Source organism: Podarcis tiliguerta, assembly GCF_965153285.1.
Source record: "Podarcis tiliguerta genome assembly, chromosome: 6".
NCBI classification, from domain to species: Eukaryota; Metazoa; Chordata; class Lepidosauria; order Squamata; family Lacertidae; genus Podarcis; species Podarcis tiliguerta.
The window spans coordinates 39758693-39861271 of record NC_139539.1 but is presented as its reverse complement, the minus strand read 5'-3'; the positions used below and the strand labels follow the sequence as shown (position 1 = coordinate 39861271).

At 45.2% G+C, this 102579-nt stretch overlaps 3 protein-coding genes across 5 annotated transcripts; 1 reads left to right on the top strand and 2 right to left on the bottom strand.

The window, feature by feature from the left end:
* Positions 1-2530: 2530 nt before the first annotated feature.
* MFSD4A (major facilitator superfamily domain containing 4A) lies at positions 2531-49070 on the top strand. 2 transcript variants are annotated; one of them, XM_083444486.1, is made up of 10 exons: positions 2531-2616; positions 20093-20291; positions 21982-22221; positions 33236-33404; positions 36106-36221; positions 39573-39746; positions 42409-42556; positions 43607-43677; positions 45904-46024; positions 47849-49070. In XM_083444486.1, exons 1-10 carry the CDS (start codon positions 2543-2545, stop codon positions 47911-47913), a joined length of 1377 nt encoding a protein of 458 aa, XP_083300612.1. In that variant the 5' UTR covers positions 2531-2542; the 3' UTR covers positions 47914-49070. The 2 variants fall into 2 exon arrangements, with proteins under 2 accessions (XP_083300612.1, XP_083300611.1); XM_083444485.1 differs by lacking the exon at positions 2531-2616 and adding an exon at positions 3221-3866.
* Positions 49071-58703: 9633 nt separating this feature from the next.
* On the bottom strand, positions 58704-71119 carry ELK4 (ETS transcription factor ELK4). The gene is made up of 5 exons (XM_083444518.1): positions 70898-71119; positions 64734-64949; positions 62170-63051; positions 61085-61201; positions 58704-59243 (listed from the first exon to the last, which is right to left on the bottom strand). Exons 2-5 carry the CDS (start codon positions 64938-64940, stop codon positions 59145-59147), a joined length of 1305 nt encoding a protein of 434 aa, XP_083300644.1. The 5' UTR covers positions 64941-64949; positions 70898-71119; the 3' UTR covers positions 58704-59144.
* Positions 71120-72031: 912 nt separating this feature from the next.
* On the bottom strand, positions 72032-89835 carry LOC310679347 (Krueppel-like factor 15). Of its 2 annotated transcripts, XR_014512206.1 has the most exons (4): positions 89639-89757; positions 84445-85482; positions 76342-78323; positions 72032-76130 (listed from the first exon to the last, which is right to left on the bottom strand). XR_014512206.1 is itself a non-coding variant. In XM_083444538.1 (3 exons), exons 2-3 carry the CDS (start codon positions 85380-85382, stop codon positions 78143-78145), a joined length of 1119 nt encoding a protein of 372 aa, XP_083300664.1. In that variant the 5' UTR covers positions 85383-85482; positions 89639-89835; the 3' UTR covers positions 72032-78142. The 2 variants fall into 2 exon arrangements, 1 of the variants encoding a protein (XP_083300664.1); XM_083444538.1 differs by having other exon boundaries at positions 72032-78323; positions 89639-89835.
* Positions 89836-102579: the final 12744 nt, after the last annotated feature.

Genomic DNA, 102579 nt, shown 5'->3' with positions numbered 1-102579 from the left:
TACCTAAGGGAATGTTATGCATGTTTAGGCTCAGTGGTAAAGCATTTGCTCTGCAGCCAGATTCAATCCCTGGCATCTCCAGGTAGGCTGGAGAAAGACTCCCTTCCTGAATCCCTGGAGGTAACTGAACCGTTTCGCAGATCTGGGAACCTCTCACCCACAGATCCTCTGTCCGTGTGGAGAAGTATTTCTAGCCAGCATTAGCCTGCATTCAGTCAAACTGAAGTATGTTCTCTAGATTATATAATCTGGATTCTGGGACAAACACAAAAAATGTGGGGGTGTTGGCAGCAAAACCGCCTCCCACACATTGCTTGGATGCCTGGCAAAGGAACAGGCTGAGGTAGGTACTGTTTAGATAAGATGAGCTTTAAAACAACAATTGCGTCGCACAAATTGGCACCTTCAACCCCTTCAAAACACACATCTCAGGAGTGGGCAATGACATTACGTGCCTCCCCAGAGCACTCAGGCACAGGAAGAGGAAAGAAACCACAAGGCGCTCCAGCATGCACTTGAATCAGCTGAACACGTCTGTGTATTGCTTTGCCTTGGAGAAGAGAGAGGAAGCAAAGCAAGAGCGTTCTAAAAATTGCCAGTTAGCGTCTCAAATGCAGCAGGTGAAATATTTATAAACTCAGCCTCCTCCAGAGGGAGTTTTCTGCGTAAGCAAAAGCATCAACCACTCCAACCCAGCCCCAGATTTGACAGTCATAGTAGTTACATATATCCCTTAAGCAAACAAATGAAAAAGCCTTGGAGAATCGACAAAAGAAAAAAATATTTTTCTGCCTATATTGAAAGTGTGCTAATTACAGTATTAGTATTCAGAGGTTGCCGTGTGTGTGTGTGTGTGTGTGTGTGTGCACTTTCTGCCTCCTTTCTGCACTTTGTGGTACAGAAAGGCACAAGATTCCTTATTACCATTTCAAGGAAGTCAAGCAGAGCTGAGGTTTTTTAGTGATGCTGGATCCCAAAAAGTCCTTCAAGGAAGGCACATGGCCTGCCGTATAAATACCCTTGCCCCAGAACATTATGCATCACCGGAAGTGATACATAATGTTCATGGCTGTCTTTTTTGTTATTCTTTACATGAAGTACAGTATTGCACATCAGACTCATCATCAGGTGAGCCCATTTATGTTGTTGTTGTTTAGTTGTTTAGTTGTGTCCGACTCTTCGTGACCCCGTGGACCAGAGCACACCAGGCACTTCTGTCTTCCACTGCCTCCCACAGTTTGGTCAAACTCATGCTGGTAGCTTCAAGAACACTATCCAACCCATTTATATCTTATTGCTATTTTCTGATATCGCACTCAGCTAACAGACTGGGTGGAAAGGCCCAAGATTAAGGGAAGTCAGAATCCCCAAGCAGGATCAGTAAAGGGTTCAACTGAACTCAGATGAAAGACTGGTCTTTGACTAAGTGTAGCTTCTGCAGGCTTAGGGCTAAACTAGACCCAGTGAGTGCAAGTATCAGTGTGCTGCCCCTTTGGGTTTGTTATGTACACAGCAGCATACCCTCCAACATTTCTATATTAATAATAATAGCAATAATTTTATTATTTATACCCCACTTAGGGACGCGGGTGGCGCTGTGGGTAAAAGCCTCAGCGCCTAGGGCTTGCCGATCAAAAGGTCGGCGGTTCGAGTCCCCGCAGCGGGGTGCGCTCCCGCTGTTCGGTCCCAGCGCCTGCCAACCTAGCAGTTCGAAAGCACTCCCGGGTGCAAGTAGATAAATAGGGACCGCTTACTGGCCGGGAAGGTAAATGGTGTTTCCGTGTGTGGCTCTGGCTCGCCAGAGCAGCAATGTCACGCTGGCCACGTGACCCGGAAGTGTCTTCGGACAGCGCTGGCCCCCGGCCTCTTTGAGTGAGATGGGCGCACAACCCTAGAGTCTGTCAAGACTGGCCCGTACGGGCAGGGGTACCTTTACCTTTACCTTTACCCCACTTACCTGACTGGGTTGCTCATGTCACTAGGGGCAACTTCCAACACAATAAAACATTAAACATTACATAGACTTCCCTATATAGGGCTGCCTTCAGATGTCTTCTGAATTTGTATAGTTACTTATCTGCTTGTCTGGGGGGGGGGTCACATAGCTCCATACCCTCTGACATTTCTCTGATGAAAATAGGGAAGTCCTAAGGAAAAGTGGGACATTCCAGGGTCAAATCAGAAATCGGGACGGCTTCTGTAAATCCAGGACTTGGGAAACAGGGACACTTGGAGGGTCTGCAGGGGAAACCTCTGTATTCTCAGAATTGTGAGTTTAGGAGTCACCTCCTTGGGGCCCAGGGGTCTTCACCCCCCAATAAAACATTTAAGGGGGCCAGCCCCCCCATACTTGATGGGCATTGCCATTTAAATAGTGTGCATGCACAATGTCATGTGATTGATTATGCGGGGCGGGGCTTACCAGCCCCCACCCCAATCTTTTATTCAAGTTGGCACCCCTGTTTGCAGGGGTGGGAGTAGAGAGGAAATACAACAATTTTGCTGCCCTGGTCTCCACAACCATCTCCTCTCCTAAGCTTCTATGTGCATGTCAAGGGACGTTTCCACGACCTTTACCCACGTGTTCAACTTGAGTCTCTCCCTGCGAAGCGAATGGTAAGTAAGCTACTCGTGTCAGTAGCACTGACTTCAATAAGGGAATGATGATGGTGTGGATGAGAGACTGAGGTCACCTGCGAGTCTCACGTACGGGTGGGGGGAGGGAGAGAGAGAGAGAGAATAAAGGAGGGAAAAGAAACCAGCGCAAAAGAGTTGTTTCAGACGTTACGATTTACTTCCATCCCGTGTACGACAAATGATCGTCGCGTGTAATTACTGCGGGTATTTTCAACTGCCTGCAAAACGAGATAAAGGCAGGTAGCTGCGCTGGGCCACGCCAGCCCTCTCGCAGGCGGGCCGCGTTTCCGAAGTGATGGAGACGCGTGTGCAGTGATCACACCTGGCGATGGGTAGCCGCGCAGGTGTTTTCGGTTGTAGGGAAACCACTTGCAGCTGCTTCCTCGCCCGGAAGGTTTTGCTAGCTGGCGGCGCCCCTTTTGCAAAGCTGACCCCGCCGGGGCTTCGCCTGGGAGCTGGCCGGGGGGAGAACCAGAGCTCCCCGTCCGGCGAGCGCAGCTTGGGACCCTCGGCGCTCCGCCGGCCCGGGAGGCGGGCGTTGCTGGCGCCTGTGCGCGGCTCCCCGGGCCGAAGGGGCGGAGCCAGTCCCCGCCCCGCGCGCGGTACTCCGCCTGCTGCTGCTGCCTGTAAGCCCGGCGAGCGGGACGCGGGCAAGGCTGCAGCGCCCGCGGAAGGAGGCGAGCGCCGGATCCTCGGGGCGGAGGCGGAGGCTCCTCGCATGTGATCGACGACGGGCTCGCCCAGGGCGGGACGCGATAGATCCGACGGGCAGGTGTTGCTCTCCGAGGGGATTCCGGCGCGAAGAGCGGGGCAGCAGCGAAGACCCGGCTCTCCCGCTCGGCCACGGCGGACTGCGCGCGGCTAGGGGGCGCCACTCGCCCGCTCCGGTTTCTCTCTCGGTCTTAGCCCAGGGACTCGCTCTCGAGGGCAGGCAGGCAGTGGCGGGAGAGCGAGCTGCCGCGGACGCTGCTTCCTGGCGGGCCGCGGGAGCCGAGGATGTGGTGGTGGGATGCGCGGGTGACGACGCTCTTCAAGAGGAACCTGCAGCCCACGCTGACCTACTGGAGCGTCTTCTTCAGCTTCGGCCTCTGCATCGCCTTCCTGGGGCCCACCCTGCTGGACCTGCGCTGCCAGACCCAGAGCTCCCTCTCGCAGATCACCTGGGTCTTCTTCTCGCAACAGTTCTGCCTGCTGCTCGGCAGCTGCTTGGGAGGCATTTTCAAGAGAACGTAAGGCGACCCCCCCCCCCCCAATCTCTTTCTCTCTCCTCCCCCAGTTGCCGGCGCTTCGCTCTCCGGCCATTAGCATCGCCTGCCTGCCTACCTACTCCCCCCACCCCCAGCCCGCTTTCCTTCTGGAATGAGAAGGGTCCTGATGCCCCTGAGAAGCTGTCTCCCCCCCCCCCGCCCCATCTCTCACCTCGTCCCCCTTTCAAAGCCTCCTGAGAGGTCTACTTTGCAACGTGGTCTGTGCCAGGCTTTGCCCTGCAAATCAGCACCCCATCTTTACAGTGATTTATTCCTATCACCCTCTGTGACTCTCCAGCCTCTCTCTTGGGTCTCTAACCCTTCTTACTTAGGGATCCCGGGCAAAGTTAGGTGCGCCTGAACCCAGTGGGAGCAGTGCCCAGCTCCTCGTAGAACCGGGATGCACAGCTGCATTTCTGCCAGCGCTTGGGTGAATGAACTCAGCTGGGTTTGTTTCAGAACAAATGAGTGTGCATAGGAACCGTAGAGCTTGAAGCAGCCTGGGGGGGAATGTAGTCTGTGAAAGTGACCTGGTGCCTGTTTATAACGTGGGCACCTGAAGGTCTCTTGATGGTTGCTACACATTCATCACTGTGGCTTGGGGAATTTGATTGAAGTCTCCAGGGACAGGGAGTTCTGCTGTTGTTGGGCAGAAAGCCAAACGGTGTGGCTGCTCAGACCTTGTGCATGGATGGTAAGATGAGATGCACTGTGCCTGGGTTAATTTTGAGTGTGTGCATTGGCAATGGAACAGAAAAAATGGGAGATATTGTAGAACAGTGGTCATGTCGAGCTTTGGTGGTGAACAGCACTAGTTCCGTGATGTTTACTCAATACCATGACACCTCTAACCAGTTCTAGAGACAGAGTGGCCAAATTTATTTTTTGCCAGACATGCTTCTGTGCCTGTAGTAGCAGCCTCCCGTGTCAAAATCTTGCAGCTCCAGCAGTACATGTTTATCTGTGTAGACCACTTTCGAAAATAAAGTAAGAATGAGGCATGTTTGCAGTATAATTGCAGAAGAAGCGAAAATTCAGTTGCCCTAGGAACAATCACCCACTTAAGCTTCCCCCAAGACCTTCTTGTGATTGTCAATACAACAGAGGCTATCTTTTTCCATTTTGTTGCTTTTTTAGCAAGTCCAGGTACTTGCAGACGGGTCCTGTTCAGTGAGCATGTTGTCATCGTCCAAGCAGTGGCGTAGTGTGGGTTGCCAGCGCCTGGGGGCAGGGCAAGTGTTGCACCCCCTGGTGGACTGGGCAGCTGGGGTGGAGGTGTGCACCCAAGCCTTGAAGGCCTGGACACAGCTTGCCTTCCAGTGTCTCTGGAAGGTGGCAGGAGCTCAGCCACATGGTCTTGATAAGGGAGCCTGTCATGGGGGGACCTGTTTGCGCCTCTCTCCGAATTTTACACCCAGGGCCACTTCCCCTCTGTCCATCCCCCCCCCCATGCTATGCCACTGCATCCAAGTCTTTGCTTCTGAATTCTTTATACAGCGGGCATTGGGATAAGCAATGTGGCAGGTCTTGTACAATGTCTCAGATTTTAAAGGAATATTACTGTAACTACTATCCTGGGACTGTGCCAGGCATCTGCTGAATTGCACGAGGGTCAGAGGTTTCCTGGTTGGGTATTTTTGGAAGAGCTGGTAGCTTTCTCATCCAAAATGTGTGTGAGCATATGATTCCAAGAGGCAGCCTTGACTGAACTTGGTTTTAACATCTCTGGTTGTGTATGTGTGAATGCATCTCTCCCTCTGTCTTAACTAGAGATTTTGCTACTGCAGACCTTCACAGAAGGAACCTTATGAACTAAACACATGGTCTTGTGAAACCAAGAAAGCTCTCTTTTTAAAAAGACAAAGCTTACAATACTCTTGACCGTAATGTTGTGTCTCCTATGTCTAATATTTGTATCAGAAGTTAAATAGCTTAATGTGGACACCCATTTCAATGAGTAACAGTTCAGTCATAAGAAGCAGAAAGGATGCACTTTGGAGAGTTCCTATTATTGATCAAAGGGGGGTTGTATTCTGAGTACTTTTCAAGATTTGATAGCTCATAATGGCAACACATTCCATCCTTGTTGTAGGAGTAAATTGGCAGGTAATACCTGCTATTCCACATTGAAAAGTTGGAGGTTTTCCTGGCAAGCTTTCCGCCATCAGGTTGTTTAAAGACAGCAGAGGCAGTAAAACAAAAGTTGACTAGTGTTGGTAGCAGCGTCATGGAATTTGTTCACCTATTGTGAGCTAAATTCACATTTAGCTCAATACTCTTCCTTGCTCCTCTCCTGCTACTTTCCCATCTTTCTTTCCCCATTGGCCTAAGGCCATCACCAGTGTCTCTGTTCCACTGGCATCTGAGAAACCTTTCCCACCACCCCCATTCCATTCCGTCTTCCTTTTTTGCCTGTGTTTATCTCCTCTCTTGAATTATTTAAGGGCATATCTTCAAAAGCATTCAAAGGGCTCATCTAAATAAGATCAAAGTAATCTGGGTGCTTCTTGATCGATCCAAAAATAATTTAGACAGGTTTGACACAGAAGCCATGCAGAATGAGCTTTATATAACTTCTAGAGTCCTGAGTCACTTGAGTGACTCCCCTGAAATCACCACGGCTGCAGGATTTTTGCTCTGTGGGACCCTGGCTCTGTTGCAGAGCCTACGCAGGCAGACTCTCGGATCTGCTTGCTGTTCCTGTGATGTCAGCATGGATATCTGAGGTCTCTTCCCACATGGAGCTGGTTTCAGAATTTGGGAAACAGGGGGCATATGGCATGATCATGCAAAAACATATGTCGTTGAGGAAACAGAACATTGCTGTACATTGACAAGGAATCCTCAGGCTGCAGAAATCGGCTCAGGGATTTCTCAATGTGTTTTTCTGTAACCCAGTGGTTCTCTTGTAAAGGACCTGTTTTAATAACCTTGATGTCAAAACTCAAGCTGGCCTCCCATTCTCCAGAAAGTTGGCAAGCAACATCCAGTGTCAAACAAGCACTTAAAGGTTGACGTAGGATAAAACAGGCACAGTAAAGATTCCATTGTCACACAGCGTTGCTGGAAAGAACAGTGTTATGCTTGACAATTCATCAATGATACCATCAATGAGGAATTAGTGTCTCTCGCATAGAGTTCACTTTAAAACAAACAGCTTGTGAGTGGTGACTCCTCTCTCTCTCTCTCTCTCTCTCTCTCTCTCTCACACACACACACACACACACACACACACAAACCAATCTTCCTTTGCTGTAACTCCTTAGCTGCTGTCGAGCACCAATCTTGCTTGGATTTGTTTTAGGACTGAAACTTCATGCTAATATTTAAGTGCTACTTTTGAGGCATTTAACTTATGAACATCTTCAAACTACTGTTTAACTGGTCTGCAGATATATTGGCTTTCTCAGGATTATAAATTTGAGAATTGAACCCAGGCTAAAGTCTGCTGCTCTAGGCAAGCCTCAGGGGACACAATGGATTTTACTTATCTGTAAACATGCATAGGATTTTGCTGTAAAGTTATTAGCACTTAGATCCCTTTGGAATATGTAAAATTAATCCCGATTTAGTTCTCATTTATTTCAGTGGGAATGAATTCATGGTTGGTTTTGCATAGATTCTAAAGGGACCCAAGTGCAACTTACTTATCCTGGATCTAATCTTGAGCATTTTAAAGATTGGAGTTATAGTTGATTAAACCAGTCAGCTGATTATTAAGCAAGGCATGAAACTCACTGAGGGACCTTGGGCCAGTCACTCACTCTCAGCCTAACCTACGTCACAGGGCTGTGAGCATCTGTGTCACCTTGAGCACATTGGACGAGAGGCAGACTATAAATGTAAAAAAAAAAAAAATGAATCAAGCAGAAAACCCTTATCTTGCTTATAAATAATTATATTTACATTATATTTAAAGAGCTGTTTCCTTACTGATTCATGCTTTAAAGATCCCTCTGAAAACACATTGCTCCAATCAGGGCAAGCATGTAGAGTAATCAAAATAGTCTTCTAGATAGAGAGCACAATTCAACAGGGAACAGTTCTGATTAAAATTAATTACACCAATTATTATTTTTCAGCCCTACAATTATGGACTGGGTTACTCAGCTATCATGGCTTACTAGCCTATATAATTTTACATTACGTTACAACTCCAGCTCTTTTAACTGTTGACATGCCCAGGTTTGCTTTATCCCGTATAATAACTTGGTATAAACCTGACGATGTTGATGGGAGTTTCTGTCCAAAACATCAACGCCAGGTTGACGTTGGCTGCTATCATACAGACATACTGACCTGCTGCAACATTGGGGTGTAGTAGTTCAGGACACTGTTTGGAAACAGAGGCAGAAAGCTGCTCCCTAAGCTGCAACCATAGAATCATAGAGTTGGGAGGGACCGTGAGGGTCATCAACCCCTATGCAATATAGGAATCTCAGCTAAAGCATCCATGACAGATGGCCATCCAACTTCTGCTGAAAAACCTCCAAGGAAGGAGAATCTTCAGCCTCCTGGGGGAGATGGTTCCACTGTTGAACAGCTCTTACTGTCAGAAGGTTGTTGGAAATTTAGTGCAGAAGACCCCTTGCTTCTGCCAACTAAATGCTCGATTGTGCTACCTGCACTGCTCTCCTTTGATGCAGTCATGCCAGATACGTGGCCTTCTGGTCTAATAGATACTTAATGTCTTCTGTGGATCTGGTGACCTGGTGAGCAGCATACCTTTGAACTCCTCATGAGAGCTGGTGATGCGCTGACAGTGGGTCGTAAGCGTGCTCCTTCCATCTGAGGTCACTGAGAAAACATTGAGCACAGGCCTGTCTCTGCAGAGCATCTGGAAAGTGCATGACTCCTTAATTTCCTTCGACTCCAGTTACTGCCCAAGATACTATGTGTTCAGAAGCTGGCTTCATCAGCAACATTTCTTCTAAGCAGAAAGTATTTCCATGATGCAGGAAGTAATTCACCACCTCCTGTGTGTAGTTTGGCAGCTAGAACAAGTGTGTGTGTGTGTGTGTGTGTGTGTGTGTCTGTGTGTGTTGCTTCATACACAGAGCCAGTGTGGTGTAGTGGTTAAGAGCGGTGGACTCGTAATCTGGTGAACCGGGTTCGTGTCCCCACTCCTCCACATGCAGCTGCTGGGTGACCTTGGGCCAGTCACACTTCTTTGAAGTCTCTCAGCCCCACTCACCTCACAGAGTGTTTGTTGTGGGGGAGGAAGGGAAAGGAGAATGTTAGCCGCTTTGAGACTCCTGAGGGTAGTGATAAAGCAGGATATCAAATCCAAACTCCTCCTCTTCCTCTTCCTCCTCCTCCTCCTCTTCTTCTTCTTCTTCTTCTTCTTCTTCTTCTTCATACAGATGTACTGTGACACAGCTCCTTACTATACACATACCATAAATACACCCAGAGAACTATGTTTTTGTGCATGTGCTATCTACACATGGATTTTGTGTATGAGCAGCTTGACGTAGGAAGTAAGCACTCGGCAGGCAAACTTATCTATGGACTCATGTTACTGGTTGAGCAAAAACATCAAGGTTTCAAAATCAGGGATGTGGGAACCTGTAGCCTTCCAGCTTCTCCTGGACAACAGCTCTCCTCATCCTTGCTGGCTGGGGCTGATGGGAGTCAGGATCTGACAAGATGGAGAACCACACACATTCATCATCCATGTTTTAAATCTACATATTCACAGCAGTTCCTATTGAGAGGGGGAAGCCAGTTCCCCAACATTTAAAAGCTGTAGCAGAGATTAATTCTTTGGCTGTAATCAGGCTGTGGTCATTATTTCCTGTTCTGTGATGTGCTTTCTTGATCTTGAGCTGGGATTCTCCAGGCTCTCTGCACAGTAGAATTAATTAGAACGCATATTTTAGACTGATGCCATTGACTAATTTGTATCCCATTTACTGATTCTCAGAAGTTCGTACAAAACTTACAAGACAGAAGGCAGCTAATTACTTGCCATCCTACAAAAATGGTTCTAGGAGGCTTTTCTGCCCATCCCGTGTAACAGTGCCAGCTCTCAGCATGGGCATATATGAATTGGTGCTTATTTATTTCATAATGTAAATTCCATTCTGCTAATACTTGTTTAAAGGAGCTTTAAAATGTAGCTCAGTTATGTAAATGATCAAACACTCAATCATTAAGCTTAAAACAAATAAGCTGTGTCCCATCCTAATAAAAACTATTAGTCACTAAAAAAAAAAAACCCATCCCTCAAAGCATGCTGAGAGGAAGTTGCATAGTCTGAATGGATATGCACTCTTTTCCCTCACATCCCATTGCAATAGTAATGCTTGTATATATGGACACAACTGATCAGTCCCCAGCTCTTCCAAGCAGGACTGGGAAATACTTTGTTTCTGAAACCCAGGAAAGCTACATCTAGTAGGCAATAGGGAGCCAAATGAACCAATGACCTGGCTCTGTGTAGGGCAGTTTCCTGTGTTCTTCACTATATTTTCAGTGACTCTTTCATATAATCATAAGCATTGGAAGATACCTCAAAGGTCCTCTAGTCCACCTGCCTGACAGTGTAGGAAATCTGGTGCTACAGCATCACTGATAGGCAGCTATCTAGTCTCTTATTAAACCTCTAACAAAGGAGAGTCCTGTCTCCTTCCACGGCAGTCTGCTTCACTCAGTGTTTGAAACTCCCATTGTTCTAGGCGCATTTTGCGACAGGGAAAACTGCCACTGCTGGAAGGAAATGAGGACCTGTTTCTGCCTCTCCACTTCCAGCTACTCTCTGAAGACTGCAGAAGGGACCCTCTTAAGAATATTAGGGGGTGGGCAGGGGAAGGACTAGACCACGTGAAAAATGAACATAATAGTTCCGCTGCAGTTCATTCATTTTCAGCTTTGTATTCTTGTTATATATATAAAAAAAGTGCCTAGACATTCTGTTGTTGCACCCATAACCTAGGATTAAGGTGCCATTTAGCTCCTAACTTTCATATCTCAGTTTCTAACACTGGTTTCACTGTTAAACAAATTGAACTGTTAGCAGATTCTTCTCATGTTTAATCAAAATTCACTTTCTTGAAATTTGAACCCATTAATTTAGATCTCACTCTGTGCTTCATCTCAGTAACAGCCCTTTGAAGAAGCTTTAATGTCTATGTATAGAAACACAGCCAAACCATGATGGGTCTTTTTAGACCCCAAAACAGCATGAATCTCTGTTACTGGAACTTTTCTTCTTCTTCTGCAATAAATGCAGCATAGGTGAGAGACGTCTGTACGTCTTGGTCCCCCTACTAGGGAGATCTAATTTGTGAGTCTTGTAATCAGTTAGCTTATGCTAATACACACAACGACCTGCTGTGTCTCAAAAATTATCAGTCCATCCATCATCTAAATTACAGTAAATGAGCAAGCTAGCACATTGGGCTATATGGGGAATCCTGTTCTTACTATATTTGGAGAGAGAATTGCAGTCGCCCCTTGCTTCAAGTGTACTGCTGGAAGACACTGCATTTTTGGCCTTAGCAGCTGCAGACCCCAAGCCCGCCAAAGTGACAACAACCCAAACTCAGGGAAATGTTGGCTTGCAGTTCAGGTTTAGATCATCACAAAAGTTTTTTATTATTTTTAGAAGTCTTGATGTTTTTGACCAAGTCCAACTCCCAAGACTCTTTGAAGCTGGATTGGCTCGTTGCGAGTGGGGAAACACAACCAAATGCAATAAGGCTCGAGATGCTATCACAAGACCTGGCAATGCTATTCTGCTGCTCTTGTCTCTCTCACTGCACACCCCTCTTGTGCTGATCAACAGGATGTTGCTAAAAGCAAAGCATCTCAAGTTGGAAGAAGCTGACCAGTTAATAGCTCCAGCTCCACCCCAACACGACGCATTTTAGGACTGAAGGCATGCATAGATTTGTACTGCATCCACCCCATGGTAATATTTCCTTCCATATGTTAGTAAGTGTTAAGGGATGTTGCTCTCTGTATTGTCAGCTCTTAATGCCCTGTTGTTGAGATGATGGGGGAAGTGTGTGGTGATCTGAACTTCTTTAATCATGCAAGGAAGGGCTGGCCAGCCTGTACGTCGCTATTGGCTGCTGCCTTGTAAGTGGCTCTGTGGTTTTACTGAAGGTTGGCAAGACGTATTAAAGAGCTCTGTTTTGCAATATTCCCTGAGCCAGGATTCTAAGAGAGCTTAATATGGAGTCTTCCAATGTGTTCTGATTTGGGATGCTGCAAAGGACGAAACAGCTCTGAACACTAGTCCTGTTTTTGTGCATATAGCATCTCTCCCCCCCGTCCTTTGCAAATAGAAGGGAGTCTGCTGCTATTCTGCCTGCTATTTCCTCTGTGTTTTTCATGCACACAAAAACATACACACACACATATTTTCTCGCTGCTCCTTCTCATCTGCCTTCCATCCTACCGGGGTTTTCTTAAAGTGCTTTCCTAGTTTACACATTATGCCTTCTGAGGCTCATTCTTTTCCCCACTGAAAAGCCTCCTTTAGCACAATCTGAGAAGAAGAGATGTTGGAAACATTCAGCATGTTTTGGAACGACTGCACTTGCTTGTTTTAGTTCTTTCCCCACCCCTGATTTTTAAAAGCAGGGGTTTTTTTTTCTTTATGATTGCATTTTGAGCCATTTCTGAAAGCAGAAGTTTCTGTTGAGTTTTCTAGGCAAGTTTGTCCAGAATGTACATTTATAAAAACATGAGAAAGACAGAGAGACACAGAGAGAAACATGGGGGCATCAGAAGAATCTTGTTCAATAGGACCAAAGATCCATCTAGTTTAATACGTTGTTGCCAGAGGTGCTGGATGCCTGTGAAGACCCTGCAAGAAGGACACTGGTGCAACAGCCCACCCCATTTGTATACGAAGCACCTGGTGTTCAAGGTACACTGCCTTTGAACATGGAGGCTCAGTAACATGGTTTGAGTGTTCGAAATTCCATTTAGAAAGCTTTACTTTGATTGTATCCTCTAGAGACCTTTTGCTAGCCTTAATGGCTTTCATAAAAGCACTTTCAACCCCCTCTTGCAGTGCTAGTGGGAAGCAAGAGTTCTAAGGGGAGGAACGGCCATAATAGTGAACAGAGTTTTTATATTTGCAGCACAGACACAGGAAAATGCAATAAGTTTATTTAGCAGTATGTGTGAAGGAGCCTATACTATTCTCTCTTAGACCTGGATTCCAACTTACAGCTGGGAATGTAAAACATGCCCTTCTTCAACTCAGAGCAGTTTTATTGTGTGGTGACACTGTGTTGATGCAGATGGCCAGGCTTTGATGCTAAGCCACTGAGCAGCCACCAAGAGCCACTATATCTGCATCATCAAGTCTCTAAACACTGCTGCCCTGATGCTCCACAGTGAATGGTGCTGTTCCAAAATCTGGGGCCACCACAGAAAAGGCCCTCTCGCAGGCTTCCACCTTGCAGACCTCCAAGGGCACTGGAGTTGCCCGCATTGTGTCTCTTGTGGATCTTAACTCCTGAGCTAGTGTATAAAGGAGGAAGTAATCTTTGCGGTATTTGGAAATCAAGCCATTTGGGGCTTTATAGATCAAAGATAAGATATTAAAGTGGATAGGCAGCCAATAGAATTATATCAGAAGCAGTGTGGTAGGAGTGCCAGTCATTAGTCCAGAGGCTGTTTGGCACTAGCTGCAGCCCTCTGAACTGTCTGCTGCCCCTGTTGACCTGCTACCCAAGGCAGTTGCCTCACCTTGCCTTGTGGGTGAGCCAGCACTACAAGCAAATGGTATAGAGGGGACTGTTTTGTGTTCCTGGTGCCTCCAATGGGCCCTGATCAATACTTAGCATCCGTCCCAGAGAATCCTAAAAATCTCAAAAGAATTTGTGGCTCTCCAATTGAGGTGGCGTCTTGTGGTGTGCTCTTAAGACAAACAGGCAATTGAATTCCAGATACGATATTAGGAGGCAAGCAGTTCCTCCGTCCTCCTCATGGCCAGGCCCAGGGGATCGATGCAGTGGAGCAAAAAGCAGGCTATTGCGATGGTTGCTGGCAGTGCATAACAAAGCTTTTTCATAATCTCTGTTATAGATTAGGGAACGAAACTTGGTCTTTACTCCCCAATTGCCACCATCGCCGCACACACTCTTTTAAGCAGCACAGATCTTTATGCTGCTGCCCACAAGCGATGATTGATTGTTTAACTGCTCTGTGTGCTCTTAAGCCAGGCGAAGATAGAGGGGGAAGCTGTTCCTGTTAATTCTACAGAGCACACATTGAGTTCCAGTCTTGGCACAGTTCCCATCTCCAGCGTATCTGTTGCTTGCACCTGCATCTTTATCCCCTGGTGTGCTATTTTGTGTCCCAGAGGTGTCATTCTGCAGTTCTGGACCTGTTGCTGAGGCAGCATTAGCATTTGGCAGTTGTTTTTCGTCTGGCGATCCTAAATTTTGTTAGCGTGGCTGTGTGTTTTTACGTTAAGCACCAACTTAGGCTGCTTACATGATGCCCTCCTTTGTAAGAAATTGCATGTGTGGAGTACATCCATGTAGCTGCAAACACAGCAAGTCTTTCCTATGTAGGAAATCTGTTGCATTTGGAGAAGTCTTGAGGACATTTGCTATTTCAGAGTGGGTTGGGGTTTTTTTGTTTTTTGTTTTGTTTTACTAGGTTCATCTCAAGTGTTGTGAGTAAACTGGCCCAGTTTGCTGATTCATCACTTGCATCAAATTTATAATTAGGCCCAATATTAATTTATTTATTTGTGTAAAATGCTTAAATACAGTTTACAGGATGGAATAATAATAATTTATATCCCGCCCTCCCCAGCCGAAGCCTGGCTCAGGGCGGCTAACAACAATAAAACAGTACAACAGTACAACACAACACAACACTCTAAAATCATTCATTATAAAATTAATTCAAATCAAACCAATGGCAACCATTGGGCCAGAGCTCCGCGAAGATTGCCAAAGGAGGGAGTCAGGCTGTGCCCTGGCCAAAGGCCTGGTGGAGCAGCTCTGTCTTGCAGGCCCTGTGGAAAGATGTCAAGTCCTGCAGGGCCCTAGTCTCTTGTGACAGAGCGTTCCACCAGATCGGAGCCATAGCCGAAAAAGCCCTGGAAACATACCACAATGCAACCATAATAAAGGCAACCATAGACAATAAAATCATCCAGAAACACAAACGTTCAATATCAAATAACATTTGGTAACAAAATGCAACTAAAACCAATCATGGCTCAATTGGTCTTCGTGGGGAAGGCCAAGAACATCAGGTGTCCCTTCAGAGCTTTTGAGTAGGTCTGCTGGCCTCCAGGTGTCAGGGCATTCCAAAGGCATGGGGACCACGGTTTGACTGACTTCAATGGGAGAAAGTGGAAAGATGTCTCCCTCTGGTATCATGATCCCAGCAGCTGGAGGAAGAGCTACTGCAATCTGCTAGCTGCATTGGACCTAGCGTGCAGTCCTTGTATGGGATTGCAGGCACACAATGTGGCCATAACTAAATAGATGAACAGGCTTTTAAGTGTGAATTGCATTTCCTATCCAGTGTGGGAGCTGTAGCCCTTATTTCTTTATTCTACTGCATTTCTAATTCTACTGCAATTTCATACACATAGAGAGAGAGCTTTTTATTTTTTAAAAATGAGGTGCTATTACCCATCTTGATTAAAGTGGCATGGGTTCTGGCACAAAATGGCTACTGCAGGCAGCAGGAAAAAAAGTGATGGTACTCCACACCATGTGTGTGTGTGTGTGTGTGGTCACAAAAACATACATATTCTCCTTGCTGCCCCCCCCCCCCGCAATCCTCTCTCTCTGTATATAAATATAGATATGTGTGAATTGTTGCCCCTTTGAAATTTGACCTGTGCTCAAGGGAAGCCTCATAAAAAAACAAACCCACCCAACCATTCTCCGAAATGTATCTGCAGCTACACAGATGTGCTCCCTACATCTGACGGCCAACGCACAATGCTTGAGGCATTGCGGCCACCCACCACCCATTGAAGCTGGCCCCTCCCTTCCCTAGCTGCCACTACACAGGCTCCTGGAGATCTATCCTGCCCTGAGTGACACAGAAAGAAGCAGCCAGTTTCTTCTAAACAAAGAAGTTTCTTTTCCATTTTATTGTAACTTTCAAAAAAAGAAGTGTTGCTTATTGCTGCAATAAGCTTATGTAAACTGCTTTTTTATGTCAACCTGAGAAGCGTTATATAAATACCTCAAATAAATGAATAAACACACACTCACAACCCCATGTGAAAACAACCAGAATTGCAGATCACCATCTAGCTGTGAAAAAGAGGCTTGTCCACATAAGCCCTGGCAGTGTAAAGTTTTCAACAAACACTTAAAATTTCATATTAAAAGATGCCTAGTGAATCTCTATCGGTAGAGCGTTCCATAAGACTGGGTCAATGATACTGGAGGCTCTATTTTATGTTCATATCAATGAGCCTCACCAACACAGGGCAGAGGAGATGGGCACAGCCAGAGATGCTCCTGCAAATGATCTCAGGGAGGGCCCAAGCTTATGCAACCCTTAAGCATTAGATTTTGTCCCAAGTCATTCTGAGCTCCTATAGTGCACTTGCAGAACTGCTGCTAAAAAGAACCGTTAAGAATTTCACCTTCCATTGTTCTTTTAAAGCTTCTCATCCCTAACATTACAAAGGTAGGCTTTAGAGTGTGAGTGATGTCTGGCTCAGTTGCGCCAGAGGGATGCTGAGCAGAATTCCTCCCATCTGCTGCCTCTCACTTCCTGCTCCTTCCCAGGTCTAGCAGAAGCCGAACGTTGACCTGACAGATGCATGTCCCTGTTCAAAGCAGCAGTGTGCCCTAGAAGCCACTGAGAATGTAGACATCACTCTTCCTGTCTAAGGGAGATTTATATGCGGCTGCTTCTGCTCCCTGACTCCACACTGATTTTGCTTCTCCCAGCCTTTCGCTGCCTGGTATCTTATTGCCTGCCTGTTTTCAGTCTTCAGCAGCTTCCTCTTTAGCAGTGGGCTGATCAGCTCCTTGGCCGTAGTGTGAGGTGTTCTGCTTGCAGGAGGGAGCTGGAACAGGAAGCGCCAGTCTGGGTTGTTGTCAGCATTGCTCTTTCCTTCATTGTGATTTATTCATTGTTATATTTATAGGTAAAGGCGCCATCTTCTCCGGATGATTGAGGGGGCCCAACGTGACGTCTTGGCACCACGCGTGTGATGTCACAGGACATACTGACGTCACGTGTGTGATGTCATGAGGAGCCAGAGGGCGGAGCAGAATCCCTCTGAACATTTTGTGTGTGTGTGCACAGCCCTCGAAGTCCCCCCTTCCTGGGGACCCAACTAGGCCCTGCCTGCCTCCCTCCCTCTCTCCCTGCATGTAGCTCTTGTGTGGGGCTTTCTCGGCTGGTGGCTGGTGGGTAAAGTAATGGGGAGCTGCCATTGCAGCTCCTTGCCAAGGACTCAAGGGGCCCTAGATATGCCTCTGTTCAGATCAGCTCTCCTCAGAGTATCTTGTGTTTACATATAATCATTTTTCCATGTCTTTCTTAATTAAGACTTTGAGTAATTTTCCTGTTCATTAAATGTTTCCCAGCACCCTCTTTCATCCGTCTACAAAACAATGCAAGATGAAGCAAAATTGCCACACCTAGCCGATTTTCTCTTAATGCATACGGTGTTTTATGCATTCCATCAGTCTATTCTTTCAGCGTTCCAGATACAAGAGGCATCACATAACAGTACTGTACTGGAAAGCAATTAGTTGGTTCTGCACAGTAAAAGTTAGGCACGAGCCTTTCCAATTTAGCTAGACCACAGGCTCAAAAGAAAAAGGAATCTTTAAAATGATACAGTTTTACAAAATTATTATTTTCTCCATCATGCCTACTAGTTAGGAAGGTTGTAGCACTGCTTTCAGGATAAGAGGCCGCATTGGAAAGCCCAAGTGAATAGAGATCTACACAAGCGTTCATGCCTGATGCATGGCTGCTGGGCAGATCCAGAGACAGGGTCTGCCCCCCCCCCCCATTCTAAATGCAGTTCTTCCTGCAGTGTATGTGGCAGCCTGAGTATATTTAGGCTTTTTTCTTTATTCAAGTGACAATTGTATAATTCAGAATGTGAGGCCAGTTTATTTAATGGAGCCTCTTTTGCAATCAGGCAACTTACATGGGGGTCACGTTTTGGAGGTCGCACCTAAAGCCAAAATCGTGTATAGTGAAAACACACTGGGTTTAATAGGGGGTGGGATTACAAAAGTATTTTCCCCAAATTTCCACCCCCTTTTTATTTATTTATTTATTTATTTATTTAGCCAAGTACGTAAAGCTGAAAGCACAAGTTAAATGTGCATGAATTGTGGGATTACTGTAACAAACATAGGAAGACATTTTTTTTCCTGTTGAAAGCTGCTATTATGTTAGCTTTAACAAGTCCGTCCGTCCCCCTCTTCTAGACATTGGCTGCAATTCTAACCTCATCTACATAGAAGCAAATCATACTGAATTCAGTGGGTCTTACTCCTAGGCAAGTGGGATTGGGATTGCAGTCACATTCAAACTTATTCTTTTCAAAAAAAGGATGGTTTGGCCTGGTTCTCTATGCAGAATTAATTGCATGTCTTGAATCACTAGATTCTACAAGTGTTACAGTCAAAATGCACCCACTCCACCAGCTGCTATCCAGTTTTATTGATGCCTCTTATAGCTGTCCTTCCTGGTTTTTCTGCATTTTGCTAACTGATTATAGCCTTTTATGAGGTTAGCAAGATTATCGTCTCACCTCTGTAACACAAAACCATAGAACACAACAAGGCTTCCTTTATTTTACCTAAAGGCACTTGACTTGAAGTTGTTTTCTATTTTTATTTTTTAAAGATTTTATCCCACTCTTCCTTGAAGGAGCTTAGGCAAATATACATTGCTGTCCTTCCAGTAGGTTAGGCGGAAATACTGATTTGCCCAAAAGATACCCCAGTTGAGCTTTAAGGCCAAGCTAAAATTTCCATGTGAGATTTGAACATGGTTCTAGTCTAAGGGCAGAGCCATATCGTGGGTATTTGAAAAGCTCTGAGGGAGGTTATTTGAGGATTTTGAGTTAGGTGTCATCAGTATAGTGGGGGTGGACAGTTCTGTTCCTTTTTTATATCAAATACAGGTGAGGTGTTGAAAAGGTGGCTGAAATCAGTAATGGGCTCAATGGGGTGCCAGTAAACTGGGTCATCCTATTGGCTGGTGGTACAGTTGGTCAAAGACTTGGGATACAGCTTGTTCTAGGCTGGGTTGCACTGCCCCCAAAGCAGCCTTCATCAACCCTCCTTTTGGACCACAGCTCCCATTTGCTCCAGCCAGCACAGCTGTCAATGGCAGATATAGTCTAAGACAGCTGGAAGGTGTCAAGTCCCAAGGCTGCCCTAAAGAATAAAACTTGGTACTATTAGTTCCAGCCCTGCGAACACTCACATGTCATTCGTAGCTTAAAGCACCTCTAGACAATGTTGATTGGTTTATTTTATTTTTTAAAATTCTTTTTATTGAGTTTCTCTTAAATTGGTTTATGGCTGTGACTCATATTCTGTTAGCATTCAGGTGTGACTACAGTAATGCACTATATGAGGAAGTGCTTGTGAAAGTTTAGTAACTTCGATTGGTCCCAAATACAGCTGCTACTGTGTAGATTGGTAGAAATAGGAGGCAGTATGTCTGGTCCCATATTAACATTACCAGTATTTTTAAGATTGGGATGGTAAACCTGGTGAACTCCAGATGTTGTTGGACTCCATCTCCCAACATCTCTAGCCAGAATGGCCAAGGGTCCAGGATAACGGAAGCTGTGGCCCTCTGGGTATTGCTGGACTGCAGGTTCCCCACCCCTGGGTGGTTGTTGTTTTTTTAAAAAAAATGGAAACCCACCTTTACTTTTGGAGGTAAAGTAGTGGCAACCAGAGACGGGGCCGTCTCTGTGGTGGTGCCTCAGCTGTGTCTCCTTTATACATTACTCTGATTCCTACACTGATTGTTTTCAGGTACCATGTAAACATCTTGTTGTACCGGAGGACCAAGTGCTCAACTCTGCTGCTGTTTTTAATCTGCAGAAAACTGTACATTTCTGTTTAGTCCTGTTATAATATATGTGTGTGCGATATAGTTTTTCTTTTGATGCACAATGCCTCAAAGGCTACAGTTGGGTGGTGGGATGTCTATATTTTAAATAACGAAACTGCTTTTTCTCTCTCTCTCTCTTTTTGGTCCAGGTTGGCTCAGTCTCTGTTCGCCCTCTTTGTGTCATCACTTGCGATCTCTGTGGTTTTTGCCATCATCCCAGTCTGCCACAATGTGGTGGTGCTTGCAGTGGTCATGGCCGTGGCTGGCCTGGCCATGGGCTGCATCGACACCCTCTCCAATATGCAGCTGGTGAAGATTTATCAGAAGGACTCTGCTGTCTTCCTGCAGGTTAGACAAGTAACAGGGGGTGGCTGGCCCCCCTTTTTAACTCTCTTTAGATGCTTGGAGATTTTTTTCCCATCTTGAGCCCTTGTTAGGGACCCACACATGTTGGCTGGCCTGGTATCCTTGCGCCCTCCCACCAAGGAAGGAGTTGGCCATCTCCTCTGATTTGTCACACTGAATGTGACCATTAGTGAGGAACTCCTGCCAGCGCTGCCATTTTTTAGCAGAAGAGGAGGGTGAAGGGTATGTTTCTGTTTTCCTGAACACCAGAGGCACTTGGAAAAACTGGCCAGTCTTGCTGCTTTCTTGGGTGGCTCTGGAATCAATGCAGCCAGAAGAAAAGTCCCTACCCTGTCTTTAAACTTGGCAGAACGGTAGGACTCTCCCTAATTCAGGACTAGTGGCCAGAACAATCTGCAGTCACCAATGGCAGGTGCATTTGTGGACCTTTGATCTGTCCTTGTGTCCCAAATCCTTGTTCCTCTCTGTCCACACACACTGTATTTTGTAAGGTTGAATGCTATCCCTATTTTACAGCTAGAATCGTTGAGTCACATCAGGACAGAACCTCTCCTGCTTTCAGCTTAACATTTAATTGTGAAACTGGAAACAGTTTCCAGGCATCACTTTCCAAAAGAAGGTGCAATTTAGCATCAGAATCTAACCCACAGAGTGTTCCTTAGTTGCTTGGATTGTTCCTTCATTGCTGTGCTGCCTCCATGTTCTGCCCATCTTTCACATAGACAGTGAAGATCACCAGCGCATATGTCTTTTGAGAACACAGGAACGGAATGCCCTCTGTAAGCACATCCCATTACCTCACACATGCACAACGTCCTGTGCACAGAAGATGGTGGTGTAGCCACACTTGCATCACCAGTGTCTTCCTGAAGTTATTTGCACCATTAATAATCTCACTCTAAATAAGCAGGTTCAGATATAACTACTCAATTCTGTTTTGGAAGAGTTCATGGTAACACTGAATAGCTGCACAGAAGCTGGTCTGTGTAGGTATTGCCAATTTTGTGTGTCTTGGGGCATCTCTGCACAGCCAATGTCCCCATCCAGGTGCTTTGACATGGACTCGAAGTGGAAGAAGCAGCGCTTTTTTTCTTAAAAAATGCCTAGGGGTACTCTCATTTTCCTACTCATATTGAAATACTGCCCCTCAATGAGGTCAAACTTAGATCCACAAAATGTTTAGGGGTATGCGTCCCCCCAGCAAAAAAGCATGCGAAGAAGTAACCCTGTGGTGCAAAGCTGGCTCCCTTCACACTCACCCAATACTATTGCAGCAGTGACGCCGTCTTAATTGTGCTAGCTGAAGTCCTAGTTCAGACTGTTTGCAGCACATCATATGTCTGCACCTGATAGACGCACAATACGCCAGTCACTTGTATCACAGCAGCAAGAGCGCTTCAGTTGCTGAGGATCACATATAAAATCCTTTGCAGACCTGATGAAATAACACGTTCTAACCCACAAAGGATTTGTGTGCCGTTAAAAGTTGCATGTTGGGAGTTTTTTGGAGATAATGCACCAGTGGTGATGGGAGAAGGCTTGTCCCAGGAAGGATGCTAGAGGGTTCTTACTTGAGGGTTCTTACTGTTAAGGGTTCTAATGTGCTGTCAGAGGTGCTGTGTGTGCCTTGTTGCTGGACATCATAAGGATATTTTCTCATTCCTTTGTGTAGGCCCTTCATTTCTTTGTGGGCTTTGGTGCCCTGCTGAGCCCTCTGATAGCCGACCCTTTTCTCTCGGACACCAACTGCATCCTGACAAACAGCACAGCCACTGGCAGCAGCAACCTCCCTCACATCCGGAAGTCACTCGTCCCCCATCATCCTGGAAACTTGTCACACTACGACCTGCCAACAAAAGGGCTGGTGGTGACGCGGGTGTCTTACGCCTTCTGGATTATGGCTTTGATCAACGTAAGTAGTGACACCCTCCTCCTGGCTGATCGTTCCAGCCCAGCGCTTAAAGTAATTTGACCAGCAGGGCAGTGGGGGGGGGGGGCGGGATGTGTCTCTTGGCTGGCTTCTTCAGAGGAGCCCGCATAAGGCGGTGTGTCAGGGAAAGTAACTTGATTCCACTTTGCACGTCTAAAACCGTTTTTGGTTTTATGTTGGCACCAAATCAGCTCTTCTGTCTCCCTGCCTTCATTGTTCTCTCATTAAAGTGAAATAGTATTGAAAGAAATGGTAACTGCAACAGAATGTGGCAGTGTGGGATGCTGCTGTCCAGGATTTCAGCCACTGTGTTCCATCATTCGTCGTTCTTTCCATTATCCTTTCCCACATCTACCCACACACCCCATGCAGCCAGTCAGCATTCTCAGGCCTCTGGGCTTGTTCAGTTCTCATTGGGCCATTTTGAAAGTCCACACCAGGTTTATTTCTTTTTTAAAAAAATTATACTTCTGCAAATCTTTGGGCTTTAATATTTTATATTTTTTGTATTATGATCAATTAAAAACCACTTTGATACCACCTTTCATTCAAAAATATCAAGGTGGTTTACAGCCATCTGAAATACAAGCTTATTAAGATCAATATTTTTAAAACCACAAACACAATATAGTCAATACTCGGCTAATATCCACCTATTACCAAGCAACACACAGCTACGTTGCCCCCATTAGCATTTCTGACTTCATTTCAGTGGCTAATGGAGGTCCAAAGAGCAAAGAACTGATCAACCACTTTTGAGTGGCAGCACAGGCAGTGATAACCTTGGCCTGGAAAACACTAGAAGGAATTTATTTAGACAGGTTGCACAGACAGGCATGGCAAATCACCCTCCTGGGAAAGTTGACCCTTGTTATGAAGGTCTCTAGGACAAAATGAGCATGACAAACCTATGGTATGATTTATTGTGTACATATACCAAAGGAAACACAGGCAATCACCCCCCTTAGCATATAGAAGGCTTTGGGCATACTGATATCAGGGGCATTGTTGCTTTTCCGCTTTTCTTCCTGCTTTTTCAACTGCCTGTGAGTAGCTTCCAGTCTTCCTGCTGGTTAGCATGAATCAAAGCGGCCTGTGTTGCTTTGGACGTATGGTTGTGTTTCTGTTGGGGTGTGAATGATCTGCACATACATGCATGTGCAAAAGCAGTTGACGTGAAACTCGAGTGCAGTCTTCCCCATCCTGCTGTAGCCTCCAGACTGTGTTGAACGCCATCTCCTGTCAACCCCAGCCAGCATGGCCCATGGTCAGGAATGGTGGGATCTGTAGTTCAGCCAACTTTGGGGGCAAATGCTCTAGAGAGGGGGCACTACAGCCCTGTTCACCAAACTCCTGCCGAGATTCCTCACAAGCCGTAAGTGTGGCAAGCTTTTGTCTGGGAATCAAATGGAGAAGTGGAAGGTTTTCACTGTCTCTGTAAAAGTAGGGATTCTCACAAGTTCCCTTCTCCGGGAAAATTTGGTACTGCAGGCAGAGCCACCCTGTATGCAAGTTAAAAACATGTGATTTCCCCCAAAGAATCTGGGGAATTAAGAGTTTTCCCCTCACACAGCAACAGATCCTAGTACCCTAAACAAATTACGGTTCCCAGGATCTTTTGGGGCAAGTCATGTGCTTTACATGTATGTTAGGTGTACTTTAAATGTATGGTGTGGCTCTGCATCATTGAGTCTCAGCAAATGTGCTTAGTGCAGCCTGGCTAAGCTGGGTGGTAGGAACGCCTCCATCTTGAATATTGTCTTGTATGGTACAGCCTCCACTGTGAGCATTATGCACGTTACAGCTGTCACACATGCCTCTTGGTTTCCAAGATGGTAATACTCACTATGCTTGGTTCATGATGAGAGGTAGGAAAGACTTGGGAGACAAAGGGGAATATTTAAGGAAATGGAAATGCTTTTTAAAGCATCTCTGTTATTAAGGTTTTGCTGGTTTTTGAGTGTCAAGTTCAAGCACAGGCTCTCTCTTCTCTTCTCTTCTCTTCATCCCTCTCTCTATCTCTTCTCCCTATCTCTCTTCTCTCTAGCCTCATTCCCTGTGCTTTGCAGTTAGTTATGAACTAAACCAGTTATTCGAGCTCTGTGAGAAGCAGGGTGAGATTCAGAAATATTACTGCCACGTTACTGAGAAAATATAGGTGTAAACTAAGCAAACAGGACAAGAGTTCACATTTAGCGAAAGGCTTTGTTTTCTTACATCATTGATTTGTGCAGTGTTCACCAGCATGTTTGCTGGTAAGATGCAGATTAACTGTGCCTTCTGCTTATGTGTGTCCTTGGGTTATTGCGCACTTCCCGTTTCCTTGACTGCTGAGAAGATCCAGGGACAGGGCTGCCTGGTTTGGATGAAAGAGCATCTGAAGACACCAGGTGTCTTTGCCTCTATAGTTTTACCTAGAGCAAAAATTACAAACAGCGGGTGTTCCTATGAGGCAGCTGATCTGCTGGCCCACATCACATCTTCAGGGTGAGACTCCCTAAATCAAAAATGGGGTTCCAGCTGTTGCCAAACTACAACTCCCATCATCTCTGGCCATTGTCCATAGCAGCTGGGGCTGGTGGGACTTTGAGTCCAACAGTGTCTGGAGGGCCACAGGTTCCCCATGTCTGCCCTATATCCCAGCTTTAGTGAACTTGTAGTTCATTTTCTTCTCTGAAATATACTCAGAGTCGCAAAGTGATTTCATGCTCTTTATTCAGCTCATAGTGGTGAGGAGGAATGAATGAATGTCCCCTCAAAGTATCTGCTTTATATACATTATTTACACAATGGGCTGCACATGATTGGCTAATTCTGGAATTCTACTGTAAGCCAATCAGGTTGTGGATTCACTTATATCTGGAGCATGATTGGGTGGTTCCTGCTAACCAATCATACTGCTGCATTGTTCTAGGACCAATCAGACTGCTGCATTCTGAATCCTATTGTTCTAGGACCAATCAGACCGCTGCAATTTGGATCCTATTGTTCTAGGACCAACCAGACTGCTGCAGTTTGGATCCTATTCAACTCAGTACATAACATTCTCCATGTGCGCGCTCACACACACCCAGTTTCTCTTGCAAACTGATATCTGTTTGTGTGCAGACACACTTCTTCCCTTTTCTCTTAGCCAGGATGGGGGCAGGTGAAGTCTCTTTCTCCAAGACCTGGTAGGTGTCTCATTCAACCCAGATTTCTGACTGTCTTTTGACCATTCACTTGCAGGAGCCAACTGTTCTGGGCGGAGAGCCAGCAATCTCTGGCTAGTAGCCATAACAATATTGCATTATTAGGTAATTAGTGTCAGCCCCGTCCCCCAAATACATTCAGAATATGTTTCTGAATACATCAGAAATGTATTCTGAATACATTTTGGAGGTATTCTAAAGCAGCATTTTGGTACCAAATTATGACTGAACTTCAGCAGCTGAAGTATTTTTTTCTGGGTAGCATCTCCATAAGTTCTGTTGCTAAAGGGACAGTTGGTTATATTTATTTCCTCCTGATATCATAAGCCTCATCTTTTTAAAGATATCCCATACAATATGCTTGCATAATTTTTTAACACTTCGCAGCCTCTGCAAGGATTTCTAGCCCTTGGGTGGGCGTTGAAACTTCTATTTTCTGCCTTGCCTGTGAAATATTAGAACCACCTGCTTGTATGCCAGATCTGATGTAGTCAAGCTAAACATATGGGGCTGGTTGGATAAGGAGGACATGAATGTTCTCTGCCTAAAGAGGAGGCTGGTGAAAAACTCCAGCCTGAGATTCTGCAAAATGCAACAGAAGCACTATAACCAGGTTCAGTAAAAAGTGCAAAATCTCTGGTCACAGAGGAAAGAACAGGTGAAAAATGGGCATCAACAGTCAACATATTACATGGAGTTTATTAAAATGATGTGAATTATGTAGTTTCTCTTTAGCAGGGCAGTTTACAATATATAAAACATAAAAATATGTAAGATAGTGACAAACAAAAACAGTTTAGAAGGCCACTGATTGCTTAATTAGCCCATGGCCTGGTTGTAGAGGAACGTTTTTGCCTGACACCTAAAGATATGTAACGAAGGTGCCAGGTGAGCCTGCCTGGGGACAGCATCCCACAAGCAGGAAGCCACCCCAGAAAAGGCCTGTCCTCATATTGCCGCCCTTTGTGGAGGAGGCACGTGAAGAAGAGCCTCAGATGATGGTTGCAAGGTCCGGTTAGGCTCAAGACACAGGAACTACTGAATACCATTGCTCAGGGAAGACAATATTGCATTGGATAGCTCCTGCATCTAGCAGAGCCTTTGCACAGCAGCTTTTGAGACAGAGCAGTTGTATCTGATAAGTGGGTTCTTAAAATTTCAGCAGTGGTACTCTTAAAGGTCCACAGTCATTCTTAAATTTCCTGAGTGCTGGTTTTGGGCAAGGTTTGTGTGTAAGTTCATGAACCCTCTCCCCTGGTTATAGAAACGAGCAGTTGCAGCACTCTTAAAACAGGCCCTGGCTAAAGGGAGAACCTCCCGCCCCATGAACTCAGAGACTTTGTCATAGTTGGCACCTGAGCACGGAAACACTTGACAGCTCTGCTGAAAATGGTTACGTTTTGCTTCCTGTTACACCAATCTGTTGAGTAATAGAACCTGGAGGTGAATGCAGCAGGTGACAGCAAAAAGAGCAACTGGGCTCATCTCAATGTGTTGCGTGAACAGGCAAGTCCTCCTCTGTGCCGGCTGATGTGCAATTCAAGGCGAGTCTTTGGGGGCCTTTCTAAAAATGGACCCTTGTCCCAAAGGCTTTTGTTTGTTGAAGCAATGGATATGGCCATATGTTGGTAATGAAGTAATGAAGAAAACAAGGGACTTTTTAAAAACTGGGATGATAGTCCATAGAAATCTCTGTGTTTGGGGAACTCAGAAGTTTATACAGTCATACCTTGGAACTCGGACATTTTTGCTCCTGAATGCCACAAACCTGTTCCAGTTTGCGAATGTTCTTTTGGAACCCAAAGGTCTGATGGGACTTCTGCGGCTTCTGATCGGCTACAGGAGCTTCCTGCAGCCAATCAGAAGCTGCGATTTGGTGTTCGAATGTTTTGGAAGTCGAACGGACTTCCGGAATCGATTCCGTTCAACTTCCAAGGTAGGACTGCATCTATATCTATAACCTCACTTCTTATGGGGATATACTATATCTGGGCTATTTTCCTGAAGGCCAAACACGCTAATAAACTGGGTGCATTGTGCTGAAAAATATGCCCACATATTGGTAGAGGCACCTTGAAATGGGATCATGACTCTTTTAGAATTGGGACAGAGGGCAGGAGGTACAAAGGAGGGTGGGGGTGCTAGTCTTCTGCTTACAGTAGACAAACGAGGCAAGATTTGTACTGTTTTATACAGTGGACGCTTGGGTTGTGAACGTGATCTGTACGGGATGCACGTTCGCAACCCGTTTCTGCGCAGGTTGTGATTCTGTGCTTCTGCGCATGCGCACAGCGCAATTTAGCATTTCTGCGCAGGCGCAACCGCCGAAACCTGGAAGTAACCTGTTCCAGTACTTCTGGGTTTCGGCGGTCCGTAACCCGAAAAAAATGCAACCTGAAGCGGCTGTAACCCGAGGTATGACTGTACTAGCAGCAAGCTTGTTCATGAGCAAGCCTGGACGTAGAGCACTAAATAAAAACAAATGGGTGATGGGTCAAGGGATATAATGGGAGAGGACCAGTTCAGTGTGAGAGCATCTGCCTTGCATGCAGAAGGTCCCAGGTTCAATCCCTGGCTTCTCCTTTCCTCTAATAGTTGTTTGATATGCAGAGATTTATCAAATGAAGATATTCCGGAGCTGGCTGTAGGAAAAGGTTCACTTGCCAAATTTTCCGTGACAGACTGCTGTAAATAGCACAGGAGCAGGGTCAGAAGAAAAAGCTGGCAACTGAAGTTGCATCACTCAGCCCCTGATGATCACCTGAAAACTACCCAGTTCAAGGCACCCTTAGATCTGTGTGTGTGTGTGTGTGTGTGTTTATCGTGTCCAATGTGCATGGCTGAACACCATTAGTGTTTTTAAAATTTTGGTGTGTGATTTACTCCTAGCGGCAGATATGTGAGATGTTCAGAAGAGCAAAGTCACCCAAGTGTGAAACTGCTAGTTTTGTTAGAGGCAAAGACCTACTTACTTAAATACTGTTATACTTTTCAGATCAGATCAAACTAGTTGTTTGGACCATATGCCAGCAATAACAATAAATACTTGTTATACGGCATACCGAATGTGAATTCATAAGCTAACCCACTGCATCCACAGGATAGCAAAACCTCTTAGATGAGCATTCTCTGTCGCAAAGACATATGATAGGTAGAGCCACCTTTTCCGTGACCTTTTCCATCAATGCACTGGCTGGGTTTTGCTTCGCATTGTGGGCAGAGCATTTAGCCATGAAATGATTTTGCTGTTTGTTTAGGCTGGTGAGGCCTGTGCCAAGGCCTCGCATTAAACAGTGTACCAGGAGGTCTAGTATATTACCCCAAAGCAAGCATGCCGAGTTGTGAGATCCTGTAATAAAATGCCTTGGCCCTGCCTGTGTGTATCTTGGCAGATGAACCCAGCTGTGGAAGCCAAACAAGCTCATCAGCACCATTCAGCCTCCTCCCCCCCCCCCCTTTTCTTAAAGGTGAAAAACACAAGCAGATATTGAAAAGGGGTCGTTGTGCCTGTGAAACACTTGGATGGACTTAGAAGAGGGATTTCACCCAAGCATAGTATTCAGTTGTCATCTGAGATTGTGCTACAATAAATCTGTTAAGTCTTTCAGAGGCCACAATACTATTTTATTTTCCTTTTTTTAACAAAGAAAAGGAAAGAGTTGCCTGCATGGAAGCTTCACTCCCTCAAGTGGAGGCACAGCTCCCTTGCCCCAGATGTTTTGAGTGGGGGTTGTGCTTATTCAGGAGGGGAGAGGAAAGCACTCTGCCCATGCTCAGTAACATTTGTTGCTTTTTCTTAACATTTGGATGCCTTCATACCAAGTCTGAGCTCAACTTCGCAAGCTGCATTTTTGCACTTGGAACTTTGCAAAATAAAAATTGCATTTGCAAAACTGATCCTTCCACCTGTGTGTTTCCAATTGGGTTGATCTGTGGATTGTTTCTCCTCACCTGCAACATGGCTGCCCCAGCACCACTATTGCAGAAGGCAATGGTGCTCCCACTGTCTGGGAGATAGAATGCCACCTGCACATTTCCCCTTGAGTTCAGGGTAGAAATTGGCTGAAGCCATGTGCTCCTTATCCTGCCATGTGGCGTGACAGTTCAAATGCTGGACTAGATGTAAAGGACCCCTGGGCGGTTCAGTCAAAGACAACTATGGGGTTGCGGCGCTCATCTTGCTTCAGGCCAAAGGAGCCAGAGTTTGTCCGCAGAAAGCTTTCCAGGTCATGTGACCAGCATGACTAAACTGCTTATGGCGCAACGGGACACCATGATGGAAATCAGAGTGTACGGAAACGCCATTTACCTTCATGCCACAGTGGTACCTATTTATCTACTTGCACTGGTGTGCTTTTAAACTGCTAGGTTGGCAGGAGCTGGGACAGAGCAAAGGGAGCTCACCCCATCACACGGATTCAAACTGCCGACCTTCTGATCGACAAGCCCAAGAGGCTCAGTCACCTGATCCCAGATGACACCCATATTCAAATCTTCATTTGTTAATGAGGCTGGGGGGGCAGGAAGATCTTGAGCCTATCAGTCAAAACTACAAAGCAGGTCTGTTGGAGGCTAAACTGAGAAGGGAAGAGAACACTGTGCAGTGTTCTTGGAGGCAGGGTAGGATGGAAATGAAATAAATACATAAATCACAGCCCTCTGCATTATAAAATTGCTTTGGGCATAGTTTTATGGAAAAGCAGGACCAAACAACAACTCCTCTTGACTAAATATTGATTTCTCAATAAATACATGATAAGTACCCACACTCTTCTGAGAGAAGCTGTCTGTGCAGGTATGCAGGCTTTAGATCTCATTTGTTCTCATAGCTCCACCAGCAATAGCCCCAAATTTCTCTTTAAGTTTTAATTCCTGGAAAAGGAGGATATATGGCAACCATAGAATGCATTCTGCAGCTTTGGTGATACTTCTGAAGTTCTGGTACAGTAAGCCCATAACCTACACACATTGAACGTGTGCATTCAGTTTTACGTGCATGGCAAAAAGGAATTTAAAAGGATTGGGGTTCCGGGGGAAATGACGTTGGCAATCAGAGCTGCCATTGCACCCAATGAATTTTGACTCTACACAATTTGGGCTTTAGGCGCGATCCACAGAATGTAACCTCTGGGTAAGTTGCGGGCTCACTGTAATTGTGGATCAGGATCAAAGTTCTGAGTGGGGTTTTCAGCGTCCTGACTGTTGGCTGATAGTGGGAACTTTCCAGGGATGTGTGCAGAAACTTTCACCCCAAGGAATTCTGGCAGTTGCAGTTTCAGGGCTCAGAATGTGGCTTGCATGGGCAAAAGTTGTGCCAGGTGCCCGCTGCGAAATGAACCATGCAGATCTAGCAGACAGTAGTGCTGAAGGTTCCATTGGGGTCACTTTTCCCCCCTAAGAGCAGCATCTGATATTTCAGCATAGTTAATATGGCTCGGATTCCCAGTAGTGTTTGCTGCTCTATAGGCAGAAAAGGAGCTTGGGCCGACAACAGATTAGCAGACATTGGAGGTGCATCACAAGCTACTGAATGCTACCTTTAAAAATTATCATTTCAGCTTTACTGCACCAGCACTTAAAACAGAAGCAGGAGACGGTTGTGCGTGTAGGGTTTGTGTGTGTGTGATATCTGTGGACTGTAATATCTGAAGGCTGGGCTGCATGTGTTCTCTCTAATTTGGTTTTGTTTATTTTTAGAGGAGCTAGCAGAAGAAAAGCTGTAGCAAAGATTCTAATTACCATTTTCTTGCCTTTGAACTGGACTAACGTGCTGACCCAGTTAAGCAAATCACGGCAATTCTGGGATAATCTTCCAACCTTTGCTCACAAAGGTGACACTCTGGATGAGATTCCTCTTCACATATTTAATTCTCTGTGTTCATTAAAATCCAATCCTTCCATTCGTCTTGAGTTTTCCATTCTTGGGAGCCTGAGATTGATTTCCTCATTTTATTCTGGAGGATTGCGACAACTTGTGTGCAATTCAGAGACCAAATCTTATTTATATCCACAGGGATCCCACAAGATGATTAATAGGGATATTTTGTATTCTACTTAAATGTTTGATAGTGCTTTCCCCCAGCCAGAACTCCTTTGCAGCATTTGCAAACAAGGTGACTATTGCCATTTCGCAGAGGGCAAAGTAAAGGCTGAGACAGTAGGGGAAATACAGGATACCGGCCTTATACATGTCTAGCCTGCTGTTCTCCCAAAGGGCAGCGTGAGGTCTGTTTATTCTGCTCTGATTTTCGTGGCCATTAACGCAAACTGCTCCTGACCTCCGGAAGGATTCTAACTATTAGGGGAAAACGTTTTTCTTCCATGGGACCGAACTGGCTGTTCTTGTTCCTATTGTTCTGTGAACAATGGAGGGCTCTTAAATGAATTCAGCTGAGGAGGGGGAATCAAGAGGGAGCAAATGCTCCATACATTGAAAGAATACCTCCAGCCAACAAAAACCAGGAAATGTGCACTTGCAGCTCCTGCTCATTCACAGAGGAGAGCAAAAACAATATATGCGAAACCAGCTGTTAATGACAGACGACCTGGCTTCTGCCATCAGTCTGGTGGGGAGAGGAGGAAGACGGCTTCATTTATTTCTTTCATACCCCACCACCATCCCACACATGAAAGAATACACCCCAGCAGATATTAACTAAAAGTAAGCACTGTGACATTTCAGAGTTTTAAATTCATATGTTCTGTTTTGGAACCTCAGAGGAACAGCAGAGGGCGCTGCTTCTGTGTACCTGAACACAGAATTACAGTACACAGCGATCTCTACAGTAAAGCAGGACTGAACTGTCCCATGTGAAAGCTTAGGGAACGCCTGTTCAGATTTGTGGGGAGAGAGGCAAGGAGACACAGTGGCTTGTAAGCCCTTCCTTTCTAAATGTGTAGCTTCTCAAGGCAGTTTGGGTTGGACGCAAACGCTGTGGGCATCTGTGCTGCTCGCCTACCATCTGCTGGCAGAGCAAGAAATGGCACTGCATTCTGGACGTCAAAATATCAACTGAAAACGGGTGTATTCTTTATAACTCACAGGGAAAGTTAGGTTTTAAAAAAGGGAATGAGCCATTTAGTGGTGGTGAGCTGTGGGAGGAGGTTTTTCCGGAAGATGTCTGAAATGTTATGTTCCAGGACAGGGCTAAGGAACCTTCCTTCCTTCCTTCCTTCCTTCCTTCCTTCCTTCCTTCCTTCCTTCCTTCCTTCCTTCCTTCCTCTCTCTCTCTCTCTCTCTCTCTCTCTCTCTCTCTCTCTCTGTCTCTCTTCTTACGCAGTGGGTGGGGGTGTTATTGTTACAAAACTGTTGATTTTAAAGATTTATAGCCCACATTTCATCAATCCAGCTACAAGCAATGTTGCTGGAATCGCAGCTCCAGTGCCAGACTTGGATCTGGGAGGCCTGGGTTCAAGTCCTTGCTCAGCGATGAAACTCACTGGGTGGCCTTGGGCCAGTCACTGCCTCTCAGCCTCGCCTACCTCACAGGATAAAACAGGGAGAGGAGAGTCATGAACATCACCTTGAGCCTCCTTGGAGGGAAAAAGTGATATCTAAACACAACAGAGAAATAACTCCAGTCATTCCTGACCATTGGCCATGCCAGCTGGGACTGGCGGGAGCTCAGTGGCATTTGGAGGTGCAAAGGTTTACAAGCTCTAGCTTTTAAGACGTGCCCTGCATAAATAAAAAATCTGAGCCAACAGCAGCCCCCTCCCGTGGAGAAGGGCAGGAATCAACCCTAGGGGTTGAAAATTGTTAGAAGACGCACAACTGACTTTTCTTTTTGCCTGTTGTTCTGCAGCTCCCAGTCCCCTTTGCGGTCTTCCTGCTGCTCTACAAAGAGAGGCTGGTGCCTTGGTGTCAAAGCGGCAGCCCCCCACTACTGCCTGCAGATGAGCTGGCACTGGAAACGCGGATAGCCGACCGGGATGACTCTTCCACCTCCTCGCCAAGAACTCAGCCAGAAATAGGTGAGAGCTGCCAATCCGGGCTGTGCATGCAGAGCCCATTACCATGGTATCACAGCCCTCTTCTCTCCACAGGTTGTAGCGAGAGGGTGTGTTGTTTTGCTGCGGGAAAGGGATGAAGCAAAGCACAGAGCGAAATATTCTGCATTAAGCTTCCCAGGTTTTTCTTTGTCTGTGGCTACTGCCTTGATGGCTGTGTTCTACCTCCTCCAACAGAGAAAGTGTGCTTCTGGCCAGAAACTGCAGGAGGGCAAAGGGCTGCCAAGCTCAGGTCCTACTTGTGAGCTCCCCATGGGTGGCCACTGAGACAGCAGCATAGCAAACCCTGCTGGTGCGTGGGGCGGAACATTTTAAGAGAGCGCCGAAAGTGGTAAAAGCCGTCAAGCTTTTTTGGGAGAACATTGCCAAAACTTGCTCAGCTGGCTTTTTGAGGGAGAAACACTGGCTTCACAGCCCCCCCCCAGCACCCTGCCACCACCCACCAGTGCAAAGGCTGAGCAGCATCAACAAGACCCCCGCTGCCCCTCCGGTCTCTTTGGGGCTTCCTCCACCCTCACTGAGGTCCTCTTCAGGCTCTGTCTCCTCATGAGCCGCAAAGACTTTTCAGCTCTCTCCTGCCATTTCTGGGTTTGAATTGGATCATTTAATAATAATAATAATAATAATAATAATAATAATAATAATAATAATAATAATTTATTATTTATACCCCGCCCATCTGGCTGGGCCTCCCCAGCCACTCTGGGCGGCTTCCATAGAAACCAAAAATACAGTAAAATATCACGTTAAAAACTTCCCTAAACAGGGCTGCCTTAAGATGTCTTCTGAATGTCAGGTAGTTGTTTATCGCTTTGACATCTGATGGGAGGGCGTTCCACAGGGTGGGCACCACTACTGAGAAGGCCCTCTGCCTGGTTCCCTGTAGCTTTGCTTCTCGCAATAAGGGAACCGCCAGAAGGCCCTCGGCGCTGGACCTCAGCGTCCGGTGGGCAGAACGATGGGGGTGGAGACGCTCCTTCAGGTATACTGGACCGAGGCCGTTTAGGGCTTTAAAGGTCAGCACCAAAACTTTGAATTGTGCTCGGAAACATACTGGGAGCCAATGTAGGTCTTTCAAGACCGGTGTTGTATGGTCTCGGCAGCCGCTCCCAGTCACCAGTCTAGCTGCCGCATTCTGGATTAGTTGTAGTTTCCGAGTCACCTTCAAAGGTAGCCCCATGTAGAGTGCATTGCAGTAGTCCAAGCGGGAGATAACTAGAACATGGTTTAATTATTTCCTGGCGCCGCATGTATACGCGGTTGCGTACAAGTCGATCACGCATAAGTTGAGGGAATGCCTCTACAGGGGGTTGGACTAAATGGGCCACTGGACCTGATCCACCAGGATCTTCTTATGCTCTTATCTTCTGAAATGTTCATGGACAAGTAAGTCAAACACATGGAAACAGTATTTTGGAAACTGAAAAGGCTTGAGTACTGAGAACCCTATTTGTGCTATCAGCTACATAGTTCTGGATATGTTCCCAGAACACATATAAAACTAAGGAAGACAAATCAGTCCAAATAGGTTGAATCCTGTTGATCCTAGAATATCGTACATTATTTGCCCTTGGCTTCTGTTTAGTATTAGCTCTGTAGGCAATGAATTGAAATCGCTGGGGGCAGGTTTCTCTGCTGGCGTTTACCCAGGACTCAGCTATACAGCTGCAAATAAAACGTTTTGAATCTGTTTTAAGTGCAATATAAAATGTGACACTAGATGGCGATCGTGAGCCTTATATAAAATTCAATGTATTTTCAAAAATGCTTTTTTAAAAAAGCATTTTCAGAATGATTTTTATATGTTTGTAGATTCCACCCCAGTTTGTAGCAGAGAAGGAATGTCGGTGTGATTGCAAAAGCTCCTCTCCTGTCCTGCATTTAATACCAGCCTTTGTTCCGGTCCATGTTAAGGCCTTTGCCAAATTGGGAATGATGTTTTGTGCCCACTCTGCCCTCCTAGCAAGGAAGGTGTTTCCTTCTGGGCCAAGGCATCTGTTTCCCTGCATTGCGATAACTCCCATGAGCAAAAGGGAGGCAATGATCTCACACACAGAGTGGTTTGAAGATGAAAAGCAGCCTGTCTTTCTGCCAGGAAGGTTATTACTGGAACTCTGAAAGAAGCAACTTCTGTGCGCCTTCTAAAAATGTCTCCTTTATTTATTTGGTGGCTTTTGCTGTGGTGTGTAGCAGCTTACATATGCATTTGCCCATATGCATCAAGAATGCCAGGTGTTGCATATTTCTGTCGTTTTCTATGCACACACACTGGGATGCATTTATATACATGCAAACATTTCTGGCTGCTCTTAACCCCACAAGCCATGCAGCAATGATATGGAACACATTATTATTATTATTATCATTATTTATTAAATTTGTATACTGCTTTTCATCTGAATATCACAGGACATTTTACAACGTAAAAAAAATTTGAAAACACAAAATACATAATAAAAGCAAAAGCAAAATAAACCAATAGCCCGTCTCCCACAGACACATTGGATGGTTTGGAGGGTAGACACAATACTTTAGTCATAAACTTGTTGCTGAACTCTGGAGCCTGTTCTGGGGCAAATCTTTGCTGCAGAGAGAGAGAGAGAGAGACCATTTGGGTACCCAAGAAGCTTCACTACTCTTGTGTGCTATTGTTTTCTCTACCCAGGGCATGAGGACCTCTTCGGATGCTGCCAAAGCAAGAACTTCATAGGAGCTCCTTGCTCTTACTTTGCTGTCCATGTGATGGGTGCCCTTCTCCTCTTTATGACTGATGGGATCCTGGTAAGAGCAACAATTGAGGAGTCAGTGTCAGACCTACCCAATTTGCACTACTGGGGCACTCCAGATTCACTAGAATGGGCTGTCTTTTACTTGAGCTGTGTAGCTTGGCTTGAGTGCTCATGGAGAGCTTTCAGCTAAAAACTTGTCTCCCTCCGCCCAGCTGGTACTGCCTGCTGGTTCACTCTTAGTAGCATTGCTTTAGTCCAAAGCTCGTGGTCTTTTCTGCCTTCTTTTGACTGCATCTCACCTAAGAGTATGAGGAATTGGCCCTTTGTTTAATTGGGCTGTTCGCCCAAGATTGGCACTGCAGTTGCTCTCTTACACTATATGTTGAATTCTCACCCACTTAAAGTTGAGGACCACCCCACCACCACACACCTTTTACAATTTTATCCTGTAAGCCTTTCATGGCCTGAGAGTGTTAAATGTGGTGACCTATAGCAGGCAGGCACTCTTAAAACCACAAGAAACAAGGCCCAGAGAATTGTAACCACTATTGGCTGATCTCTGGATCCATTCCAGTCCGGCTTCCGCGCTGGTCATGGGACCGAGACGGCTCTGGTCGCCCTAACAGATGATCTCCGCAGGCAGCTGGATCAAGGCGGGTCGGGGCTGCTGATTCTTCTAGACCTGTCAGCAGCCTTCGACATGGTCGATCACGAACTCCTGGACCACCGCCTTGCCGACGTGGGGATCCAGGGCACAGTCCTTCAATGGCTGCGCTCGTTTCTCTCCGGTCGGGGACAGAGGGTGGCGCTTGGGGGGGAATTGTCATCCCGCCACTCCTTGGTGTGTGGAGTGCCCCAGGGTGCAATACTCTCCCCGATGCTTTTTAACATCTTTATGCGCCCCCTCGCCCAGCTTGTCCGGAGTTTTGGGCTGGGCTGCCATCAGTATGCTGATGACACCCAACTCTATCTGTTGATGGATGGCCACCCTGACTCGGCCCCAGACACACTGATCAGATGCTTGGAAGCTGTGGCTGGATGGTTACGTGGGAGCCGGTTGAAGTTAAATCCTTCGAAGACAGAGGTCCTCTGGCTGGGACGGGACGATATGGGATTTAGGGGGCAACTCCCATCTCTAGCGGGGGTGCAATTAGTGCCAGCACCGTCCGTTAAGAGTTTGGGTGTAATCTTCGACACCTCCCTCTCCATGGAGGCGCAGATTGCAGCTATAACAAAGGCAGCATTTTTTCATCTCCGCCAAGCTAAGCAGTTGGCTCCTTACCTCTCTCGCCCTGACCTAGCCACTGTGATCCATGCGACGGTCACCTCCAGACTAGATTATTGTAACTCACTCTACGTGGGGCTGCCCTTGAGACTGACCCAGAAACTCCAGAGGGTGCAGAATGCCGCAGCGAGACTCCTTACAGGGTCTTCACTGCGAGATCACATTCATCCGGTGCTATACCAGCTGCACTGGCTCCCAGTGGAGTACAGGATCAGGTTTAAGGTGCTGGTTTTAACCTTTAAAGCCCTATACGGCCTAGGACCCTCGTACCTACGGGACCGCCTCTCCTGGTATGCCCCACAGAGAAACCTACGCTCGTCAAATAAAAACATCCTGAAGGTCCCAGGCCTCAGAGAGGTTAGGCTGGCCTCAACGAGAGCCAGGGCTTTCTCGGCTGCGGCTCCAATCTGGTGGAACGCTCTGTCACAAGAGACTAGGGCCCTGCGGGACCTGACATCTTTCCGCAGAGCCTGCAAGACAGAGTTGTTCCACCAGGCCTTTGGTCAGGTCCCAGCCTGACTCCCTCCTCTGGCAACCTGCACAGAATTTTGCTCAACGGTTGCCATTAATTTGACTTTAATTAATTTTTATAATGGAATGTTTTTAGAATGTTTGATTATTTGATTGTCTGATTATTTAATTGTTGTTAGCCGCCCTGAGCCCGGCTTCGGCTGGGGAGGGCGGGATATAAATAAAATTTATTATTATTATTATTATTATTCAAATGTCCCTTCTTTGGGCAGGTTGGTGGAGTGACTGCTTTTCTAGTCAACTTCAAGCACTCATTATCTATTTGAGTCTGGATTCTGACTTTGATTGGGAACTGAAACTGCCAGGGTTGCCCTGATAAATGACTTCTGCTAGGAGAGGATGGGGGGAATGCAATGTAATTCTGTTGATTCTACTAAATCGCTCAGCAGTGCTCAATACCATTGGCCATGGTTTCCTTCTAGATAGGGTTTCTGAGTTTGGGATTGGGGATGGATGTTCCACTCCTACCTGGAGGGCCCATTCTGGAAGGCAGAATTGCAAGACCGGCCCACGGCATTGTGGGTGCAGAGGTCCCTCGGGGATCCATTCTGTTCCCCCAAGATGTTACGGCATTTTTATGAAGGCGTTTGAATGAAGTTGGGTGTCACTGCACAGTGAAGTCCTTCATCTCTGTCTCTTCCAGCCGAATTGGAAGAAGTGTTTATCTGGGGTTTGGAAGCACTAATTGACACTCAGTCCTGATAAGACAGAGGTGTGCTGTGTGGGTCAGCAGTTTGTCTGCCCAGGGAGGTGGTGTTCAACCAATTTTGCTGAGGATTGTACCCTCTGTGAAGGATAAGGTGCCAGTGTGGGAGTGCTGTTAGATTCATCTTAATCTCTTGGGCCTCCAGGGTCACGAGTTCCTTCTGTTGGTTGTGGCTAATCCACCAGCTGCAGTCCTTCCTGAGTAGATACAATCTTGATGCCCTGGTAACATTGGGTGGGCTGCATGGAGCTGCCTTTGAAAACTGTTCAGAAATTGCAGCTAGCACAGCACACTAACTTGGTTTCCTGACATGGACTGAGTGAAGAGCTCACATCTGGCTGCACTGAAACACCATCCCTGGCTTCCAATGAGATTTAAGGTGCTGGTCTTAACTCTTAAAGCCCTTCATGGCTTAGGACTCAAATGTTTTGTGGGATTGCCTTGTCCCATCTCAATCTGTTCATTCGCCGACATCCCCATCACAGGCCCCTGCTGTCTGAAGTGTGGTGCGTGGTTACGGCACAGATGGAGGGCCTTTTCCGTGATGGCTCCTCATCCTTGGAATGCCCTTTTCAAGGAAGCCCACCCATAGACCTCATGACTAAAACTTAGGTGCCAGGCAAAAGCATTTCTGTTTCCCCCAGGCTTTTCAGAACTGCTAAGGCAAGCATTCTTAAACGCTAAAAAGTAAAATAATTTTAAATGCACTGTTGTGATTTCAGTTTAATTTTGTATATTGGTTCACATGTGTTAGTAAACCAATTATTTTACATTATGCTTTTTCATTTCTTTTTACTGTGTGTGTGTCCTGGGAATATAGATCTAGATTGGAGGTTTGTGTGATATATAGATTATGTAAGTAAATCTGGTCTCTCCTGCAGGGCGAGTATTCTGGGTTTGTGTACAGCTACGCCGTGGAGGAACCACTCTCCGTGGGACACAAGGTGGCTGGTTACTTGCCCAGCCTCTTCTGGGGATTCATCACTCTGGGCCGCCTTATCTCCATCCCTGTGTCCTACAGAATGAAGCCAGCAACTATGGTTTTCATCAATGTGGTATGGCGATATCTTCTTCCTCTCCCTCTCTTCCAAGGTAGCAGAGAGGCTTATTCTGGCTATGGCGTGTCTGGCAGACCAGTAACATGGATATAACCAGCGACTGGCACCCTCATTTGGAAGCAAGAGCGTATTATTCTTACAGCTGAGGGCAATGCAAGCAAATTGGTTAGAGCAGGAATGGGAAACCTGTGGCCCTTCAGACATCATTGGCCTCCAGCCCCAAGCGGCTAAACAACCTCTGGGTGGCCCCAGGCTCCCTATACCTGGGACATTTCATTCAGAGAACCCTGGAAGTTGTGCTGAAGGGGGGCATTGACTGGAGATCTCTAGCAAAGCAGTCTCCTTGTCCTTGCATGCCTTCCAATTCCAGGGTTTCTTGAGGGAATTGTTATTAGGGTCAGGCGATATATCAATATACTGTCTTATATTGATATTAAGAGCAGTTTGTGATAATGGTTTGTTTTGGTGTGTTTTTTAATTACCTGGCAATAGTCATACCTCATGTTACGTTTGCTTCATGTTACGTTTTTTCAGATTGCGCCCCAAGGCGACCTGGAAGTACCAGAAAGGGTTACTTCTGGGTTTCACCACTCGCACATGCGCACAAGCGCCAAATCGCACCATGCACCTGCGCAGATATGGCGCTTCAGGTTGTGGGCTTTTCATGTTGCAAATGGGCCTCCGGAATGGATCCCATTTGCAACCAGAGGTACCACTGTATATCGTGAATCGTTTGTGTGTGTGCTTGCTTGCAATAGTCAAAAAACACGATACGGTGGTACCTTGGGATGCGAACAGGAACAGGATCCATTCCGGAGCCCTGTTTGCATCCTGAATAGAACGTAAGACGCATCTGCGCGTCTGCGCATGTGCAAGTCATGTTTCACCGCTTCCGCGCATGCGTCTGTGCATGCGCAAGTGGCAAAACCCCCGAAGTAATGCGCTCCGTTACTTCTGGGTCGCCATGGAGCGCAACCCGAAAATACTTATCCTGAAGCATATTTATCCCGAGGTATGGCTGTATTGCAAAAATTGGGAAGCTGGTCTGCTTCCTGTCCTGTGCAGCCGTTGCTATTGCTAACTCTGCCTTAGCTACATTTCCATGCGTCCTGTAGTGGCAGCAGCAAGCTGACGCAAAAATTGCCCTTTGAGAAATTGTGTGTGCACCGCAGGGTAACTCTCTGCCTTAGCTCTCCATCTCCCCTGCCTGCCTCCCTCCTCAGCGCTCTTGTCTCCCGAGCAGGCGGAGCTTGACAGCCTCCAAGTGGGAACTTCCTCCCTCAGAGACCCCAGGTTCTTGTTGAAAGGCAGGCACCAGGCTGGTAGGTGGCTTAGGCAGAAGAATGGCTTCTGGAACCAAGTCCCCTTCTCTCCTCCTGCTCTTACGTAAAAATATAAACTGGGATAATAAGAAGAAGAAAAAGAAAAACACACTGCTCTAGCATAAAAGCCGATTCCCTCTTTCCCCTGTTGTGTTTGTGGGTCTGTGATTGTCTGTGTGTATGTCTTCCCCCCGCCCCACGTTTGTATTTGTGTGTTTTGTGAAGAAGCACAAACATAAAGAAAATGAATTAAACCAGCCTCTCTCTGCTGGCAGGCAGCAGGTCGTCTTAACTTTACTCTAAAGTAGTTATCTCCCCCCCCCCCCCCCCTCACCGCTTCCCCTGTCCCAAGCAAGCTGCAGAGAAACTGCACGTTTATTATGCCTTAATCTTATATTAGGCAGGAATGGATTTATGCCACAGTAACTGTGTAAGCTCTTACCCATGTTCACCCCTGAATTCCATGTGGCTTACTCCCTGACAAGCGTGTATAAAAATGCAGCCTAAATTGCTTGGTCTCAAAGGCACTAACTATGCAGGACTGTCAGCAAGGGAAGTAATAAGCTTCTAGTCCTTAAGGAAAAGAGTATCTGCCCCCCTCCAACTTCTTGTCTTCTGAATCTACTTTTCAAGAGTGTGGAGTAAGGTGGAAGGATATTATGTGGACTAGGACCTTGGAGGCATAAGTCCACTTGGACATGAAGCTCACTGGGTGGCCCTGAGCCTAACCCACCTCAACAGATTGTTGTGAAGATAAAATGCAGAGAAAGGGAAACCATTAATACCACCTTGAGCTCACTGGAGGGAAGGTAGAATGTATATATATAAAAAATGCAAATAAGGAGTACAGCCAGCAGTGCAGACAAGCAGAGTAGAAGCAGTTTGCTGTGTCCTGGGTTAGTGAAATGAGCCTGCTCTTTGCTCCCGCTGTCATGTCTGCTGGGGACATCAGATACACTAGTTGAGCTTGGTGGCCATATCTGTAAAATCAAAGGGGGATTTTCGATGTGCTGCACTAGTAGCATCAAGTGGCGATTTTCATGCATGAAATGGCTCAGATCAGCCGCCTTCTGCTAAAGCTCTCTTATCTAAGACACTCAACGTGTGTCTTCTGAAGCAGTTTCCACGTTCAGCTGGGCATTATAGGGAGACGAGATACCAAATGATGCCCGCATGTCTGTGAATCTCTCCAGAGGCAAGGCTCATACAGTCAGGGTTGTGTCTTGTCGTCCCTCCCCGCCCCCGTAGCAGTGGTGGTTACTCGGTCTTTTTAGCTGAGCGCAAAAAAAATCTTACTTAATTTTATTTTTTTCTCCATTCCTTTTATGTCATTGCAGCTTGGAGTGCTTGTAACATTCTTCCTGCTCCTGATCTTTTCCTACAGCGTTGTCTTTTTGTTTGTGGGGACTGCCTCCCTGGGCCTGTTCCTCAGCAGCACTTTCCCTAGTGTCCTGGCCTACACTGAAGACATTCTCCAGTACAAAGGTAAACCAGGTCTCTCCTTGTTCTTTCTTTCTACCAAGAAAGAATAGCTTCAACAACCACAATAAAAGCAGAGCCCTTTAAATGAGGGCCATGCTTTTAACTTTCCAATATAAGGTAATCCCTGGTTTTTATTTTTATTTTTTTTTGTCACAAGCTAAGCAAACAACCAAATCCCCTGCGTATTTGTTTAACTGTAGGCATAGTCTGTGAGATGCTGCTGGACTACAACTCCCATCAGTCCTGACCACGGGTCTTGCTTGCTGGGACTCATGGGACTTGTAGTCCAACAGCATCTGGAAGGCAACAAGATGGTGACCATTGTCCTGTTATGTTCACTGGAGCTTACTGCCAGGGGAACGTGCAAGGACGACTGCTTTAAGCACTTGGTTTATCATTAAAGAGCAACATTCATGTATCTTACTCGCTTGCGTAGGAAAGCCTTTGTCCTTTCCATCAGCATAGCATTTGTACCACAGGCGTCTGCCATTTACATTTGGGTGCCCTCTTCTGTTTCATACTTTATCACACACCCGGGGGGGGGGGGATATGTGTACAGTGGTGCCTCGCAAGACGAAAAGAATCTGTTCCGCGAGTCTCTTCGTCTAGCGGTTTTTTCGTCTTGCGAAGCAACCCTATTAGCGGATTAGCGCTATTAGCGGTTTAGCGGCTATTAGTGGCTATTAAAGGCTTAAGGGATTAGCGGATTAGCTGCTAAAAGGCTATTAGCAGCTTAGTGCCTTAGAAAAAGGGGTTGGGGAGCAGAAAAAAATCGCAAGAATCGCAAGACATTTTCGTCTTGCGAAGCAAGCCCATAGAGAAATTTGTCCTGTGAAGTGCATTGAAAAACGGAAAACCCTTTCGTCTAGCGGGTTTTCCATCTTGCGAGGCATTCATCTTGCGGGGCACCACTGTATATTTAAAAGCATTTCAATACCACATAACATTTCAAAAATCTCCAAGAAATCTCTTAAAGATGGGACATGTGCATCTGTTCAGTCTTCATTATCTGCTTCTTGCAAAAAGTGTAACATGGTGCCACTTTCATTCCAGGCTGTGCCACTACTGTGCTGGTGACAGGAGCAGGTATTGGAGAGATGGTTCTGCAGTTGCTGGTAGGGTCGGTAAGTGTGCAAAATCCACCAACGCCCTGCTGGTCAGTGCTTAGGACACTGATTCTCAGGGCCATCAGCTAGAGCACCAGTTCAGTATTGTCTACAATAGGGCAGAGAATCTGCTTGCTGGTTTCCCATGAGCATCTGGTGGGCCACTGTGGGGAAAGAGGATTTTGGATTAGATGGTACATCGGTCTGAACCAACAGGCTTCTGATGCTCTGTGGCCCTCCAACTATGGTTGGATTCTAGTTCCCATAATTTCTGACCATCTTCAGTTATCCCTAGCCAGCACGGCTGGTGGCCACGTATGATGGGAGTTGGGAGTCCAGAATATCTGCAGGTTCCCCATCCATGGTCCAGCAGCTCAACACGAGACTTTCCCAACCTTATCTACAGAAGCCAGCAATTGACCCTGGGACCTTGTGCATGCAAAGCATGGATGATATCCTGTGTACTTGTTCCATTAGTGCAAGGATTTAGACTTGTGCAATGCAACTTCTCCTCTTCTCCTCCCTCTGTCTGCACCCCATGCCCTCCCCACATCTTTACCAGGGGGTTGGGGGGAAAACTCAGCGCAGATTGGGGGCAGATCTGGGGAGGTAAACAGGAGAAGCTCCATTGTGCTAATGGAATACATTGCTTAGCACTGCTTTGGCTACAACCCTGTGTGTCCCACCACTGTCCTGAGATGCTTCGTAATGTTAATGACTGTCTCCATCCAAATACTCCTGCAAGAAGGAACTCAGCATGTATGGAAATGCTGCTCATGGTTTTCTGGAGTTTTTAGAAAGCCAGGCTTGTTCTGAAGCAAAGGGCAATTGATCTGTTTCTAATAAAGTGTGAAAGGAACAGAGGAAGCAACCTTCTGCCAAGGCAATTTGTCTACCTAGGCCAGGATTGTTTGCAGCTCTCTGGGGTCTCCATAAGAATTAGTCCACACCCCTTGCCACTTTTAACTGGATTGAATCTCTCATCTCCTGTATGCAAAGTGTATGCAGTACCGCTCATGATGGCTATCACCTGGCGGCCTCTGGTGGCAGAACATGCAACCTGCAGCTATCCTCATGTCACCAGTCCTGCAGCATAGCCCCTTGGGTGGTATTTTAAGCATGCCCCTGCTTGGGAGGACGCATTTCTCCAGCTTCTCCGTCTTGCCTTCTTTCAAACCCTTAAGGAAGGCACCGTGGTGTGTACTCAAATCCCGCAGTGGCATTTGGGGTGGGGGCAGTCTTCCTCGCTCAGCCTAACCTCCTTTGCAGGGTGGTTGTGAAGATAAAGCTGAGGGGTAGGACAGAGGTGGAGCTAGCTGCTCCAGCACCCGGACCAGCCCACATGCTATGCACCCGGGGGCGAGGCAAGCGTCCCACGGGGCTGCGGCGGCTATCTCCACCTCTGTCCCACCGGAGGGTGCCGCCTGCGACGATGTAACCCCCTCTCAGGGATGACACCTGTGGCAGACTGCACCCCCCCGCACCCCCTTCCTCCGCTAGTGGGGTAGGAGAAGAAAGGTGTTTATTACCTCGAGCTGCTAGGAGAAAGGGCAGGATACCAAATTAAGAAATAACACAGAGGTTTAACTCGAGCAAATTTCTTGACAGAGAGCTCCTCATCCACACCAGAGCCAGTGTGGTGTAGTGGTTAAGAGCGGTAGTCTCGTAATCTGGTGAACCGGGTTCGCGTCTCCGCTCCTCCACATGCAGCTGCTGGGTGACCTTGGGCCAGTCACACTTCTCTGAAGTCTCTCAGCCCCACTCACCTCACAGAGTGTTTGTTGTGGGGGAGGAAGGGAAAGGAGAACTTAGCCGCTTTGAGACTCCTTAAAGGGAGTGAAAGGCAGGATATCAAATCCAAACTCCTCCTCCTCCTCCTCCTCAATGGGTGAAAAGAAAGTTTTTCTGTTTTGAGTCAAGGCATTGCATAGAGTGGCTCAAGACACCTTTGCAGCTGAAAGCTGGGCAGTACATTTCTTGAACTCCTGCTCTTTCCCTTCTGAGATAGGTTTTCTGGCAGGTAGACACCCTAGGGAAACAGGTGGCATCTGCTGCTTTCTCTGAAGGTCAGACAATCTGTCTGAAACAGCCCACTCATGGGAAATGGATCCTATCCAACCCCCGTCAGCACGGCTGGTGCACTCTGACGTTATTCCTCTGGCTCCCAGACCCATTCAAGGCAATGTGTGGCTCTCATTAGGTGCGAAGGCTGCCCTGAACCTTGCTGTTTTTCTTTTGCGACAGATCATTCATGACCAGGGCAGTTACAGTTTCCTAGTGTGTGGGACCATCTTTGGAGCCTTTGCCTTCGTTTTCTACATCTTCCTTCTGTTTTCCCACAGGATGCACCCTCAACCCCAATCAGGTAAGGGCTGCCAGCCCATTATCCCAATCTCTCCCCCTTCCTTCCACACTTCTGAAAAGAATGGAAGAGGGGGGTGCGGTATTAGTGCAAAGCAAGCCAGGGTGTCTTGCTCCAAGGAGAAAATGCAAGGAAGTGTTTGCTTTACAGCTGCTTCCTGCCTGGTCTTCCTGCCTGGCTTGGCCCACAATGATCTGTCTGGCACCCCGAACTTTACTTTCTTTACTGTTGGACAAAGTGGCTAAGCGGTGAAATAAAGCACTTTTTAAAAACAATATAGCAGGAAAGTGGGGGTGGAGGAAGAGCTTAAAAGGTGCTAAATCAATTTTTAAAAACAAGCATGAGTCAGCTTTCCTTGCTTAAGCTGCAAACAGCCTTCAACATTTCAAAGCCAGGAGTAGCCAATGTGGCATCCTGGAAATGTTGGGAATTCAACTCCCAACAGCCCCAGCCAGCATGGCGGACACTGGGGGGTGATGGGAGGTGTAGTCCCAACACCATCTTGAAGGCCACAGATTAGCCAGCCTGCTCTTAAATCCTAAGCTGGGAGGTATTGGTTAAGGGGCTGCACTTGCACATGAGAGACCAGGGTTCAAATCCCCCATTCAGCCATGAAGTTCACTGAGTGGGTGACCTTGGGCCCATGATCAACTCTCAGCCCAGCCTACCTCTCAGGGTTCTTGGGAGGCTAACATGGCGAGGGGGAGAGCCATGTACACCACCCTCCGGCTCTTTTGGGGGAGAAGTAGGATATAAATGCAATAACAGCTAAATAAGCATGGTTTGTTTTACCTACCCATGTTACAGGCTGGTGCACACAACTCACCCTGTAGAATGGGGAAAACAGGCCACAAAGCTGTCAACTCACCAATAGAGAATACAAGATTACAGTCTCAGTAGAACCAATAATTTAAAAATGACCTAAGTCATGGCAAAAGACAGCTGGTGTAGCTTTGCATCTGTACCAACACTTGTAGCATGGAGAGAAAAAAATAAGCCATGATCTGAAGCCAAGGCTTGTTCCTGCCTTCCCATTCGTGGTTTTATTCTCCCCAAAACAAACCAGAGTTTGGGCCCCAGCCAGTGGTTCCATGAACTTTCCCTGCTTGGTTAAGGGAGGAGCAGAGCAGGTGCGCTTTGAGCTTTGTGCATAGGATGGTTAAACTAATCCTGTTTCCACTTCTTGTTGCATCTGCTGCTGTCAACATGAGAATCTTACTACAGTGTATTAAGTCCATTGTTTTTCCAGATACGTAGAGATATGAGCTCAACTGAGTTAGGTGTAGAATGTATTATGCAAGTAGTAGCAAATGTCCCATTATGAGCTGAAGTGGCTCACCAGGTGGGGCAGAGCCACTGGCTAGCAGGAGGGTTGCTATTGCTTACCAGGAGAGAGATGGATGAGGCAGTGGACACAGTGCAAATGCACTGGTAGGAGCACCAGATTGACTCCACTGGGGCGTTCATGCCACGCCGATTTCCGCACGATCTCACCACCCTCCCGCAGTAAACAAGAGTGACCCACCTGCTGGGAAGCTAACGCAGCAGCTTCACCCCACTACCCGATTAAGAGCCAGTTGTAGGCAAGACTCAGAACCACCCAGTGCAGTGCCAAGAAGACACAGTGAACCAAGAAAAGTGGAATGGAAATGCATGTCTTAGAACATGCAGAGAGCTAAACGTAGCTCTCTTTGATGTGTGCACATGGTTGTGTTTGGAAAGGGTAGAAGGTATGTAGCCTGCCAATGACTTCCACCTTAGAAGTCAAAGCTCATCCACCAGCTGTTTCGTTTCTGAATGGCTGCTGAGAGGAATCTTGTTTTGCAGATCTGGATCTGTCACCGGACAAGCCGCCACCATCAATGGAAGAACCTGGACTTTATCAGAGCTAAAGGAAGCCGTGAGTTTGTATTTGGATCAAGCACACCGTCACACCAACCAAAAGAAAGATTTGCTCTTACCGCCTGGTTTAAAACTACCTGGATTTTCTATTCTCAGACTTGTCGGTTACAACTCATTCACATCAGCCAGTCGGTCCGTCACTAGAGAAGAATCACTGTAGCAAGAATGAAGACTAGAAGGGCTGGAATCTTGACATGTGAAAGTTTAACTCCTCTGGTAACCTCCCATATCCCTTCAGGAACACGGGCAGTGAAAGGTGCATTCCTGTCACTTTAGAACCTTGGGGGTGGCGGGAGGCTTCCTAAAGTTCATTCACTGCAAACCAAGAGGCAGCTGTAGATATTTCTAATTTGATCAAGTTGCAAAACGTTTGCTGCAGCATTATGAACTCTATTCACTGATGCTGTACAACAGGCATCCAGAATTTTATTTTATTTTTTAAAAAATACTGCATCACCCAGGTTGAAGTATTCAAGTTTTGTGCATCTCCAGATGAGATTTCACATGGCGGAAATGCCAGGGCAGTGGGAAAGGTACAGGGAAACTAATGGTGGGTTGAGTTCAGTAGAACCAGAATATACTGACGGTTCACAATTAGTACAGTAGAAGGAACAGGAGAGCTGTAGGCTACTTCTGTTCATGGGACAGCTTTACCCATGAAGTATGAAAATTTTGAAGTACATGAAGCCAAACATCAAGTCTCTTCCATTTGTGCAATATAATGAGGTGCCTTCCGGAAGCAGAACTTGAGAGGTACTGAATATGAAGAAGGCAGCCATGTTCTTGACTGTTCTAAAGAGAGAAGGTATTGGGATAGTTTAAAACTTAGCTTTAGCAAACTTGAGCTGGCTTTGTTGCAATTTCTGTCCCACAGATAGATATACATGTGTGTGTATATATAAAGGAATGTTTAATGTGATTGCTCTTGTCGCATGAACTCGTGGAGTAACTAAGATGGGACCCAGCAACTTCACTCAAGTAGAGCTATTTCCCCCTAGAGGCTTGTTGCACTGCTCATTTCAAAATTGTGCATTATACTGAATTTTTCTGTTGTCATTTGACTTCAATTGCTATGTTGCATGGGTATGCGCCCTCATCTTTGATTTCCATGTTGTCCAATCCTTAAAATATACCCGCCTTGATTACAGAGCTTGTGTCATCTTGTGCTCTAAGTTTATATATGTGTGTTGGACCACAGCCTTTTCCAGTGGACTGCCTACAGCAACTGCTCCTTAGGATTCTTGGACAAGGCGGCAGAACCAGGTAGATCTTAATCAGATTAAGCAAAACGTTGTATTTCTCATGTGAACCTGAGCAACAATATAATTTGTCTTTAATTAGCATTGCAAGAATATTGAGTTCTCATGCTGGTTTACAGCCAGCCATGGTGTACCAGGTGTGGGTGAAACAGCAAAATATCATTTGCCATAAACCAGAAGTGGGGACTTTTAATTTCATTCCACTGTGCACATGAAGAACATGCTTGAGCAAAAATTACACCTGCTTGTTTATGGCAAACCATGCTTTGCTGTTGCATCTGATAGCAACCATTGTGTTAACAGCAGGAGTAAAAGTTGCATTCCTGATTTGGCTTATTTTGAGGTTACACCTCAAATGCAATTAATCCATACCTCCTTCATTACTTATTTAACAAGCATAGACACTTTACATGTACTGCAGCATCACTGTTCATCCCAGTAGCTAGCAGCCTTTATAGAAAGTTAATTCTTTAGTGTCCCTTTCAAGTGTAGAGAGAAAGACAAACAAGCATAATTTTACAATTATTCTACTAAATAGGTATAGCTTCTGTAACTGAAAAGGTGTATGAACTACATAAGTATACGTTTTAATCTCAATTTTGAAAAAATATTGCTGTAATAGCTAAAAATAACTACAAAAACCACACATGTGCCTGCTCAGGAAATATCAGTTAGAAAACTGGAACCTTGATAAATGCTCTTGAACTGTTTCAGATGCACCACAGGTGCAAGGCAAGAGACATGAATGCAGAAAGTCTGAATGAGTTAAAGCTTTAAGGTATTGGGCTCTAAGAGAAAGGAATCTTTGGGGGTGGGGTTGATTTAATTCAAGCAGAAAACTGTCGTAAACTGAACGGCTGTATACACATCATCCCTTTAAAACACCCCAAAATCCTAGGCACTGTGGTTTACCCCTCAAACTACAGTTTCCATCATTATTTGGGGGAGGTGTTTTAAATGTATGGTTTGTAAATAGCCTTGGTCTCCCAAATTTGCTTCTCCAGTCTGATTTCCTTGCTATTCGTGTTCTTCAAACCACAAATGGGTTAACAGTCGCAGATACTTCAAATGCCAGAAAGCAAAAAGAAAGTAGGAGGTTCAGTCTGTTTCTTCCAAAGCAGGTTTCTCAAATTGTACCACGATGCCACCAATCTATTTTTGCTTACAGCGCTACAGCTGTGGCTGAGAAACCTAGAACAGTACTTAGCAATGAATAGGCATCATTTGAATACATTCAGATCTTTGAGAATGGTCCCATCACTACTGATAGAGAAGAGGCACATCTACATTTATATATTACACGGTTCAGACAATGCTTGGTGATTACACTGCTGCTACCTCTATTTCAAGAATCCAGAGTGAGATGGCTATTTATAACTGAACTGCAGTGACAACTTCTTTCCACTGCAGAAGAGTAACACTCCAAATAATGCCATTTGTTAAAAAATATTTATTTAAAAAAATACAATTATTTTGCAAGTCTGGTTGCACATATTAACATGATTTGCTACACTGTTTAAAGCCATCTTGCATTATTATACAAAACATATCCCTCTGTCAGTTCTTAAACAAAATAAGCAATGCTTCCTCCAAACTTTACTTTTTTTTAAAAAAGATTACCCTAAACCTTTTTTGCACAAAAGTCTAAGCAATAGAAAATAGTCACCTGATTTTGCAGCAAAGACCTTCATTATGTTTGGATGTGCAACAGCCAATATATACCGACTTTTAATAGCAAACCAATCCACAAAAATGGCATCACTGTACAGTTTCTTGAAGACTTTTAAGACTAGCTTTTGACCGAGAATTATACTCCTGTAATAAAATTGTTTCTTAAGAGGCAGATTTTTCTTCCTTTTCTAACCAACCTGTTAACATTTTGAAGGCCTCCCTCATATCTTACCCAGAGGTGCTTATATAGTCAAAACAATAACACTGAGAACATACTTAGAACTTTGGCTATTATGCAATTGCATTACATATCAGCAATATTTTACAGAATGGCATTAACATACTGGATATATATCAAATGGTACAGATTTTCAGTTTTAAAAAAAAAATGGGAACAAAACATCAACAACCTACTCTCCCCCAGCTAAATTCACTTATTTTCCAAATAAATCCTGTTTAGCCAGCCAAACCTTCCACACATGGAGGTTCATATATTGAATCCATTCTAAGATGCACCAACACAGTCCCTCCATGTTTGAGACTGCGTGCATATTGCAGAACACACATCCAGCCCAAGCTCCTCTGTACTAGAATGAGTACTTGCCTGGTAGAAGCTAGAGCCAATTTTATTTTCTCTACAACCAGCCACACAAAGGCCTTGGGAGAAGAACGGGGACTTTATTCCCAAAGGGAGCTAAAATAAGAAAGCCCTTTCCCTTCTGTAAACCTGCTCTGTTACTTCTTGTAAGTAACAATAACCTGAGGACCTAGCGTAATCCACTGCCAGTGCTCCGCCCTGCATTGGTCAGCTTGGGGGATAACCAATTGGAGCCCTTAAGTTGAAGACTCAAGACAGTTCTACTTTTGATGCCAGAACTGAGCAAAAGCAGAAACTTTGCTCTAGGAACAGCAGTCATTTAGAAAGGGGGGGGGGGGAGAAATCAACAGTGCATGAGCTTATAAGTAAAATGGCAATTGCAGGAACATGCTCTGCCATCTTAAAACAGGTGTAACCCAAACAAAAAGAGATGGAAGGCTCAGATCTGAAAAGTAATGTCCCAGAGCCACCACTTGAAACTCATCAGGAGCCTCCAAACTTGCTCCTCCTGCCACAAAATGGTGCCTATAAATGCACTAGGACCAGGAGTCCTCAAGCCTTTTCAGACATAGCATTACCTCAAACATGCATTTGGAAACCGATCCCCTTGGGTGGCATCCAATGAAGTAATTGTTTGTGCAAGGACTTCCAGTTGTGCTACGGAATTTCTCCTCTGATGCCCCCTAAATCTGTTTGGGGGTTCCCCCAAGTCCTCTGAGAGGTAAGGGAGAGGAAGCTCCATGGCACTAACAGAACTAATTCGATGGATACCGTCCTTAATTTTTACCATATATTTGTATAGTGGTAGAGGTGCTGCTGCAGCCAGCTTCAGATCAAGTCTCCCATCATGGTAATGACTCTCAACCCACCAACTGAAAACCAATGCACTAGATAGTGTCCTGCTGAACAATATAACACAACACAACGGCCAATAACAATGGCACTAAACACTATTTATAGACTAATGCAAATAATCAGAAATTACAACCAAAGTCTCTAAATCTTCTTCACCAGTCGTGGTAGAATAATTCAAAAGTTCAATACACAGTGATACCTTGGGTTACATACGCTTCAGGTTACAGACTCCACTAACCCAGAAATAGTGCTTCAGGTTAAGAACTTTGCTTCAGGATGAGAACAGAAATCATGCTCCGGCGGCGCGGCAGCCCCATTAGCTAAAGTGGTGCTTCAAAGTTAAGAACAGTTTCAGGTTAAGAACAGACCTCCGGAACGAATTAAGTACTTAAGCTGCGGTACCACTGTATACGTAACCTGTCACCAAATATCACCAGAACAGAGTTTCTGGATAACCAATCTGTTTCATTCAATGCTTCATCAGCCAAGACAGTACCATATGAGCACTGATCCAGAGCATATTTTCTACAGCGTTTATATTTGCTTACATGTAAGATTGGCTTGTTAAGAAATTGAACTGTATCCTTCTCATATTAATTCTTACAAGTCTGGCTGATGAAGAATTGATCAAGATTGGCTGATGAAGCATTGAACAAAACAGATTGGTTATCCGGAAACTCTGTTCCGCTGATATTTGGCGACAGATTATGTATATATCAAACTTTTGAATTATTCCACCGTGACTGGTGAAGAAGATTTAGAGACTTTGGTTGTAATTTCTGATCATTTGTATTAGTCTGTAAATAGTGTTTAGTGCCATTGTTATTGGCCATTGTGTTTTGTTATATTGTTCAGCTTGTCCATATTGCGACACAGGGGTCTGTTTACAGACTTGATAGTGTCCTGACAGAAAGACAGAACACTGAAGCATTTTGGAGTCCTGGAATTTATGTAAAGTCATCAGCTCCTTCACAATATTAATTCAGGCTTTTTTCATTTGCCAAGTATTTCATGCTAGAGCACTATGTTCTAGCTTCTCTCATTAGCTCACAAGCCTCTACCTTTTGCGTATTCTTAGATACACATGAGCATACTATTTGCGAATACAAATATAGAGGGGGGGGGAAATGCATGAATTATGCTACTGTACCCACACTGTGACGTACATAAGGCCATCTGGTAACACTGCTATAAAAAATACAAACACTATTTTAAAAATACTTTAGAACAAGACTTTTCTATACAAGTTTGAAAGAGTAGATAAAAAACAAACAAAAAACTTCTAGTATGTAGCATTTAAAAGTGGTGCAACTGAACAGCAAGACCAAAAGTCAACGTCAAGCCACAGTTTCAAAACATTTCCCCAAAGAAATCTCACCACTCAAGAAGGACCAGCTAGAAAACCTGTGCATTCAACTCACTACTTGCTCCTCTGGTTACACAAAGCTTCCAAAAGAGAGACTTTCTAAAGACTCCCACATGGGAAAAGAAAAGCTTCCAGTTATTAATACAGTGCTCCACTTACATTACGGAGCTCACGGTGACAAGATGTTCTGATGGCCGATGGCTTTAAAGCGGGGATCGAATCAATTCATGAAACAGAGGGAGGGTCTTCTCCTTTCAGGGAAAAGCTGTCACCAAATATCAGTTGTTAGAAGCAACACTAAGTTCCTACTTTTGGACTTTCTGCAGTACCCATTTAGCTATGCAGGGGGAGATAAGAGGTTGGATTATATAGACCTTGTAGCAGGATTCAGCAGGATTTTGGCTACTCACTGATCTTCTGTGAGAAGCTCTGAGACCAAAATGGTTAGCCAGCCCTGGTCATTTCTGCATAATTCCTATTGTGGCACTGCCCAGCCCTGAATTAAAGGGAAGAAAGCATTAATATATATATCAAAGCAGATACTGGCCCATTTGGGATGCTGAGTTTGCAGCTTGCTTAAACTACTGTTCAGTAGCTGGGGAACAAATGACAAAACTGTGTGCTCCGGCCACAGCAAGCTGCTATGTCAAAAATGGGGAATTGTGGTTTAATGTTGATTTACTAGCCAGGATATTAAACTAGAGCTTGAAGATGGTTTAAGATTGGGGTGAACATTCAGTTCCCCATTTGGGATGCAACAGCTAAACGTCGCTTTATTAAACCAAGAAGCAAGCAGTGAAATAGTCAAGCTGCTCGATTCCACCCACTAAGCTATGGTTTAGCAAGCTGGGAATTAGTACTGTTTAAGATTATTAGTAACTTTACCCAAGCATCTCCAAGCAACTACCAAATATGATACACAACATGTGAAAAGCAAAATAAAGCAACGCACAATACAAGGTAATCAAATAATATCCATCCATCTTTTAAGATAGGTCTAACCACTACAGTCCCTGTGAAGGGGGGGGGGGGGGAGAAGATGTGTATCCAAATCAGGCCACAACCCATTAATTGTACTTCAGTTTCACTTTGCAAATGACTGTGTTAAATACTCTCCTCTACCTTGAGCCTTTTAAGGACCACATCACACTTTTCTCCAGGGCCGCAGACATCAGCCTAATGCTTTCCCCACAAGAAATAAAAGCTGCACATATTGGCAAGATTAGGAGCTGTTGTGTTCAGCAGCACTAGATTAGGTCACTCCCTTGTGGCTTACTGATACTATTTATGTTGCCGTTAACAGCCGTGGAGAATTTAAAGTTCTCTGGCATTTCTTAGAATCACAGAATTTAAGGTCTTCTAGTCCAACCCCGTGCAATGCAGGAATCTCAACATAGAATCAAAGATAATAATGGATTCGTTGCGCCCTCTCGTGATCTGTTTCAACCTCAACTACTGTAAAACTTGGTGTGATGACTGTGAATGGCGGCTGAAATCCAATACACGTACTTGGGGGAACTGACACAAAGTAAGAGAAGGACGTCCTTTTTGCTTACTTAGAACTTGAAAAACAACATTTAGTTTCCTGGGCATCCCTTAATCACTCTTTCTGTTTTAAAAACAAACAACAGCCCTCTTGCTACAATACAAAGATGTGCTGTGTGAACAAGTGCTTACATGCAATTAGATACTTCAAAAGGCAATAAAACAGTTGGCAACAATATAACTCTAGCAGATACAATGAATGATTTAGGCTACCCCAAAGACTGCCAAAACTGAGCGAATGAGGTAAAGAGCAATCAGACACCAATTCATGCCAACATAGTATGCAGAATACAAATCAGGATTGCTCTTCTCTCCCAAATAACTTCCAAATAAGAAAGTTAACTCCCTTAACTCAGTGACACACCTGGTTATTTTCTTTTCCGCATACATACATACATACATATACACACACACACACACACATACAAATATAACATCCAGCATTTAAAGTTAGATCAGACTCTAACTTAAGTTTGCACACAGTTGAAAGCATAAGAAAAACTTCTTCTGTAAATTAAAATGTTTTCAACACATCCAAAAAAACTAAAAGAGAACATGCATGAAAGTAAAAAAAACCTGTCCAACCTTGGAACTGGTTGAAACACAAATACAAAATATCTATATTAGCTGGTTATCTCTTTTGAAACCACTAGCACTTGGATCACTGACAGAATGGAGCTGCACCAATTCCACCCTTCAAAGGTGGCACTGGGGTGGAGGGAGGGTGCTGTAGCACAGTGGCTAAAAGCACGAGACAGTTGTTTGCTGTAAGCCCTCCAACAACCTGCCATGTCAAGGATGAAGCAGAGAGCTAGTCAACACCAAATAGAAAAGCAAAGCCTCTACAAAATGAAGCCACGGAGCTCTATCAAATCACTCGAAACAGAAGAGCAATAGGTGTATGTATACCTCAGCCCAGTACAGTGGTGCCTCGCAAGACGAAATTAATTTGTTCTGCGAGTTTTTTCGTTCTACGAGTTTTTTCCGTCTTGCGAAGCACCACTGCATATCGACGGTTTCCCATAGGAATGCATTGGCGGCTTTAAAAAAAAGGCGCAAGACATTTCGTCTTGCGAAGCAAGCCCATAGGGAAATCTGTCTTGCGAAGCAACTCAGAAAACGGAAAATCCTTTCGTCTTGTGAGTTTTTCGTCTTCCGAGGCATTCGTCTTGCGGGGTACCACTGTATAACAAGCCAGCTTACAACAGTGTGTCTTTTTGAGACTGGTGGGGCTAGATTGTGAAACCTGGGTAAACAAAACTGCTACCAAGATGGCCCAACTTTGGTTCACTTACATGTTTTTAAATATACATACGGCACAGGTGCACCATATACCACACAAGAAATATTTGAAGATACCCTGCCTGTTTCCTTTGGTGATGGGAGAAAGAAGTCAAAAGAACAAATAGTTTGATTGCATTCCTTTAGTGCTCAAGAAGAAATGTAAAGCAAAACAAAACCTCGCTCTGACTTCTCTCCTACCCCCAATACATATGCCAAAAGCAGCCAGCCTAGATTGGCTGCTATTAAAAAGTGCTGTCATTACTTTAGCCCATGAGGCAGAATACAAACCCCCTGTGCAAACTCGGGAACGCAGGTTGCCTTCTCTCACTTACTACTTGCAGCTATTTTTCTGCATGTCTGCATTAAACAGAATATATGGAAATATTGCACATTCAATTTAAGCACAACAGACATGGACCTTTCAAATGACTTAGCTGATCATGTCTGGAAAATGAATGACAGCAATGCACCTTCAGTAACAGACAAGAACACACCTTCTGCTGTCTCTTTGGGTTCTAAGCTATATTGCACCATTCCTTTCCTCTTACCAGAAGTGGTTTTGGAAGGGCAGTCCCAAGAAATTAACTTCTGACTGTTCTTGTGAATGGTGCATCGCAAACTCTATGGGAGAAGGAGAAATTTAGTTTATGTATTTCAGTGGGCGTGGGGGGGGGGGACCAGCCAATGTCTTCTCCTTTAGCATGGTACTCAGCCCTAGGGGACTCTCATACGTAGGTACATATTTTGAAATTAACAGAGATTTTGCAGAAGAGCCTGGATGACTGTGCTCAAGTCCCCTGCTGATCTTAAAGAATGGGATGGATGCAAAGCACAGCATTTCAAGCTTCTCTCAAATCCAGTAGGTTTAATCTTGCACTGGAGGTGCCATTTCAAATAGTTGCTTGCTTTTCACGCTCCTCTGCTTCTGCAGACTACTAAAAGTCATCATTAAAATTGTGGTGGGAAATTGCATTTAGTCCTTAATAAGTAGCTGGTAAACAATTCCCAATTAAAAAAAAAAAAAAAGCAAACCCCTGCCAAAAACCATTCCTGGTACTTATCTTACCTTTCCATCAAATAGCTATGTGACGCTACAGGTCTTGTGGTACTTTGGGGACTGGCCCAAATCTAGAAGATAAGGGTAGCACTTATGCAGAAATACTATGCCTCTCATAGAATCATAGAGTTGGAAGAGACCACAAGGGCCATCGAGTCCAACCCCCTGAATCTCTTTCTACGGAGAGATAACAACTAATGCTGTAAACATCTATCCAGGTTCCCATCATACTTTCACTTTCCAGTCATATAAGCCAGACCGCCTCATCAGGAAGCCAGCATAACATGACCACCAAATTACCTCTAAACTATCCTCATAGTGGAGACATCCAAGAACAGTTCAAGTATGGTTTAACCACTCCCTTGCCGCAAGATTAAGTGCAGTCTGAAAGCAGCTTTTAGCTCTTTCAGGCTATAAAGCAGCCCACACCACCTTGCCCTTTCCCACTCACACCCTCCTCATCAACAGGAACACTTTCAAATAACCACACATTATTTCTACTTTTAGGAGCATCAACATGCTCAAACTTTAAATCTAAGTGAGAGTGTGGCCAAAAAGAAAAGTGGATCACCCAGAGGTATCAGGGGCCAAAAGCAGCACTGACTGTTCTTTGGATACCTTATTTGTTAAAAGGGGACAGGGGAGAATAAAATAATAGAATACAAGCAAACATTCACTGCTCAAATGTCAGATCTACATACGACCTTATCAAGCATCAAGACAACACCACACACAGCATATCAGATATACGGTTACCCCAATGCCACAAAACATCAGTCGCCAAGATCTGCAATTAGAATGGTGTGCTTCTTTAAATATCAGGGTTTTGTTTTTTAAACCTACCAAGCAACATCAGACATAAAACATCCAAATATTTCTAAAGACCAAAACGATTCATTCATTCCATGTGCTATGCATTTCTCTGGAGATGAATCAACAATTTTGGCTAAAGGATACACAGCTAGATCTTATCTATTTACAGGCAACACCCTTAAAATTATGCCCAGTTCTTCTATATCACTATAAAATGCTCCTGAAAAGTTCCCTCTTACAAAGAGATAATATATTTTCGTACAGCATTCCTGCATTACTAATAGAGAAATTATCAACCCTAAAGCAAGCCTTAAAAAAAACAAAAAACAAAACATTTTCCAAGTATTTCTTAGAATGCCAGCTTCCAATGGAGATTAATATTTTGATAGGTTATACAAGAAGCGAAGGGGCAAAAGGTTACCAGTCAAAAAGGAAAGTTGTGACTGGTATCAGCTGCTGCAGAGTCAATCATTGCATTCCACCCACCTCAAGAAAAATCGCTTTACCAAGAGAAGCCTTCTTAAATCAGAAGAACCAGGTGAGAAAAGTGATCTTGGAGAACAGTCTCCAATTAAGGCGTTTCCATAAAAATTCCCTTATGTCTTGAAAGGAATTTTTGAAAAGGCATTTAAACAGGGAATAGCAAAAAAACCCAAGCCTGTTCATATTGTCTCTGTGGAATTGCAAACCCCATATTGAAAACCAGATTTCATCATTTTGATGAAACCTCTTTATCTTGATTTCCACCTGTCCTTTTCCCAGAAGGCCATACCCTATGTCTTCTGCAAATCTGGGGAGAAAGGCCCAGGAGTGGAGGGCCCGTCCATTCCGGACATCGTAAATGGTCCATGAGTACTCAGCACCGATGGAAACTGAAAAACAGAAACAGATACCAAGATTGCACCAGTGTAAAAAGTTTTCTGTGCACTAGCATTTATCTTTTCCACTGATAGCTGGTGTGTTGAGACTATTCATTTCAGCAGAATAATTAACAATTTAACATTACCATTTCAAAGAAGCTCGTCTGTTCATACTTGCCTTTTCAGTTCACTACTCACACTGTAAAATGATCTTACAGAAACGAACCAGGGGAGCAAAGCCACCAAAGATGACGTGGCGACAAATGCCTCCGTTTTTCTAACCTGGTACTATAACAGTTTGTCACTAGAGGGCGTTTTCACTGGGCCACTTTTGACTACAGTACATGACTGAGATAGAAGGCTATCCTGGGTTGAATTCTTTTACTCCAAAATGCTTGTGAGATTGTTATTTTTTTTATTCTGCCCATTAACAGATCAACTGGAAAACCTTTTTAAAAAGCAGCTTTGGACAGCTGTTCTTAGCTCCTGCCAGCACATAATATATAAATGCCACTTCAAGCTTCAAAGTATGCTGTAGATTACGTTGAGTATTCTCTCTCTCTCTATATATATATATATCTCATACGCATACCTAAACCTGCATATCACAACCTTGGTTCTTTCATCTCAGCATCCATATACAAGAACTGAGTAATTTACTTACGCCATTTTGATGTACACCGCGTCACACAAATTAAAGATACAAGCTGTACCTTAATTTTTCTGAAAGGCTTGAATAATAGTGAAAAATTGTACACCACCCTTCATCCAAAGATCACAGGGCGGTTACAACAACAAAAATTACTCTTATGTACAGTGGTACCTTGGGTTACATATGCTTCAGGTTACATATGCTTCAGGTTACAGACTCCGCTAACCCAGAAATAGTACCTCGGGTCAAGAACTTTGCTTCAGGATGAGAACAGAAATTGTGCTCCGGCAGCGCAGCAGCAGCAGGAGGCCCCATTAGCTAAAGTGGTGCTTCAGGTTAAGAACAGTTTCAGGTTAAGAATGGACCTCCGGAAAGAATTAAGTACTTAACCTGAGGTACCACTGTACACAACATAACAACATACTCAATGTGTTCCTATTCAATCACTAAACGGTATCCTTCACCTGGAATCGGGTGTGGCACTCAAAGCGAACCATTATTTGCTCATCTTACCATTGGATTATCCCAATGACAAAACTATGCTTACTCATCGGGATTAACACAAGGCCTCCACTGCGCTCATGTTCCATGTTTCATTAAGGATTTTCCATTAAAAGAACAAAGCTAAAAAGAACACATTAAGATAACATTTTCCAGTCCATTGTGCTTAAACTGGAAGGCTTCCAGAACTAAGGGTACTACAAAGTCTGGATTACATGGACTTATTGTTAGCACTCACCCTCCAAGTCAGAATTGGAAAAGCATGCTTTTTTAAAATTCTGATTTGCAGTGCAAGTGTTAACCACAGTTTTCTGATTCACTGTCACAGCATCTAAAGTCAGCAGTAAGCTGCAAAGTGAAAGTGAAACTGCGCAGAAGAGGAGGGAGCGCAGGAGCCCATGGCTTGTTTCTCAAATGGAGAACCATCTGAATTGAGATGAACTTCTAAATGAACCTATAAGAAGAGGAGATATTTCAATTTTTGCAAATCTCACTGGCTCTTTTACATAAGTCATCCACTGGTGGAGTAAGGGGGGTGCGGTGGGTGCGGCCCGCCCCTGCTGTCATCCCTGAAGGGGGGGGATGACATCACCCCCCGCCCCCCTGGGATGCTTACCCTGCCCCCGGGTACACAGCACATGCGGCACTCCGAGTGCCAGAGCAGCTAGCTCCACCTCTGAAGTCATCCACTGGAACTTACCTGGAAAAGGGTGTTAGCACCTTGCAATCTTGCTGGGCTGAGAGGGGCAACTGGACTGAGAGTGCTCCAGAAATGGATACTGGAGAGCAAGGGGCTTGGGGTCAGCAAAATAGGCGTCTGTGAGACATACAAAACAATGTCACAACACCAGTTTAATATATGAATTTAACATAAGAAACCATTTAACACCTGAACTTCCATTACCAGCAGTATAACTAGCAAGCATTTAACACTTCCAAGCCACCGAGGTCACCTGGGCTTAGAATCATCGAACTGTAGAGTTGGAAGGGATCCTGAGGATCATCTATGCCAACCCCCTGCAATGCAGGTATGTGCAGCATATGGGGATCAAACTTGAAACCTTGGCATTATCAGCACCACGCTCCAAGGAAGCCAAGGCAGTTGTTTCAGCATCAGCTGACAGCACCAGACACCCAAAACAGCAGGTGATCAAGTTTGGAAAGTCAATACTTCAGTTTAATAGCTTTTGGTGAATGTGTGCAAATCTACAATTGAACATGAGCTAGATAGAACAGATTCAAGCAAAGATGGCCACTTTTAACAGTGATCTGAACTAATGTCTGACATCTAAGCTTTGTTCATGCTGTACTCACACAGCTAGTATTTTAAAAAAAACAACACCATGCACCTAAACCTTGCTGTATACTTTCTCTCTTTGAAATTAAGCTAGCACAGACACACTGCAAAAAGAGCATTACATTTGCATTGGCTTTTCATGTATCCAAACATGAAAAATCAGCTTAGGAAGTCTGGATCTCTCAAATGATTTTCATCCCACCCTTGCCAAAAATTTCCAGAAACTTGAGGCATTCTGAACTGACTCTATGCTCTACCTCCATCATGTAAAGATCAGTGCATGTTACACTAAACACACCTTGGTCTGGTTGGCTATGTACCTGATCACAGGCAACAGGTTAGATTTCCATCCAGCTTTGAAAAATCCCTGTCTGTTCACTCATAACCTTTAGAAAAGTTAGCACACCTCTTCTGAAGAGGTCATCTCTCTGCCACGCTTCCTGCACACATACAGGATTTGGTTCAGAAGTAACGGAAGACAGGATTACCTGTGAAAAAAGTGCTGGTGTAAGAGAAGCAGTAGGGAGAGAAGGGCTTAGTATCCCCAGCGGACTTGGGTCACTGCCAGTAATGACCAGAGTGGGAGCAATTTCCAGCCCTTTAGGCTTTCTAGTTCGGCTATGACGAAACTCCTTTTCTAGCATGGAAGAACCCTGCTCTTTGAACTCCAAGACTTGGTTCTGAGAATGTTCCAGCTGCTGGCACGACACAGGCTCAGGATCTGTGTCTATAGCCAGATCAGAACTTAAAGGTGGCAAAGGAGACCTGGGAGGAACCTGGAGAGGAGGAGAAACGGAGGCTGCAGGAGGCGTAGGGGTGAAATTGGTGATCAAGCATGGCAAGGATGTGGACGTCTCAGCTTTCGGTGTTACCAGGGACTCCAAAGCCTGGAGACTCTCATCTGAGCCAGAAGGGAGAGTGGAAGCAGCTGACAGAGTAGAGGGCGGCGGAGCAGTAGAGGCGAGGGGGGAGATCGAAAGCTTTTTGGAGGACACGGTCACAAATTTTATGACCGATGGTGTCAGTTCCTGAGGACCTTTCTTCTCCACCGATTTCTCAGTCGGGTTCTCCATATTGATTGGCTTAAAGAGTTTTACACAAGAGGAAGAGTTCAGGGAGTTCAAAGTGAATGAAGAATATAGGCCTGAGTGGATGTAATCATTGCGGCTGGAGGACTTTGCACAGGGCTGAGGCTTCTCCTTCCCACAGTTCTCCACGTCCTTTGCAGCATTGCCAACGTCTATCAAGCCCACCTGAGACTCGGCATCACCCTCAACCCTGCCAACCACTAAGGGGTCCATATTCAAAATCTCCGGGTAAGACACAAACTTGTAAACAAACTTCTGGCCATTCACTTTTTTGATGATGTTCTGTGGAAACATCAAACAATAGGAAGGCGTCAGGCACTCCTCTCATTTGAATTCTTGCTTCGGAGCCTCAACCCAAGGACGCCCCACTTCAATAAGAAAATTACTTACATTTGAGGACAAGCTTAGTTAAATAGTTATTATGTGTTAGATCCAGGCTAAGTTGCTAACACTTAATCAGCAACGACCAAGCCCCATTGATTTTAATGGAAACGAAGTACAACTAGCTTAGCCTGGATTCTGCCTACATTTATATCCCACCCTTCCATTTAGAAACTCAGAGTGGCTTAAGGGGGTGGGGGGAGTCCTAGGTACTGTTCATCCCTGCAGTAATCAGGTCACACCCACAGTTAGCTTCAACAAGGCTACAGCGTTGGCTGAATCCAGAACATTCATGGAATGATCATGGAAAGTTTTGCCATTTCTCTCCTGTCTGGCCACCCACACACTAAAAAGCCCATCCGCAATGTGCATTAAATCATAATGGCCCTGAACTTATGTCACACGTAATGGGCCCAGACTCGGTCTACTACCTACACATTTTATGGCCTTGATTTAAAAGGCAAGGAAGCTTAAGCCCAAATACTGAAGATGGGCACTGTGTTTGCATCTGTGGGCGCACTGTGTTACAGCACCAAGGTTAAGTACTCAAATGAGAGAAGATTTATGTAACTTTTATGTAGCTGATGGGAAATGAGCAGCTGACATTCAGCAGAACAGCATGAACTGCAGCCACTTCAATGCCTCTAAGCCGTATTCAGCAACACTTATTTCCTTCTGGACTTACTGAAGTACTGAATTGTAAGTTTAATGAGCAAGCCAATGTTATCTCAACTTTAAGTTCTAATCTGCAGGCCTCCGGAACATTTATTTTCTTATCCCATGCACCCACACAAGGACAGTTTGCAAAATAAGATCATATGAAAACATCCCTCTTCCTTGTTCTTGGGTAGCACTGAATAGGCTCCTTCTTGGGGGGGGGGGCAATGCACTTGCACAGGAGGTGGGGTAGCTTCCTATGTCGTTCACTATTCTGGAAAAGGCAATGCATATATATGTGAAGTAAAAGGGTGGGGGAGATTAAAGTCTACTTGAATTCAGACTTAAAACAAAATATTTTAGGACAGTGCCAAATACAAAATGGCATCACAGGAGTATAGCAAGTTGTAATTACTTTGTGTTTTTAGGGCTTTCATTTCCCTGAAATTTGTACTCATTTTTGGCAACCTGACAGGTGATTTTCTTGGAAAGCCTCACTTAAACGTCTAAGACACTTAATAACTCTTTAGAAGTAGTTCAGGGCCTGAAAAGCTAAACTCTCAGCCACAGAAAACAGCTCTCATGATACCCAAGCTTGCACAGTGGTACCTCGGGTTACATACACTTCAGGTTACAGAATCCGCTAACCCGGAAATAGTGCTTCAGGTTAAGAACTTTGCTTCAGGATGAGAACAGAAATTGTGCTCCGGCGGGGCGGCAGCAGCAGGAGGCCCCATTAGCTAAAGTGGTGCTTCAGGTTAAGAACAGTTTCAGGTTAAGAACAGACCTCCAGAACGAATTAAGTACTTAACCCGAGGTACCACTGTATAGCATTGCATTACCCTTGGAAAACAGAAAAGCTCATTAGGCTGAGGCAGAAGGAAAGGAGGGTTACACATCTGATACAAACTAAATGCTGGAGTTACCTTCACATAGTAATATCTGAGAGCACGACTGAGTTTGTCGTAGTTCATGCTGGGCTTGTTTTTACGGATCCCCCAGAGGCGGGCCACCTCTTCTGCCTGCAGCAGCTTGAACTCTCCGTCATTTGAGGTCCAGCAGATGATATCCTTGTTCCGAGGCTCCTGGAGGAGTTGTAAAAGGAACTGCCACAACGTGATCGCACTGTCCATAGCAGTGAGCTGAAATGCAGAAGGAGAGAAGCTGAGAAGATTCTCACAGGGGTCATGCACAATGCTTGGGGGGTGGGGTGGGCACATGCACATCTCTCCTAAAATAAATGATATGTTTGCAATAATCAGTACTGCCAGAGGAGAAACACGAGTTACCAACAAAAACAAAAACAAAAGACAAAAGTTTAGGAGGGCCACATTCTCTACACTGGGACTATTTAGAGTCTCATGTAGTTAAATCAAAACAGTTTGGAGAGCCACACTAACTCATTACATTTATCTATGAAAAGTTCCTCCATAAGTCTAGCTTTGCTCATCAGAAACTGTGCCAGTGCAGCTAGCACAAACAGCACACACAAAGCGAAACAGCCACAATTACAATTTACATTTTTTCCTCTTAAAAAAATGCATTACTACTGATACTGGAGGGGCAAAGGATGTCGTCTTGTTCAAGGATTGGCCACCATGTTGCTTTTAATTTTAGCACTCAAATTCTACTTCTGAATGAAATCTGAGTTATAAAATATAACACATTAGAGAAGGGAGAGTCAGTGTGGTGCCCTCCAGATGCTGTTGATCTCCATCTCTCATCAACCTCTCCTAGCACGGCTAATAGTCAGGGATAAAGGGAGCTGTAATCAAACAACATCAGGAAGCTACTACATTGGCCAGCTCTGGATTAGAGAATGAAAGGAGCCCAGGCCAATTTTCATATTATGCAAACAAATATACCCTTCATAAGCAACCACCAATCCTGGCTCTCTGATGAATGTTCAAGTAAATCCACACATTTGCAAACATGTGCTGGGTCCTATTCACATATTACCAACTTACATGAACACCTGAAAAACTGTAGTGTCTGAACAGACAGAAACCTGCTACCACATCCCTGTTCAAAGAAGGAAAGATGAGCAGCCAGGCTACCCGCTGGTGCAGGCACCTTGCAAGTTCTAGCTTTAATATTATATTGTCCTCCAAACTCCTACAACTGAAGAAAGCAGGAGAGGTACCCAGTTAGATATACAGCACACTGAAATAAAGAGGTTCTTCAGTGGTGGAAATATTCATCTCACCTAGCTCTTATTTCACCTGAGTGAAATTCACCATTGGCAAACAGTGTGCAAAGTCCAGTCTAATGGGGGCTATCTTTTCCTCTCACACAGGCCAAAGCGAGATGTAGACACAGCAGAGGCTGTAGCAGCAGGACTTATTTGAAGGTCACTATGAGGATGGAGCTGAAGTCTTGGCCCACCACTATCCTCAAGGCCCTTTCACTAAACTAAAGGCTGAGATATACAAACTGCCAGTTGCAGGGCAGGTGGTGCAAATTGATACCCAGAATAACTTTGGTAGCATGTACATATTACAGAATCAACACAAAAAGTAAGAAAGAATTCTGTAGGAGAAACTCTTCGGCCTATTCAAAGGAGATGATGGAATGTAGTTGGCTCTATAAAAGGATTCGCAGGACAATCTAGCATGACAAAACAGGGTTAAGCATTCCTAATTAAATTTTGCCTTGGGGCAGGTACTTCTCCCTGCTCCTCCTTTAGGTAGAGTCTGTCATTCCGTCTGTTTTTAATGGGACCTTGCCAAGGAAAGGAGTCATTTAAAGAACTCAAGACACGCACTACACAGATATGCAACACTAGCAGACTGTACTGTTAAAAGAACAGGCCTGTGTTGAGTCTTTTAATCTGTTTCTTGCTGGATATTCAGAAGCAGCAGATCACAACCCCCCTCAACTCCACTTCTGACTAGAACCAACAGGATTATCTGCCTCAAGACACAACCAGGTAAGATAACTGAGGAAACCCCAGTTTTACATGCAAAGGATCAACTCTGTCACTCTGCACTAATCCAGCTAAGAAACTATGATTGGGTGTTTACTTTTCAGCATAGAAGCCACCTTTCTAAGGAACTGCTTACCGTTTTGCTTCTGTTCAGGCATTTTGCTAGCAAATAATGATGTCATATAGGTAAAAAAAAACCTATAGTTATGCCACTATCCTATAGCTAGGACAAAAATACACATGCATCCTCACTACAGGGATGGGTGAGAGCTTTGTGCACTAGTACACTTTCCTTTCCATCCCTCAACAACTCTGATTCTACTCCAGCACAGCTGCAAAGGTATTCTTACTTACTAGACCTATTAGTTGCTTGTTACTTAAAAGGTCTCCAGGTGGTTTACATTGAAAACGGAAGCATAAATTCAACTAAGTTGTTGCATATGCCATGGAACAAGGTCTGCTCATGCAACTAAACTTTCCTCCCCTCACACACACCCCACCAGCTCTGGAGGGTTAGGGGGCATGGAGGTCCTGTTATGCAAGCATACCCCAGTCAGAGCTACGTTCAATTCCACCCCACATTACAATGACATTTTCCTTCAACACCTGGTGCCAAAAGGATATGGGCTTACTTCAAATGGTGCCTGCACATTTTGCTTCATGACTTTCATTCTGCAAGGTTTAGAGTCTAGGTCCCCTGCTGGGGACAAATACAGCAGCTCCTGTATCCCACCCCCTTTGATGGCTCTGTCCTTGAATATGCCAAAACTATTCTCCCTGGGTGGCCCCATTTCAATGCCATCTTTTTTTGGCACAGAGCCATTCACTTTGTTATTATAGGGGGGAATATTTATAAATGCATCCTTATTGTAGTTCAGATATTTTTGTTTTAAGAATATGCTGTGATCTCAGTAAGCATTTCCGGGGAGGAAATCAAAGTTCACAGGAGAAAGGGTAGGCTTGCAGAGCTGATTACAAATAGCTACCATAACCTTACAGAGATCAAAGTCCTGAACAGAACTGCAAGATTTCAATGCTTTTAGCAGTTGCTTTCATTTTCCAAGTTCCTGGCTTGTATATGCGCGCACGCACGCACACACACCAGACTTCACACCACAAAAATGAAGCCCAAGGATTTTCATACAAATAACTCAGACACTGACAGAGCATCCCATCTCACTGATTGCTTTCAGAAGCATTTCTAAGGGATCTTGCACACTCAATGAAAAGAGTTCTTAATATACTTTTTGCGACTTTTTCCAATGGAAGAGAGGTAGAAAGTTCCCCATAATAAGCAAATTCAAGTGTTTGCAGCAGTTTGCAAACATGAAACCCTCTGCCAGTTTAAGTTTTCAAAAATATACATTTGTTTATTTTTCTAGTTTGCTCCTACCAACCACAAAAACATCCCGCTATGTCTCCCTGCTCCAGTTCCTGCCCACAACTGCTGTCCCATCTCTTGGCCAGGTTAGCAGCAGCAAACCAAACACAACACAAAGCAGGGCAGCTGGGTATAAAGCAAGCAAAGTGGAGCAAGGGGTACAGTGGTACCTCAGGTTACATACGCTTCAGGTTGCAGACTCCACTAACCCAGAAATAGTGCTTCAGGTTAAGAACTTTGCTTCAGGATAAGAACAGAAATCGTGTTCCAGCGGTGCAGCAGCAGCGGGAGGCCCCATTAGCTAAAGTAGTGCTTCAGGTTAAGAACAGTTTCAGGTTAAGAACGGACCTCCAGAACGAATTAAGTACTTAATCTGAGGTACCACTGTATTTTGCCACAATGGCAATAAGAAGAAAGTGACAATGGATGAGGGTCACATGCAATGAAGCAAATGGGGATACTTAAGGAAAGATAGGACTCCCTTAGAACAGAAGCAGACTAGTTGCTGCAGGAGTAGATTAAAGTAAACTTAAAGGGAACAAGAATGTGAGGAAATGCTAACAGATTCTGAAAATCTGAATGGGGCAGAAAAGAGTAAGCATGTTGTGTAAGAGGGGGAAAATTAGGAAGGGGTCCAGAAAAAAGTAGCAATCTATGGGCTGAATGGATTTTACTATGGGGCAGTGGGAAGAAAAGACAATAGAGATTACAGGACACCAGGAGAGTCAAATGGTAACAGAGGGACATGTCTGGGATGCAGAACTCAGTTCACATAACACGGATCAATTATTATCTCTTCTAACTGGTTTTAGGAACCACAGGATTGTTATAGAAAAAGGTAATAGGCCAGAGTTTACCCATATATCCAAGTGCCTTGTTTATAGGTAAACAATGCTAATTTGTGTTAACGACTGGAAACCAGAGGCATACCCTAGTTATCTGCGTAAGGTTGTGAGTTTAGCCATGAATTTAATTGCTGAGCAGGAGGAGAAATGGCAAGGCGATATGAAGGCAGACCATGGGAGGCTATGGAGTGTATGGCAATATATGTGTGTGGCGACATGATGCCACTGTCGTGGCAAGACCAAACACAGAAGTGATTTATTTTTATTTTTTACAGGGGAGGGAGGGAGCTGATACAGCTCCTTGCCAAGCCCTAAGTATGCCTCTGCTAGAAACACAGAACTAGGCTTAGGGTATAATTCAGCCCCCACTGCCCACACTGGGGTATGTGTGTGTGTGTATGGATTGCATCACTCCACTGGTACAGAGCTCCTTTCCCCCTCGCAGCAGCTGGTATGGGTGACAGGGCTATGGATGCAGAGGTGTCTCTGTCACACTGTGCAACTGCCAGGCCACAGTTCAGATTCTTTTGCCAGTCAATGTGATCTTGTATAATGGCAGGCTCTGCAGGGGTGATTAACCTGTATTTGGCCTACCACTCACATCATTTGTGACCACTGGCCACACACGCTGGAGCTGATAGGAGTCCAACAGCTTCTGATAAGCCACAGGTTAGCCACCTTGATACAAGTCCAGATCATATTCCCATTAGGAATTTCAACTAACAAATTATTTTTAAAGTCACAACCTCTTGAAACATGCAAAAAGAGAAGCTAAAGTGAGCACAGACTCTTCTTTAAGGAGGTGTTTGTTCACATGAGCATTACAAGAGAAGGGCTTATTCTTTCCACTCCCAAACTGTAAGTTACAGAGTGTATTTTAGGAAGGACATAACTCTGGGATAGCTGTGTATGACATCCTGTTGTTATGACACACACAACCAGTATAGAAGCTGTGTCCTCCTGAATAAACCCTGCAGAAATACCCAACACAGTTTACTCACATTCATGCAAATGCAGCCTCGGGTAACAAGAAACTGACTGTCATAAGTGCTAGAAACCAGAAGAAACAGACAACACAAAATAGGGAGACATGAACTCCAGGAAAGCCATGATGAAAGATTCTGAAAAGCGAGGCAGCTGGGAAGATAACAACATATTTGAGGAACCACATCTTAAGATTTCTGCAGAAACCAGAAGACAAAACTGAGATTAAATTCCATAGGCTGGGTCTGTAGTTAAGCCTCAAGGGATGCAGGACAATGTATAAACATCAGTTATAAAGAAAAACTAATGGGCTTCTGCCAATATAGTCCAGCAGACAGATTTCAGCTGCTCGGGCCAGGAAGGCATTTCCGAATTATTGCTTAGCCAGAATTCTCACACCCATTCCCTCCCTCCTTCACCTGTAAAAAAAATGGCAGTAGTTTGGGCAGGGCTGCTTGAAAGAAGCCAGCGAGATAACACGCTGTAGAGAAGCCTATGCACCAGCAAGTGGAACTAATGTAACTGGCAGCAAATGCTGACCAATTTGATTTTACTATTTACAGAAGCGAGTGGGTACAACACAGCCAACTCTGTGAGTAGAGTTGAGAGAAGGAATGGGAAGAAACCCATAAAGGAGCTGCAACAGAGAACGGGGGAAACTGGTTAGCAGCCCCACATGGAACCACAAGGGCGGGCGATGGGGGGGTGAGCTTAATCTTGAACGAAAGCCCTAGCTTAGCCCCTGGATTAATAACAAGGCGGTTCCCCTGAGCATGGGCAGAGAGCACTTCTGCCAGCCTTCGAGGACGCAGCCGTCCGTCCCATCTAGGGAAGCAGAGGGCACCGCGCGGGCTGAGCGTCTTCCAGGGCGAACCTGGCCGGGCCGGGGGTGTGGCGCCGGGGCCCGGGGCGGGACGGAGGTCGACGGGGAAGGGGTCCCGGCCGGGCACTCACCTAGGCGGAGCCCGCCCGCCCGCGCCAAGCGGTCCCCGTGCGGCGGCAGGTGCTGAGCTCCCTGCCGAGTCCCTGCCTTTCATGGCCGGGAGTCCCCGCGGAGACTCCGAGTGCGAGTCCCCATCCCTTCGCGGCCGACGCGGAAGCAGCGAGCCGCGTCGCGAAAGGGGGCTGACGGGGCAGCAGCTTCACTCCGTAGCAGGCGGACTCCGCGGTCTCATTACGGCCGCCGTACCCACCACTTCCGCCCCTCCACCCGCCCGGGAAAGGGAGGAATGGAACTTGCGGGCCAAGCCAATCGTAAGGAGGCGCAGTCGGAGGGTGGGCCAATGAAAACGCTCGGCCCGCCTCCCGCCCGCAGGGCACTGTGGGGATTGGAGTTTTTTTTGTTCTAATAAGTGGTTGCTGGCTGCCTCTATAGGCCAGAGAGAGAGAGAGAGAGAGAGAGAGAGAGAGAAGGAGTGTATGCTTGTGTTTTGTCATTTTGTAATATTTATTGCATGGACTCGAAGCAAGTGGCCAAGGGCGCCCGTGGAGGCACGCCCACTTTCTTGTCGATATTTTATTTAGTTTGTTTCTATTCACGTTTAATGCCACGATCATTTTGCAGAGCTTTAAAGCGATAGATCCACAGACCAAAACCCATACGAAGCATAGGAGCCAGCTCCTGGGGCCGAGGTACCTTTGCACACACTCCAATAAACTATTTGAGGGGCCAGCCCCCTCCCCTCCCAAGTTGTTGGGCATTCCATTCAAATAGTGCCTTGTGATCAATTATGTGGGAGAAGGGCTTACCTGTCCCCCCCCCCTCCATTTTTTTTTTATTTAAGTTGGCACCCGGGATAGAGGCCAGTTGTTTCTAAGCCAGAGAATGTGATTGCAGGATGGATATGTAATAATTTAAGTGGAGAGATGGTGTTCTCCCAATTGTCTGATGTTAGAGAACAAGCAGGAGATAACTTTCAATAGGGAAAAAGGCAAGGATTCAGAGACAAAGGAGCATGGGTGGATATACTCTTTCTAAAGTAAAATTCATGTTCTGAACAAACTTTGCCCCCCACTTGCCGCAGTAAAAGCTGCCCTGTGGACACTTTGCTAAAGTCTGTGGCTGCAATAAAACACTGAAACCTGTGGTGTTTTTCAATTTATTTTTCTCAATTTATTTCATTGGTTTACAGATGATGATGTGCCTTCCTCAAAGGCAGAGGTAGGATGAGTAGAGAGAGAACATAGGATGTCTTGCTGTAAAACTAGAAAGGGAAAGATTGATTCTGCTATATTGGATTATATAGCACAAGTGTCCATAAAGGCAACCCAATTATCAAGTAGCTAAAGTGAAAATTCTAAGAGTTACAGAGATTGCACAAAGTAGGCAAAGAGTAACTTGTTTCACAATTATTTGGTAACCCTGCTCACAATAAAGATAAAAGGCACAAGATGCAGCCATGTAAAGCCACTTTTTTGAACTCTCCTCTGGGCTTGCTTTGCTTAGCACTTTAACCTCTAGGTGCAATCTAGATGAAGTCAGATGAGACACAATTCAGATGAGGCTACATGCTGTTGGAGCTGTTTCATGCTTCGCACACTAGAGCATCTGCCACTGCATGCCAGTTTTTGCTGCAGGAAACACCGTAAACTATAAAGGAAAGGCACACAGCATCGGCATACATGCAGTGGGAATGCTCTGGAAGTTAAAATTGTGGTTAGGCTCCTGGTACATGCCAATTGTGCATTTACAAGCTTGCCTTCTTCACACTTTACTGCTACAAACACCAGTGTGTAAGAGCCTGAATTATATGTTGCTATGTTTGCATCCTATCCTTCTTACAAGGAACTGAAGGTGCTAGGCATGGTGATTTTATCCTCACAACAACCCTAGGAGGCAAGCATACAGGAAGAGAAAGTGGCTGGCCCACAGTCAGAGTTAGATTCATAGGAGAATAGGAATTTTAACACAGGTCCAACTAATATCACTTAAGCTGTGCTTAAGGATTTATTTATTTAGCTTTGGCTTCGCTGACTGGAAACAGCCAAATCAAAGCACGCGGATAACCAAGTAGCCCCATGTCATTCAGTGAAGCAGACTAAATAAATAAATACTTAAGTACAATCTGCATATAAAATGGGATAATATCTTCTAAACCAGAGGTCAGCAAACTTTTTCAGCAGGGGGCCAGTCCACTGTCCCTCAGACCTTGTGGGGGGGCCGGACTATATTTGGGGGGGGGTGATGCAAGAGCACCATGAGCCCCAGTGGCTGCTTACCTATGTCTTGCGAGAGGCAGGGACTAGAGGCGGAGGGACAATGAGCGGCACGCTAAAGGGCTCTGGAAAGGGGCTGCTTAAAATGGCCGCTCGAGCGCTGCTGCTGCTGCTGGCACCAACAAAGCCCAGCCCCCTTCCTCCTCTAGGCAGAGAGGGAGAAGCCGGGAGGAGGGAGGGAGGAGGCAGCGCAGTGAGATGGGGAGGGAAAGCATGTGCATACTGGCTATCCATGCAGTGATTCCTGGACCGTCTGCAGGCTGGATTCAGAAGGCAATTGGGCCTGATCCGGCCCGCGGATCCTTAGTTTGCCTACCCATGTTCTAAACAGTCAACAGTACAGTGCATGTGTATTATGTGCCTCACTTGCCTTGTATTCTGCCTGCGGTACATTTGCAATGCCACACCTTCCTGAGCTGCCTTTATATGCTAAGTCACACCCCTGGGCCCACCCAAAGACATATTCACAGGTCTAGACCTATTTTCCCCTATGAAATGGTGGAGGTTATGAGGAAAATTGTGACATGTGAGTTCCAAGTAATTCTGTGGAACAAAATTGCATATAGCTGACCCATACTTTATTGTAGGTAGCTGGAAACCACACAGCAGTAGGTTTTTGTATTGCCTCCTCCTCTAGCACTTGCATAAATACAGTCAGAGCTCTCATGCATCATGTAGCAGCCCAAGTGCAAGACGTCTCTCACACAGGAGCAGGATACAGCTACTGTGTGAAGCCATACTCTGTCTTCCCTATCCAACATGTATTAATGTAAATATTTTTTTAAAAAAACAGGCAATTTAAACAGACCTCAAGAATTGCAGCCTTGACAAGTCTGGCACAGATAGCCAAGCGTGCCTAAGTGCACCACATCCCGTGTCTTTGCTTGAAAAACTATTGCTGTCAGCCAGGCATTCCTTTCTTTGAAGCCCAACTTGCAGGCATCTTTGTGAAAGTAAGAATTCACTCCCGCCAACGCCAAAAAAAGGTCATCATGCCAGTTTTATCACAGTTCTTTATCCCTTTAAATCAGGGTCCAGGAACCTTTTTTTTCTTTTCTTTCTGCAATGGGTTGTATTCCTGTGAAGATAATATCGCAACATGCCAGCACATTGCTGAAGTTAAAACAGAGTTCTTTAATGAGTGCCTCCCTGGAAACCAGATGTACACTGCCTAGGGCTCCATGATGGAAAAAAGACAAATTATAAGCGTCATGAACAAACATAGAACATATTGGCAGCTGAATGTTGGTAGTGGGTAGGGCTAGAGTTAGAAGTAGGAAGGAGTACCCTTCCTCTGTGGCTCTTCCCCTCCCCTCTCTCCCTCTTTCATTCAATTTTCTCTGTCTGTAAACCCCTTTCCCCTCTCCTTGTCTCCCAAATTGAAATTGGGCTGAGGGCATGTTGCTTGCCCCTGATTGAACTTATGTTATATCTGAAGATACTTGGGTTAGCCCATCTATAGGTTGATTCAGGCAATCAACAATGGTACCTGCTATCTCAGGTTTGTTAGCCAAGGTTGTTATCCTGAGCTAACCACCCATCTGCTTAAATGATAATCCAGTCTGTTTTCCAGCCATCCTTCCTTGTGGGCTGAATTTAGAAAATCACTGTGACTGGCAATCGACCTATGAAACTGTCAACTGTTAATGACTCTGGTAGTATTGAGATGATGGTGTCATGCTAGGATGAAAAGGAAGAAAATGGGGATTCCAGTATTTCCATGGATTGTGGACTCTCTCAACTTTCAGCAACCTCTGATTGACCTTTTGAACATGTACTTTGTTTACACAGCCAAGAAGTTAATCTGAGGCCAATGTGAGATAAAGGGCTTTTATCACAGGATGACTGATGGATGCCTAAAAAGAGATATTTATATGAAAACTAAGAAAAGAGTGAGGGCGGGGAAGAATCACACAGATTGCCAAAACTCATTTTCCTTTCCGAGAGGGAATGCAGCAGTTGACGACTGTCAGCTATGACGACTGATTCAGTTTGTTTTTCTTTACTGTGACATATGCAAATATATCTGTCTGCATGGCTGGGCATGAATCCTGGATTTCTGCACCTGTGAGCACAAGTTCTTTTTCAGGGCTTTAAATAGCTAGAATTGTCATAGCACAGTTTCCCGTAGGAGGTGCTTTTCAAACATCCTTTTAGACTAAGTCGATATTGCCAACAAAAGCTCATTCTGTGGGAGGAATAATGGTGACAGAGCTTCTTTAGATGTTCATTTAGAGCCCAGTTCAGAGCCTGAACATTAGTACATTCTCTACCTTGAAAGCACATTCAAAACACATTCTTTCCTTCAAAGAATTCTGGGCACTGTAGTTGACCTCTCTGAGTTAGAATTCCCAGCAACCCTTAAACTACAGTGCCTATGTTTATTTTATTTTTATTTTTTGAGGGAAAGAATGTGCTTAGAATGTGCTTTCAAGGTATAGTGTGTGCAGATCCAAAGAAGGTAATGTGAGATAATGAAGCTGGAGAAAGGAAAGTTATTTTTATGTATAGAAAGCTGGAGCAAGGGAAAGAGAAAGAGGTGGTGTATGAGTCACTCAGGCTGGCACAGACTGGAAAAAAGAAGGTGCCCGCAGGGGAAGGAGGCTTGAATAACCAAGGCAGGCAACAACAAGAAGCACGCTTAACATATGTATCTCAGAATCAAAACACTTCCAAGTAAACATGTTTGAGAGCAGGCTACTAGACTTGCACTTGGTAAGCTATTGTTCTCAACTTCTGGCAAGAACCATTGCATCAAAACAGGGTGGAGACACATAACAAACAAGGCATCTTGCCACATAGGTTCAAGACACATGAGAATTGGAAGCTATTTTATACAGAGTGAGGCTATGAGTCCACTTAGCTCAGAAATGTCTACACTATCTGTGGCTCTCTGGGGTCTCCACCCCTACCAGGAGATGCCAGGGATTGAACCTGCAACCTTATGCATAACAACGACATAAGAAAAGCCCTGCTGGGTCAGTCGAAAGGTCCGTCTAGTCCAGCATCCAGTTCTCACAGTGGCTAACCAGATGCCTGTGGGAAGCCCACAAGCATGGGCCGTACACAACAGCAACCCTCCATCTTGTGATTTCCAGCAGCCGGCATTCATAGATAATACTGCGTCCAACAGTGGGGGTAGAATGTACCCATCATGGCTAGCAGTTACCACCCCTGGCCACTGAATATGCTGGCTGGGACTGATGAGAGTTGGGAGCCCAGCAAGTGGAGCACCACAGCTTCCCCACTCCTGCTTTAAGGTGCTGCACAACTCTTCGTCGTTTTAACTAAAGAAACAAATCATCAGGTGGAAGTTGTCATAATGGCTACCACAGGGGACCTGGTAAAGGGACCCCTGACCGTTAAGTCTAGTTGCGGACGACTCTGGGGTTGGGGCGCTCATCTCGCTCTATAGGCCAAGGGAGCCGGTGTTTGTCCGCAGACAGCTTCCAGGTCATGTGGCCAGCATGACTAAGCCGCTTCTGGCAAACCAGAGCAGCGCACGGAAACACCATTGTAGACCTGTGTTAAATCCCCACCCAGTCATGAGACTGACTGTGTTGGGACTTGCATCAATCACTCTCTCTCTCTATCCAGCCCTGAATTTCATGGATGCAAGGTAAGTTAAGCAACCTGAATAATATAAGCAAAACAAACCATAATGACCGCTCTGGTGGATTAACAATGATCAAAATAAGTTCAAATGAAAGGCATGTGAGGCATTTACAGTGCAATGCTATAAATGTCTTCTCAAAAACAAGTCCATTGTATTCAGTGGGGCTCACTTTCAGCAAATTGGCATAGAATTGCAACCACAGGCAATGTGTGCAATACTTAAGGCTGTACCACCAAACTTCATTCAAGAATGGGGAATCTGGCCCTCTGGCTTTTATTATACTTCAACTCCCCTCAGCCCCAGCTAGCATGACTAATGGCTAGGGATAATGGGAGCTGTAGTCCAGCACTCCGGAGGTTCCTCATTTCTGCTTTACAGTCTGGGGCAGACTCAGGACACTCTTGTTTGCCTTATTTCAGAGGCAAATCAGATTACATTTCCCATCATCGATTAACATGTGTACAGGTTAGGTCTTGGGCCCCAAGTCCCATTCTCAGGCATAAGCGGTGTACAGCTCACAGAATAAACATTTAAATTGGGGCTATAGAATAACAACTCACAGTAATCCACAAAGCAATTTGTTTCCCTAAAGACAAACCATTACGCACCACACAAATTACACTGAATGCCATGAAACCAATTTGGAGTGACAAAATATGACTTTAGAGAGGTATAGTCTGAAAATAAAGACTTGGGAAAATATGATTTCCTGGTACTGATATTCAAGCTCTGAACTTTGAGATTTGCCATTTTAGTGAATATTTCACCTGTAATTTCATTGCATTGGTTACAGTTTCAGAATCAGTGGCTGAGTGATCAAGCAGGATGCTAAATCAGAAAGAAATGCAAAAGAACCGACACCCTCCCATTCAAATACTGTTCTATGTGTACACCACAGGAAAAAGCATTAGAAATGCCTAAACCACAGGTGGAGAACCTGTGGCCTTCCAGATGTTGTTGGACTCCACCTCCCATCAATCTCACCGAGCATGGCCAATGGTCAGAAATAATGGAAGCCGTAGCCCAACACAGTCTAGAGGACCAAAGGTTCTTCCATCCTTGGCCTAAACAGTCCATATTCTAAAATTCAGATCTAAACAGTGAATCTCACCCTGCCCACCCCAACATCACATATTTCCCACAAACTTAATTACAAGTTTTACAAGAGTTCACAAGTATCAGAGACCTGTTTGGAGGCAGGTCCTGATTGAAAGACATGTTCAGGTAGAAGTAGGCTTTGGTCTTCCCAATAGACTTTACACAAGTCAATTCCTTTCCTCCCTTCCAAACAAAGCCGTCTTTTATATTTGCATTTGTCATCTCACTTGGGCAGGAATTATTTTCTTGGCAAGGCAGGAAAAGCAGAGTCAGCTATGACCACAACCCTGAGCTGTCCGGATTCCCAAACTGAATGACCCTTTGTGGATCTTCATGTGTTTGGATAAGTGGTCACTGCGGGCAAATTTCTTCTCACACACTTGGCACTGGTAAGGCTTGAGTCCAGAATGGGAGCGCTTGTGGCGAGAGAGCTCATCCGAGCGGGAAAACCTACCAGACAGAAGAAGAGATGTTTACTGCACAGTTGTGTGAACCAAGGAGGTTGTTCTCACCAAATGGCTTCACAAGCAGTCAAAGCAAAGAGAGGATTCTGGGATATAAAGCAGATTTGTCTAGCAGATGCTGCTCTAGTGTGACTCTCAAGAATCCAGTGTCTATTTCAGAAATAGAAAATAGAAAAACATGCTCCCTACTCACATTTCGAAACCGCAAGATGCTAGAAAGTAGCTTCTCTAGACATGAATCTTTGCCACTTGGAAACAGACAGGTGCAATTCATTGGCTTCTGGTGCATTGGGACTATAGGTCATGAACCACTCTTGGGCTCAGACAGGGCAGGGATGGCACAACCCGATGGTCCTTCAGATGTTCTTCATCTTCCACTCCCAGCAGCCCCAGCCAGCATGGCCAATGATCAAGGTTGATGGCAGCTAGAGTCCCAACAGCTTGTGAAGGGTCACAGATTTACCATCTCAGGTGAAAAGGATAATGTAGTAGAGTGAGATGACTAGGACTTGAGAGCCCAGGGTTCATAAAGCTCACTGGGTGAGGTTGGGCCAGCCACAGTCCCTCAGCTTAACCAAACTCACAAGGTTGCTTTGAGGACATAAAGGGGTCAGGGAGAACTATGTATGTCACCTTGAGCTCCTTGGTGGGATATTAAGGTGATAATAAATAAAATATAAACCTCTCAAAGGTGCACAAAGACAGAGGTTTAATGGCCCATTCTTGACCCTTTATTCTTGTGTACCACTGACATTCTGTCTGTCTCTCTCCTTCCCACCCCTTATTGGTTCCTTCATTTCTTTTCACGTATGAACCAAGGCTGACATGATGTAGAACAAAATCAGCCTTCGACAAAAGCAGTAAGCCTTAAAACAAGTTCAAGGAGTGCCTTCCAACAAAGGAACTCAAAGACCTTGACAAATATTAACAAAGTCATCAAGCTTCTGTGAAATACTGTCTCTCTGTTTGGAGTGAGGAAAACAAAGACGAAGAAGGAAGCACAACTTGTCCAATGTTACATAATAATTCAGGAACAGACCAGACATGATCTCACTGACAATCCACTCAGAGTCACCTCAGAAACAACCCTGGGCAAGATTTTATTATTATTATTATTATTGTCAAGGGGCCTTGACTGAACCAAAGTGGTGCCATTGAGCGGGGAAATGTAAGGGAATAACTTTGTCTCTTTTTCTAATCTCAAAAAGACTTATGGGCAGACAAAACCCTGCCACTTCAGATCGTGAGAAATAGCTCATGACTAAGGATGATTAGAAATCTGTAACTAGGAAATAGTGCCTGAAATCATCCCATCCCCCACACCTCTTCTCTCCCAATCCCTTTTCTTTCTAGAAGTCTTTTTTGGATGAAGAGCAGAATAAAACACTTTCAATGAATATATCACATATTAAAGATTTTGTGCATGCACATACAACATACATTCTTGCATTTGAAATGGTATGTGTCCATCTCACCCATGAGTACATGCCACTGAGTTTGGCAATTGGCAACAGATCCTCAGGGCGCATATGCAGATAGGTTAAGGTAAGGTAAAGGTACCCCTGCCCGTACAGACCAGTCTTGCCAGACTCTAGGGTTGTGCACTCATCTCACTCTATAGGCCGGGAGCCAGCGCTGTCTGCAGACACTTCCGGGTCACGTGGCCAGCGTGACAAGCTGCATCTGGCGAACCAGCGCAGCACACGGAACGCCGTTTACCTTCCCACTGGTAAGCGGTCCCTTTTTATCTACTTGCACCCGGAGGTGCATTCGAACTGCTAGGTTGGCAGGCGCTGGGACCGAACAACGGGAGCGCACCCCGCCGCGGGGATTCGAACCGCCGACCATGCGATCGGCAAGTCCTAGGCGCTGAGGTTTTAGCCACAGCGCCACCCGCGTCCCACAGATAGGTTATATGTTTCAAATATGCCAGTACATGTGCAGCCTTTGAAAACAGTTCAGAAATCCCAACTGGTACACTGCCCTTTCATAACTTTCTGCACCTTGTAAAGGCAAATATACAATTATGAAGGAGATCTCACAGTCACCAACCCTAGAAAGAAGGAATCCAGTTGGATCATCTGCTTTCTCAGATTCTCTGGATGACCTTGGGTAATCTACTCAGTGGCAGTTATGAGATCTACTCTAACCCACTGGGCTACTGAAAACTTATTTAATAAAAATAAAATAAAATTTTATTTATATTTTAATTTTAAATTTTATATTTTATTTATATCCCACCCATTTTGCTGGGTTTCCCCAGCCACTCTGGGTGGCTCCCAAAATAATATTAAAAAGGCAATAAAACATCAAACATTAAAAACTTCCCAAACAGGTCTGCCTGCAGATGTCTTCTAAAAGTCAGATAGTTTTATATTTCCTTGACATCTGATGGGAGGGCAACTCACAGGGCGGGTGCCACAACCGAGAAGGCCTTCTGCCTGGTTCCCTGTAATCTCACTTCTTGCAGTGAGGGAACCGCCAGAAGGCCCTAAGAGCTGGACCTCAGTGTCTGGGCTGAACGATCGGGGTGGAGATGCTCCTTCAATCTTCTTTCAAAATCTAGAAAATACAAAGCTGGGGTGGCTAACCTATAACAGCCACCCAGGTGTTGCTGGACTACAGTTCCCATCATCCCTAACCATCCACCATTGTAGCTGAGCCTGTTAGGAGTTGTAGTCCAGTAACATATGCAGAGCCACAGGTTCCCCATCGCTGATATAGGAGATGCATACATGCTGCAGGAAAGAACTAAAAACCGTGCATTCTCAGTGACCCAGACATATGGTAGAGTCATTAGATGGGCCCATCCATAATGTCCACAAAAGAATGTGGAATCAGAAGCTTGTTATGCTCACTGACTCCTCCTCCATTTGCAGCTCATATCGAATGTAGCGGAGAAGTCTGGTTTTATAGAGCACTGCAGAGATCAAACAGATTCCTAATACATTTACCAGAGCTACAAGGGGGAGAAAGAAGCCCCCCTGACTTCACTTTCTGCAGTTAAGCAGGGATACATTCCAAAGTCTCAGGTCATTACAGCCAAAGAAGCTGGAAGGAAGCAGATCAGCCAAGATCACACAGGACCCCCTTGAGAATGATTCTCAAGGAAACAGTAAATTCAACCCTATATGTTGTTAAGGATTTCAAGTTGCTTGAGAGGAGCAAATATGTGCAACCCTTGCCTGGGGGCCTGTTCTAGTCCCTGCCCTTCTCCCCTGTTTGGTACCCTTGGAAACTGCACATGCCCTCCGTATTTTGGAAACAATATCGATATTTTACTGAGCCCCTCTTTTCACAAGATACCCTGAGCAATGGCTGCAAAGTCCCTGCAAAGTCTGGCAGCTGCAGGTTCACTAGGAGCAGCCTCTTCACATTTGGAAAGTCCCTGCCATCAATGCCACGACAGCTGGAGGCTTTCAAATTTTAAACAAAACCATCTGCTTGAGGAAAAGGTACAAGGGGCAGCATGGGCAGACACGAATGCAATCCCTGAAGGCTTTGCGACTTCAGCACATCAGATGTATTCCCCATGGGAAGGATCAGCAAAGAAGGGAACCTATTAAAAGATGGAACTCCTTGCCACATGACTGTCCTGAGCTTGTACCTAGACTATCAGCTACACCCTAGCAGGTCACAGAAGTCTATAAACTGCAGTTAATCTACTAATGGATTTAATTCTGGGAAATGAAGAACGATTAAGGTGAAATTATTCACAAAGCTGTTGAAAAAGAATGGTGGGTTGCACAATTATAGTGCATGGGGAGGCTAGTGCAAGGACCCTTTTATTTTCCTCTCCCATCAGGGAAGAGGTCCTATGCCTTTGAACAGTTGAAAGATAAGCAAAAATGCAACACAGGAAGCCTTTCCCCCGTACAGTGGTACCTCGGGTTAAGTACTTAATTCGTTCCAGAGGTCCCTTCTTAACCTGAAACTGTTCTTAACCTGAAGCAGCACTTTAGCTAATGGGGCCTCCTGCTGCCGCCGCACCGCCAGAGCCCGATTTCTGTTCTTATCCTGAAGCAAAGTTCTTAACCTGAAGCACTATTTCTGGGTTAGCGGAGTGTGTAACCTGAAGCGTATGTAACCCGAGGTACCACTGTACTGTACTGTACTGCTAATAAGACAGACAGGCACCTTCTACCAAATCAGACCATTGGTCCATGCAGCTCAGTATTGTCTACAACTGGCTCCAGGGGTTTAGGCAGGGGTCCTTCCCTAGGAAGCTGGGAACTGAATCTGGGCTACTTTCCATTGAAGCATGTGCTGCGTCACTGAGCTATGGCCTTTCCCCCAAAGAAAATAAAATCATAGCAATAGCAACAGAAGAGGAACCTGGTGAATCAGGTCCATGGCCCATCTAGTCCAGCATCCTGTTCTCACAATGGCCTCCCAGTGGCCTGTGGGAAACCCACAAGCAGGACTTGAGCACAAGAGGGCTCACCCTCATTGTATGCAGAAGCATTACTGCCTCCAGCCATGGAAGCAAAGCAGAGCCATCATGGCTGCTGGATAGCTTTCTCCTCCATGAATTTTCCAATTCTGTTTTGAAGGGATCCAGTTAGATGGCTGTCTCCCAGGGGAGTGAGTGCCATAGTTTAACTATAATAATAATAATAATTTTTATTTATACCCCACCCTCCCTGGCCAGAGGCGGGCTCAGGGCGGCTAGCACCAATAAAATCACAGTAAAAACATAATGGAGGGAGGGGAGAAAAAAACCACAAATTAAAAGACAGGTTAAAATGCAATTTAAAATGCAGCCTCGTTTTAAAAGTAGCCGATAGATCAAGACCATAAGGGGAGGGAAACATAAGGGTCAGACTGAGTCCAAACCAAAGGCCAGGCGGAACAGCTCTGTCTTGCAGGCCCTGCGGAAAGATGTCAAGTCCCGCAGGGCCCTAGTCTCTTGTGACAGAGCGTTCCACCAAGTTCGAGCCAGTACTGAAAAGGCCCTGGCCCTAGTTGAGACCAAGCTTGCGACCTGGGACCTCCAAAATGTTGCCATTTGTGGACCTTGAGGTCCTCCACGGGGCATATCAGGAGAGGCAGTCCCGTAGGTATGTGGGTCCTAGGCCACATGCACTGCGTGAATAAGTACTTTCTTTTATCTGCCTTGAATCTTCCAACATTCAGTTTTATTGGAGGTCCACAAGCTCCAGTGTTAGGAGAAAAGAAGAAAAACTTTTCTCGAGCCACTTTCTCCATGATATGCATCATTTTATGAATTTCTATTACATCACCTTTTACTTTTACTTTTTTTCTGTAGTTCCATATTGGGCAACCTTTCCTCATAGATAAGTTGCTCCGTCCCCTTGACCAGTTTTGGTTGCCCTTTTCTGAACCTTGACCAGCTCTACAATATCCTGTTCAAGGTGAGGCCACCAGAACCGTATCGAACAGTATTCCAAATGCAGTTGCACCATAGATATGTATAACGGCATTATGGTATCGGCAGTTTTATTTTCAATTCCTCTCCTAATGATCCCTAGCGTTATCATTTGTGAGCTGCCTGGCAGTCAAAGGAGGAACAGAAACCTTGCTGAAGAAATAAAATAATAAAGTATGGCAACAGTGCTGTGTATGGATCAGTCATTATCTGACCAGGGATGGAAAAATAACATGAATTGCTAATTAAATCCCATCAGTGAAAGATTCATTCTAAATAAGACTAAATATGAGATTTGTTTGTTTTCATTGGAATTGTTTCCTTTAAAAAGACACAGGTGGTGATATTAAAAAGCAGCAATGATGATCACCGTTATTCTTGAACAGCTCCAATCCATTTCAGCAGAGCTTGTAGAGAAATGTCTAGTGGGTTGTGTCCAGGACGCATGTATACTTCCGTTCAGGCAATACATTTTAAATTATTTCTCAACCAATACGTAACCTTGGAATCCTAAACACACTTGTACAGGATTTGGGAGTAGGCCTTGCTGAACACAATGGGACTGGTGCCTGAGAAATATACATGATTGCACTGTTGGCTGGAAGTACTACGGTAGCCTATCTGATCCCACAAAGCTTTCATTGAGCAACGAAGTTAATTGTCAACTTTTAAAAAAATAATCAAATAACCAGGCCGTTTTTTATTGCCACACACTTACCTCCAGCCACAGTTGGGCCAAGTACAGGTGTAAGGCTTTTCTCCAGTATGGCGTCGGAAGTGAGCCTTGAGGTGAGAACTCTTAGTGTACATCTTTGTGCAACCGGGATGTGTGCACTTGTGGACTCGGATGACAGGAGGGGAGGCTTTGGGGACCCTGGCCTCCACATTCTTCACGCTTCCAAGAACTCCAGGCCTCAGTGTCACAGGCAAAGGGGCTATCCGTACATATTTTTGTTCTGTGCCTGTTGAAGGGCTTTGGGTGACCTGGGGAAGAACGGTCAGGCTCTGCCCTTGCATTCTGATGACCAACTGAGCCACCCTAATACCACCAACAGGGCTCTGGGTTGGCGAGTTGCCTTCACTCGCTTGGTTGGGCTGGATCTGAAGGACAACTGGGACAGCCCCCGCAGTCCCTGGGATGCCTGTACCACCAGAAACCACCACTCCTGACTGAGCAAACCTGGAAAGGCCTTCATCCGGAACAGCTACAGGAACAGACTGTTCCCGGGGGCTGCCCAAGCTGATCTCAGACTTTCTCTTAGGCTGTCCTCCTGCCTGCTGCTTGTCATTCAGCTCATCTTTGAGAATTGCCATTTTCTCATTCAGGAACTCCTCAATCTCCTCCAGTGTAGGGCTAAAGTCCCTGGAGAGTTCCGGGCAAAAATCAGGAAGTCTGAGGTAGGCTTCGTAGATAGTGGTCTGTGGTTTCTCCCCATCCTTCTTTACCTTGGACTGCGAAACACCCGTCTCTGATGTGCAGATTAAGTTGGAGATAGCTGATGGGTTAGAAGCCTGCTCCCCGCTGCAGTCCTGCAGCAAATTCAGTGGTGGCATCTCATGCTTGAGAGCATCTGCAGCGTTGGCTAACTGAATGGGAGCTGAAGCAGTCAGCTGACTTGAAGCAGACACCAGTTTGCTATGATTTACTGAGACCATTGGTTTGCTGCCTCCTCATAAAAAGATGTATTGATCGCTGTATATAATATAACTATTATGCCAACGAGCTGAAAATTATGAATATTGGTTATAGATCCACCTGCAGGAAGACAACCACAAGGAGGTTCCTTAATTTAAAAATAGTAATACAGGGAATACAGAACACCTGAAGGGATCTATATACTACTTTGATTTACTACTATAAACTGATTCAGTATTTTAAAAAAAACACCACTTCTCCTCCCCCTTTTAAAATCCTTATTTTGAAAAAAAAGATAATACAAATTCAAATTTGCAAGAATCTGTTTGAGAATCCACCCATTGTTTGAACTCTAGCCAACACAGTGCATTGAATGCACTCATTCAGAACCATCTGGAAGGATGTGCCCTAAGGGTTTAACAGACTGAAGAACAGAGGCAATTTCTTTAATGGGGTCCAACTCAAGGCCTATCTGCCAGGGCTCTTTCCCACTTGAAAGCAAGAATGTAGTTCTTTGAAACAAAATAAGGCCTGCATCTGATAACCGAATCAAAAGAAATATTGGTTAACCTCAAACAGGTCATACTATGGATTACAAAACTATGTGGTAATGATAGACAGGTTTGCCTGGAAAAAATCGTATTTGTCCCATTAGTGGTTTCTCAATTTCACCCAAAGTTAGAAAGGGTCAATGTGAAAAGCATTTCAAAAAACAATGGTTACCTCAGATTCTGTTCCATATCTCTCTTCACACTTACATCAATATTAGTTGTGATGGGCTTGTATTGGTACACCGTGCTTTTCTCTGGGGGTACGCAGGGGTACTCATACCCCTAAACATTTTGTGAATCTAACAGAAGAAGAAATCCTGGGAGCTGTAGTTTCCCCGCTGGGAGCTGTAGTTCATCCTAGGAGCTGTAGTTTCTTAACATATTGCAGTTCCCAGGATTCTTGGGCTTTAAATATATGATGTGTATATAGCCAAAGGGGTGTATGGGATGTTAGGGAAGGATTGTAAAATCTGGTGGGGCATACGTTTGCTCCTTCTTGGGCAGTTTCTCCATCTTTGGTCCCCACCCTCCACTCAGCATTCACCTGGGCTCCTGAAAGCTGGCAGCATGTGACAGTGGCTACACCCCAGGAAGTGGTTTCAGCTGGCTGTCTAAACCAGGTGTGGGTAGCCGATGGGTCTCAAACCCTTGATGTGTCAGGGACGTCCCCTACATGAGAAGACAGGCTCCAGGGGACTGAATGGATGAGACCAATAGTGGGTTCAACTGTCAGGAAGGCGGGATATCTTTGCAGGATATCTTTGAGAGAAGAAAGGGCTAAGGAGTAAACCCTACACAAATCGGGAGTGAAGTCCCTACAATGGTTGGATGATGCCCTCTGGTAACTCCTGCAGCCCAGCTGGTGCCAAACATACTGCTCTGCTTTGCTTTGGACTACATCAGCAAGGCCGAGTGGGCAGGACCTCCAAACACATTGCCCTGGCTTGCATCCCAGGAGATCATTTCGGTCTTGCTAATACAGCAGTTTGCTGTATTAGCAAGGTGCCAACAACATAGCCAAAGTGGGGAGGAGGTAACCCAGACTGGATCAAGAGAACCCAGAGCCTCTGAGAGTGTGAAGGCATGAAATTCCTTCAGCTTTGTCCATGCTGCTCTTTGCCACTGCTATCTTCTCATATTGCTGAAAGCCCCGCTGGAGATTGGGGGAGCATTCTTCAATAAACACACCCAGCCTTTAAGGGAGCAGCATTTAAAGTATTTCAAGGTCTGCCAGCGGCAACACAGGGTCAAAGACCTGATGTTGCTCAATGCATTTCATAACCCCATTCACAAGATTGGAAGTGCCTCTTGTCTTGCTCCCACACTAGATCAACACCTACTCCAGGTGTTTACAAAGGACAGAATAGGAGGAACCAGCCTCATTCTTAGTTTCCAGTGTTTGGTAGCAGGCTTTGATTAAAATTAAGTCCAGAGGTTGTTGAATCTTAATCATTCCATGTGTGTTTCCCCTACAAATCCACAACAAATAAATAGTAAGAGCTAGAGACCTGACTATTAATTTTATACAGGCCAGTTTTCAGTCGACACCATTCATTTTTCACTGATAAAATGTTTCCTGTTTGTAATTACATGCCTCTTCCTTCCTTCCTTTTTTTCCTTAAAAAGGTATTTGTTAGGGCTTTTCGCGTATTAATGTTCTGGCAGGTGGTAAAGAAAATGAACACTGTCAAGGCTCAGTCCCACTTTATTTTTAGTAGGCAGGAAAGGTACATTTTGTATTTGTGGGAATTTTGCTACAATCCATTTTTAAAATCTCAGCTGTGTTTTAAAGTATCCTCACTTTATCTTTAATGGGCTACACATTTATTTTGGCACTGTAATGGCCTTTGTCTATATACACAAAGTTGTGTACAATTATTTTGGATGTTTGTGTGCATTCCCAAGAACAAACAGTCAAATGAAAACTGGATGTGTGAACTGGGTTTAGATACAGGTATAAGTAAAGTTTTGTGAGCAGAGTTAAGGTGTGCTCTGCCTATTTTTGCCAACAAACATAAATTATTATTTTTTATTCTCAACTTACCAAACTAAACATTGAAAAACAAAATAGCCAGTTAGATCTTTTAATTAGTATCATGTCTCTATCATATTTTTCCTCTTTAATCCTCTTTAATCCTCTAGCAACCTGAAGAGCTATAACCAAGATCACTACAATATGACCTCAGTTTTTAAGTTTTGGGATTTTTCCACTCTCCATTTAGGAGAAGAACCACAGCTCAGCGGTAGAGCACATTACTTTGCATGTTAAAATTCTTGAAATATTTTTAAATGTTTTGCTTATATTTCTTATTTTACTTTTAATTGCATAATTGTTCCACTTTGGTGTCTGCCACCCTGGGCTCTTTTGAGGGGACAAGTGGGATAGGAACTAAATATATAAAAACATCTCCATTCAAAATAACCATTGTAGCAAGTGATGGGCAAGGCTCTACGAGGTCCCGAGAAGCTCAGGCTACTTCCAGTTTTCATTGTCCTTGGCCATAATACAAATAAAGGATGGCACATGAAAACAAAATAAGGTACCCCCACACACACAAAATGACACATCGCCACACATGTATATGACATACAGCCCACAGGGCTTGGGGAATGGAGAAGGCGGGGCCGAGCTTCTCCTCTGCCTATTTGTCCCGATCAGATACTGAAGGGCATAAATAGGAACCGCGCAGGCCACGCGCACCCTGCTCAGTCGGAAATCATGCGTTTGCCCGGCGCAGACCACCCCGTGCAATCGGGCAGTGCTCTTGGCAGCGCCGAGCTCATGCGACTTGCCCTACGGAGAGGTGACGACGGCACCCTCCCCCTCTGCCCTCCCCATTCAGGGCAACCTGGAATCCCGCCCTCCAATCAAGCAGCAGGGGCAGGCTTGCCGTCAATCGACGGGTCCTCGCGTTTCCCATAGGGCGGCGCAAGGCCGCATCCCGCCCCGTTGCCAGTGTTTGTTGAGGGACGAGCGCGTCGAGTTTCTCGCGTCCGCCAGGCAGCCTTTTTTTCTCGCTCCACGCGATTGCAACACGTCTCCCTTGCCCTAGAAGTTGAGCGTGCTTGGCCGGATTCCCGCACTTAAAACCCGATTGCATCTGTCAGCGGGGAGGGAGCGACGCGCATAGCCTGCATTTCTGGAGTAGCGCTTTCACAGGGCGAAGATCGGCTGGAAAATCCGCTCGTCGTCCAGATTTCCCTCCGAAGGTCATGGGACTCAACAGCAAGCCCGAAGTTAACTGGGCGCGCGAGATTCCACCCCCCGCCTTTTCCCCCGGGCTCCAAATAAACTCGAAAAGGGCGGATAAAAATGAGAATAAATATACCGGAAGATACGCCTCCTGAACTCGAAAGATTTCAGTGGGAGTGATTGGGCAACGTCTTTTATCACATTCATCAACAAACACATCACACACCTCGATTAGCCGGGCAGGTGAGCCCAAATTTCCATCCCCGCCACTCAGCCAGTTGTGATCAAACTTCTTAGCTTGGGAAAGGGCGCGTGCGCTGAACAGCATGGGGCAAGTCAGGCGCGCCCCAGCGATCCCTACACTTAGTGCCCCTTCCCCACCAGGTCTCTAACTCGGGGGCAGAACTCCGCCGCTGGCTCGCTCCAGGCGCGCGCGCACCCCAGCGACCCCATCCCTTTTCAAGGGCCGTATCCCGGGGGGGGCGCTTATCTTGCACCCCCGCACCGGCTCGGCTGCTCCGCTCGCCCTTACCATCGCCCAGCTGCCAGCGACGTCGCGCTCCTTTCCCTGCTGGCGCTCGGTCTGCCTCTAGCGCTCTTGCCGCTCACATGACGCGGGGAAAGTGCCAGCTGGAGCCAAGGGTGCCGCCCCCTCGAAGGCTTGGCTCCATCCTAGCTGCCCCATTGGGCAGGCCGTCTCAGGGGCTCGCCTGCGTCCTGGAGAACCACGTGGCGGCCGCTCGCGGAGAACACGGCCCGGCGGCGCGTGGCTGCAGAGAGGGGCGCAGGTAGCTAATTGGACTTAATGCGCGCACGTGTGCGAACACATAACGTCACCTGGTCGTGTATTAGGTCATTTACTTCAAAATGCGATAAGCTGTCCGTCTTGAGGCCGGAGACCGAGCTTATTTGGCTCATTTGAACTGATTTTAAGCTTATAATGCCATAATTAAAAGTTGTGCAGCTGTTGGGTCACACAGCTTGGCATTAATTAAGGAACACGGCTGTGGACACATCTGCAAGAGCTGTTTATTAGGGTCGGTATAGGTTTCACTGGGGGAAGTACTTCCCTTGCTCAGCTATGCTGAAATCCCATCAGAGAATGAAGTCTGATAGCATGCAAACCTTCTGAATCATGGCAATATATTCTTCAATTTAGTTATATCTGTGTTTCTCAACCCGGTGTGTGTGCCTCCCCAGACCTAGGTATGTGAAGATCGGGGTGCATGTGTTTCCAAAAAATATGTCCAATGTAAGTTAAACATTAACAATATTTTTAAAAAAGAAATGAATGAAATGTTATACTTAGATGGTGGGAAGATCATCTGCAGTTTATTATATGATCTGCACATCATACGTATTTCATTAAATTTATATTCCACTTGATTCTAGAAACTAAACAAGAAAACCTCAAAGTGGTTCAGCATTGTATCACAAGTAGTGTGGTGTACAATATACACAGCACAGCATGGTGCCGTAAATTGGTCACATGTTTATTGGTGCTGTTCATTTCCATTAATTTTGAGAACTTCGAACATACCATATGCTATTGCTATTGCATATCAGATCATCAATTTAAGGCAAGGTTTTTTTAGTGTGTAGTTGGGAAAATGGGGAGAAAACTTGGCAACCTGGATGTATGTCTTAAGCATTTATTAAATGACAGGCAAAGTCAGGGACACTGTGTATTGCCATTATTATTAGTCTATAATTATACCCTACCTGATTTTTATTTCTGCTTTTTTGGAAAAGCACTGCCCTCAACACACACACCCCTCCAAATATGAGGCCATCTAGAAATCCTCTGAAAAAGCTTCGTTGTTTGGCGACTTGATTCTGCAGACAATACAGAATACTCTTGCTGAGGGAACTGAGCAGACTATCCTGCCAAGGGCACAGCACACGGTGAGGAACACTTTTATCAGTGATGTGCAGTCCTTGCCAGAGCATCTCTTATGTGATTCAACTTCCAAATATGATTCCAAACAATTCGCTTGGATTATGTGGGGCGGAAGTATGAGGCCATCCATATACCTCACCCTTCCTGGTAGCCTTCTAAAACGAATAGCCATGGGGTCATCACAGTGTGGTGTAGTGGTCAGAGTGTTGGGAGCCCAGTGTTTAAATCCTTACTCGGCCACGAAGTTGACTATTTGACCTTGGTCTAGTCAATGCCTGTCAGCCTAACCCAGCACACTGGGCTGCTGTGAAGATAAAATGGGAAGGAGAACTATGTATGCCACCTTGAGCATCTTGGAAGAAAGGTGGCATATAAATACAAGCAATAAATAAGGGGTGTGTCTCAGCTTTGAGAGAGTTCTCACAAGAACAGGGCGGCTGCCTTAGGTGGCAGTCACTGGAGGGCGAGAACTAGTGGTAAGGTGTTTTGATAACAGCTGTGAGTGCTCTGCACCTCCTAAATAAACTTGCTGTCCCCACCTGATGGTCCAATCAGTTTTTGCATGGGAGTTTGGGGCATGTGGCCTACCTTCACCTTCACCTCAGGCAGCAAAATGTCTTGGTCAGGCCCTGGTCCTATGCAAACTGGCCTCAGTCTGGAAGGCTTCCTTCTGTGTTAGGCCTAATGGGCAACAGTGCTGTAATGTAGGGCAGCTACAATGCCTGAGTTCATTGTGAGAAATTTTTAATGTTGTCTCTAAGACTGCCCAGTATTGGGGGGTGGGGGGGGCAAGGGAAGAGGGCAGCACCAGTGGGACTTAGTTGTCTGGCAGTTGCCCAATGATGTTGGCTGCAGATGCCAGTCCTATCCTTTCCTCTCTCTACACCCCCCCCCCCCAGTGATTTAAACACTGGGCCAAAGGGATGTGGAGCCTTTGGCTCTCCAGATGTTTCTGAATTGCAATAATTTCTAGTCATTGGTCATTCTGGGGCTGATGGGAGTTGGGAGTTCCACAGCACTGCAGCATGTCTACTGAGGAGTAAGCTCCACTGAGCTCATGAAGACTTACTCCCTGGTAAATGGGTGCAGGACTGCAGCATAAACAGCCTTCCGCAAGCCCCCTCTCCCCTTGCAGTGTGGGGATAATCACAATGCCCTGTCTTACAGCGCTGTCTTAAGGATTATGGAGACAATGTGTGTTAAATGCTTCAAATAGCAATATTTTAGTGCTAAGCAGCAGCAGTAGAAGAAGACAGGGCTTGTCTATAGCAGCTTTCCCCAACCTGTGATGCTCCCAGACAGTCACTATTTTCAGGTGGGATTCAATCACATACCATCAAATTAAGGTTGCACAATTAAAACTGATTCAGAGCTCTTGCGCAACAAACCCTCTTCACCAAAAGATCCATCTTTTCCCTATAAGTAGCAGCACAGAGGGGAAATGCCATACAACGTAATGGAATAACGGTTTGAGTGATGTAACATCATCCAGCACCCTTGCAAACCTGGTGGGAACAAATCGGGGCAAATGCTCAATGAACAGCCTTCATCCAGAAGGAACCCTAATGTTCTCTAGATGTTGGAATACAACTCCCATCTTCCCTGATCATTGGTCATGGTGGCTGGGGCTGGTGGAAGTTGGGATCCAGCAACATCTGGAGCAGAGGTAGTCAATGTGGTCCCTTCCAGACGTTGGCCTCCAGCACCCATCAGCTCCAGCCAGCATGACCAATGGTCAGGGATGGCGGGTGTTTCCGCCCCGATCTGAAGGGCACCAGATTGGGAAAGCATCCTGTCAACAGAGGACTGCTATGTCTCATGCCACACATGGCAGGATGAAATTCTTTAATTCATTCACCATGGCAGTTGTACTCTATCATCCCTAGAGCATGATCCGGCATGATCGTTACTATTACCCCTTTCTCCCCAGAAGGCTTTAGGTGCTTGCATTAACTTGCAGATAATTAGCTTACTAGGAATGGTAATGAGAAGTTGCCATCGTTAACTTCTCTTCTGCAGGCTGCCGGCATGCCTGATCTTTCTTTAATTTATTTAGGGAACTGCCCAGATTTCTGCCACAGTGAAATTGCATGTTTTAACAGGTAGTGCCCCCAAGGCAGGGAACAGCCATGAGTTTTAATGGCCTGAAGCTTTTACTTTTGGCCCATTTTTTCCAAGGCAGTAACTGACAAGCAGTTGCGCTATTGACATCAATGGGACTAAATAGGCTGAAGCAGTTTTATTGTTGATATTGTGGTTTTTGATTTAGTTGTTGTTGTTGTTGTTGTTTGTTTTTTTAAAAAAGTAAGCCACCCTGGGAATGTCAATTGAAGGTGCAGGTATGCAGACAAAAGGCATATGAAATGCAAACAAAATAAAAGCATGACTGTGATATGAATGAAATTAAGAAGATTTCAATAGTAAACATGAATGGAATGCTGATGATTATTTTGAAATTTTCTCACCTGCCCTATATGGACTAGATGACTCGTGGGGACCCTTCCAACTCTACAATACCGTGATTCTATGGCTGTAGGTTTTACGGCATGTAATCATGTAGCCTGGGGCTGATTCTCAGTTTAATGTATCAAATTCACGTGGTGAATACCTGTATGACACAAATAATTCCTTTTGCCATCCTCCAGATACACCCATTGAATTTCTGCCTGCCAATCTGCAACTTGGAGAACTAGCAACTCCAGCATTCCTAGCAATTGCATTGCGATTGCACCAGGCATTGCCCTCTGCAGAGTACAACTTTTCTGTGATGCTCAGCCATGATGTGTGAGAATGAGAATAAACAAAGGCAGATACCTTGAAGAGGGCTTAGAAACTTCCATTAATTCAAGGCTGCCAGCCTGGCAACATGTCTTGTCAATATGGTGCTGGTGGGGACTTCCCTGGTGCCCCATCTGCACTACAACATTTAAAGCAGTATCATACCACTTTAAACAGTACTGGTTTCCCTCAAAGAATCCTGGGAACTGTAGTTTGTTAAGGGTGCTGAGAGCTGTTTGGAGACCTTTTCCCCCTCAGAGAGCTACAATTCCCATAGTTCTCTGGAAAAATGGTATTGGCTGTTTAGAATCTGGCAACATCTTGAGGACCACAGTTCCCCACTCCTGCTCAGGAAGGTGTTTCTTGTACTTCTGAAAACCTTGGGATGTTCCTGAGTCTGCAGCTATTTTTATCTCGTGTACTGATGATGATGCCGCCTAAGGACCCACAAAGAGAACCAAGTTTGCTGTTGTTATATTTTATTATTAGTTGCCCTTGAAGCTTTGAAGAGGAGTGGCATATGAATCTGTTAAAATAATTAATTAATTGCTAACCATCCAGAATAATCAAAAAGTGGTGTAGTGGCTTACTTAGACCGAGAGAAATGTATGATTATTCTTGTATGCCAGAGAAACAAGGGAAGGAGCAAAGACACCATCACAGGTTTAACAAGCTGGCAGCAGCTTGTTCCAGAGTGGGACTTGCTGATCACTAAACTGGGATTTATGACCAAAAGTTTAGTAACATAGAAGGGACTGATGCACTGACAGTAACCAGAGGACTAGCTGAAATCCACAAAATAAAAGGACTTCATCGAATGTAAAATCCTAACCACAGTGCTTCTTTCTAGATTTTACAACATCTTATAGCACCACCTACAGGACAAGATGTGTATCAGCCTCAGTTTTTGATGAGTTGAAAAGTCAAAAACGCCTTAGTTAAAAAAGCAAGGCCACCAGCACTGGAGCTGGCCAGAGCTCCTGGCTGAACATAGTACATAGTCATCCTCCTCCCCAGTTCATCATCTCAACAACCCTGTGGGGTAGGATAGGCTGAGATACTGTTACTGGTTCAAGGAACTACTCTGTTGGCCAATGTCCAATATATATTTTAAAGTAAAAATACTATAACAAGCATATACTGTAGTAAACATAATAAATCTACATAACTGGCTGGTCACCTCCTGTCTACAAAAGATATTTTTAAAACATGACCACCTGGGTCTAGGTGCTGACATAGGGCTTGTTTGCTTCTACCCCCATAATCTGTCACTCTCTGGATACTAAGGGGGGGGGAGCTAGACTGTGGGACACTGGACTTCAGCCTGAAAGTTCAGCACTCACTGTACCACTTTCCCCAACAGGTAAAGGTAAAGGGACCCCTGACCATTAGGTCCAGTCGTGACCGACTCTGGGGTTGCAGCACTCATCTCACTTTATTGGCCGAGGGAGCCGGCATACAGCTTCCGGGTCATGTGGCCAGCATGACTAAGCTGCTTCTGGCGAACCAGAGCAGTGCATGGAAACACCGTTTACCTTCCCGCTGGAGCGGTACCTATTTATCTACTTGCACTTTGACGTGCTTTCGAACTGCTAGGTTGGCAGGAGCAGGGACCGAGCAATGGGAGCTCACCCTGTTGCGGGGATTCAAACCGCCGACCTTCTGATTGGCAAGTCCTAGGCTCTGTGGTTTAACCCACAGCGCCACCTGTGCCCCAGCAGGTACCTGTTGCCAAAGGAAGTTGGTCTGGAACCGAAGCAGTGGAAACAAACCAGATTTATTTCCAAGCCTAAAGTTGCATGGGCCTGTATCAATGGGTCGGTTGCCAAATTTCTCTTGGGCTGTTCCTCCTTTTTAAATGCTTAAATAAATGGAAGCATACCCCAAAGGAGTCCCTCCTTCCATTTCTCAAAATCATCATTTATAGCTGAGATTTTCCCCTAATTTAGATCTAATTACTACTGTTAAGTTTATTCAACAGCATAGCATTCCACGCTTTAAGCCACTCCTCAGCCAATGGCTTGTTGTTGTTCCACTAATTTCTTTAATTGCTTTGAAGATATGCTCAGCTTTTGGCAAGATAAATGCTACACTGCCAGCATACAGGCAGCTAAGAACTTATTAGTGACAGCATCAACTAGGGAGGGAAACTGTACATTTTCTTTATACTCATTGGCATACAATACTAAAAGGTAAAGGGACCCCTGACCATTAGGTCCAGTCGTGATCGACTCTGGGGTTGCAGCACTCATCTCGCTTTATTGGCCGAGGGAGCTGGTGTACAGCATCTGGGTCATGTGGCCAGCATGACTAAGCTGCTTCTGGCGAACCAGAGGAGCGCACGGAAATGGCATTTACCTTCCCACCAGAGCGGTACTATTTTTCTATTAAGACCTTAAAAAGAAGTGTTAAGTGCGAAAATACCTGTTAAAGCAGAACCCTTTGCACATACTCATCTCTACTAGTCTATATTATATCTAGTACTACATCCCCTATTCCCATTGTCTTCGATATTTATCAGCGCTGGGATATTTATCAGGGTTACCATACTAGATAAGTGTTGGTCAGATTTCTGTTCATAAAGACTTTATTTTTGCAACCAGATAATCAAGGGTCTGGAAAGCAAGCCTTATGAGGAACAGTTGAGGGAGCTGGGTATGTTTAGCCTAGAGAAACAGAGACTGAGAGCAGATCTGAGAGCCATCTTGAGATATCTAAAGGGCTGTCACATGGAACAAGCTTGTTTTCTTCTGCTCTGGAGTGTAGAACTTGAACCAATGGATTCAAGTTACAAGAAAGAACGGAGATTCTGACAAAACATCAGGAAGAACTTTCTGACAGTAAGAGATGTTCAGCAATGGAACAGACTCCCTCAGGAAATTGTGGACTCTCCTTCCTTGGAGGTTTTTAAGCAGAGGTTGGATGGCCATCTGTCATGGGTGCTTTAGCTGAGCTCCTTCATTGCAGGGAGTTGAACTTAAGATGACCCTCAGAGTCCCATCCAACTCTACCATTCTATGATTTTATACTTGCAAATTCAGAAATAGCCTCAAAGGGTGATCCCTCAACTTCTTTCTTCATTCAGTGTTGCAGTAGAAATTAGGTTAATATAAGATCTCAGGAAGAAAAATAATTCACCATCCTTGCCTCAGCAAATTCTGGGTATTTGTAAGAGAGGCCAAAGGTTGTTTTCTTGAGGCAAACATGTTTTGATATCTTCTACTTCCTTTTGTCTTGTTCTGTTTGTGTACACTTTTGCCTTTTTGATATTGTGCCAACAGCTGCATGACAGGCAGCAATCAGTGGGTGGCTTTCTCCCCCCCCCCCCGGCATGAATATTCAGTGGTGGGTAAAATTTAAATCTGCCATCCCCCCACATCCAATGTAGTTCTCTGGGAAGCCTGCTAATGGAATTCCATATAGAAGCTTTAGCAAAGAAAATACTGAGCTCCGTTTTTCACGTGTGTGTTTATATCAGTGGTGGGGAGCTTCTGGCATGTGGGCCAATTTGTGGCTCTCTCTAGTCTAGGCCATTCCTTTTCTCTGTAGGCCACACCTTTCACTGCCCCTGCTCAGTGACTTCCTTGAGCATCTTTGCCTGGCTGGAATGCATCTTTGAACTGTGTAATTATCCTACTTACCTGGATGAAGGCTCACAGAATCATAGAATTGTAGAGCTGTCTGGCATGGCTTGTTTTGGAGGAAACCCATGCTGGGGCTTAGTAATCACAGCATCCTTTTTAAAGTGCTTAAAGACCAACTGTTTTAGGACACTTTCTGGTATTGACATCAAGCTATAAGTTACCTGGGTCATCTTTTCCCCCCTTTTTGAAGATGGGGAGAACAGTCCCCAGGGAGCTCATCTGTTCTCCAATAATTCTCAAAGATCTGAGATTACATCTGCAAACTCATTTAGTACTCTTAGGTGCAGCTCACCAGGTCCTGGAGATTTGAATTCGTTTAAAGTAGTCAGGTGGTCTCATACTCCTTCTTTTTCTATCTTGGGCTTCATCTCACTCCTTGCGTAGTTTATTCTGTTATCCCAAGCATGGGCACTGCTTTCCTTTTGGGTGAAGACAGAGTCAAATAGACGTTGAGCAGTTCTGCCATCTCTGTCACCCAATAGCATTTCTCCTTCTCAATGCAAAGCACCTACTTGCACGTTCGTCTTCCTTCAAACATAATTAATAATAATAATAATAATAATAATAATAATAATAATAATTTATTTATACCCCGCCCATCTGGCTGAGTTTCCCCAGCCACTCTGGGCGGCTCCCAATCAAATGTTAAAAACAGTACAGCATTAAATATTAAAAACTTCCCTAAACAGGGCTGCCTTCAGATGTCTTTTAAAGATAGGATAGCTGCTTATTTCCTTCACATGTGAAGGGAGGATGTTCCACAGGGCGGGCGCCACTAACGAAAAGGCCCTCTGTCTGGTTCCCTGTAACCTCACTTCTCACAATGAGGGAACCGCCAAAAGGCCCTCGGAGCTGTATCTCAGTGTCTGCGCTGAACGATGGGGATGGAGCTGCTCCTTCAGGTATACAGGACCGAGGCCGTTTAGGGCTTTAAAGGTCAGCACCAACACTTTGAATTGTGCTCGGAAACGTACTGGGAGCCAATGCAGATCTCTCAGGACCGGTGTTATGTGGTCCTGGCGGCCAGTCCCAGTCACCAGTCTAGCTGCCGCATTCTGGATTAATTGCAGTTTCTGGGTCACCTTCAAAGGTAGCCCCATAGCTGAATAAGCCTGTAATATTATTTTTAACCTCTCTCATTCTGAGCTTCAGCCCACCTGACCTTCACCCTACAACTGCTGGCTACTCATGTATAATCTTTCTTCACAATTTCCCCTTTCTTCCATTTCTTATGCATGGATGTGTACGGCTGGAACGTAACCTTTCTTTCCACTACAAGGGTATTAGTCTGTTCTGAATGGGGTTGCACTCCCACTGAAAGAACAGGCTTAGATTTTTGGGATGTTCCTGCGTCCATTCTAGTGCCTTTTACCACCTACAGTTTGTGCATCAATGACAGCCATTCTTGGAAAAGGGTAGTGCAGCCACAGTGATTCATGCATTAGTAACTCAAGAATTGATTATGGCCATGTGCTCCATGAGGGTCTACTCTTGGGCCTGGTCCAGAGGCTCTAATTGGCACCAAATGCTGCAGGTAAACTGTTGATGGGGAAAGACTATTGTCAGCAGTGCTCAAAAGCTTGCACTGGTTGCCCATATGCTACTAGGCCAGGTTCAATATTCTTGTATGAATTTATAGGGTCCTTAACAACTTGGGTCCAGGGTGCTCAAGGACCACCTAATCCCTTATATCCCTGCCTGATCACTGAGGTGTTTGGGGGAGTCACTGTTAGTGGTCCCCAATGACTCGGGTGCATGTTTATATCGACCACATGGACCCAATTTTGTGGAGCTCTCTTCCAGTTGAGGTCATCCAGTGTCTATTTTGTATTATTTTATATTTTATATCCTTTTACCAGCAGGCATTTTGGCTGAAGTCAGATTTTATCGTTTTAACTGATTTTCACCTTTTCTGTGTTTTATTTCTTGTATACCGCTTAGAGACATTGTAGTAAAGCGGTATACAAATTGTTTTTAATAATTTAAAAAAAACTTGGCATCCATTAATTTAAGAAACAAACACATACACTTTTTTTAAAGGTTTCAACTCCTTAATAAATTTTAATACCCCCTGCACATAAACTGTACAAAATATTTACTTCCCTAAATAAATAGAATCACAATTTGTTTGCAGACAGTGCTTTGCAAGACACAGAATGGGGCATACATTCCCCCAAAACAAATGATCCAAAGGAATCTCTTGTTGAGAAGTAAAGGCACCACCCAATCACTGGCCCAAACAATGATAATAAATTCCCTTTAAATAAAGCTGGGGGGGGGGGGACAGATGAAGCACATCAGTAACATAGGAGTCAGAACTTGCCACTCAGCTGATCTCTAAGAAAGCTTGCAAAATGGACCCCATATGTATCTGAGCTAATACTGGCCATACAGCAATAGTAGGGATGTGTCCATCTGTTGCCCGATGGCTGGATGGATTCTTCAGTGATCCATATCAAGTGTAAAAAGAGAGCGTTCCTAACAACCGTGCTTATTTAGAGCTGGCTACTTGCTAGGGGATGAAGGTTTGTGGGTGATTGCCGAATACAACACTGCAGATCACTGGAGCTGGTGGATGCTCAGAACAGACTGGGAGGTAGAGAGGTCTCCCTCACAGGAAGCATTTAAGCAGAGACTGAGCAACCTTCTGCCAGGGATGCAGCAGTGCAAGATTCCTGCACTGGACAGTGTTGGACTAGGCAGTGTCCTTTCCAACTGTAAAATTCTTCTAATCCATCTTGGGGCAGGGTTAGAAGCAGCAACATTCTCTTCCCTCCCAAATTAAGATGCAAAGAAAATATGGTAGAAAGCAGCAGCCTGGGCAGATTTAAGTTTCAAAATATTCTTTCCCAGCTGCACAACCACAGAAATTTCATTGCTTCCAGGAAACAGGAAATTAAGAGGCTCAAAGAGGATGGCACACAGCTTCAAAGTTTCATATTGCAGAGTACAGGCACAAGTGACATTTCTCTAGTCCCCATATCTGATATACTTGCAAGTGCTCAAGAGTGCAAGACTCTGCTTTTAGGTATCATTTTGGCTCAAGCTTAGGTTTTGGGCGACAAGCTCTACTTGCGATATTCGACTCAGCCCGTATGGCCCCCACATCTAAACCCATCCCTCAAGCCCTTGGCTCTCTCGTTAGCTGCAGATGCCAGTGTCCTCGAGTACAAATAGCTTCAAACTTTTTTCTACATGGTAATCTATAACCATCACTTGGACCACACCCATAATGCACAATTCCCCAAGAGGAAAGCTTGATCTGATTTATTCCAGTTTGTACGCATGCCAGTTTCCAAGCACAGTCGTCACCCTTACTTGCCCAGTAACAGCATGCCATTCTTCTTAGAAGGGGTGCACCAGACAGTGTTGTGGGCGCATCTTACACACACATACACACCCCTCCCCTGACACTGGAGATGGAGTGGAGCCTCTCCCACTTCCCAGCTTGCGCTCGTCCTCTAAACCTGCTTCCTGGCTAGCACCACTCGCATTTCCTTGACTTCCTAGTCTTCAGCTGGTGGGTTGGGACTCACTCCTGGGTCACAGCCTGAACTAAGGTGGGTCATGACAGCAGCAGAACCAAGTGCCATGGGAAAATGTTAAGGAGTGGGTCCTCCGTTGCACATTTGGGCTTAAGGTGGATCCTTGATTTCAAAAGACTGAAAATTCCTGACCTAGATGCTGGGTTGCTAAGCCATCAACAATGATCCCCTAGAGCAGCCTTTCTCAACCTGTGAGTCCCCAGATGTTGTTGAACTACAACTCCCATCACCCCTAGCTAGCAAGGCCAGAACTCAGGGATGATGGGAGTTGTAGTCGAACAACATCTGGGGACCCACAGGTTGAGAACCGCTGCCCTAGAGGGTTTGTAGAATAGCTGTGAGAGGAGAGGTGTCACAGGTGTTGGGAGGGTTGCTGCTAGTAAGATAAGCCCTCCCATCCTCCCAAACTGGTGAAAGCCGTCGCTCCGTTCATTTCTGTTAGTTCAAGGCCAAGAGCAACTAGACGAGTCCATAGGCTGAGTAAGAATGTGGAAGAGGCAAATTAAAGAAAATGTCCCCTTCGCTCTGGTTGACACGCTCCTATGTAGAGCAACTGGATGCACACATTTACTCAGGCAGATGGGGTTATCCAGGACTGGAGAAGAGTGTGTCAGAGCCTCTGTGGAGAACTTTGGCCCTGAACTACAACTCCCAGGGGTGGCCAGTATAAGGAAAGAGTGCTACTGCGCTCAAGTCATGTTTTCAGGCTTCCTGTGGGCATCTGGTAGACAACTGGGAGAACAGGATGCTTTTCTCCTGTCCTAGCAATTTGTTTTTGGTGCCGGTGGAGGCTCCCTGTGGCATCAGTAGAGGTTTCTGCTGACATACAAATAGGAGCTTTAGAGGGGTAATTTTTGTTAGGACCACAGCAGGGAGAGAGACAGTGGTCCCTCCAGAGACTGTACAGGCTTCTTTGAGGCTGCTAGTAATATAATCCCACCCACTCCACCCCCCACAAAGTGCACCTTAATTGAATTCACATAATTAACATCATATCAAGTTTGGTCCTGAGCTAGTTACAGCAAAGTTTTGTCGTTCAAATTTATTGAACCCAATAGGACAGGGTATCTTACTTTGGGGGAAGGGGTTTGGCTTCTCAATCGCAGAGTTTTACATTCCCTGAACTTTTTCGGTACTGGATGTGCAATTTCCACACTCTCCAAGTTACAACTGCCTGCACTGCATGGTGCTCTGCAAACGGCTCATTGAAAACTGCTTTGCAGCAGCGACAACAGCTACAGAATATGTTTCAAAAGAGAGCAGTTTGCTTTGCATAGCTTGCTCAACTTAGGGAGAGCCTCTACACTATCTGGGTGGTAGAAATACTGGATCACACACTGGAAAAAACCTCTGCCTTGTGGTATACAAAAACACAGTTGGGTGGTGTGCTTTAAAAAACAACAACACAGAGCCCTTTAGCACAACCAGGCTGGCCACATCACCTTAACAGGAGCAAGGCTTTTATTTTTTCAACCTTGCTGGCACACTAGGCCTCTTTTTTTCAGGACTGCACAGTGGAAGGTAGTGTAATGTGTCTGCGCCACTCAGTCACTTAAAGCCAGGTCCCCCAGAGGAGCATGTTCTTCAAGCTACGTTTATGCGAGCC

Bases quoted from the DNA above. Each gene is read 5' to 3' on its own strand.
- MFSD4A (XM_083444485.1), top strand. From the start codon at position 3,634: ATGTGGTGGTGGGATGCGCGGGTGACGACGCTCTTCAAGAGGAACCTG. The intron at 36,222-39,572 runs GTAAGAGCAACA...TCTCTCCTGCAG, and splicing joins TTATGACTGATGGGATCCTG to GGCGAGTATTCTGGGTTTGT. The intron at 43,678-45,903 runs GTAAGTGTGCAA...CTTTTGCGACAG, and splicing joins TGCAGTTGCTGGTAGGGTCG to ATCATTCATGACCAGGGCAG.
- ELK4 (XM_083444518.1), bottom strand. From the start codon at position 64,940: ATGGACAGTGCGATCACGTTGTGGCAGTTCCTTTTACAACTCCTCCAG. The intron at 63,052-64,733 runs GTAACTCCAGCA...ATGTTTCCACAG, and splicing joins TCAGATATTACTATGTGAAG to AACATCATCAAAAAAGTGAA. The intron at 59,244-61,084 runs GTAAGTTCCAGT...TCTGTTTTTCAG, and splicing joins GTGCTAACACCCTTTTCCAG to TTTCCATCGGTGCTGAGTAC.
- LOC310679347 (XM_083444538.1), bottom strand. From the start codon at position 85,382: ATGGTCTCAGTAAATCATAGCAAACTGGTGTCTGCTTCAAGTCAGCTG. The intron at 78,324-84,444 runs GTAAGTGTGTGG...TCTGTCTGGTAG, and splicing joins TGGCCCAACTGTGGCTGGAG to GTTTTCCCGCTCGGATGAGC.